This window comes from Coregonus lavaretus (assembly GCF_964263955.1).
Source record: "Coregonus lavaretus genome assembly, chromosome: 10".
In the NCBI taxonomy this organism is placed as follows: Eukaryota; Metazoa; Chordata; class Actinopteri; order Salmoniformes; family Salmonidae; genus Coregonus; species Coregonus lavaretus.
The window spans coordinates 53251261-53395439 of NC_139997.1; positions in this window are offsets into that span (position 1 = coordinate 53251261).

The following is a 144179-nucleotide window of genomic DNA, read 5'->3' on the forward strand; positions in this document are numbered from 1 at the left end:
AACTGACTAAGTATCCCCCGTTCCTTTACTTCCTAGGGATTTCCCCTGGAGCGGATTGTATGGAGTAAATCATTGGCTGTCACCATCCCTGGATGTATTGTGCTGGGGAGGGGAGGGGAGGGAGTCCCTGCGGATGACAGCAGGCAGCACGTTAGTGTTGTCCTTGGTCCCAGCGTGGCTCCACCGGCTGGCAGGCCACTGGTGGAGGTCATAAAGATCATCTGTCACTGTTTAAAACACAACCCCCCCCCCCCCAAATTATTTATGCCTAATAAAGGCACACAAATCACTGGTTTGCTTTAATCCTTGTTACCTGTAAATTATTGTGATCTAGTCTTTTTGTATTTTATAGTTATGACCCATTATTTGTGATGGAAGGGTGGTCAGTAAATCACTGCGTGGCCTTGTGGTATGTACAGTACATGGCGCTAGATAAACACTTGTTTCTTCCTAGCCTATAGAGAGGTGTGCTGTTAAATGAAGCTGTGGAACTGAGATGTAAAACATTTCCTGAGATTTGTCCTCAAATCATACTGTGCATAGTGTAAATCGAAAGACATATCTGTTGAGTCAGAGAGCACTTAACAGATGTTCTCCATCAAACTTCCCTACATGTCACACTCACACCTGCACCACTACAGTAGCTGTTTATGTAGCCTTTCCAATGGCGCTGGTAATTTGTCTGTATTTTCGGTTGTGGCGTCCAGGCACTTTAAACATGGTGAGAACTCTATCAGAGCATCACAGGGAAATGGTTTTGGGGAAACAGTTACAGAGAATGTCAAGTCAGAAACAAATTAGTTGGGCAGGTCAATGTTGCTGCTTTTTTGGGTTTGTTTGTTGTTGTTGATGGTGAGCTAAACTACCCCTGGAGAAAAGAGCAGACTTTCTCTTCAATAAGAGTATCTATAAGGTGCCAGAGCTTGGTCTCCTTGTTCATTTCAAATGCACTGTATCAATTGAAATGCAGGTGGATATGTAAAACAAATAAGTAATGACCACAATATCCCTGAAAAGGTTAACAAATTCAGCTCACAGTGCCAAGGTGGCTGGGTGATACACCGACTACGGACTTCCACCTCTTGATCTCTTAGGTTTCTATAAGCCTTCACATGTTCCTCTACTTCCAAAGCTGAGATGTCCTAGTGTTATCCTTCCCATAACATCCAGAGTCATCATGCACAGTGACACGCACAATGCATGGTGAGAAATATGTCAAACCCGTGGACCCCAGCAGTCCCTCACACAAATGGATCTATATGCTGTTTACATTACATGCGTCCCCGTGGGGGCCTGCTGTTTGTCCTTCCGTCCTGCTGATCCGCCCTGCTCAACTCAAACAATGGGCCATTTGTGTCAACGAGAATATGTCACACTCTCATGTGTTGTGAGGTCCCACCGGGGGTTCACCTACCCGCTATGATAATTAATAAGTCCCAAGTGTGAGGAGTGATTGGAAGCCAGAGGACTGCCTGCCACGCTACAACCATCATCACCATGCATGATTCACATGGAATGGAAACTGCATTCTCCTGAAAGCATGTGGCGTAAGAACTCTGATGCACCACCAGGTAGCCTTCAGGACCTAGGCACGCCACGGCAGCTGCGTGATTCTGCCCATGGGAGATTGTCTTTATTACTTCCCTACTGTATTTAATGCTGCCATTGCAGGTCACTGAATCGGCTCCTGCTGTTAATAACACTCTCCATCAACATCTCACTTCTTCATTTTCTCTTCACACCCAAAGCTAGGTCCGTATTTCAGGAACAGTCAGCTTTGATTGTCTCCTCAGAGCTGAAGTATTCAGGTATGACCTTTGGTTCAGACTTGGAGAGGCTACCATCGACCTTGCTACCAGACACCATTCATTTTCAATGAAAGGAGGAGACAAGGAAACACACGGCGACATGTTTGTTTGTACGTCTGTTTGCTTGGACAGATAATAACCTTGCTTCCCAGCCTATTTACCTTGCCTTTAAGATAGATCCCGGAGGGAAGTCCTATGTAAAGAACAACTAAGACTCCTTCAAGTACCACTGATAGCTTATGCCTGCCCATACCATAACCCCACCGCCACCATGGGGCACTCTGTTCACAACGTTGACATCATCAAACCGCTCGCCCACACGACACTATACAGAAGTTTACATAAAAAAAAAAAACTTGTTTTTCAACCACTCCACACATTTCTTGTTAACAAACTATAGTTTTGGCAAGTCGGTTAGGACATCTACTTTGTGCATGACACAAGTAATTTTTTCAACAATTGTTTACAGACAGATTATTTCACTTATAATTCACTGTATCACAATTCGAGTGGGTCAGAAGTTTACATACACTAAGTTGACTGTGCCTTTAAACAGCTTGGAAAATTCCAGAAAATGATGTCATGGCTTTAGAAACTTAATTTGAGTCAATTGGAGGTGTACCTGTGGATGTATTTCAAGGCCTACCTTCAAACTCAGTGCCTCTTTGCTTGACATCATGGGAAAATCAAAAGAAATCAGCCAAGACCTCCGCAGGTCTGGTTCATCCTTGGAAGCAATTTCTAAACGCCTGAAGGTACCACGTTCATCTGTACAAACAATAGTACGCAAGTATAAACACCATGAGACCACGCAGCCGTCATACCGCTCAGGAGGGAGACGCATTCTGTCTCCTAGAGATGAACACACTTTGGTGCAAAAAGTGCAAATCAATCCCAGAACAACAGCAAAGGACCTTGGGAAGATGCTGGAGGAAACAGGTACAAAAGTATCTATATCCACAGTAAACAAGTCCTATATCGACATAACCTGAAAGGCCGCTCAGCAAGGAAGAAGCCACTGCTCCAAAACCGCCATAAAGGAGCCAGACTACGGTTTGCAACTGCACATGGGGACAAAGATCGTACTTTTTGGAGAAATGTCCTCTGGTCTGTTGAAACAAAAATAGAACTGTTTGGCCATAATGACCATCGTTATGTTTGGAGGAAAAAGGGGGTTGTTGCAAGCCGAAGAACACCATCCAAAACGTGAAGCACAGGGGTGGAAGCATCATGCTTTGGGGGTGCTTTGCTGCAGGAGGGACTGGTGCACTTCATAAAATAGATGGCATCATGAGGAAGGAAGATTATGTGGATATATTGAAGCAACATCTCAAGACATCAGTCAGGAAGTTAAAGCTTGGTTGCAAATGGGTCTTCCAAATGGACAATGACCCCAAGCATACTTCCAAAGTTGTGCAACAAAGTCAAGGTATTGGAGTGGCCATCACGAAGCCCTGACCTCAATCCAATAGAAAATGTGTGGGCAGAACTGAAAAAGCGTGTTCGAGCAAGGAGGCCTACAAACATGACTCAGTTACACCAGCTCTGTCAGGAGGAATGGGCCAAAATTCACCCAACTTATTGTGGGAAGCTTGTGGAAGGCTACCCAAAACGTTTGACCCAAGTTAAACAATTTAAAGGCAATGCTACCAAATACTAATTGAGTGTATGTAAACTTATGACACACTGGGAATGTGATGAAAGAAATAAAAGCTGAAATAAATAATTCTCTACTATTATTCTGACATTTCACATTCTTAAAATAAAGTGGTGATCCTAACTGACCTAAGACAGGGAATTTTTACTAGGATTAAATGTCAGGAATTGTGAAAAACTGAGTTTAAATGTATTTGGCTAAGGTGTATGTAAACTTCCGACTTCAACCTGTAGATGTTGAGTGGCTTCACTGCAAGATTGTATGTTTTAATATTCAACAAAACAAAAAAAAGTACAACTTAAAAAAAACTCTTCTAAATCTAATTAAATCAAAGTTTATTGGTTGCTTTCACAGATTTGTTATCGGAGGGGCAGCAAAATTCTTGTCTTTCTAGCTCCAACAGTGCAGTAATAATACTTAACAATAGAAAACAATACGCACAAAAAGTAATTTTCTTTAATAACAATAAGAAATATCAGAATGAGCAAAGTCATAGTCCGGAATATAAATATATACAGTTCCTTCAGAAAGTATTCAGACCCCTTGACCTTTTCCACATTTTGTTGTCTTACAACCTGCATTTAAAATGAATAAAATGTAGATATTTTTTAACTTGTGTTTTTGGACATTTTTACTAATTCATTAAAAATGAAAAGCTGAAATGTCTTAAGTATTCAATCCCTTTGTTATGGCAAGCCTAAATACACTACATTATCAAAAGTATGTGGACACTTGCTCATCGAACATCTCATTCTAAAATCACGGGCATTAATATGGAGTTGGTGCCCCCTTCGCTGCTATAACATCCTCCACTCTTCTGGGAAGGCTTTCCACTAGATGTTGGAACATTGCTGCGGGGACTTGCTTCCATTCAGCGACAAGAGCATTAGTGAGGTTGGGCACTGATGATGGGCGATTAGGCCTGGCTCACAGTCAGAGTTCCAATTCATCCCAAAGGTGTTCGATGGGGTTGAGGTCAGGTCTCTGTGCAGGCCAGTCAAGTTCTTCCACACCGATCTCGACAAACCATTTCTGTATGGACCTCCAGCTATGCTAGGTTGGCGATACCAGCTAGTCTAGTTGTGGGAAGTAGAGGTAAATGCCACCTGTATAAATGCCACCTCGGCTCTGCCTCGTCCCGCTGTGTGATCCATTATTTCCAAGGTAATGTTCAGAACATCGGTGTTTATCGTATACAGTACAGTGCCTTAGGAAAGTATTCAGACCTCTTGACATTTTCCACATTTTGTTACATTACAGCCTTATTCTAAAATGGATTACAAAAAAACAATTCTCAACCATCTACACACAATACCGCATAATGACAAAGCGAAAATAGTTTTTTTTTAAATGTTTGCTAATTTATTACAAATACAAAACATATCTTATTTACATAAGTATTCAGACCCTTTGTTACGAGATTCAAAATTGAGCGCAGGTGCATCCTGTTTCCATTGATCATCCTTGAGATGTTTGTACATCAAGAAGACTCGATGCTGTAATCGCAGCCAAAGGTGCTACAAAAAAGTACTGAGTAAAGGGTCTGAATACTTATGTAAATGTGATATTTCTGTTTTTTATTTGTAATAAATTAGCAACAATTTATAAAAACCTGTTTTTGCTTTGTCATTATGGGGTATTGTGTGTAGATTGATGATGGAAAAATATAATTTAAGCAAATTTAGAACAAGGCTGTTAGGTAACAAAATGTGGAAAAAGTCAAGGGGTCTAAATACTTTCCGAAGGCACTGTATATATACTTTTTCCACATTTTGTTGTGTTACAAAGTGGGAATAAAATTGATTTAACTGCCATTTTTGTTGTCTACGATCGACACAAAATACTCTAATGTCAAAGTGGAAGAAATATTCTGTACAACATCTGTAAAACATTTATGAAAAATGGAAACATTAATATACTGTATCTTGATTAGATTAGTATTCAACCCCCTTAGTCAATAAATGTTAGAATCACCTTTGGCAGTGATTACAGCTGTGACTCTTTCTGGGTATGTAAGAGGTTTGCATAACTGGATTGTACAATATTTGCACATTATTATTAAAACAATTATTCAAGCAATTTGGTTGTTGAGCATGGCTAGACATCAATTTTCAAGTCTTGCCATAGATTTTCAAGCCGATCTAAGTCCAAATTGTAACTAGGCCACTCAGGAACATTCAATGTCATCTTGGAAAGCAACTCCACTGTATATTTGGTCTTGTGTTTTAGGTTATTGTCCTGCTGAAAAATGAATTAATCGCCCAGTGTCTTTTGGAAATCACACTGAACCAGGTTTTCCTCTAGGATTTTGCCTGTGCATAGCTCTATTCTGTTTCTATTTATGTGTTGTTTTTTTTACTCCCTAGTCCTTGCCGATAACAAGCATACCCATAACATGATGCAGCCACCACCATGCTTGAAAATATGAAGAGTGGTTGTGTTGGATTTGCCCCAAACATAACACTTTGTATTCAGGACATAAAGTTAATTTCTTTGCCACATTTTTTTCAGTTTTACTTTAGTGCCGCATTGTAAACAGGATGCATGTTTTGGAATATTTTGATTCTGTACATGCTTCCTTCTTTTCACTCTGTCAATCAGGTTAGTATCGTAGAGTAACTTCAATGTTCTTGATCCATCCTCAGTTTTCTCCAATCACAGCCATTAAACTCTGTAACTGTTTTAAAGTCACCATTGGCCTCATGATGAAATCCCTGAACGATTTCCTTCCTCTCCGGCAACTGAGTTAGGAAGGGCGCCTGTATCTTTGTAGTGACTGGGTGTATTGATACAACATCCAAAGTGTAATTAATAACTTCACCATGCTCAAAGGGATATTCAATGTCTGCTTTTTTTTCTTACCCATCTACCAATAGGTGCCCTTCTTTGAGAGACATTGGAAAACCTCCCTGGTCTTTGTGGTTGAATCTGTTTGAAATTCACTGCTTGACTGAGGGACCTTAAAGATAATTGTATGTATGGGGTACAGATATGAGGTAGTCGTTCAAAAATCATGTTAAACACCATGTAACTTATTATGTGACTTGTTAAGCAAATCTTTACTCCTGAATGCATTTAGGCTTGACACAACAAAGGGGTTGAATACTTATTGACTCAAGACAGTTCAGCTTTTTATTTCTTATTAATTCATTAAAAACTTGAAAAACATAATTCCAACTTTGGCATTATGTGGTATTGTGTGTAGGCCAGAGACAAACAATCTCAATTTAATACATTTTAAATTCAGGCTGTAACACAACAAAATGGGGAAAAGTAAAGGTGTGTGAGTACTTTCTGAAGGCACTGTATAAACACTGAGTGTACAAAATAATTAAGAACACCGTCCTAATATTGAGTTGCCCTCGTCCAAGACCGGAGTCTACGCACACCAGTGCACCATGGCCAATCATACCTACAGTAGGCCTTTATGTAAATAAGCCATCACCACACCAGCCTGCCATCATTCATTTTGACTGGACTGTGTGTTTACAGGCAGTAGCAACAGTGCGACTTTAGATCATTAGAACACATTCGCCAAAAGCCACAAAATACTTCTGAATGGATGTCTGCAAATATGTAAATACCACGGGGAGTCCTCTTACATTTGGGAATTGTACAGTCCTGTTGATCAAACAACCATGAAATGGTAGGCTCTCTCCCCCACAGTTATGCACATCAACAACAACAAGATCAATAACTAATGCTAGCCAGAACAAGATGAGCTCAAATCTAAGGAGGGAACATTAGATAAACCCTCTCAAACTTTTTCAGCTAGTTCGGCGTCAAAATTGCCCTGATAACCAATGGGGAATAGTAGCCTGCTCGTCCTTCTGCAGCTTGCCTGCCAATGCATGCCTGTCCCAACCCACGTTTTTACAACTGAATGGGAATTTGCCTACCGCCCATTTGATCAATGCCAAATACGTTTGATTGACAACTAAGAGTGTGTTTGTAAAATGCCTCCAGTGTGTCGCAGTGGGCTCTGGGTCGTTCGTAAAATTCAGAGAGTATCACACTGCACTGTTGACGCTGGACAATCTGGCAGATGAGTTATGGAAAGCCAAAAGGTTCAAATCGTCTTACCAGATACATGTGACAAACTTGTAATGATAATTTTTCAAATGCTTTTTTCACTTGTCCAGTGTGCGTTTACAGGTGATTTGAACGATTGTTATGGTCATATTTACACATATTCTTTACACCTGTCCAGTGTGCATTTACAGGTAATTACAATGATTGTTATGGTCATATTTACATGTGCAATATGGGGGAGTCCACCAATCTCTATTGTGCTCCACACTGCCCTTTCACACCTGGACAAAAGGAACACCTATGTGAGAATGCTATTCATTGACTACAGCTCAGCATTCAACCCCATAGTGCCCTCAAAGCTCATCACTAAGCTAAGGACCCTGGGACTAAATACCTAACTCTGCAACTGGATCCTGGACTTCCTGATGGGCCGCCCACAGGTGGTGAGGGTAGGTAACAACACCTCCGCCACGCTGATCCTCAACACGGGGGCCCCTCAGGGGTGTGTGCTCAGTCCCCTCCTGTACTCCCTGTTCACCCATGACTGCATGGCCATGCACGACTCCAACACCATCATTAAGTTTGCCAATGACACAACAGTGGTCGGCCTGATCACCGACAACGATGAGACAGCCTATAGGGAGGAGGTCAGAGACCTGGCCATGTGGTGCCAGGATAACAACCTCTCCCTCAACGTAATCAAGACAAAGGAGGTTATTGTGGACTACAGGTGAAAAAAAAGAGGACTGAGCACACCCCCATTCTCATCGACAGGGCTGTAGTGGAACAGGTTGAGAGCTTCATGTTCCTTGGTGTCCACATCACCAACAAACTATCATGGTCCAAACACACCAAGACAGTCGTGAAGAGGGCATGACAAAGCCTATTCCCCCTCAGGAGAATGAAAAGATTTGGCATGAGTCCTCAGATCCTCAAAATGTCTACAGCTGCAGTTTAACTCTACCCACATGTACATATTACCTCGACTAACCGGTGCCCCACACATTGACTCTGTACCGGTACCCCCTGTATATAGCCTCCCTACTGTTATTTTATTTTACTGCTGCTATTTAATTGTTTTCTTTTTTTATACTTATCTATTTTTTACTTAACTTTTTTTTTGTAACTGCATTGTTGGTTAAGGGCTTGTAAGTAAGCATTTCACTGTAAGGTCTGCAAATACAATTTGATTTGATTTGATTGGTGTGGGCCAGAGCGGGCTGAGGCTGACCCAGGGAGGGGTCCTACCCCTGCCCATGGCCACCAGGGGGCACCAATACATCCACCCAGCTCCCTTCCCCAGGGAGGTTGTGTGACCCACACCAGCGACCACCAGGGGGCGCCACTACATCCACCTAGCTCCCTGCACTAGGGAGATCGTGGGAGAAGGCCAGAGAGGGATGGGGCCGACACAGGGAGTGGGTCGGCCCCATCCCTCCACCATGGTTCGTTCAATAGCCTATGGGGATAATGAATGTCGTTTTTTTTTATTTATTTTTTACAATTGCCGAAAACAACTTATTTGGTAAATACAGGCTTAGGAAATGATATACGTTTTGTTCTATGAGATAATCTTCATCAGCTAAGCATTTATGTATTGAAAAAAAAGCACATAAAGGCTTCATAATTCATAAAGGTCATGTTAAATGACTGATATTATCTCATAGAAGAAAACGTAAAATATCTCCTAAACCCGTCTTAACCTCAGACCTTATTTTCGGCATTTTGTCATATGTCATATTTCTACCATTATTACATTTACATTTGAGTAATTTAGCAGACGCTCTGGTAATATTTAGCTAAATACATACAACTCAAATCTCTGGGCCATCTTTTAGCATTTTCCTCACAGTAACACACATTTTCAGCCTTTGTTGGTCTTATTACACCAATATCTATTCCTTTATGACATTGAAAAATCTATTAAATTCCTCCACATTGAAATGAATCATGGCCAACTTGACTGACTGATTTAACACTAAATCTATGATGACTCTATTCAACTTTTCCAATGGGTATCCTTGTTCTGTGGGAAATTCGGTGTAGTTATCATCTAGGGTACCATGTGATAATAAAGCACATCCCAATACTGCCCATTCTGTCTCAATACACCCCAAAATGCATACAGGTATGACCTTTGACCCCCCAATGTTATTAACATTCCAATTATTTCATACCTCAAGTTAATGACATATCAATTGCCTTATTTAGCAAAGATTGTTCCCTGATAATACAACATTACATTTCATATCCTCAATACTGTTGGCCCAAATAACCAATGCCAGTGATAAGGACATTTAGCTACCTCCTATAAGTGGTTATCATACCAAAATATTACATTTTTACATTTTACATTTTAGTCATTTAACAGACGGTCTTATCCAGAGCGACTTACAGTTAGTGAGTGCATACATTATTATTTTTTCATAACCCACAGACATGGACCTTAATGAAAATCGTCATTGGACTTTGCCACACCAAAGTGGGAAAATGTGTTTAAATTTGGCCCTCTGGTCCATGGACTAATTTGGGATGCATACTGTGTCTTCAATCGTTGTGTAATCCATATTTGGCTCTTAGTGTGTTTTTATATGCAATTTCTATTATGATAATTCAGAATGTATTTTGGGTTGCTCAACCAAATTCTGACTATGACCCATTCTGTATCTTACACACTGTCAAATGTAATGGAGTGTGTTAAATGGTTGTTGTTCTTACAAGGACATGTCTATAGCTAGACATGTCTGCCTCAATGACAGATAACCATTGAGGTGAGAAATGTAACCTCACCAACAGCAACCACACCTCCATAAACATTCTTGTGTAAGCGGAAGCTGGTTTGATGATGATGATTATGGTTTCCTCTGTACCAAATACAACAAATATTGTTATTGGGGGGAGTGGGCTGCTCGTTTCACTGTTAAATGGATCAAGCCTTTGCTGACAAGCATCTGAAATATGAGAAACTCTCATCACGCTCGGACAGCCTTGGATATACAGTGGGGAAAAAAGTATTTAGTCAGCCACCGATTGTGCAAGTTCTCCCACTTAAAAAGATGAGAGAGGCCTGTAATTTTCATCATAGGTACACGTCAACTATGACAGACAAATTCAGATTTTTTTTCCAGAAAATCACATTGTAGGATTTTTTATGAATTTATTTGCAAATTATGATGGAAAATAAGTATTTGGTCACCTACAAACAAGCAAGATTTCTGGCTCTCACAGACCTGTAACTTCTTCTTTAAGAGGCTCCTCTGTCCTCCACTCATTACCTGTATTAATGGCACCTGTTTGAACTTGTTATCAGTATAAAAGACACCTGTCCACAACCTCAAATAGTCACACTCCAAACTCCACTATGGCCAAGACCAAAGAGCTGTCAAAGGACACCAGAAACAAAATTGTAGACCTGCACCAGGCTGGGAAGACTGAATCTGCAATAGGTAAGCAGCTTGGTTTGAAGAAATCAACTGTGGGAGCAATTATTAGGAAATGGAAGACATACAAGACCACTGATAATCTCCCTCGATCTGGGGCTCCACGCAAGATCTCACCCCGTGGGGTCAAAATGATCACAAGAACGGTGAGCAAAAATCACAGAACCACACGGGGAGACCTAGTGAATGACCTGCAGAGAGCTGGGACCAAAGTAACAAAGCCTACCATCAGTAACACACTACGCCGCCAGGGACTCAAATCCTGCAGTGCCAGACGTGTCCCCCTGCTTAAGCCAGTACATGTCCAGGCCCGTCTGAAGTTTGCTAGAGTGCATTTGGATGATCCAGAAGAGGATTGGGAGAATGTCATATGGTCAGATGAAACCAAAATAGAACTTTTTGGTAAAAACTCAACTCGTCGTGTTTGGAGGACAAAGAATGCTGAGTTGCATCCAAAGAACACCATACCTACTGTGAAGCATTGGGGTGGAAACAACATGCTTTGGGGCTGTTTTTCTGCAAAGGGACCAGGACGACTGATCCGTGTAAAGGAAAGAATGAATGGAGCCATTTATCGTGAGATTTTGAGTGAAAACCTCCTTCCATCAGCAAGGGCATTGAAGATGAAACGTGGCTGGGTCTTTCAGCATGACTGATCCCAAACACACCGCCCGGGCAACGAAGGAGTGGCTTCGTAAGAAGCATTTCAAGGTCCTGGAGTGGCCTAGCCAGTCTCCAGATCTCAACCCCATCGAAAATCTTTGGAGGGAGTTGAAAGTCCGTGTTGCCCAGCGACAGCCCCAAAACATCACTGCTCTAGAGGAGATCTGCTTGGAGGAATGGGCCAAAATACCAGCAACAGTGTGTGAAAACCTTGTGAAGACTTACAGAAAACGTTTGACCTGTGTCATTGCCAACAAAGGGTATATAACAAAGTATTGAGAAACTTTTGTTATTGACCAAATACTTATTTTCCACCATAATTTGCAAATAAATTCATTAAAAATCCTATAATGTGATTTTCTGGATTTTTTTTCCTCATTTTGTCTGTCATAGTTGACGTGTACCTATGATGAAAATTACAGGCCTCTCTCGTGTTTTTAAGTGGGAGAACTTGAACAATTGGTGGCTGACTAAATACTTTTTTCCCCCACTGTAACTGCAAGTTGATGGCACTGATATTTTGTTGTCTCGGCCACGTACATAGGCTTACGGTATATGGCCTTCAGATTGCAGGCCTGTCTAAGAGTAGAGCAAAGCAACTGGTGAAGTACTGCTCTGTTTTAGCTGTTATGGGCAGCCTAGCTGTGTGGAGAAAGGTGATTTTTATATCCTTGTCCTTTCTTCTTTTTTATCCAAGACCTTTGAAATGTTTTAATCATTGTTAATGTAATATAATTTGTGGATTCAAATAAAGTACTGGTATGTAATGTAATCTTAAATGAAATGTTTGCATGCGTGTGTGGTTTAAGTGAGTGATCACCAGCGTGGCCACTTTTGTTGGGTTGTATTGCAGAAATCTCACAATGAAAGCAGTGTGTGTGTGTGTGTGTGTGTGTTCCATCCGATACAGTATGTCATGTTTTTGATTAACCGACCTGGAAGACCAGGTGTGTTGAATTAAGTCAATAACTGAACTGATCAATTGTTTATGCATATACATGAAAGGTTTGTTGTGGTATTCATACAATTACCTGATACTTGTCTGTCCACCAAGATCCCATACATGAAACTTCAGGTTCTTGTAAGTCACAGTCTCCACGTTGAAGCCGATTGCTGTACAACACAATGACAGAGATTAAACACCTTGAGCTATGAGCACACGTCAAAGAAAGGAATGCCCATTAACCACCCACTCTATTTATGACATGTGGAAAGACCATTTGTTATTGTGGAGCACACAACAATCAATTCTCCCTTTATGCACCTGGAACTAGGCAACATAATGTGCATGAACCACCTTTCCAAGTAGAAAGAAATGAAAAACAAAAGCATTGCGTACTGGGAATGGTGGTGGCCACCTATCCAACCTGCAGGTGGTACAGGAGGATTGTAGTTATACCAGCTCCAGAATACAGTGGCAGAAGTTCAAGTAATGCTACTGTAGTGATTGAGAGAGAGAAGTTGGACCAGGGCTGCTTACCCTGTAGGATAAGCACACTTGCCAATAGCTATATCGTCAGTATCTTTGTGTAGACCTATCCTGTTCTTTCTGTGCCATAAAGGTCCAGACCTCTTGGTAGATGTCAAGCAAGCATACAGGGATACTACACAGGGTTACTACTGTATGTGTCTCTGACATACATCCAGTGTTTCATTCCTGCCTTTGAACAATAAATAGCTAGCTGGGTTAGCACACTAATTAGCTAACATTGTAGCTGGCATGAAAAAGATAGCAAAGTGAGTTTCAGTAACGATGATGCCATGTTTTTCTATCATAAGTTGCAAATTACTTGTCAGAAAAGGGAGACATCTTTACTATGAAATGAGTAAACAAAGTAGGTACAACACCCTCTTCGCTAGAAAGACAGCTAACCAGCTAGCTAGCTAACATACAATAGAAAGGTATGGGAAGCTAGTTAGCACAACATGCTAGCGGATTTTCAGAAGAGAAATACACATTCATAAATGTGACTCGTTTCTGGAAACTAGGCGTATGTCGCAGGTCACTACTTCACAGGACAGCCATTTGAACGTAAACTTATTTTAAATCAAAATGCGTTTTTTGGCAGAAATGCCTTCTGGAATATGTGAAATTTCATGTGCCTTAATAACAAACTTGTATACCATCTGTAAATACGAATACAATTGTTAAATTACGAGCCTAGTTGGTTAAGGCACAGAAAAAGATAGCAACCTTCCCACTAGTCATGATTGGCTGAGATAATGAGTGGGCTGGACATGCCGAGAGAGGAGTTCGGATTGGTCTGCCATATAGCACGCTTCTGTCTATTTGAGCTGGTCAGTATGTGTAGGTAATCCTGTCTAATGCGGCTTTTAAAAATGTTTTATTGTGTAGTGGAGCTGCATAAGTGTTGCTCTCCACTTTCTGGAAGATCGAGTTTTGAAATCAGTGGAATTAGAGTATGATAGCTAAAGAGATGGAGAAAACACCTGTTTCCGGATTACATCTTCAAACTAAGGGCAACCATGGCATCTGTGACAGGGAGACGCGTCCATCATATATGATGTGTACGGGTAAGATAGTACAGCTAGCTACATTTTCATCTATTACACGTTTCTAATTTTGACAGAAAGTGGTTTCATTTCAAGTTAAAGTGTACTGTTAGCTAGCTAGCCAACGTTAGCTGGTTGGCTCACTAGCTAACGTTATGTGACGTGTATGATCTTATTATTTGTATCTCAGAGCCATTTGCTTGCTAACATTGAACCTGGTTGGTTAGCTTCCTGCAGATTCATGCAGGGTAGTAAAGTCATGAGTTGGGAATATGGTTCATTGTTTAACTAGCTAGCTAATGTTAGTTGGCTGGCTCGCTAGCTAACGTTACCTGATCTTATTATTCGTATCTCTGAGCCATTTGCTTGGCTAGTCAGAGCCTAAAGTTAGCTAGCTAACATTGAACCTGGGTGGGTAGCTACCTGCAGATTCATGCAGGGTAGTAACGTCATGAGTTGGGATTATGGTTCATTGTTTACCTAGCTACATGTCTTAACAAAAGACTCCACTATGCATGTAACCATTTCGGGTGCGTTCGTAAATTCAGTCTGAGTATGCCAGAGCGCAGAATAACTGATTAATTTACGAACGCACAACACCCGTTGAATATGGCCAGTGTCAGTAAACGTTGGCAAAAAAGCATAATTAAATTGTTGCCAGCAGTACAGTTACAGTCATCAACGCTCTGGATAACATGAAAACAGCCTAACCAGCTCTGCTAGGGTGAGTAAAATGCCCTAGCAGAGCTGGTTAGACTGTTTTCATGTTATCCAGAGGTAAACAATGAACCATAATCCCAATTTTATGTCTGGAAGTAGCTAGCAAGCTAGCCAATGTTAGCCAGTTAGCTTGGGTGCTTGACTGCCATTGTGAGGTCAGAACGCTCGGATCAACCCTACTCATCGGCCAGAGCGTCAAGTTTGCGCTCTGAATGCTGAAAGCTTAAGAGGGTGTGAACAATGCTGAATGGGTGTAGACAAAGAAGAGCTCTTCAGTATGTACCAAAACATACAAAGGCCTTTTTCTCAAAAGTGAGATTACAAGTTTATCAACTTTCAAAGCATAATTACTTTCTCATTGTTCCCTTAAACGCAGTGTATGATATACCATTTTGTAGCTCTGTGTCTCTGCTTTTATCCAATGTAAAAAAACACAATTTCAAATTTTGCTACATCAGACCGAATCAAGGCGGTCGGTCACAAATGTTATACTAGTTGTAAACCATGATGGAATGTATAAAATCATATCTAAAATCTGGAAATAAAATAGCACACTTACAGATAGATAACGTTAGCGAAGGAGCTCCTCTATCGATGTTTTTAGATCTTAAACTGTGGGCTTCTATATTTATATATATATATATACAGTGGGGAAAAAAGTATTTAGTCAACCACCAATTGTGCAAGTTCTCCCACTTAAAAAGATGAGAGAGGCCTGTAATTTTAATCACAGGTACTAGTCAACTATGACAGATAAATTGAGAAAAACAATTCCAGAAAATCACATTGTAGGATTTTTTATGAATTTATTTGCAAATTATGGTGGAAAATAAGCATTTGGTCAATAACAAAAGTTTCTCAATACTTTGTTATATACCCTTTGTTGGCAATGACACAGGTCAAACGTTTTCTGTAAGTCTTCACAAGGTTTTCACACACTGTTGCTGGTATTTTGGCCCATTCCTCCATGCAGATCTCCTCTAGAGCAGTGATGTTTTGGGGCTGTCGCTGGGCAACACGGACTTTCAACTCCCTAAAAGATTTTCTATGGGGTTGAGATCTGGAGACTGGCTAGGCCACTCCAGGACCTTGAAATGCTTCTTACGAAGCCACTCCTTCGTTGCCCGGGCGGTGTGTTTGGGATCATTGTCATGCTGAAAGACCCAGCCACGTTTCATCTTCAATGCCCTTGCTGATGGAAGGAGGTTTTCACTCAAAATCTCACGATACATGGCCCCATTCATTCTTTCCTTTACACGGATCAGTCGTCCTGGTCCCTTTACAGAAGAACAGCCCCAAAGCATGAGGTTTCCACCCCATGCTTCACAGTAGGTATGGTGTTCTTTGGATGCAACTCAGCATTCTTTGTCCTCCAAACACGACGAGTTGAGTTTTTACCAAAAAGTTATATTTTGGTTTCATCTGACCATATGACATTCTCCAAATCCTCTTCTGGATCATCCAAATGCACTCTAGCAAACTTCAGACGGGCCTGGACATGTACTGGCTTAAGCAGGGGGACACGTCTGGCACTGCAGGATTTGAGTCCCTGGCGGCGTAGTGTGTTACTGATGGTAGGCTTTGTTACTTTGGTCCCAGCTCTCTGCAGGTCATTCACTAGGTCCCCCCGTGTGGTTCTGGGATTTTTGCTCACCGTTCTTGTGATCATTTTGACCCCACGGGATGAGATCTTGCGTGGAGCCCCAGATCGAGGGAGATTATCAGTGGTCTTGTATGTCTTCCATTTCCTAATAATTGCTCCCACAGTTGATTTCTTCAAACCAGTCTGCTTACCTATTGCAGATTCAGTCTTCCCAGCCTGGTGCAGGTCTACAATTTAGTTTCTGGTGTCCTTTGACAGCTCTTTGGTCTTGGCCATAGTGGAGTTTGGAGTGTGACTGTTTGAGGTTGTGGACAGGTGTCTTTTAAACTGATAACAAGTTCAAACAGGTGCCATTAATACAGGTAACGAGTGGAGGACAGAGGAGCCTCTTAAAGAAGAAGTTACAGGTCTGTGAGAGCCAGAAATCTTGCTTGTTTGTAGGTGACCAACTACTTATTTTCCACCATAATTTGCAAATAAATTCATTAAAAATCCTACAATGTGATTTTCTGGATTTTTTTCCTCAATTTGTCTGTCATAGTTGACGTGTACCTATGATGAAAATTACAGGCCTCTCTCATCTTTTTAAGTGGGAGAACTTGCACAATTGGTGGCTGACTAAATACTTTTTTCCCCACTGTATACTGCATATATAAATAAAAAAAATCATTTGTTTTCTAAATATAAAGATTTCACGAAAAGCTTTATGGATATTTGAAAAGAGAAAATCAACCATATAATTCTATTTATATTTAAACAGGGAAATTCATACTTTGAAAAGCAACTTCACAGAAGACACGCGTTTTCTACACTTGTAAATGCAAACACAACAGGTGTAATGAACACGTGTACAAATTACCATAACAGGCATTCTAATTACCTGTAAATGCGCACTGGACAGGTGTAAAGAACACGTGTAAATTGACTTTTGACACTTGAAAAAAGCAAGTGGAAAATAATCATTACAAGCGTTCAAGTCACCTGTAAGCACACAATGGACAAGTGAAAAAAACATGTGTAAAGAAAATGACATTTGACACTTGAAAAAAGCATGTGAAAAATGATCATTACAAGTGTTAAGACGTATTCCGTGTAAGACGATTTTAACCTTTTGGCTTTCCATTAGGAGTAGGGTTGATTTGAGCCTTTCTCATAACAGCAGTCAAGTACCCAAGCTAACTGGCTAAAGTTGGCTAGCTTGCTTCCAGACACAAATGAGAGAACACCTCACTCTGACCATTTTCCTCGCCATAGAAGAGCTGGTTAGGCTGTTTACATGTTATCTGCAGCGTTAGTGACTAACTGTGCTGCTGACAACAATTGAATAACTTTTTTTGCTGATGTTTACTGACACCAATCATATTCAGCGGGTGTTGCGCATTCGTAAATTCATCAGTTATTCTGCGCTCTGGCACACTCAGACGAGTGCTCTGAAATCGTAGTAGATAGCCAGATTGAATTTATGAACGCAATAGATATGCTAACTGGATAACAGTCCTTCAAGTTCAGCATAGCTAGCTAGCAAAGTGATTCACATTTCTTGCTAGCTAACCAAATGAAACCTGCATCTCTAGCTGTAGCCACCGAAAAACGATATGAGGAAAATGTCGGTCACTCACCCACTTCTCCAATGAAATGTCATCCTCCCAGCAGCTAGTGTCGTAGTAAATATATTTGTTATAGTCAATATGGAATATGATATGTTGAGTAAAATGTTGTGCTAAGATCTATTTAGGTCAGGAGCTGGTTATAAGTTCTGTTCCTATCCAATAACAATGGACAAAAGGGTCCTATCTTGTCAGCCTTGTCAGCAGGTGGCCAAGGACAACACCCACGCCATAGGTCTCTCAGTTCTTCCAACTCACGAGTTCTTGCTCTGAGGACACACACACACACACACACACACACACACACACACACACATCATCACTGATAACACACACACACACACACACACACACACACACATCATCACTGATAACACACACACACACACACACACACACACACCATCACTGTTAAACACACACACACACACACACAAAATCCCCTCCTTTAGGCTGAACATTTGAAGACAGAGAACCCGACTCAGAGCCAATGCAACAGTGACACTAGCCTGGAGGGGACCTCGCCCAACTCATCAGGACCAATCAGAAGATCAGAACTACTAGATTCAACCTACTTCATTTATTGCATAAAATGTCTGCACACAATGTTTCGGGGCTCTCTTCAGATAGCTCCCTAAGAGTTTGACGAACGAGTCCGTGCACGCTATTCCAGATATCTTTACCTCTGAATAAACTGCCTTATATTATACCATTATCCACCCTGTCCAAAAGTCTCTACTTGGTCTCAGTTCTCCAGTAAACTTGTGATCATCAACACTAGCTAACTATCTAACGTTAGGCTCCGTGTTTTTATCTTGCAACATAAATATATATGTTATAAGCCATGTTATGACTGACTTGTGATCATAGCCCTAGCTAGTTTGATTGTATTGACATTCCCAGCATTAGTTACATTTGTCCGTTTTTGTCCAATATTTGGAGTCATTGAAACTGAAACAGTGCATCCCGAATAGGGTGGAGGGAGAAAACAATGTACCAGGCCAGCTGTGATTTACAACCAGATAGCAATATTTTTTGGACTGCCAGTATGGGTGAATTTTATGAATCATGCATTGAACTGCATTAATCTATTCTGCCAACACTGCCTTACTGTACGTCATGGAATTTTTTGTCAAATAAAACCTATTTCTAAAACCTATTATAAAGTTGGTTTTGTAGCATAAACTGGGAATTTGATATTTTTTACTGATATTATGATTGTCTGTTTCATATATGCAAGTAGTTAAAATGCTGCCAGTTCTACTTTGAACAAGTGACATCAATAAGGGATCATAACTTTCACCTGGTCAGTCTATGTCATTGGAAAGAGAAGGTGTTCATAATGTTTTGTACACTCAGTATAATGGTGTGTATAGACAGTACAGACAGTAAATAGAAAAGGTGTGTACAGCAGTAGTAATATAGGATGAGCCATGACTAGAATAAAGTATATAAAGTGGGTAAAACAGTGTGTAAACATTATTAAAGTGACCAGTGTTCATTGACTATGTACAAAGGGCAGCAGTCTCTAAGGTGCAAGGTAGAGTACCGGGTGGTAGCCGGCTATTAACAGTGACTAAGGTTCGAGGCAGGCTACTGGTCGGTGGCCAGCTAATGGTGACTGTTTAACAGTCTGATGGCCTGGAGATATAAGCTATTTATCAGTCTTGAGCACAGCTTTGATGCACCTGTACTGTCTCCTCCTTCTAGATGGTAGGGATGGGTGAACAGGCCGTGACTCGGGTGGCTGAGATCCTTGATTTCCGTGGCCTTCCTGTGACACCGGGTGCTGTAGATGTCCTGGAGGGCAGGCAGTGTGCCCCTGATGATGTGTTGGGCTGACCGCACCACCCTCTGGAGAGCCCTGCGGTCTTCGGGGCTGTAGCCAAATTTCTTCAGCCTCCTGAGGTTGAAGAGGCGCAATTGTGCCTTCTTCACCACACTGTCTGTATGAAGGGACCATTTCAGGTCTTGAAAGCTTTTGACCCTCTCCACTGCGGCCCCGTCGATGTGGATGGGGACAGGCTCTTTCTGCTGTCTCCTGTAGTCCACGATCAGCTCCTGAGTTTTGTTGACGTTGAGGGAGAGGTTATTTTCCTGGCACCTCTCCCGCCAGGGGTCTCACCACCTCCCTGTAGGCTGTCTCGTCGCTGTTGGTAATCAGGCATACCACTGTTGTGTCATCTGCAAACTAATATGGAGAGGCACAGCTGCTTGCCCCGACCACACTTACCCATTAGTGTATAAAACTCTAAAGCATCTCAATACTTCATCTCTTTATCTTTCTCAATGGCACTACTTATGAACACTTACACAATTATTTTTCCTGTTTGAAACGCTTGTTTGCCCACAATAGCACAAGCCGTACATTTCATAGCTTAGAATTTTCAATCATAATAGCAATTCAATATTCACCTAATTAACATATTGAGTATGATGAGCTCACTCGATGCAGACATTATAATTTAATATTCTCAGGATGTGTGACATTGTGTATAGTAATTCTGTCATTCAGGGTCATCTCTCCCTGCTGGGTGTCGTCAGGCTCCATCTCAACATTCTAGTTAAATGCATGACGCTTCAAACCTTATTAGGGCCCCATTACTTATTTAAACCTAACTTGTTTATGAGAGAGCAGAGGTATAAATTATCCAATATATTTGGCATCTTGGGATTTGGACAAATCTTTATTAAGTACAACTCGTTAGGACAATTTCACAGCAGGCCAATTATTTCCAGAATCACAACCAAGAACCATTTAGGAGAAAGAGAATCATAAGACTTAACGACACAGGTAAAAATACTCTCCTTGGACATTATTTTATGCAGGGAACAGTTCCACCATGAAGGGAAGTAATTGTACTAGGTGGCAGGTAGCCTATTGGTTAAGAGCATTGGGCCAGTAACCGAAAGGTCACTGGTTCAAATCCCTGAGCTGACTAGGGGAGCAATCTGTCTGTGCCCTTGAGCAAAGCACTTAATCCTCATTGCTCCTGTAAATCGCTCTGGATAAGAACATCTGCTAATCGTAAGTTACTTTTCAGTGTGTTCCCAAAAATCTGAACCCTGTAAACAAAATTACGTTTTTTACGGACGTTTAAGTTAATATGAAGTCAATACAGTATGTCGATGAAACTTCGCAAATCAACTTGATTGGAGGTACACAAAACACTCCCCGCCTCTCGTCATGAGCCGTCCGGCCATTACCGAGAACCACATACCGGATTTTTAACAGGGTCGTTAGCAATAGGAAAAATTAAATGTATTGCCCGACCTAGCTCATTATCTAGGCATCGGATAAGAACGAGACTAATGGATCCATAAAGTGACCTTTAGACTTGCCACCTTTTGAACTGAATACGTTTGTAAGGGCAACAGTTTTGATTACATTTATAATTTATCGCTCTCACGTGCCAATAGAGAACCAATGATGTGCAACCTTTTTGTAGCATTTCTGACAATGCTAATATATTTTAAGCCAAATCTCAGAGTTCTAAAACCGTGACCAGCAACTCAGTTGCTGTGCAACAACAACAGCTAACTAGTAGCAGGTTAGCAGCTGTAGCTAGCTAGCTAACACCAGTCGGGTGAGAAGCAAGCTCCAAGCATTGACAGCTAGCTAGGTATATTTTGCTATGGAAGGTTTTCATATGGCTGAAGTAATCTGTGTAAACTAAATCCGATCACAAACAAATAAGCTAGAATGTCCTTGGTTGCTGTTATAGCCAATTAGCTAGCCAACAAGCCAGTAGTTACAAGCCAACAATATAGCTGTATAGATCGTAGACACAACTCAATGTTGACAATATATCCTATCTAGCTATATTCTTCCATAAAGCATAGTTAGCTAAGTAAAGTTCAGAGTCAACACCAAACTTTGGGAACTTTGGGAAACTGGCACGCTACTAACTTATAATACATGCAATGAGCATTTCTCCTCTAGCTATTCCAACATAATACAGTCAAACTGGCTAGCTAGCTAGCTAGCTATGTGTGCAGCCAGATGTCAGTTTCAAATCAAATCAAATCAAATGTTATTTGCCACATGAGCCGAATACAACAGGTGTAGACATTACTGTGAAATGCTTACTTACAGCCCTTAACCAACAATGCATTTATTTTTTAATAAAAAGTAAAATAAAACAACAACAACAAAAAAGTGTTGAGAAAAAAAGAGCAGAGGTAAAATAAAATAACAGTAGGGAGGCGATATACCGGGGGGTACCGGTGCAGTCAATGTGCGGGGGAACCGGCTAGCTGAGGTAGTTAAGGTAATATGTACATGTGGGTAGAGTTAAAGTGACTATGCATAAATAATTAACAGAGTAGCAGCAGCGTAAGAAGATGGGGTGGGGGTTGAGGGGAAGTGCAAATAGTCCGGGTAGCCATGATTAGCTGTTCAGGAGTCTTATGGCTTGGGGGTAGAAGCTGTTGAGAAGCCTTTTGGACCTAGACTTGGCGCTCCGGTACCGCTTGCTGTGCGGTAGCAGAGAGAACAGTCTATGACTAGGGTGGCTGGAGTCTTTGACAATTTTGAGGGCCTTCCTCTGACACCGCCTGGTGTAGAGGTCCCGGATGGCAGGAAGCTTGGCCCCAGTGATGCACTGGGCCGTACGCACTACCCTCTGTAGTGCCTTGCGGTTGGAGGCCGAACAGTTACCATACCAGGCAGTGATGCAACCAGTCAGGATGCTCTCGATGGTGCAGCTGTAGAACTTTCTGAGGATCTGAGGACCCATGCCAAATCTTTTCAGTCTCTTGAGGGGGAATAGGCTTTGTCATGCCCTCTTCACGACTGTCTTGGTGTTTTTGGACCATGATAGTTTGTTGGTGATGTGGACACCAAGGAACTTGAAGCTCTCAACCTGTTCCACTACAGCCTCGTCGATGAGAATGGAGGCATGCTCAGTCCTCTTTTTTTCCTGTAGTCCACAATCATCTCCTTTGTCTTGGTCACATTGAGGGAGAGGTTGATATCCTGGCACCATACGGTCAGGTCTCTGACCTCCCTATAGGCTGTCTCATCGTTGTCTGTGATCAGGCCTACCGCTGTTGTGTCGTCGGAAAACTTAATGATGGTGTTGGAGTCGTGCCTGGCCATGCAGTCATGGGTGAACAGGGAGTACAGGAGGGGACTGAGCACGCACCCCTAAGGGGCCCCCGTGTTGAGGATCAGCGTGGCAGATGTGTTGTTACCTACCCTCACCACCTGGGAGCGGCCCGTCAGGAAGTCCAGGATCCAGTTGCAGAGGGAGGTGTTTAGTCCCAGGATCCTTAGCTTAGTGATGAGCTTTGAGGGCGCTATGGTGTTGAACGCTGAGCTGTAGTCAATGAATAGCATTCTCACGTAGGTGTTCCTCTTGTCCAGGTGGGAAAGGGCAGTGTGGAGTGCAATAGATATTGCATCATCTGTGGATCTGTTGGGGCGGTATGCAAATTGGAGTGGGTCTAGGGTTTCTGGGATAATGGTGTTGATGTGAGCCATGACCAGCCTTTCAAAGCAATTCATGGCTACAGACGTCAGTGCTATGGGTCGGTAGTCATTTAGGCATGTTATCTTAGTGTCCTTGGGCACGGGACTATGGTGGTCTGCTTGAAACATTACATTAAAATTTTACATTTTAGTCATTTAGCAGACGCTCTTATCCAGAGCGACTTACAGTTAGTGAATACATATTTTTTATTTTATTTTTTTTATACTGGGGGGGGCCCCCGTGGGAATCGAACCCACAACCCTGGCGTTGCAAACGCCATGCTCTATCAACTGAGCTACATCCCTGCCAGCCATTCCCTCCCCTACCCTGGGCCAATTGTGCGCCGCCCATGAGTCTCCCGGTCGCAGCCGGCTGCGACAGAGCCTGGAATCGAACCAGGATCTCTAGTGGCACAGTTAGCACTGCGATGCAGTGCCTTAGACCACTGCGCCACTCAGGAGTACAATGTTGGTATTACAGACTCAGTCAGGGACATGTTGAAAATGTTGGTGAAGACACTTGCCAGTTGGTCAACACATGCTCGGAGTACACGTCCTGGTAATCCGTCTGGCCCTGCAGCCTTGTGAATGTTGACCTGCTTAAAAGTATTACTCACATCGGCTACGGAGAGCATGATCACATAGTCATCCGGAACAGATGGTGCTCTCATGTTTGCTTCAGTGTTGCTTGCCTCGAAGCGAGCATAGAAGTGGTTTAGCTCGTCTGGTAGGCTTGTGTCACTGTGCTTCCCTTTGTAGTCTAATAGTTTTCAAGCCCTGCCACATCTGACGAGTGTCAGAGCTGGTGTAGTACAATTCAATCTTAGTCCTGTATTGACTTTTTGCCTGTTTGATGGTTCATCGGAGGGCATAGCGGGATTTCTTATAAGCGTCCAGGTTAGAGTCCCGCTCCTTGAAAGCGGCAGCTCTACCCTTTAGCTCAGTGTGGATGTTGCCTGTAATCCATAGCTTCTGGTTGGGGTATGTACGTACGGTCACTGTGGGGACGACATCATCGATGCACTTATTGATGAAGTCAGTGACTGATGTGGTGTACTCCTCAATGCTATCTGAAGAATCCCGGAACATGTTCCAGTCTGTGCTAGCAAAACAGTCCTGTAGCTTAGCATCTGCTTCATCTGACCACTTTTTTATTAACCGAGTCACTGGTGCTTCCTGCTTTAGTTTTTGCTTATAAGCAGGAATCAGGAGGATAGAGTTATGGTCAGATTTGCCAAATGGAGGCCGAGGGAGAGCTTTGTATGCGTCTCTGTGTGTGGAGTAAAGGTGGTCTAGTTTATTTTCCTCTGGTTGCACATTTAACATGCTGGTAGAAATTAGGTAGAACGGATTTAAGTTTCCCTGCATTAAAGTCCCCGGCCACTAGGAGCGCTGCCTCTGGATGAGTGTTTTCCTGTTTAGTTATGGCCTTATACAGCTCATTGAGTGCAATCTTAATGCCAGCATTGGTTTGTGGTGGTAAATAGACAGCTATGAAAAATATAGCTGAAAACTCTCTTGGTAAATAGTGTGGTCTACAGCTTATCATAAGATACTCTACCTCAGGCGAGCAAAACCTCGAGACTTCCTTAGTATTTGATTTTGTGCACCAGCTGTTGTTTACAAATATACACAGACCGCCACCCCTTGTCTTACCGGAGTCAGCCGTTCTATCCTGCCTATGTAGCGTATAGCCCGCTAGCTGTATGTTGTCCATGTCATCGTTCAGCCACGATTGGGTGAAACATAAGATATTACAATTTTTTATGTCCCATTGCTAGGATAACCGTAATCTTAGGTAATCTAATTTATTTTCAAATTATTGAAGATTGGCTAATAGGATTGATGGAAGAGGCAGTTTACTCGCTCGCCGTCGGATCGTTACAAGGCACCCCGACCTACGTCCACGATATCTCCGTCTCTTTCTCCTGCGAATGACGGGGATTTGGGCCTTGTCGGGTGTCTGTAGGATATCCTTTGTGTGCGACTCGTTGAAGAAAAAAATATTTGTCCAATACAAGGTGAGTAATCACTGTCCTGATATCCAGAAGCTCTTTTTGGTTATAAGAGACGATGGCAGAAACATTATGTACAGAATAAATTACAAATAATGCGAAAAAACACACATAATAGTACAATTGGTTAGAGGGCTGTAAAACGGCAGCCATCTTCTCCGGCGCAAACAACTGCTAGCTAGCCTATATTTCCTCAAACAAGCCTCTCACAACACAAACTGTAGCTGATAATTTTTTTGGCCTTCTAGCTATGTTGAATCAACACCCAGCCAATGCACATGCAAGTAGCGCATCGGCTGTGCATTGCAGTGAGTGTACACATGCTAGCTAATTAGCTAGATCAACACACGAGCATCCAGAACAAATTCCAGCCCTTGCCTTCAGCATTTACTAATTCAGTTCACTCCCTCCTCTGTCAATGCAATTTTCTAAATGCCATTTTAATGCACTGACTGATTTAATGCGCTGGTTGATCAACAGTGTCAGGTAGCCTAGCGGTTAAGAACGTTTGGTCAGTAACCAAAAGGTTGCTTTTTCGAATCCCCGAGCCGGCTAAATTAAAATTGTGTCAATGTGCCAGGTTAAGAACGTGTCAATGAGCAAGGCATTTAACCCTAATTGCTCAGGACAAGAGTGTCTGCTAAATGACTTAAATGTAAGTTACTTTTCAGTGTGTTCCCAAAATGATGTATTTTCCAGACGTTGAGGTTAGGTTCATTTTAGGTTCTGAATGAAAGATGAAAGGATGTATTTTCAGGATATTTTAAATATCTATTTTCCGGACTTTGAAAATACGTATATTTTCAGGGGTTCTGAATGAATGTTGAAAATACTTTCTCTACTTTTTTTGAAATACTGTACCGTAATGTACTGCACTCTGCTGTGCTCTACTGCAGTTGTTCTCAAACCTCTCCTCGGGGACCCCCAGATGTTTCACAATTTTGCTGTAGTTCTGAACTAGCTATATATTTTATTTATTTTTTATTTTTTATTTTTTTATTTAAGTCATTTAGCAGACACTCTTATCCAGAGCGACTTACATTTGGAATAGATCAATTACATGGAACGGGGACCAGACCAAATTTAAGCCAAACATAGATGTCTATGTTTGGGCCAAATCAAGGCCAATGTGGATCGGATCAAATCTGAACCAAACATAGACGTCTATGATAGGTTCAGATTTGGTCCGGACCAGATTCCATAACAACACACCACTTCGAAACAGCGATGACTTTTTCATAGCAAGTTAGGAGAACTTATGCAGCAGTTTAGGATAATTAAAGTGGCAGGTTAGGAGAATTAGGTTAAGGTTAGGAAAAGGGTTAGCAAAAATGCTATTTTAACCTGCTACGAAAAGTAACTTGTATCGAAGTGGTGTGTTTTTAGGGAGTCCTATCCGTGGACATTGAAATCAAAGCCGACAGGTCCAAATAAAGACGTCCAGACATTGGCATAGGTCCCCTTCTGATAACCAGGTGGCGAATCGCATCTCTGCATGTCTGGCAGACATATCAGTATGGATGACGGATCACCACCTCAAGCTGAACCTTGGCAAGACGGAGCTGCTCTTCCTCCCGGGGAAGGACTGCCCGTTCCATGATCTCGCCATCACGGTTGACAACTCCGTTGTGTCCTCCTCCCAGAGTGCGAAGAGCCTTGGCGTGACCCTGGACAACACCCTGTCGTTCTCCGCTAACATCAAGGCGGTGACCCGATCCTGCAGGTTCATGCTCTACAACATTCGGAGAGTACGACCCTGCCTTACACAGGAAGCGGCACAGGTCCTAATCCAGGCACTTGTCATCTCCCGTCTGGATTACTGCAACTCGCTGTTGGCTGGGCTCCCTGCCTGTGCCATTAAACCCCTACAACTCATCCAGAATGCCGCAGCCCGCCTGGTGTTCAACCTTCCCAAGTTCTCTCACGTCACCCCGCTCCTCCGCACACTCCACTGGCTTCCAGTTGAAGCTCGCATCTGTTACAAGACCATGGTGCTTGCCTATGGAGCTGTGAGGGGAACGGCACCTCTGTACCTTCAGGCTCTGATCAGTCCCTACACCCAAACGTGGGCATTGCGTTCATCCACCTCTGGCCTGCTGGCTCCCCTTCCTCTGCGGAAGCATAGTTCCCGCTCAGCCCAGTCAAAACTGTTCGCTGCTCTGGCACCCCAATGGTGGAACAAGCTCCCTCACGACGCCAGGACAGCGGAGTCACTCACCACCTTCCGGAGACATTTGAAACCCCACCTCTTTAAGGAATACCTGGGATAGGATAAAGTAATCCTTCTACCCCCCCGCCCGCCCCCCAAAAAAAATAAATATAAAAAATAAAAATAAATTGTAAAGTGGTTATCCCACTGGCTATAGGGTGAATGCACCAACTTGTAAGTCGCTCTGGATAAGAGCGTCTGCTAAATTACGTAAATGTAAATGTAAATGTGAAGTAGCCATCAGCAAGTAAAAAACTGGAGGGGGGTCTGGGGGAACTCATTCAGTACTTTGAGAGTCACTTACAGGAACTGGTATGTGCTTAATGGAAAGCGGCTGTCGATAAAGCAGCTGTTGGTATTCACCCCTCCCCTCTTTAAAGGGAGAATCTGTATGCTTTGTATAAATGCAAATTAGCCATTTCTATGAAGTAATACCCAGGTTTCCCGATAGCTATGGAACAGAAGCTTACGAGTGTTTTAATGATGCATCATTTCTAGAACTAGCATGCATTTCCCAAAACACCACGTAGGGAGAAATTTCAATAAGTGCGTCGTTAGAGCATGTGTCGATACTGATTGGATCGAAAAAAATTATCAGCTCTCGGATCAGCATCCTCCATTCAAATCTTACCTTAACATTAAATACTGATGACGGATCAGCTCCTAGAGACACATTATCACCTATGGTTGCAAATACTGAGGCGGCTTATTCTAATACTTAAGCTATGCACTAAATCAAATGTTTGGCACATCATTGTGTACATGTTGTTAGGCCTACACATCATGGAATGTAGGCAACAATTACAGACAGTAGCCTACAATTAGCAAAATAGAACTCAATTGATTGAACATGAAATGTATTTCAATATGATTTAAATATATAGGCCTATGTAGCCTACTGTATTTATCTATTAATGCAGTCATCTCTGTTTTCATTTTAAGCATATTTTTACCCTTTTCTTGTTTATAACAATAGTAAAGACATTGGCAAATTTGTGTTGTAGTCAGCTTCATTCTGAAGTTATCGTAGGTCATAGAGAGACAGATACACATCTGGATTCTATGTTTAGTGTAGATGTGACTGATGTGGAGTACACCACATCAGTCACTGGCTTCATCAGTAAATGCATCGATGACGTCGTCCCCACAGTGACCGTACGTACATACCCCAACCAGAAGCCATGGATTACAGGCCACATCCGCACTGAGCTAAAGGGTAGAGCTACTGCTTTTAAGGAGCGGGACTCTAACCCGGACCCTTATAAGAAATCCCGCTATGCCCTCCGACGAACCATCAAACAAGCAAAGCGTCAATACAGGACTAAGATTGAATTATATTACACCGGCTCCTACGCATGTCGGATGTGGGAGGGCTTGCAAACTATTACAGACCACAAAGGGAACCACAGCCGCGAGCTGCCAAGTGACACGAGCCTACCAGACTAGCTAAATCACTTCTATAACCACTTCGAGGCAAGCAACACTGAAGCATGCATGAGATCATCAGCTGTTCCGGACGACTGTGTGATCACGCTCTCCGTAGCCGATGTGAGTAAGACCTTTAAACAGGTCAACATTCACAAGGCCACAGGGCCAGACGGATTACCAGGACATGTACTCCGAGCAGGCGCTGACCAACTGGCAAGTGTCTACACTGACATTTTCAACCTGTCCCTGACTGAGTCTGTAATACCAACATGTTTCAAGCAGACCACCATAGTCCCTGTGCCCAAGAACACTAAGGTAACCTGCCTAAATGATTACAGACCCGTAGCACTCATGTCTGTAGCCATGAAGTGCTTTGAAAGGCTGGTCATGGCTCACATCAACACCATTATCCCAGAAAAACTAGACCCACTCCAATTTGCATACTGCCCCAACAGATCCACAGATGATGCAATTTCTATTGCACTCCACACTGCCCTTTCCCACCTGGACAAGAGGAACACCTACGTGAGAATGCTATTCATTGACTACAGCTCAGCGTTCAACACCATAGTGCCCTCACAGCTCATCAATAAGCTAAGGACCTGGGACTAAACACCTCCCTCTGCAACTGGATCCTGGACTTCCTGACGGGCTGCCCCCAGGTGGTAAGGGTAGGTAACAACACATCTGCCACGCTGATCCTCAACACGGGAGCCCCTCAGGGGTGCGTGCTCAGTCCCCTTCTGTACTCCCTGTTCACCCATGACTGCATGGCCAGGCATGACTCCAACACCATCATTAATTTTGCCGATGACACAACAGTGGTAGGCCTGATCACCGACAACGATGAGACAGCCTATAGGGAGGATGTCAGAGACCTGGCCGTGTTGTGCCAGGATAACAACCTCTCCCTCAACGTGACCAAGACAAAGGAGATGATTGTGAACTACAGGAAAAAAAAGAGGACTGAGCACACCCCCATTCTCATCGACGGGGCTGTAGTGGAACAGGTTGAGCTTCAAGTTCCTTGGTGTCCACATCACCAACGAACTATCATGGTGCAAACACACCAAGACAGTCGTGAAGAGGGCACGACAGAGCCTATTCGTTTACATTTAAGTCATTTAGCAGACGCTCTTATCCAGATCGACTTACAAATTATACACAAAACAAACAAAAGCAAAAACAGATTGCATTTTTTTCAACGAATAAAAAACAGACAGGTATGTATGTATGGCCCTGAGCTTCACTGTTAGTTAACTAGTCAGCTACTTTGAATAACTGAGGAAGCCTACTCAACGAAGTAATGTTAGCTACCTAGTTACCTATGCAGCTAACATTAGATGGCTGTCTATACTGGTAACGTTAGGTTAAACAAAAGCAAAGCAATATTATAAGGCATAGCCACTTACATTACTATTCCCCCTCAGGAGACTGAAAAGATTTGGCATGGGTCCTCAGATCCTCAAAAAGTTCTACAGCTGCATCATCGAGAGCATCCTGACTGGTTGCATCACCGCCTGGTATGGCAACTGCTCGGCCTCCGACCGCAAGGAACTACAGAGGGTAGTTCGTACGGCCCAGTACATCACTGGGGCCAAGCTTCCTGCCATCCAGGACCTCTATACCAGGCGGTGTCAGAGGAAGGCCCTCAAAATTGTCAAAGACTCCAGCCACCCTAGTCATAGACTGTTCCCTCTGCTACCGCACGGCTTAGCGGTACTGGAGCGCCAAGTCTAGGTCCAAAAGGCTTCTCAACAGCTTCTACCCCCAAGCCGTAAGACTCCTGAACAGCTAATCATGGTTACCCGGACTACTTGCACTGCCCCCCCACCCCCACCCCATCTTTTTACACTGCTGCTACTCTGTCAATTTATTTATGCATAGTCACTTTAACTCTGCCCACATGTACATATTACCTCAAATACCTCAACTAGCCGGTGCCCCCGCACATTGACTCTGCACCGGTACCCCCCTGTATATAGCCTCCCTACTGTTATTTTATTTTACTTCTGCTCTTTTTTTCTCAATACTTTTTTGTTGTTGTTTTATTTAACTTTTTATTAAAAAATAAATGCATTGTTGGTTAAGGGCTGTAAGTAAGCATTTCACAGTAATGTCTACACCTGTTGTATTCGGTTCATGTGGCAAATAACATTTGATTTGATTTGACAGGTTTAAATCCTAAGCAATCTGCATACACATTGTTTGAAGTACAATAGACCAACATAGATAGGTCAAAGCTGTGTGCTGAAAAACCTTGGTAGAGCATGGGTGTAGTAGGCATTGTGGTGGTCATGTGAATGTCCTTTCTTTTTCGTTTTCAGACCAATCCCTAATTCCCACTTAAAATGTAGTGTTTTAAAGATAAAGATCTTAGCGATTGCAACATTATGCACATCTCTTTGAAGATGACATACCGATGAAAAATGAAAAATGCATACCGATGGGCCCTTGGATTTATTTTCTCTCTCCCACCTCCTCTCTCTTTCTGGGATAATGGTCTTGATGTGAGCCATGACCAGCCTTTCAAAGCACTTCATGGCTACAGACGTCAGTGCTACGGGTCGGTAGTCATTTAGGCAGGTTATCTTAATGTCCTTGGGCACGGGGACTATGGTGGTCTGCTTGAAACATGTCGGTATTACAGACTCAGTCAGGGACATGTTGAAAATGTTGGTGAAGACACTTGCCAGTTGGTCAGCACATGCTCGGAGTACACGTCCTGGTAATCCTCTCTCCATTGTGGGAGAGAGCATCGATAATGAATTCTACAAAGGTAGAATTTAAGTTACTGTATTTATGGTAATGGTAACACATTAACTACAGTGACAGGCCTAACACAGGGGAGAGATAAATCAAGCTGTGTCATTGCCAAGGTGGCAACATCCCAAGGCTGAGTAAAGGCTGAGTATGGCACATAGACCATTACCCCAAAACCCAAATCCATCATAGAACAAAACAGGTGGCTTCCCCAGAAAGCCTGTAGACAAATAGGGACGCTGCTTTAATTGGTTTTTCAACAGATTGAGTTTAGACCACAGCTGTGCTTAGTACACATGCCAAGCAGAGAGAGAACATGAAAAATCGATAAAAACAACTGGAAGAAACCAGGAAACTAGGATGGGTAGTTATGCCAGTACACTTTGCCTGCACCATGATATTCTTTCCTGTTTCTTTAAATAGTTTGTGCCAACTTCTCCAAGTGGATGAGTGTCTTTGAACATGTTTAATGTGGTCAAAGTAGTAAACAAGCAAAAACATTTTTGCTGGGTGGTGGCCGGAAGTGAACTTTAATTTCAAACGGTTGACTCAGCCTTTTGGCACCAATACTGTAGGCCTACTTGGTGTATTGACAAGCAGATATTTGCCTTCATTGGCAGCTCTCCTTCACAGTGTCTCCTTCCTAAAATGCATCTAAAATGAAAGCTCCCACAGAAAATGACTCAGACTCTCTACATCCCATCACTATTGATGACCTGGCCTTTCATACTTGGCTCCCAGGCAACAAATTAGCAGCAATTCCGGAATACTTCAGAAAGCAAACCTTGTTGTTGTCGGGTGTAGACAATTGGTGGTGGAAGGGGTCATCTTTTGAGAAACCACTTCTGAGGTGTTGCTCTCTCCCATCGCAGTGGGTTGCCATGCAAATGTTGCCTTCCCTGTGAGAGACTAGTATAGCAGAGATGGAGCAGCTATTTGTCTCCTGACTCTGAGATAAAATGCGGACATTACACTCTCCCTACTCTTGTGTAAACTACGCTTAATCACAGTTAGGCATTCCGACTAGCACTGAAAAGTTTTAATCCAGGAGCGAAACCTAATTCTTCTCTACTCCCTAAAAAGTAATTACAGTTTAGGAACGTTAAATAGACTGTTTACTCAATATGCAGTATCAGTTCATCTTGTCTGTAGAGTACTTGTGGAATAGGTAATTGCCAGTAAGTTTATCCTTCGCTTTCAATGTCAGGGAATTGTAATCATGCAGTATTTACAGGATGATAGAGTGTAGCTTCTACATAGTCTTCAAGTTCCTGTTTTAATACATCATTCTGCTGAGCCTATCAATGTTACACTCAGAATTACGACTAAGACGACGTACACTGAGTGTACAAAACATTAAGAACACCTGCTCTTCCCATGACATAGACTGAGCAGGTGAAAGCTATGATCCCTTATTGATGTCACTTGTTAAATCCACTTCAATCAGTGTAAATGAAAGGGATGAGACAGGTTAAAGAATACTTCTAAGCCTTGAGACAATTGAGACATGGATTGTGTATGTGTGCCATTCAGAGGGTGAATGGGCAAGACAAAAGGTTTAAGAGCCTTTGAACAGTTTATGGTAGTAGGTGCCAGGCGCACCGGTTTGTGCAAAGAACTGCAACTCTGCTGGATTTTTTTCATGCTCAACTGTTTCCTGTGTGTATCAATAATGGTGCACCACCCAAAGGACATCCAGCCAACTTGACACAACTGTGGGAAGCATTGGAGTGAAAATGGGCCAGCATCCCTGTGGAACGCTTTTGACACCTTGTAGAGTCCATGTCCCGACGTATTGAGGCTGTTCAGAGGGAAGGTGTCCCTAATGTTTTGTGTACTCAGTGTGTATATATACTGAACAAAAATATAAACGCAACAACTCAATATATATGTTTTGTACACTCAGTGTGTATCAAGTACCATTTTGAGCTCATTAGCAATTATGCAAGCTAATTTTGCTGTAAATAAAAAATGACTTGACCACCGGAAACCACAACTCAGTCAAGAGTGTGTAAAGTCTGGCTGAGATTTTCTTCTTTGTCAGCTCCTTTACGGAGTGACCAAACACGACATTGAGGTGTAGTTACTGATGCAAGGGTGGTGTCAGAGCCTGTTTCCTCACAGACTGCAGGGAGAGGAGAGGATGGAGCCGTGTGATTGAGCCGTTCTGACACCCCCAAGGTCATTTTCTATTATATCCTTCCATCCCAGCATTCTCAGCAGCACCTGTTAGGGGAAATCCTTCTAAATGAAGCCTGAGATTGGCCGGCTATGCTGGCAGCAGCCCTCTCAGTTGCCTCAGCAAAGCATTTAATCGCTGTCGATATGCAAAGGCTTGGCTGAGGGGGTGGAGACTGGGTTTCCACCGTGGTTCTGGATGTACAGTACCGTGGGTTTCACAACTTGGGAATTGGGGAATTGGCTACTTTACACAGTAGGGTTTGGCTGCCTCCTGATTAGCACCCTATGCATGGCTGCACACACACACACACACACACACACACACAACTTAGATTCCCACAAATCTGCCACACTAAAAACTAAAATGGAGGTAATTGTTCCTGTACCTTAGCTACCTCTCAATAGCATTTCAATAAAGCATTTTTACAGAGAACAGTAAAACATGCCTTCATGATTATTTTCCTGAATGGACTGAATATGTTGATCATTTTTATGTACAGTGGGGAAAAAAGTATTTAGTCAGCCACCAATTGTGCAAGTTCTCCCACTTAAAAAGATAAGACAGGCCTGTAATTTTCATCATATGTACACGTCAACTATGACAGACAAAATGAGATTTTTTTCCTCCAGAAAATCACATTGTAGGATTTTTAATGAATTTATTTGCAAATTATGGTGGAAAATAAGTATTTGGTCAATAACAAAAGTTTCTCAATACTTTGTTATATACCCTTTGTTGGCAATGACACAGGTCAAACGTTTTCTGTAAGTCTTCACAATGTTTTCACACACTGTTGCTGGTATTTGGCCCATTCCTCCATGCAGATCTCCTCTAGAGCAGTGATGTTTTGGGGCTGTCACTGGGCAACACAGACTTTCAACTCCCTCCAAAGATTTTCTATGGGGTTGAGATCTGGAGACTGGCTAGGCCACTCCAGGACCTTGAAATGCTTCTTATGAAGCCACTCCTTCGTTGCCCGGGCGGTGTGTTTGGGATCATTGTCATGCTGAAAGACCCAGCCACGTTTCATCTTCAATGCCCTTGCTGATGGAAGGAGGTTTTCACTCAAAATCTCACGATACATGGCCCCATTCATTCTTTCCTTTACACGGATCAGTCGTCCTGGTCCCTTTGCAGAAAAACAGCCCCAAAGCATGATCTTTTCACGCCCATGCTTCACAGTAGGTATGGTGTTCTTTGGATGCAACTCAGCATTCTTTGTCCTCCAAACACGACGAGTTGAGTTTTTACCAAAAAGTTCTATTTTGGTTTCATCTGACCATATGACATTCTCCCAATCCTCTTCTGGATCATCCAAATGCACTCTAGCAAACTTCAGACGGGCCTGGACATGTACTGGCTTAAGCAGGGGGACACGTCTGGCACTGCAGGATTTGAGTCCCTGGCGGCGTAGTGTGTTACTGATGGTAGGCTTTGTTACTTTGGTCCCAGCTCTCTGCAGGTCATTCACTAGGTCCCCCCGTGTGGTTCTGGGATTTTTGCTCACCGTTCTTGTGATCATTTTGACCCCACGGGGTGAGATCTTGCGTGGAGCCCCAGATCGAGGGAGATTATCAGTGGTCTTGTATGTCTTCCATTTCCTAATAATTGCTCCCACAGTTGATTTCTTCAAACCAAGCTGCTTACCTATTGCAGATTCAGTCTTCCCAGCCTGGTGCAGGTCTACAATTTTGTTTCTGGTGTCCTTTGACAGCTCTTTGGTCTTGGCCATAGTGGAGTTTGGAGTGTGACTGTTTGAGGTTGTGGACAGGTGTCTTTTATACTTATAACAGGTTCAAACAGGTGCCATTAATACAGGTAACGAGTGGAGGACAGAGGAGCCTCTTAAAGAAGAAGTTACAGGTCTGTGAGAGCCAGAAATCTTGCTTGTTTGTAGGTGACCAAATACTTATTTTCCACCATAATTAGCAAATAAATTCATTAAAAATCCTACAATGTGATTTTCTGGAAAAAAAATCGTAGTTGACGTGTACCTATGATGAAAATTACAGGCCTCTCTCATCTTTTTAAGTGGGAGAACTTGCACAATTGGTGGCTGACTAAATACTTTTTTTCCCCACTGTATCATGCCCAGACGCAGACCCTTCAGCCTTCAGCCCTAGTCCAAGAAACATCCATAATCTCACACCAACCTACTGACAAAACACACAATAAGGAAATTGGATTATTTATACAAAACCAAGCCAATTATGTTGGCGGGTGAATGAAATTAACATACTATATGTCTAGTTCATGTCTTTAAAATGACCTCATAGTGAAAAGGCATGGTGGGGAAGGAATTATCTGATCAACCAGATGGCCAGGAGAAGCAGGAATCTGCCATCAAGCTGAGAAGGCCCCCGGTCACATCCTTATGGAAGAACAGAAATGAAATACAGACTCCTGGCACTAATAAAATTAATATGTGGGTGATAAATCATGATCCCATAATCAGGTTTTGTCATAGAATAATAATGTGTCCATATTCACAACAAAATGTGAAGGCAATTCATCTTTGTTAGCAATTACCTTCACTTTTTCAACATTTTTGTTGTGTTTGATAATGGGAGGCTGCAATGTAGCCACCATGTGTGTCTTCTGCTTATGTCTCTTCTCTGTGCTTATGTGCACTTTGTCCCCAAATTAATTTACTCATTAATAACCCACGTTAGCAAGCAGTTCCCCCACTCATGGCCCAACCCGCTTCCCTCAGCTTTAATGGCAGGCCAATTATGAATGGTAGATGGGTACTTAATATGAGAAACTCCTTCTAATCAGATTCCTGGAAAGCTCACACATCTTCTGTCTGTTTTATGCTGATCCCAGACGAGTAGGAGATAGAATCAAGAAATGGCTTCACCGCCACCACTATAGTGGCTGCGATTATTTTGAAAATCTAATGGAAATTCTCCTCCCTGCCTTCTTGCAGAAGCCTCACACTTCTTCAAGAGGCTCTGATATTAAGGAGAAAATATGAGTCTGACATTGTGTTACTATTTTCCCTTTTTATTTAGCAAAAATGTGTCTTACTTTTTAACTCTGCAGTGTTGGGAATGGGCTTGTAAGTAAGCATTTCACTGTAAAGTGAAAGAGCATGTGACCAATAAAATGTGTTTTCATTTGGTATTAAGGAGAAAATATTACATTTACATTTTACATTTTAGTCATTTAGCAGACGCTCTTATCCAGAGCGACTTACAGTTAGTGAATAAATTTTTTTTTTATACTGGCCCCCCATGGGAATCGAACCCACAACCCTGGCATTGCAAATGCCATGCTCTATCAACTGAGCTACATCCCTGCCGGCCATTCCCTCCCCTACCCTGGACCAATTGTGCGCCGCCCTTGAGTCTCCCGGTCACGGCCGGCTGCAACAGAGCCTGGATTCGAACCAGGATCTCTAGTGTCACAGTTAGCACTGCGATGCAGTGCCTTAGACCACTGCGCCACATGAGTCTGCAGCCATAGACGAAGGTCTATCGATTGTTCCAGGCCAGACTTTTCTGATCTTTCACTAAATAAACACATTATCAAACAAATAGCCAAAATGGAGAGTGACTGTGCATTAGACTGACAGATTAATCACTGTTGAAAAGGAAGGCAAATGGCCAAACATTTTCTCCCCAGTCCGATCAGACTTTTTTCATATTTCTTTTTTTCAAACAATACAAACACACCCAAACATAAACGAAAATCACCCTGCCCAGGCACACCTGCTCACACCCCCATCTCTAGCGCCCGCATCACTCTCTGCCACATGGCCTCAAACTGCACCATTTTGTTTCTCTCCGTCGCCCAAACACTTTCAACATTTAGATAATTTGACCTTTCCATTGTGTTAACAATGGAGAATTGGTTGATTTCCAGTTTTTAAATATATGTTTTTTTCAAGATGATTGAGAGGAAAGTATAGACCAACCCATCAGTTATCCCACTGCATCCTCATATGCCATGTCTTGAAATATGCAGACAGATGGATTAAAAGTAAATCTACATTGTAATGCTTCTGACAGCCAAATTTCTAACTCCGCCCATAACTTTTGGACTTTATAGCATTCCCAGAAGGCATCGATTACATTTAACATTTTAGTCATTTAGCAGACGCTCTTATCCAGAGCGACTCAGTTAGTGAGTGCATACATGACTCTGCTGTTGTGCTGTAGAACTTGTGTAATACATTCTATACATTAGTTTATACTGGATTAAGCGTACATTTTCGTGAACTGTAATTTCATTAGTTATGTCCCAAGGAAGGATACATGTAAGTTATGAGCGTACATACCATTGTCTGTAATCAGATCTCTGCACTGCATGCTAATACATCACGATTAGCCCACTCTGGATGTTGCCATTGGAAATACATTGGCTTCATTACCACTGAAAGTGTGTTTATGTGTGATGAGGAGCTCTCAACCTCTCAGCAAGTGGCATTTCATATTTAATTAGATTGACCCTACATCATTGGGTTGCTGTAAGCTAAGTCAATAATCCGCCAGATCGCTTGTGTGGAGCGCAGTTGGGCTTTGGCAACATTTTGGCTGTTAGAACCTTCATTAAAGACGTCATGGTCACAGCATCTGGGAAGATGACAAGCAGTAGACAGACGGAAAATGGATGCTGATATTATTTGTCTACTAAGTCTTATTGCATGTGTAAGGCGAAGGACGGTACATTCGCAAATTGATGTAATTTGCCTTTTTTAGCCAACTAAGCATGTGCCATATCTGTTAACATATTTCATATGTTGTTTTCAATTTTCTTCCTACCCACTGGATTGCAGTCATAAAGTATTTATTTCTATGTGTCAAAGTTAAAACAAACTCATTAGCTCATAGAAATGCTGATGATTACTGGCCCAATATGAATTACAAGTGACTATTTAGACTTACATGTTATTTAGAACTCTACAAGAATACTTAGTGGACCAGGGGAGTTCTGAGTCAGAGTGGCTATGGGGCATCGGCAAAACAACATATGGTAACACTTTATTTGGATAGTCCCAAGTAGATGGTTTGTAGATGGTTTAATGATAAAGTTTGAGTTGATTATTTCTTGCTCACAGATAAACTGAAGAAATGCAGAATGTACATCATAACAAAATGGCTAAACACTCATTTAAAATACGTAATAAATGGCATAAATAGAATACAGAACACTTAAAACAGAGGAAATGTTTTCATCATGGAAACTGAAATATTAAAATGTAATTGTTAAAAAGATACTTTTAGGGAAAACATTTAAGAGCTAGAGTTGTTGTAAAGTCTGACAGAAGCGGATAGAGTGGCATTTCTGAGGCGGTTCGTACAGGCAGTTATACAGGACAGTTGGTGGCTGTTTGTCAGGAGACTGGTGGTGCAGTCACTTCTTTTTGGAGGGAGCAAGTTATGCAGTAGGTGTTCAAGGTTGTGCATGTTATTCACCAGGTCCACTGCAGCCTGGTCTCACCTGCTCTGCAGTGACGGGAGCTGTGATTGGACTGCTGCACCTCTGGAGAGTTGGGCCTGCTGCTTTTTGTTGCATCCAACTATACATTGAGGGAAAAAAAGTATTTGATCCCCTGCTGATTTTGTATGTTTGCCCACTGACAAAGAAATCATCAGTCTATAATTGTAATGGTAGGTTTATTTGACAGTGAGAGACAGAATAACAACCAAAAAATCCAGAAAAACGCATGTCAAAAATGTTATGAATTGATTTGCATTTTAATGAGGGAAATAAGTATTTGACCACCTCTCAATCAGAAAATGTCTGGCTCCCAGGTGTCTTTTATACAGGTAAAGAGCTGAGATTAGGAGCACACTCTTAAAGGGAGTGCTCCTAATCTCAGTTTGTTACCTGTATAAAAGACACCTGTCCACAGAAGCAATCAATCAATCAGATTCCAAACTCTCCACCATGGCCAAGACCAAAGAGCTCTCCAAGGATGTCAGAGACAAGATTGTAGACCTACACGAAGCTGGAATGAGCTACAAGACCATCGCCAAGCAGCTTGGTGAGAAGGTGACAACAGTTGGTGCGATTATTCGCAAATGGAAGAAACACAAAATAACTGTCAATCTCCCTCGGCCTGGGGCTCCATGCAAGATCTCACCTCGTGGAGTTGCAATGATCATGAGAACGGTGAGGAATCAGCCCAGAACTACACGGGAGGATCTTGTCAATGATCTCAAGGCAGCTGGGACCATAGTCACCAAGAAAACAATTGGTAACACACTACGCCGTGAAGGACTGAAATCCTGCAGCGCCCGCAAGGTCCCCCTGCTCAAGAAAGCACATATACATGCCTGTCTGAAGTTTACCAATGAACATCTGAATGATTCAGAGGAGAACTGGGTGAAAGTGTTGTGGTCAGATGAGACCAAAATTGAGCTCTTTGGCATCAACTCAACTCGCCGTGTTTGGAGGAGGAGGAATGCTGCCTATGACCCCAAGAACACCATCCCCACCGTCAAACATGGAGGTGGAAACATTATGCTTTGGGGGTGTTTTTCTGCTAAGGGGACAGGACAACTTCACCGCATCAAAGGGATGATGGACGGGGCCATGAACCTTCAAATCTTGGGTGAGAACCTCCTTCCCTCAGCCAGGGCATTGAAAATGGGTCGTGGATGGGTATTCCAGCATGACAATGACCCAAAACACACGGCCAAGGCAACAAAGGAGTGGCTCAAGAAGAAGCACATTAAGGTCCTGGAGTGGCCTAGCCAGTCTCCAGACCTTAATCCCATAGAAAATATGTGGAGGGAGCTGAAGGTTTGAGTTGCCAAACGTCAGCCTCGAAACCTTAATGACTTGGAGAAGATCTGCAAAGAGGAGTGGGACAAAATCCCTCCTGAGATGTGTGCAAACCTGGTGGCTAAATACAAGAAACGTCTGACCTCTGATTGCCAACAAGGGTTTTGCCACCAAGTACTAAGTCATGTTTTGCAGAGGGGTCAAATACTTATTTCCCTCATTAAAATGCATATCAATTTATAACATTTGTGACATGCGTTTTTCTGGATTCTTTTGTTGTTATTCTGTCTCTCACTGTTCAAATAAACCTACCATTAAAATTATAGACTGATCATTTCTTTATCAGTGGGCAAATGTACAAAATCAGCAGGGGATCAAATACTTTTTTCCCTCACTGTATATATACACATTACCAGTCAAAAGTTTTGACACACCTACTCATTCAAGGGTTTTCTTTATTTTTACTTTTTTTACATTGTACAATAATAGTGAAGACATCAGAACAATGAAATAACACATGGAATCATGTAGTAAACCAAATAGTATTAAACAAATCAAAATATATTTGATATTTGAGAGTCTTCAAATAGCCACCCGTTGCCTTGATGACAGCTTTGCATACTCTTGCCATTATCTCAACCAGCTTCACGAGGTAGTCACCTGGAATGCATTTCAATTAACAGGTGTGGCTTCTTAAAAGTTAATTTGTGGAATTTCTTTCCTTCTTAATGCGTTTGAGCCAATCAGTTGTGTTGTGACATGGTAGTGGGGTATACAGAAGATAGCCCTATTTGGTAAAAGACCAAGTCCATATTATGGCAAGAACAGCTCAAATAAGCAAAGAGAAATGACAGTCTGTCATTACTTTAAGACATGAAGGTCAGTCAATATGGACAATTTCAAGAACTTTGAAAGTTTCTTCAAGTGCAGTCGCAAAAACCATCTAGCGCCATGATGAAACTGGCTCTCATGAGGACCGCCACAGGAATGGAAGACCCAGTTACCTCTGCTGCAGAGGATAAGTTCATTAGAGTTACCAGCCTCAGAAATTGCAGCCCAAATAAATGCTTAACCGAGTTCAAGTCACAGACACATCTAAACATCAACTGTTCATAGGGCACTGTGTGAATCAGGCCTTCATGGTCAAATTGCTGCAAAGAAACTACTAAAGGACACCAAAAAGAAGAATAGATCTGCTTGGGCCAAGAAACATGAGCAATGGACATTAGACCGGTGGAAATGTGTCCTTTGGTCTGGAGTCCAAAATTGAGATTTGTGAGATGCTGTGTGGGTGAACGGATGATCTCCGCATGTGTAGTTCCCACCGTGAAGCATGGAGGAGGAGGTGTTATGGTGTGGGGGTTCTTTGCTGGTGACACTGTCTGTGATATATTTAGAATTCAAGGCACACTTAACCAGCATTGCTACTACAGCATTCTGCAGCGATACGCCATCCCATCTGGTTTGGGCTTAGTGGGACTATCATTTGTTTTTCAACAGGACAATGACCAAACACACCTCTAGGCTGTGTAATGGCTATTTTATCAAGAAGGAGAGTGATGGAGTGCTGCATCAGATGACCTGTCCTCCACAATCCCCCGACCTCAACACAATGGTTTGGGATGAGTTGGACTGCAGAGTTAAGGAAAAGCCGCCAACAAGTGCTCAGCATATGTAGGAACTCCTTTAAGACTGTTGGAAAAGCATTCCAGGTGAAGCTGGTTGAGAGAATGCTAAGAGTTTGTAAAGCTGTCATCAAGGCAAAGGGTGGCTACATTGAAGAATCTCAAATATATTTTGATTTGTTTAACACTTGTTTGGTTACTACATGATTCCATATGTGTTATTTCATAGTTGTGATTTCTTCACTATTATTCTACAATGTTGAACATAGTAAAAATAAAGAAAAACCCTGTAATGAGCAGGTGTTTCTATATATACTGTGACCAGATCTTCAGTGTTTAGGCCATTTCTGGCAAGAATAGTCAGGCGTTTTGAGGCCTTCCTCACTGACTGATCCACATGTCAACACTGAGGTTAGAGTTTAGATGAAAACCAAGATACTTGGTCGTTGTTACCACTGGTAGGATGAGTGATGCAGGTTGTGGAGGGTCTCTTAAAAAACATATCTGGATTTCCAGACTTTTTCCCATTCAGGAGCACGTTGTTGGATGTGGCCCACTCTTCCATCTGCTTTGCCTCCAAGCCCATGGAAGTGTCCTCCTGGATGCTGGTTAGTAGTATGGCTCAGGACAGCCCCACATCATCTGCATACCCACTGTCCATAGTGTCACTGAAGACATCTTTTCAGGTGGACATGTGAAGGAGAAACATATATGGCGAGACCACGCCCCCTTGTGGCACACCAGAGGTCACCCTCTGACCAAGGGCTGAATGTACCATTCACCACCACCCTCTACCTTCTTCCGGTGGTGTAGCTTTGGAGCCAGGCTAGTAACCTTGGACACAGTTCAATGTCAGATACTGTAGATGTTGCAGGATCTGTTGCGTGATCTACTCGATCAAAGGCTTTGGACATGTCAGCAAGTAACACCCTCACCATTGTTGGTTTTCTGGAGTCTGTAGCTGTCAGCCAGGAGTGTGTGGCTTTCACAAGGGCGGTAGTAGTGCTGGACTTTGGGAGGCATACTGGTTAGTGCACTCCAAGAGGACTGTTGGCATGAGTTCTTTCATGATGAAGCGCTCCTGGATTTTTCCAAGGTATGAAGTAAGAGAGATCGGCATCCAGTCACTCGTTGTACATGGGCTTGACACTTTAGGTATGGGACACACATTGGCAGTTTTCCAGGCAGCAGGAACAGTCCCCTGCCAGTAGGAGGTGTTAACAATGTGTGTGATGACAGGGGCTAGAACTTCTGCATGCTCTTTTTAGCTCATCTGGTAGGCTTGTGTCACTGGGCAGCTCGTGGCTGTGCTTCCCTTTGTAGTCTGTAATAGTTTGCAAGCCCTGCCACATCCGACGAGCGTCGGAGCCGGTGTAGTACGATTCGATCTTAGTCCTGTATTGACGCTTTGCCTGTTTGATGGTTCGTCGGAGGGCATAGCGGGATTACTTATCAGCTTCCGGGTTAGAGTCCCGCTCCTTGAAAGCGGCAGCTCTACCCTTTAGCTCAATGCGGATGTTGCCTGTAATCCATGGCTTCTGGTTGGGGTATGTACGTACAGTCACTTTGTGGACGACGTCATCAATGCACTTATTGATGAAGCCAGTGACTGATGTGGTGTACTCCTCAATGTCATCGGAAGAATCCCAGAACATGTTCCAGTCTGTGCAAGCAAAACAGTCCTGTAGCTTAGCATCTGCTTCATCTCACCACTTTTTTATTGACCGAGTCACTGGTGCTTCCTGCTTTAGTTTTTGCTTGTAAGCAGGAATCAGGAGGATAGAATTATGGTCAGATTTGCCAAATGGAGGGCGAGGGAGAGTTTTGTACGTGTCTCTGTGTGTGGAGTAAAGGTGGTTTGAAGTTTTTTTTCCCTCTGGTTGCACATTTAACATGCTGGTAGAAATGAGGTAAAACTGATTTAAGTTTCCCTGAATTAATATCCCCGGCCACTAGGAGCGTCGCCTCTGAATGAGCGTTTTCCTGTTTGCTTATGGCCGTATACAGTTCATTGAGTGCGGTCTTAGTGCCAGCATTGGTTTGTGGTGGTAAATAGACAGCTATGAAGAATATAGATGAAAACTCTCTTGGTAAATAGTGTGGTCTACAGCTTATCATGAGATACTCTACCTCAGGCAAGCAAACCTCGAGACTTCCTTAGATATTGGGCACCAGCTGTTGTTTACAAATATACATAGACCGCCACCCCTTGTCTTACCAGAGGCTGCTGTTCTATCCTGCCAATACAGTGTATAACCCGCCAGCTGTATGTTATTCATGTCTTCGTTCAGCCATGACTCGGTGAAACATAATATATTACAGTTTTTAATGTCCTGTTGGTAGGATATACGTGCTTGTAGTTCGTCCACTTTATTATCAAGCGATTGTACGTTGGCCAATAGTATCGATGGCAAAGGCAGATTAGCCACTCGTCGCCGGCTCCTTCCCAGGCACCCCGATCTCCTTCCGTGATATCTCCTTTTCTTTCTTTTGCGAATGACAGGGATGAGGGCCCTGTCGGGTGTCTGGAGCGAATCCCTCTCGTCCGACTCAATAAATAAAAAATATTTGTCCAGTTTAAGGTGAGTAATCAGGCAAAGTGGGGACACCATTATGCAATACTAAATTGACCCAGCAAGGCCATGGGTCTCTTAGATCTCTGTTGGTTTCTGCTATGTTGGCAATATAAGATTGCACCATGTGGTGCCACTGCGAAGACACCCACTGTCATGACTCTCATGTGATGGTCCCACGTGAGAAACCCAAGATCAGAATAGAGAAGCAACAGTCTACAGATCTCTCTCTCTCCCGCAAAATAAATGAGGGATTGATAGGGGGGGTGGTGGTGGTGTTATGATAGCTTGCGCCAAATGGTTTGCAGCAAATGACTACTTGTTGTTCCATAGTAGTGGCGATCTGATTGTCTCTGTGTATCCAAGTGTTCTCTCTCTCTCTCTCTCTCTCTTTAACTCGCCATCTTTTGTAACAAGTGTCATATTGTGTTAGTCCGCTAGGGACCCGTTTCCATTGTATTAAGTTTCTAATCCCTACCTATACAGTGGCTTGTGAAATCATTCACCCCCCTTGGCATTTTCCCTATTTTGTTGCCTTACAACCTGGAATTAAAATTGATTTTCTGGGGGTTTGTATAATTTGATTTACACAACATGCCTACCACTTTGAAGATGCAATATATTTTTTATTATGAAACAAACAAGAAAACATGAAAATTCAGCGTGCATAACTATTCACCCCCCCAAAGCCAATACTTTGTAGAGCCACCTTTTGCAGCAATTACAGCTGCAAGTCTCTTGAGGTATGTCTCTATAAGCTTGGCACACCTAGCCACTGGGATTTTTGCCCATTCTTCAAGCCAAAACTGCTCCAGCTCCTTCAAGTTGGATGGGTTCCACTGGTGTACAGCAATCTTTAAGTCATACCACAGATTCTCAATTTGATTGAGGTCTGGGCTTTGACTAGGCCATTCCAAGACATTGAAATGTTTCCCCTTAAACCACTCAGATGTTGCTTTAGCAGTATGCTTAGGGTCATTGTCCTGCTGGAAGGTGAACCTCCGTCCCAGTCTCAAATCTCTGGAAGACTGAAACAGGTTTCCCTCATGAATTTCCCTGTATTTAGTGCCATCCATCATTCCTTAAATTCTGACCAGTTTCCCAGTCCCTGCCGATGAAAAACATCCCCACAACATGATGCTGCCACCACCATGCTTCACTGTGGGGATGGTGTTCTCGGGGTGATGAGAGGTGTTGGGTTTGCGCCAGACATAGCGTTTTCCTTGATGGCCAAAAAGCTCAATTTTAGTCTCATCTGACCAGATTACCTTCTTCCAAATGTTTGGGGAGTCTCCCACATGCCTTTTGGTGAACACCAAACGTGTTTGCTTATTTTTTCTTTAAGCAATGGCTTTTTTCTGGCCACTCTTCCGTAAATCCCAGCTCTGTGGAGTGTACGGCTTAAAGTGGTCCTATGGACAGATACTCCAATCTCTGCTATGGAGCTTTGCAGCTCCTTCAGGGTTATCTTTGGTCTCTTTGTTGCCTCTCTGATTAATGCCCTCCTTGCCTGGTCCATGAGCTTTGGTGGGCAGCCCTCTCTTGGCAGGTTTGTTGTGGTGCCATATACTTTCCATTTTTGGATAATGGATTTAACGGTGCTCCGTGGGATGTTCAAAGTTTCTGATATTCTTTTATAACCCAACCCTGATCTGTACTTCTCCACAACTTTGTCCCTGACCTGTTTGGAGAGCTCCTTGGTCTTCATGGTGCCGCTTGCTTGGTGGTGCCCCTTGCTTAGTGGTGTTGCAGACACTAGGGCCTTTCAGAACAGGTGTATATATACACTGAGATCATGTGACAGATCATGTGACACTTAGATTGCACACAGGTGGACTTTATTTAACTAATTATGTGACTTCGGAAGGTCATTGGTTGCACCATATCTTATTTAGGGGCTTCATAGCAAAGTGGGTGAATACATATGCACGCACCACTTTTTCGTTATTAATTTTTTAGAGTTTTTTGAAACAAGTCATTTTTCATTTCACTTCATCAATTTGGACTATTTTGTGTATTTCCATTACATGAAAACCAAATAAAAATCCATTTAAATTACAGGTTGTAATGCAACAAAATAGGAAAAACGCCAAGGGGGATGAATACTTTTGCAAGGCACTGTACCGTGTAAGTGTTTGTATCTTGTATTATCCATACACATCTTGTGTTACCCATACACAAAAATGTATGCACGCATGACTGTAAGTCGCTTTGGATAAAAGCGTCTGCTAAATGGCATATTATATTATTATTATATTATTATTATTATTATATGATATTATATTATTATATTATATTATTATATATATTATATTATTATCATTTTAATTATTTAGTAAATAAATAATTAAATCAATTTGTGTGGTACGGAATGATCAGTAAGTCCGGGTTTGTGCAGATTTAAAGAGTCTACGACTTTCAGAATGAGTCTGATATGAGGTAAATGATTAATAAGTGACTGTTAAATGACAAGAGATATCTAGATATCTTTAGAGTTAATTTGGGAAACGGTAACTCGTTAAACAACTTTTCCCGGGGTGCCCCAAATTCCTAATGAGTTAATTGTTACATGACTCATTTAATCTAGTAACAATTAAACATAGTAGGTAATTATTCGACAAATAACAGTCATCAGATCAATTAAAGTCACGTCACGACATACTGGAGCCCCCGTGCGAGGAATCTAAGATAAAACTAGGCCTTACTGTTGAATTCAGTCTATAGGAATTGTGTAGCAAGATACGTTATACATCATTAGCTCTGTAGGCAGGATTATTGTTGAGAGTGGCGTGTGTGTGGTCCGTTTTTCATCCAGATACTAGTAGGGAGAGATTGACTCCGGTGTTGTATATTTAACGAAAAGTCAGTGATTAGGGGATTTACTGAATTCTACGAGCTAGGACATATGGGCCAGCCAATGTAGGTATCAAGAGAAATAGACTAGTTGGGCCAAACATAGTACTATTTCTGTCTCTCACATTTCAGGTGCGAGTAGACTCCGTCAGTATTACTTTCTTGAGCTAGGACATATGAGCCGGCCAATTAAATACATTTGAGAAGATATAGTTGTTGGCCGAAGCAAAGTATTATCTCTCTGTCTATCGCGCTTCAGTAGCGTGAGTAAGACCACAGCAATATTTATTTATGTTTCTACGTGTTCCGGTAAAACATTGCTAGCAAAGAATCACTGAAAGGGTTAATGTGAGACGTAATTAATAAACCCCTTCCCTTGTTAAAGGGGACCCTGTAGAAGTAGGGTAGCATTGCACTAGATGCTAAGCTAACGAAGGGAGAGCAGCCATTTTTATTTTTCGCTTTGTTCCAATGGAAGTTCTGCCCCTCGGGACTCCCGTTTGATTTCAGCTTTCTGTGATCAGCGACCTCTGGTGGTGAAGAATCGCCAGTAATTGTTTTTGAAACAATACATGTGAGGGCACACTCTTAACCCACTGTTACATCGGGTTACACTGTATGATATCCATCCAATCTCAACTGATTGGATATCATTGTCTCATTCGATTTAACCGGGAAGGTGAATCGCCAAACAAACCTTTTTCAGTGTTGGTCATTTGGATAAGGTCCAAATGTATTTGTTCAAACCAATGAGACATTTGAAACTTTCTCCACATTAACCTAGATACAGTGGGGAAAAAAAGTATTTAGTCAGCCACCAATTGTGCAAGTTCTCCCACTTAAAAAGATGAGAGAGGCCTGTAATTTTCATCATAGGTACACGTCAACTATGACAGACAAATTGAGGAAAAAAGATCCAGAAAATCACATTGTAGGATTTTTAATGAATTTATTTGCAAATTATGGTGGAAAATAAGTATTTGGTCACCTACAAACAAGCAAGATTTCTGGCTCTCACAGACCTGTAACTTATTCTTTAAGAGGCTCCTCTGTCCTCCACTCGTTACCTGTATTAATGGCACCTGTTTGAACTTGTTATCAGTATAAAAGACACCTGTCCACAACCTCAAACAGTCACACTCCAAACTCCACTATGGCCAAGACCAAAGAGCTGTCAAAGGACACCAGAAACAAAATTGTAGACCTGCACCAGGCTGGGAAGACTGAATCTGCAATAGGTAAGCAGCTTGGTTTGAAGAAATCAACTGTGGGAGCAATTATTAGGAAATGGAAGACATACAAGACCACTGATAATCTCCCTCGATCTGGGGCTCCACGCAAGATTTCACCCCGTGGGGTCAAAATGATCACAAGAACGGTGAGCAAAAATCCCGAACCACACAGGGGGACCTAGTGAATGACCTGCATAGAGCTGGGACCAAAGTAACAAAGCCTACCATCAGTAACACACTACGCCGCCAGGGACTAAAATCCTGCAATGCCAGACGTGTCCCCCTGCTTAAGCCAGTACATGTCCAGGCCCGTCTGAAGTTTGCTAGAGTGCATTTGGATGATCCAGAAGAAGATTGGGAGAATGTCATATGAAACCAAAATATAACTTTTTGGTAAAAACTCAACTCGTCGTGTTTGGAGGACAAAGAATGCTGAGTTGCATCCAAAGAACACCATACCTACTGTGAAGCATGGGGGTGGAAACATCATGCTTTGGGGCTGTTTTTCTGCAAATGGACCAGGACGACTGATCCGTGTAAAAGAAAGAATGAATGGGGCCATGTATCGTGAGATTTTGAGTGAAAAACTCCTTCCATCAGCAAGGGCATTGAAGATGAAACGTGTCTGGGTCTTTCAGCATGACAATGATCCCAAACACACTGCCCGGGCAACGAAGGAGTGGCTTCGTAAGAAGCATTTCAAGGTCCTGGAGTGGCCTAGCCAGTCTCCAGATCTCAACCCCATAGAAAATCTTTGGAGGGAGTTGAAAGTCCGTGTTGCCCAGCGACAGCCGCAAAACATCACTGCTCTAGAGGAGATCTGCATGGAGGAATGGGCCAAAATACCAGCAACAGTGTGTGAAAACCTTGTGAAGACTTACAGAAAACGTTTGACCTGTGTCATTGCCAACAAAGGGTATATAACAAAGTATTGAGAAACTTTTGTTATTGACCAAATACTTATTTTCCACCATAATTTGCAAATAAATTCATAACAAATCCTACAATGTGATTTTCTGGAATTTTTTTTCTCATTTTGTCTGTCATAGTTGACGTGTACCTATGATGAAAATTACAGGCCTCTCTCATCTTTTTAAGTGGGAGAACTTGCACAATTGGTGGCTGACTAAATACTTTTTTCCCCCACTGTAGATAGCATGTACAAGGTATGATTAATCATTGCCATTGATTAATTTATCCAATTTGCTTTTGCAAGCTAATTGGAGCCATCTCCCACAGTACTGGTCTAGTATTGATGGAAGTCCCGCCTTCACTGGAATCCCATGTGGTTCCAGCCCTTAGGGATAAGTGACGCTGGTGGTGAATGTATACTCACATTTGAACTACTGGTTACACTTAGGATATCCAGCAAATCTCAAATGATTGGATATCATTGTCTCATTCAATTTAATAAGTTAAATTGCCGAACATACCTTTTCAGGTTGATCATTTTGATAAGATCCAGATTGATTTGGTTCAACAAAGGAGACAATTTAAACTTTTCCATATTAACCTAGATACAACAATGCTTTTCAGGTTAATTAAAGTTTAATTCCCAGATAGAAACAATTCATGTGAGGGCACACTCTTAACCCACTGTTACAACGGGTTACACTGTATGATATCCATCCAATCTCAACTGATTGGATATCTGTCACGATCGTCGTAAGAACCGGACCAAGGCGCAGCGTGATATGCGTACATCTTTTAATGAGTACTTTACACAACTAACAAAACAACAAAACGATACGTGAAGTCTACAGGTTCACCAACACAAACCTATACAGAACAAGATCCCACAATTAACTGTGCCAAACAGGCTGCCTAAGTATGGTTCCCAATCAGAGACAACGAGAATCAGCTGCCTCTGATTGGGAACCACCCTGGCCAACATAGATCCACACGATCTAGAACATAAACCTAGAAAACTAAACATAGAAACTAACACCCTGGCTCAACATTAAAGAGTCCCCAGAGCCAGGGCGTGACAGTACCCCCCCCCCCCCAAAGGCGCGGACTGCGACCGCGCCAACCAAACACCACAGGGGAGGGGCCGGGTGGGCATTCCGCCTCGGAGGCGGATCCGGCTCCGGGCGTGACCACCACTCTCTCGCTACCCCCCCCGTAGCGCCCCTGGTCTGGTCTGGCCCCGCTGGCCGGAGCTGGACTGGACACCGGTGGAGCGGATTGCTCAGATTGGTGGAACAGGCACGTGCTGTGCCGGACTGACGACGCGCACCACTGGCTTGGTGCGGGGAGCAGGAACGGGCCGGACCGGGCTGACGACGCGCACCACTGGCTTGGTGCGGGGAGCAGGAACGGGCCGGACCTTACTGGGAACACACACCACTGTCCTTGTGCGGGGATCAGGAACGGCCGGACCGGACTGGTAACACACCCCAGTACCTCTCGCCGTGCCTCTACACTCTCCTTCCCCCTCATGACCAATGGCCCCCGTAACCTGGTGGCCTCCTCTCCGAGTCCACAAACTCACCCTGTAGCTGCCTCCAGCAGCCCCGTCGTCCATGCCATGTGCCCCCCCAAAATTTTTTATTGGGGTTGCCTCTCGCCTGTCCGACAACGGCACGGTTGGCGCCGTACCTCCTCTCTCGCCAGGGCTTTCACTTTTGCCCATGGCCCTTTGCCCGCGAACATGTCCTCCCAAGACCACCATTCGCCCACCTGGGACATCGCCAACTTCTCCAGTTCCTTTCCCGGTGTCTGCTCCTGAACACGCTGCTTGGTCCTTCTTTGGTGGGATCTTCTGTCACGATCGTCGTAAGAACCGGACCAAGATGCATCGTGATATGCGTACATCTTTTAATGAGTACTTTACACAACTAACAAAACGATACGTGAAGTCTACAGGTTCACCAACACAAACCTATACAGAACAAGATCCCACAATTAACTGTGCCAAACAGGCTGCCTAAGTATGGTTCCCAATCAGAGACAACGAGAATCAGCTGCCTCTGATTGGGAACCACCCTGGCCAACATAGATCCACACGATCTAGAACATAAACCTAGAAAACTAAACATAGAAACTAACACCCTGAATCAACATTAAAGAGTCCCCAGAGCCAGGGCGTGACAATATCATTGTCTCATTCGATTTAACCGGGAAGGTGAATCGCCAAACAAACCTTTTTCAGGGTTGGTCATTTGGATAAGGTCCAAATGTATTTGTTCAAACCAATGAGACATTTGAAACTTTCTCCACATTAACCTAGATACAGCAACGCTTTTCAGGTTAATTAAAGTTTAATTCCCAGATAGCCTATACAGGTATGATTAATCATTAACATTGATTAATCAATAAAATGTGCTTTTGCAAATTTATTAAAAGCACACTCCCACATTACTGATCCAGTATTGATGATTCATTGACTTCTGTAAACCGAATAAAATAGTTTTTTCCGCTTCCAACGACTCAAAACCCAAAATTGTACATACATTTTAAACAACTAATAATCATCAAAATGCGCAAGCTATCAGAAGGGGTGCCATCCATTCCCCCGCTAATACGTGAATCCTCATCCACAGAAAGATTAATCGCTGACCTCAGCAGCGATGCAAATCCAAACTATGCCGAAGGGTTGAGAATGTTAGATCACAATGCCATAAGCGAAAAAACTGCAGAAATTGCGACCGACGCCCTCCAAAATAGGCCAGCAGGCACAGGCCTTGTAAAGGTTCTCTCCAGTTTAGCTTTGAACTATGCCCACCAGCAGAGATGGATATTGGTCCAATACCGCTATGCTCAGCAGAAGCACGAGCAAGAAACTGTTGAGATGAAGGGACAGGTGGAGAGAACCAGGAAGCTAATGACAAAAGCCGACAAAAACAAGATACTGCTAGCCGAGGAGCTGCATTTGAGAATGGATCAATTAAAAGATCTGGCAAAAACTTATGACGACGAATGAGAATAAACTCTTGAACAAAAACGCAAAACTAGATCATTTTGACAACCTACTTAAAACCAGGGACAAGCAACTTGATACCATGCAAGCAGGGTTGAATGACACCACTCAAAGCAATACGGTTCTAGTCCAAAAGCTGCAAACTACAGATGATCAGTTAAAGAACTGTCAGGGGTGCTGAAGGTGGGTGTGGTGCAGGAATCAAGCGCAGGACGCAGAAGCTAAGTCCAAAAGACTTTAGTGAATTATTCACGTAGTAAGCGAGCACAATAAGCCCGGAGGCGAAATAAAGGCGCACACAGGAGCCAAACAAAAGGCGCACAAACATGTGCGAAAACCTCTCCAAACAACGGAGGGAAGTACGTAGCTCAGAACACCAAAACAGAAGAGCAATCACACACAACACCATACACACACAACGAGAACTAAATAGGACACTAATGAGGACTAACTAGACACAGGTGTACAACATCAAGACAAAACCAAACGAACATGAAACATAGATCGGTGGCAGCTAGTACTCCGAGGACGACGACCGCCGAAACCTGCCCGAACAAGGAGGAGGAGCAGCCTCGGCCGAAACCGTGACAAGAACACAATGTCCATGTTGGATGAAAAAACAGCGGATCTCATTGAAGTCACTGATCAAATGAATGATGAGAAATCCCAGGTGAGGAAGGTGGAAAAATTGAACTCTAACCAAGCAGAGGAAATCTCATCACTGAATCTCTCGTTACAGACTCAAAACCTCTCCCTGCAAACCATGACAGATAAGTATGAGGCCGAACGGAGCAAGTGCGTCACTCATGTGTCTGAAATAAATACTCTAGGCACCCAAGTGGACTCGGCGATGCAGCAGATTTCCACCCTTAGGTACCGTCTAGAGGAACTCCGAACCAGTCACGCGCTGCAGCGTGACTACCCAGCCAAACAACCAAGCTCGCAACCGGAGTTTGGTACACAAAGGAGTGAAGACGACAGAAGGTTTCAGCCTTTACCTATCTCAGGTGTCCCTCAGTCTTTTCCTCTTGGCCATTTGGCACAGAGTAATATGGCGCCTCCTCGCCAACCAGATCATGGCTTGGTTGCTCCTCTTGGCCTTTTGGCCAATTCTTACCCACAGGATGATGCAAAACCTCCCCACGCACAAGCATTGAACGCCTTGATAAGATCATCAAGACGTTCCGCACCTTTGACCCCGCCCCAGGGAAGCCAAATGACACTGAGACGTTCCTAGCAGACCTAGAGGATGCGTTGGATGGCTACCCGAACGCTACGGATACTGACCGGCTTTAGCTGTTGAAGCGAACATCGAATAGACATGTGACTAGGTTAATCCGCCTACAACAACATTCCGTGCAAAACAACCACACAAAACTTGCCACAGCTTTAACAATAGAAATCAGTGGTTCTGTGACTCGCAAACACGACTTCAAGCTGGCTAACACTGTCAAACAAGCGCGAAGCGAACAACCACTAGCATACTATCACAGGCTCCGTTCAGCTTACTTTGGCCTACTCACTGAAATAGGAATGGAAGAGCTACTACCATTCAAACAAATGTTTCTGTCAAACATGTATCCACCTTCATTAACTACTTGGGCCCTAGAGCCGACGTAAGTTTGCCAATCTCAGAACTTAAAGAGCTTGCAAGTAAAGCTTTTGAGGCATCAAAAGTGAGCCACTCTAAGAGCCCTGACGTCTCGGTTTTCAATATTGAGCAGGAACACTCACTCCAGTTAGAGAGTGCGGAATCAAGGATAAGAGCGGTGAGTGATGACACACTAAAACGGTACCTACCACGAAACAACCAAACCAATAACCTAAGTGGTAAAACTAACTATACCGAATGTTCCCAACCAAACTGGTACTGTAACGATCAACATGGCCACCACATTCCTGCACCCAACCCACAAAAAGGGTCATGGTACAAGAGTAACAAGGTTGACAAAGGGTTCAATGAACACCGAAGCATACACCAATACTCTTGATAAGCTCTGCTAAGAGAACTACAGGAGCGAGACACATTTGACAAACAGGACAAAGATAAGTCACCCTGACTAGGCGTGGACTCGCTGAACAACAGGTCCGCAGAAATTAACACCATTTGCGAGGACGTGAACGATCAAATTACCCCAGCCCTCACTCCAAACCCTATCCAGGGCCCGCTCGATCAAGAAACAAGCCCACCGGTTTTGTTTACAGACTCGGATACAGATGTGGAGACGCACAATGTAGGCAGCGTTGCAACGGTTGATTCCTCTCCCATTCCGATAGAGGACCCACTGGATCACAAAAGTCCAACCCACCCCACTTTGTTGGGGATATGACCAGAAAAACCAACTCGAACAGGCCATACCTCAAAGCAGTCTTAGAGGACTGTTTATCATGTGATGCACTGATAGATTCAGGTTAGACTAAAATTTTTATGAATGAACTCAAAAGGGCAGTGGACCCAGCAAAACATTGGTTAAAAATGGAACGTTGCGACACTACACTTCGAGGTTTCACTCAGGCTACCTCACCTTTAACCAAGCACCTCCTACTAAAACTGACCTTCAAAAGCGTGTCACTTATCCACCCTGTGTACGTGAATAGCATTGACACCTAACAGATGCTGATTGGGATAGATTTAATTGACCATTTGGTACCACTGATGATTGGAAAACCAACCAAGTCTGGTCACAAATAACTATGCCATCTCTGTTGACCCCATCGCCTTCGTCGAAGAACACATGCAATACATTATGCAACGACGAGAGTTTGGCATCATCAACTGACGTACCCCCATTTGTGGCAAATGATAGGGTGACAAGTTCAACTCGGAAATTAACCGATCATGGGGTTTTCCTGTGTGGCTTGGGTGAATCACCAGCCGACACATACCGCCCTCCACTGATAAGTGGCATGTGCCTAAACGGCACAATGATTGAGGATGCCATACTGGCAACCTGGTCTGAAAAATCTACAATCAGTTTGGAAATGTTCAATGACATTTCGAAAGCAGCCCACTGCCACCCCCTTGTTCCGAAAACATTCAGATTCCCACCGGGAACAACTCCCCAGACGACACTCGCCGCTTTAGGAGTATGTGCGCTATCACTCCTCATCGGAACCAAGGAAGTATCTCACTACCTACTGGTAGTCGCGAACCTCCCACATACAGTCTATGTGGGAGCAGACATTTTGATAAGATTGGGTGTTAAACTCGATACCATACACCAAGTTCTTTGGTCTTTGGCACAGCCAACCCAACATGCCTTTTCTTTCGACCCTGTGCAGATGGCATCCGGGCAGGCTATTCCTGAAGCTTGCAAAGTGATAACTGCGTCCTCCATGGTGATACCGGCAAGAACCACAGAGGTTTCTGTAAGACTGAACCTGGCGCCTGGCTACCGGATGGAAGGCACCACTGCGCTCTTCCAACCCTCTCAGCAACTATTCGACTTGGGGCTAACTATCAATGGTAACCCGCTGTTGGAGCTATAAGCTAGATCCACTTACCTCTTGGTGCAGAATCTGACTCAAGCGGAAATTTCTGTTCCTCGGCACATTCAGCTGGGAACATTGATTGATGACTCCTTCCATGATTTTGAACTTGCTGTTCCTGTCATTGGGTCTATTCCGTCCTACCAAGACCTATGTGGTGAGGGAGGGATGCTTTTTACTTGTCAGTCAAAGGCAATCGCAATAACTCCCGTATTGCCACTTGACGACACATCGACGTTCAGAATATATGTCGATTCGGACAACGAGCTGTTGATATACTCCATCATCACGGAGGATGATACCGCATCTCCTTCTGCATGTGACATACACACTAATGAGGTAACAGCCGATGATTCCCCCACCATTGACATGCCGTCATCCCCTGAGGAAGACCTGTACAATGCCGCCGAACCATATCCTGGTTTCCATGCACAGGTACTACAGCTACTGTTGGAGGCAGACGCACTTGTCAATGACACTGAATGATATCAGTTGCGGGAATTGTTTAACAAACACAGAGATCTGGTCGACAGAATCGCTGGATTGCAGTGTTACAGATATTAATGTGGTGCGTATTCCTACGCCACCCAGAGCAGCTCCTACGTTTGTGAGACAATACAAAATTCTGCTTGCAGCATACTTGGCGGTACAGGAGATTATAGACTCCCTACTAGCTAAACAGATAATCAGGGAATGTAACAGTACGTACAGCGCTCCCGTGTGGCCTGTTTTGAAACCAACGGGTAAATGGCGTCTTACCATTGACTATAGACAACTCAACAAGCTGGTTCCGTTGTCTCGTTGGCCTATGACACAGCTCGACCAAGAGTTGCCAAAGGTGGCAAACGCCAAATACTTCTCCGCTGTCGACGTCACGACCCTTGTGACCAAAACAAGTTGGCTTTCTCTTTCTCGAGCAAGCTCTTCACGTTCAATCGTTGCCTGTTTGGGTATTCGAACTCCCCTGCAGAGTTCAACATCTTCCTGCACAAGGCAATGCCAGATGCAGCCACCAGGGGAACGATAGTCTATGTGGACAATGTTCATGAGGAGCGAATCTTGGTCACATCACCTCAATGAGATGGACCACGTTCTTACCCAACTATGAATGGCTGGAGCTAAACTGGCTATCATGAAAGGACAATGGTGCAGGACCAAAGTCAACTACGTTGGACTTCTGATGGGTGCTGAGGGCATCCTGCCACAATCTAGCAGAATCTAAGCAGTCCGCAACATCAAAACGCTTGCAAACCTTCATGAGGTACGCAGCTTCTTGGGAGTATGTAATTACTCTCGTCAGTTCTTCGAAAATTATGCTGACTTGTCAAAACCTTTGACCCGTCTTCTTCAGAAAGACACCCTGTTCATTTGGGATGCCACTCACGACGAAGCTGTGACTTCCTTGAAAGACCTGCTTTGTGCGACACCCTGCCTGGTCTACCCCAACAAAGACAATATATTATTTTTGGAAGTAGGTTTCTCAGAGCACTGCCTTAGTGCTGGGTTGTACCAAAAATACGACCAAGACAGACTTGTGGTTGCTTACATGAGCAAAACACTCAACCCTGCTGAACACAAGAAAAATAGTTGCTGTCGACAGTCTGGGCAGTCAAGCACTTCACCTGTTATGTTGGCAGACAAAAGCTGATCATAGAAACATGTCACCAGCCGGTTACTTTTCTGAAAAGCCAAAGAATCAGTGAGGGTGCTGTACACAACAGCAGGATAGCGGCTTGGCTCATGACGCTGCAGAGCTATGATTTGGTTGTCAACTACGCAAAAGCAAAAAACCTGCCTTTGGGTGGGTCTTTGGCGGTGTGTCAACGCTGCGGTGACAATGAAACCGACTTCGCACCACCCAAGTTTGACGTAGCTCCGCCGTTGCCGTCGAACCATCACTACTTCGAAGAGAATGTGTGTCTTGCAATGGCACAACAACATTTCGTGCAAACCGCTTCAATTTCAGCTAGGCAACAAGACCAGCCAGTTTGCAGAAGTAGCTGGCGTACTTCTCACACATCAAACTGCGGTAAAACGCGACTTGTCAGAACTGGCAATCTGCACCTACTCAAACTATGCCAGACTCACCTTCTTATGCCACTTGCCATTTTGGAAACAAAAGCACATGACTACTTCAAGTGGCAAAGAATTGAAAAACAAAGAGCTCATTCTAGCCTACGATGACCTCATAACCAAACACGACATAAAGGTGTATTGGAAGAAAGTCAACACTCCATGCTGACAGCATGGAGAAATCTGGTGCAATTCACGGCACCCTTTGGGTGTTCGATGCTCGGGACACTATGATCACCGAGGCGCCCATTGTGTCTGCGGTAACGCGTAGCCATGTTGCACCACGGGAATCATCTTCGCACGAACATAATGTGTTACTAACTCATTCATTCTTGAATGGTGACCTGGTAGCAATGCAACACCAAGATGAATCACTCGCCACTTTGATGGCTTTCTTGTCTGATCCTGTCAATCACCCTGTGTCCAAGCTGGCTTTGAAAGGCTCACATGACTTTCGTTCGCTGTACGCAACTAAACAGCACCTCACACTTGTAGATGACCTACTGGTTTATGTTTCAGAAACCGACCCCACACAAAGGTGGGTGGTTCCTAAAACACAGAGGGGGATAATGATAGCTCATGCCCACGACGAGCCATGTGGGGGCCATAGGGGGGGTCAAGGCTACATCTGAAACATTGCGACAGGTGGCCCACTGGCCTCACATGGAACAAGACATGGCACAATACGTGAGGGGGTGTCTAGTTTGCTGCCAATTTCAACTCTCCAAGCCACTTCAAAGAGCACCCTTGGAGCTCGATCCAGATCGACTGGGTCGGCCCAGTTGCCAGGTCGGCAAGAGGCAACAAGTATCTCCTCACAGTGACTTGTGCATTCACAAAGTGGGTGGAATGCCTGCCCGCACCCAATGACACAGCGGAAACCACGGCCATTCTTTTGCTCAACCACGTTTTCAGTCGTTTCGGCCTGCCAGGAAAAACTGTGGACAGCGACAGAGGAACCCATTTTTCGGCTGCTGTAATGACCGAACTGTGTCGGGTCCTGGGAATCAAAGCTAAACTCCACATTGCGTACCACCCTAGGAGCTCCGGCAGGGTAGAAAGGAGCAACCAGACAATCGTCAGAATCCTGAGGAAATATGTGGCAGCCAACCACAAAGATTGGGACCTCAAACTCCCACTGGTACTGATGGTGATCAGAGCCACACGGAACAGGTCTACAGGAAGAACACCATTCGAGATGATGACGGGCCGGCAAATGACGCTTCCACTGCATCTCCTGTACCAACCGGAAGATGTCGCCGCAGCCACCGCCTACACAGCTCATCAATACGTGACGGACTTGCGAGCCCACCTCCAGACTACTTTTTGTACGCTCAAGGAAAGTTAGAAAGAAGTGCAGAAGGTGACAAGACGCACTACCACAAAAAGGCCTCACATAAGGTGTTCGAGGTCGGGGATAAGATGTGGTACTACATATATGCCAAACCCGTGGGCATCGCAACAAAGTTCCTGCCCCACTAGACGTGGCCACACGAGATTGTGGTAAAATTGTCAACTGTGGCTTATCAAATCAGAATCAGCAAAGGTCGACAAAACACCACGTTCAAGTGGGTCCACAGGAACCAAATCAAGTTGTACACTCCCCCCATGGGAATAGAAGGGGTGCAAGCCAGCAATGACTAGATTGAAACCTAGCAACACATTCCACATGCGGCATATTTGAGTTGGGCCCAGGTGAAAAAAACGATTTGTCGGGGCTCTACTCTCGATAGGTGCAGCCGTAGGGTCACTATTTGCTCTAGGCACCACTGCTGTCAACGCAGTCAGTCTAGCCACAGTCAAAATAAATGTTAGGGAGATTACTGAAGAGATGCCACTTATGCAGCAACAGATTAAATCACAGGCACTCAGGTTGCAACATGTGGGACAGTCTCTCCAGGACACTATTCTGGTGGTAAACACACACACTACTCTCCTGAACAAAACCCTCCTGTCGGTAGGAAAGCTAGTAGAGGTCAATTGGTTTGATTATTGTTGGAGAATTTTCTCTGTGAAGTTACCTCTTCTATGGACCACTTGGCCATGAATAGAATCCCCTCATATCTAGTGCCCCTCTCAATGGTGCACAACATATTGACCACAACCACGATAAAGCCATTACAGTCACATTTGGCCTATAGTCTGGGGTTGGCAATTCCAATACATGTTGATGTTAGTTGTAATGAAGTGGGATTTTGACTGAAAACAGTTCTAAACGTAGGGTTTTGGCGCGACAGCACCCATGTGAAAATCGCCACATCCCCAAACGTAGCTTATCAGGAACACAATCCAGATGTATATCTTACCCCTAACCTGTTAATGTGTACTCTAACCAAAGACGTCCACTACCTTTGTCCTAGCAAACCATTCGTCAGGGATAACACGGAGCGCCTTTGTGGACTTAAGCCTATCGCCAGCGAATAATGCTGTAGAGCCAAACTAACAGCAAGGGATGGAGTCACCACCACACAGGTGGAAGTGGTAGGGAATCGATGGCTGGTTAACACCCCGTTCACGCCCACCACTATGACTTACGAACGCCATGACTCAACCACCCAACTGAACCTCCCCAACCAGACTGTTTTTGTTAAGGTACCAGAGGGAGTGATTATCCACATAGACGACCGAGCCCTATACAAACTTCCCGACGACAGGATAGACACAGATATTGAAATGCCTGACGCTTTTGCTAAACTTTCCTTTGAGTTACCTCAGACCATTCAAAACCAAATCCAGTATGAGGGATCAATGACTGTTGATCTTTGTCACACCCTGACTTATGGGACTCTTATATGTTGAGTCAGGGTGTGGAGATCTATGTTGTATATTCTATGTTTAGTTCTAGTTGTTCTACTTCTATGTTTGGCCGGGTGTGATTCCCAATCAGAGGCAGCTGTCGCTCGTTGTCTCTGATTGGGGATCATACTTAAGTAGCCTGTTTGTTATCATTAGTTGTGGGATCTTGTTCCATGTATAGGCTTGTATGGTGTTTAGCCTGAGGACTTCACGTTACGTTGTTTTGTTGTTTTTGTTCGTGTGTTTATTTTATAAAATAAACATGTATGCATTTCAAGCTGCGCCTTGGTCTGACCCGTCCTTCAACGTCCGTGACAGAAGATCCCACCAAACACGGACCAAGCTGCGTGCCCAGGAGCAAACACCCTGGACACAGGTGGGGAAGATTTGGTCTTGGGAGGAGATATTTGCGGGGAAAGGACCCTGGGCGAAGGTGGAAGCCCAGGCAGGAGAGGAGCAACGGCAACACAGAAGGCGCCAGCCGAGGAGGAAGCCCGAGAGGCAGCCCAAATAACATTTTTTGAGGGGGCTAAAGGGGTGGTCGGGGAGTGAGAGAGAAGAGCTCCGACCACTGTACCCGGTGGGTTTCCAGGTTGAGGCCCTACGACCATGGGAACAAGAGTGGGAACAGTTTTATACTGATGAGTCGGAGGATGACGACGACGATGAGTTTCTGTTCCCTAACTCGTGGGGGCTCCCGGAGGAGTCCTCACTGGAGGAGGATTGCCGAGAGAGAAGGATCGGATCTGCAGGGTAAGAGAGGAGGCCACCACATTACGGGGGCTGATAGCGAGAATAGAGCGGGGGAGAGCTCCATTCAAGAGGAGGCACTGCAGGAGGCTCGTAGGGAGAAGGAGGAAGTAAATGCACGGAGAGAGGAGCTGGTCAGGCAACATAAGGAGCGTGGGTTAATTGAGGAACCCATGTATGCGCAGATACGCACTGTATCGCCAGTGCGCATGCACAGCCCAGTGCGTTCTGTGCCAGCGCCCCGCACGTGTCGTGCAAAAGTGGGCATCCAGCCAGGACGGGTTGTGCCGGCTCAATGCTCCTGGTCTCCAGTGCGCCTCCACAGTCCAGTATATCCTGCGCCAGTCCTACGCACTGTGTCGCCAGTGCGCGTTCCGAATGTTGGGAATGATGAGAGAGGGAATATGGAAAATGTATATTTTGTGATGTCATTAAAACTTTTATAAAAACTTTAACTAAAATATTGTAACTTGAAGAGCTTTCATACTGTGCATTTCAAGTTTGCATCCGTTACAATGTGTAGGAAATATCCAGGAGGAAGATAATATTTTTATAAAGATAGGAAGATGATTTTGGTTCTTTAATGAAATCGTAGTGTTCAGAATACTTTGCCCCAGTAACTAAACACGCCCACTGGAGCTCAGAAAGCGTGTCGGCATGACGTAAACGCCCTCTTTACCAGAATGTATTAAATATTGAGTTAAGAATAAACAAAGGAGACTAGACGGACCTGAAGCTGCAGCTAGGTCTATATTTGTCCCGACCCTGAAAACCAACACGCAGTTGAAGAAGACGAAGGAGCCTCTAAAAGTCAATTCTACAGTTGAGAAAATGTTCTAAGTACTGTATCTAAGAAAGTAAATTTAAGTAGGACCATCCGGATACTCTCTTCAAACTGTTCTCATCACCCCGTCGACACGGATCATCGACACGGCTGATTAACCATCCTCAGAAGATCACTCTTCCAGAACCGGCAGAGTGAACATCACCCTGTTCGTTCACAGACTACAGAACCAGACAACTATCATCCAGAACACGAGGAGAAGACCCCATCGAGCCCTGTCCACGGAGGCCTGGGTCCAACAGAGATACACGACCTCCAACACATAAATACATACATACATGCATTACTTCTTCTACCAAACGGGCGGCAGTTCGGGGCAAGGTATTAGGATTACTGTGAGCGTAGTTCCATGTGTATCCAAGTGTTCTCTCGCTCTTAACTCGCTATCTTTTGTAACAAGTGTCATATTGTGTTAGTCCGCTAGGGACCCGTTTTCATTGTATTAAGTTTCTAATCCCTACCTATACCATGTACATGTTTGTATCTTGTGTTATCATTTTAATTAGTTAGTAAATAAATAATTAAATCAATTTGTGTGGTACGGAATGATCAGTAAGACCCGGGTTTGTGCAGATTTAAAGAGTCTATGACTTTCAGAATGAGACTGATATGAGGTAAATGATTAATAAGTGACTTTTAAATGATAAGAGATATCTAGAGATCTTTAGAGTTAATTCAGGAAACGGTAACTCGTAAAACAACTTTTCCCATGGTGCCCCAAATTCCTAATGAGTTAATTGTTACATGATTCATTTAATCTATTAACAATTAAACATAGTCGGTAATTATTAGACAAATAATAATCATAACAATGAAAGTCACATCACGACACCACTGATCAAAATATTGAGGTAAATATTATCTGTGCCCATTAAAATATGTTTTAAAAAGGCAGTTGTGCTTTTGGGAGCCTAAGGCAATTTGTATTACTATTTACTGAAAAGGATTACTTAATTTCTACTTTCAACCATACACTTTCACTATTGTCTATCCACTATGTCTGTAAAGTTGTTGTTGTTGTTATGTCATTACAGTTTTTCTGAATTGCTAAAACACTAAACCCCATTCTCTGAACCAAATGCTCAGTGGCCTAAACCCATTTGTCGAATCAATCACTCTTTTTGCAAAACTCTAAACACATTCTCACTCACTAAAACACATTTCGCACTGTGATGCACTTGTGTTACAAAATGGTAAGCACAGGCGGCAAAAGTTAAACACAACTACAACACAGTTGTCATCGTTTACACACAACGACTCCAAATTGTGCACACTTGTTTCTAATGATGTGATCAAACCAATTGTACAGAATATAAGCCAGTTCAGAGTGCACAGGTGTGTTGAATGTTGATACCAACAATGGATGGAAACAATCTGAGAGGCAGAGGAGGAAGAGTACGAGGAAGAGCAAGAAGAATTTCAGAAGAAATTCGAGCAACTGTGATAGACCATGTTGTTCATGGAATGACAATGAGGAAAGCAGGACAAAGAGTACAACCCAATTTGAGCAGATTCTCTGTGGCCACCATAATCAGGACATTCAGAGAAGAGAACAGGTAATTGTTTATTTTTATTTTGGTCATTGAAAGTTTACTGTATACATTTGATTCAGTACATCAATGTCAATTTTGTCAATAGAAAGGGGACTGTCATTGTCAATAGAAAGGGGACTGGGGAAAAAAAAGATTACTTTTCTTACCATACAATATTTTACGTATAGAAGTAATGTCCATTACTATTTTTACTGTATGTATTTGTTTGTAAGTGCATTTTCCCTTTTTGTAGATTTGCAAGACTACCACATGAGGGTGGAAGGCCTGCTATGTTCTCCCAACAGCAAGAGGCTCCCATCCAACTGCGTGAAATAGAGCAAAGAGTTGTTGAACACAATGTAAACTTTGAAGGAATCAACAGTGTCAGCCTTTCTACCATTGACCTTGACCTCCAGCGCAACAGTGTACGCATTCAGCAAGTGTACAGAGTACCCTTTGAGCGCAACTCAGAAAGGGTCAAAGATCTACGATTTCAGTATATGCAAGTAAGTGTACACTCAGACACTTTCAGCGCTGATGCTTACAGTACAATGCTATGCTACTAAGCGACTGTTACTGTAAACTGCACTATATTGTAGCAGGGGCGGTGTGTTCATTAGGGCGATATGGGCGACGCACTGCCAAACGGGAAAAGGAAGGGATTTTTTTTCTAATCAATTATATCACGGCAACAGTAGTTATCAGTGTTCTAATCTAGACGTCTGATCTGCCACTAAATGTCCAATCAGGCTAAAGTCGTGCTTCAAATGGCCCCGCCCCTTTTGGGGCGATTTCAGTCAGGTTGAAAATCGCCCAGGGGTCTCTCATAGCCTGTCATGTAAAATCTTTTTTTTTCAAATATCAGAGCTTTCAATACAATCTCTATGGGTTTCTGAGGGCTTGCACTTACGCGCTTTCGTCATACGTAACATAACCATGAACGTAACTAAGAAAAGAGCGGGTAGCAGCGTCAATCAATTCACGTACTACTATCAACATGGCTAGCGTTCAGTGCAACTCGATTGTCTCTTTGAAAGAAGTTCACATCAAAGACCATTCAAAACGAGCTTCTGGAGTGTATGCTAGCGGTCATGAGGGAACATATTGTGGAGGAGGTGAAGTCGGCGAACTTCGTAGCTATCCAAGCTGACGAGACCACGGACGTTTCTACACAGACACAGCTGGTGCTTGTGCTGAGGTACATAGATAGCAACCACATAGTGCAGGAGCGCTTTTTTGAGTTCCTTCCCATCTCGGAATCAACCTCAGTCTCAATCGCCAGTGTGCTTTTGGAGAGACTGAACGGTCTTTTTGCCGACGACGTGAAAGTCAAACTGTGGTGCACTGGCACCGTACCAGGTTCTCATGAGCTACAACCTCCAGGAGACGTTCTCTGAGACTGTGACTCTGTTGAACATCCTCATAACTACTCCCATGACAACAGCTGAAGCTGAGAGATGTTTCTCAACTTTGACACGAGTTAAGACATTCCTGCGAAATTCAATGGGCCAGGAACGTCTGAATGCACTGGCCATGCTTTCCATGGAGAGGGAACTAGTCCTCAGCATGCCTGATTTCAATGAGAAAGTCATTGACCGCTTTGCTGCATTGAAAGAGAGAAGAGAACAGTTTCAGTACAAGTAATGTAGCCTCTCTCTCTCTTTGTCCCTCCCTGTCTGTCTCTTTAACACACACACGCCCAAATCAGTTCACAGTTGATGTTGTTTAAAATAGTTATTTTTCATTTTAAAAAAAGTAACAAAATAAAAATAATCTGTTCATGTTCATTTTTATAAATCTATACAATTGGCCAGAATATGGTTGTTCATATTTACAAATCTATACAATTGGCCAGAATATGGTTGTTCATTTTTACAAAGCCATACAGATAGCTGTGTTTACCTTTTCTATAAATTATTTTCAAATTCTGTTTTCAGGCAAAATGTCTATCACTGTTCATTTTCACAAATCTATACAAGAAGGCAGAATATGGAAGTCTATAAAAATTTCTTATTACCAATAACTTGCATCAATGTTTTCAGTAGCCTCTATCAAAAGCTCCTGCTTGCTTGTTGTGAATTATGCTCAGGTGCACATATTTCCAATTCAACCATGAGGCAAAAAATGTGGTAAAAGCTCTTGTTGATCCTGCAATCTGAACAAATACCAAGATGCTGTATTTTCAGCTGATATTTCATTTGTTTATGGAAATGCATATTGTTTATGCAGTGTTGAGGAATGTGAAAGAACACCCTTGATTATTTTTACTGTGATAACTTATTTTGCTTTTGTAAGCCAACACTTTTGAGATCAGTCAATAAATGCTTCTGGCATTGACTTATATGCTGCCCCTGTCTTCATGTTGTTGCTGGACATATCTTTTTTAAAATGTGTGTAGGTCACCTAAATCATCAGAAAAATTGCCCCCCCTGAGAATTTTTTCAGGAGCCGCCACTGTATTGTAGTGTATGTAAATCAGGAGTGCATACAAATGCACTATTGCAGAAGTCTGTCTTTCTGTATCACTTACTAAACTACTTATTTATCTATTTTTATATATAGAGAGTGTTTGAATTGGATTCCATGGAAAGGCCCCATGAATACATTTGTGTAGATGAAGCAGGGTTCAATCTGGCGAAGAGGAGAAGGAGTGGCAGGAACATAATTGGCCAACGTGCCATTGTGGAAGTCCCTGGCCAGCGTGGTGGCAATATCACCCTTTAAGTAGCCATAAGTAATCGTGGGGTTCTCCACCATCATGCAACCCAGGGGCCATATAACACTGAACATCTTCTTACATTTCTGGGTGGTCTTCGGGATGTTTTGTTTGAGCGTGAGCAGCAGGACCATCAGCAGGCAGTGCATTCTGTCTATGTCGTGGTTTGGGACAATGTCAGCTTTCACCGTGGTGTCCGGATACGCAAGTGGTTCAACATCAACCAGCGATTCATAAATGTTTGCCTTCCACCATACAGCCCTTTCCTCAACCCAATATAATCATTTTTCTCTGCGTGGCGGTGGAAGGTCTATGACTGAAACCCATATACCAGGGAAAATATCTTACAGGCAATGGAATTGGCCTGTGGTGACATAGGTGTGGAGTGTTGTCAAGGCTGGATCCGGCACACCAGAGGGTTTTCCCCCCGTTGCCTGGCAAGGGACAACATTGCCTGTGATGTGGACGAAGTCCTCTGGCCAGAACCATCACAAAGACGTGATGCTGAGGCAGAATGAATCTCTCATTGACTTTGATTTCGCAGTTGCACAACATTTTTGAGTGTACTGTAATGTGCTTTTCATTTAGAGTTTTCTTTGTTCTTTGGGCTTTTGCAGTTGGACTACTGTATTTTTATGCAAGTGCTGAATATACAGACATTCAATACTGTATTACTTGCAGTACTTACTGTATACAACATATTCACTGTACTAAGTTGTGATTACTATACTTGTTGTTTTAATTGCAAAATGCGTTTACTATATACAAGAAATAAAAAAATCTAACTACATACCCTGGACGCTGTGTTCTCCATTTTTTTAATGTAGTGCCTAATGAACGCTCTGTAGTGTTTATATATTGACTGGCTGTGTGTATGATCTGAAAGCATTGTTTGATTTTGAGCACAGATTAAATGGTTTTGAGGCGATTGTTTGATCAGAGAAGAGTCAGGGGTTTTGTGAATGTAGTTTGAAGATTTGGTTTTGTGTTTAAAGTTTTGAGAAAATGGGTGAAGGTTTCAAGAATTGTGTCTTAGCAATCGAGAAACTGTAATCAACAATTTCTTATACCGCTTACCATTTCTCATACCAATCAAACACAATAACAAATGTTGATGTTCCTGACTTCTCCACCCTAACCCTGCATTATTATACAGCACAGAGTGTGCTTGCAAAGTTTTGTACACTTTTTGTGCCCAAGAAGTGTGCTAATATGGCTGGGTCTAGGTCCTATTAAAATGACTGTGTCTAATCCAGTATACAGTGGTTGCTCTCTATTAGGCTGGTGTGAATGGCAGGCGGCTAAGACCCTGGCTCTCTTCTAAAGTCTCTGAGGGAATACAATAGGCAGGAGCAGACATTTCACAACTCTACCCGCCTCAAAAACTGATACCCTCTTTGAACAGCCCCAGTCCACATCACAAGAAGGGGATTTCATGCTTTTAAAATCAAGTTGCTTTTTACCCAGACTCCATCCCCCCCATCTTTGAGAGGGGTTTTTGTGTTGAAAATGGTGTTGAAAGCTGAGCCACTGAAAGGATGTCCCTCTGCTAAATTGTCTGTGAAGGACAGCAGAGAGAGAGAGAGAGAGAGAGAGAGAGCGAACGAACGAACGAGAGAAATTAAACATCACTGGCAGGTGCTGTGTTAACGCTGTCGGCTGGAAGGGCCAGCAGACTTTGAACTGACTGGATCAGGAGAGTTAGGGAATCAAGGAGAGGCCCCAGGGAGATGAGAGAAAAGTTTCACCTACTGCTACTGTCAGACTTTGAGAAAGCGTTGTACACAACATTAGAGTTAGGACACATGGAGAGACGACATGAATACCAGAAGAGAGAAAGTTCATTCAAATGAACCAACTTCCAAAGCTTCTAACAAAATTGTTTGTCTCACTGTCAGGAATATGTGAGTTTGGAGTGAGAAACTGGAAAGCACTCTGTGATAACTGCTGATGTAAAAATAACTTTTATTTGATTGATTAAGAAGCTTCAACTATGCCCAAGATCATAAAGTCCATGTACTAAACATGATGCCCTCTATATTATGTCCTCTTATTACAGGAAAACAGATTTGCAGGGACAGTATGTACAGTATTTCTGTACCTCACTATTAAATGAATGAGGGTCAAGGGCAACAGCCCAGGGACATTATTATTACAATCCAACCATGACCTAATAGGAGCCAATGAGATAAAGAGTATGTCCATTTGGGCCATATTCCCTCTGAAATCTTTTTTCCATAAACATCATGTTTATAATTCTCCCTGGCTGTAATTCCTCTTTTAGGGTTATTGTCACGAATTCAGCCGAGGCTGCACCTCCTCCTTGCTCGGGCAGGCTTCGGCGTTTGTCGTCACCGGAGTACTAGCTGCCACCGATCGATGTTTTCTGTGTTACACTTGTCTTGTCTGTATTGATCACACCTGTTACCCATTATGTTAATTTGTTTCCCTATTTTACCCTATGGTTCCCACATGGTGTTGTGCGTGATTGTTCGTTGTTTTGCTGTCTTTTGGTGAGCCGGTATCTGCTCTTCCCTGCGTGGAGGATTTGCTCTGCTAATTTTGTTCCAGTAAAGAACTTTGTTTATACAGTTCTGTGTCCTGCGCCTGATTCCATCCTACCGCTACACCCAGATGCATGACAGTTATCTAAGAAACCTGTGCATGCCTGTTCCTTTAGAGTTGAACTGCATAGGACATACAGTTAAATGCTACCTGTGTTAGTGTTATCTTAATGAGTATCACTGAGATTAGGGTGAAGCTTACATGTATGAAATAGCTTTGAGTCATGGAGTAAGAGCTGGATGAAAGAAAGAAACAGAGATTTTACATAGAATGCGTTTTTTCATATGGATCTTTGAGAAACACTTTTACTTGACAATGGAAATGAAATGTCTCAATGCAATGGAGAGTTGAATGGAAAATGCTGCTACATGTTTAACTTGGTATGGGTGCAATGCAATGAATGAACAACTTCATGTGAAAAGGATAAGAAAAGCTTATGAGCAGCTTATGAGCAGGTTTCTGTGCAGGACCCGGGAGCGTCCCCTACCCTTTTCTGGTCTCAACTCATAAATCGGCAGGTCTGAACCCATTTGTCTCACTACTGTGTGAATTTGATCTTCCCAATAGTTACGGAGTTTGCCTGGTCCTCCTCTTGGTGTCAGGTTTTTAATCAGAACTCGCTCGCCAGGCTGTAGCACTGAACTCCTAACTTTAGTGTCATAGTATTTCTTACTTCTTTCAGCAGCTTTCTGAGCATTTTCATTTGCAATGGCGTATGCTTCTTCCATCCCTCGTTTCCAGTTCTCCACGTAGTGTCGCTGGTTACTGGAACCTGCCTCTGTGCACAATCCAAAGAGCATATCAACTGGAAGCCTGGGTGATCTTCCAAACAGAAGATAAAATGGTGAATAGCCAGTCACTTCGCAACGGGTGCAGTTATAGGCATAAACCAGTTTGTTCAGAGACTCCTTCCAATTTGACTTTTTTGTCTCAGTTAGCGTCTTTAGCATTTGCAACAATGTTCTGTTCATTCGTTCCACTTGACCGTTCCCCATCGGGTGGTAGGGTGTTGTGCTGGACCACGCCATGCCACTGAGTCTCTTTAACTGATGGAACAACTGATTTTCGAATTCTCCCCCTTGGTCATGGTGGATGCGGGAGGGGAACCCAAACTTCAGGTCAAAGTCATTGAAGATGAGATTGCAGCAGTTTTTCCTGACTTTGATGTGGTGGCGTAGGCTTGAGTGAAACGTGTAAAATGATCAACAATCACGAGGATGTACTCATATCCCCCTTTGCATCTGTCGAGATGGAGGAAATCTATACATACCAGTTCAAATGGCTGTGTTGTCACAATGTTTGTCAGAGGAGCTCTTGTTTCATGGCCTGGCTTTTTCTGCTTGACACAGCTACAAGTTTTAGTCACATAGTGCTCGATGTCAGATTGCATATATGGCCAGAAGAAGCGGTCATGTACTAGTGATACCGTGCGGTCAGTACCTTGGTGTCCCATGTTATTGTGCAACTCTTCCATCACTTTACCTTTGTACTGCTCTGGTAGAACTAACTGCTTGCGGGCTGTAGTGATTATGTACAGATTGACATCACTGTCGATTGTCAATTTGTCCCATTCTCTGAATAGGCATTTTGTCTTTGGACTGAATTCCTTTTGCTCTTTAACTGGCGGTTTGGAACCAGACAGTTTGAAATCGAGCACAGGACGGATGACCGGATCAGATTCTTGTGCTTCTCTTATCCCCTCCTTTGGGATCGAGCTGATTGTTGCAGTGGTTGTCTCACCTTCAGCTGATACTGACATAGATGCAGCTGAAAGTGACCAAGGCACAACAGACTCTTTCTGTACCTCAACTGCTTGTATCGTGGCGGCAATGGTGTCTGGTGGAAGCTCCTCAGAACATTCTCCCATCAGTGACTCTACATCCAGTGGCATCCTCGACAAAGCATCTGCATCACTGTTCTCTCTGCCTGGCCTGTACTTTATTGTAAAGTGGAAATCAGCCAATTCTGCAACCCACCTGGAAGTGGTTGCGTTCAGTTTTGCAGTAGACAGAATGTAGCTGAGCGGGTTGTTATCACTGTATACAGTGAAGGTCGGAGCATAGTACAAATAATCGTGGAACTTATCAGTGATTGCCCATTTTAGAGCTAGAAATTCTAGCTTGCCAGAGTGGTAGTGATAGTTCTTCTCAGCTGCTGTTAAGGTTAGAGAACCATAAGCAATGACCCTAAGCTTCCCATCTTGCTCTTGATAAAGAACTGCTCCCAAGCCTTGGTGTGATGCATCAGTGTGTACAACAAATGGCTGAGTGAAATCAGAGAAACCTAAGACTGGTGGGTGAAGCAAACACTCAATCAGCTGTTCAAGTGCCTGTTGATGCTGATCAGTCCACAGGATTGGCTTGTTTGAGGGCACCACATGACTTACTTTCTTTGTTTTTGTTTTCCGTGGGTGGTCAGGTAATTTCTCTGAATCTGCTTTCAGGAGGTCATACAGACAGCTGGCCCTCCTAGAAAAGTCTTTGATGTACTGTCTGTAGTAAGTGAGTAAACCAAGCATTTTTCTGAGCTGGCCCACAGTCTCTGGTCTGATTTCTTTCAATGCTCTTACTGCTTCAAAATCGTCTGGGTCAACTCTGCTGCCCTCTGCAGACATTATTCTGCCCAAATAATGGACCTGGGGTTTAAAGAGATCACACTTACTTGGCTTGAGTTTAATGCCATACTCTCTGAGACGCTGCAAAACTTTTCGCACATCATACACATGGCTGTCAAAAGTTTTACTGAAAACTAGCGTGTCGTCCAGATAAGGAATGCAGATGTTATCCCGGAGCCCTTCCAAACATTCCTGCATACAACGCTGAAAAGCTGCAGGAGCGTTCATGAGGCCGAATGGCATACGTATCCACTCATAGAGTCCCCATGGGGTCACAAATGCTGTCAGTTATCTGCTTTCTTCAGAGATGAACCCCTGATGATACACTTTTCCCTGATCTAAGAGGGAGAACCAGGAATTACCACCTAAACTGTCCATCATGTCCTGGACCCGAGGGATGGGCAGGTGGTCGGGATGTGTCTTTCTGTTCAGGTCTCTGTAATCTATACACAACCGGAGGGTCCCGTCCTTCTTTCTAACGCACACGATAGGTGAAGAATATGAAGAGTTTGACATCCTAACCCAGCCCTGGGCTATGAGGTCATGAAGGTAACCCTTCATCTCCTGATACAGTGGCCTGGGCGCTGACATGTATGTGCACTTGACTGGTTTAAAGTCCTTTAGAGAAATAGTCATTTTCAATTGTTCAATGCAGCCAATGTCATTGTCTGATCTGGAGAAGGAGTGACACTCTTCTCTAAGCATTTGCCTAACAACCTCTCTCTGCACTTCGGTTAGGTGACTTAAACCTAATGGTGGACCCCACTGTTCAGTAGCAGTACATGGGGTTCGAACGCTGGTTTGATTCACTGTGGCTGGGGTGACAGCTTTTTCAAAGACTTGGGCAGGTAACACAGTCATAATGGTTTGTACTGTACTGATTATTGTGCGTCCAAGCAGGGCAATGTCGTGGTCAGTGGGGTTAGAGACATCAAGCATGATAACTGGAAAAACACCTTTCCTGACTCTGACTAGTGTGTCAAAGAACTCAAGTTCATCTGGCCACTGCGGGTTCAGGTCTGGCTGGAAAAGCATTGTAATGTCCTCTTTGAAAGGCTGGGAAGCTACACGGCACTCAATCTGAATGCTACTGTGTTTTGGTACAGCAACTTTCTCTTTCTTGGTTTTCACTGCGTATTCATATGTCTGTTCTGCGCTAACAGCCTGTATTAAAGCTCTCACCTTGTTTCTTTTGAGGCTTGGGAAAGCTTTTTTCACTGTACTGTACCGTTTAGTCTTTTCGGTCATTGTCAGGATGTGCTGGATAACATTGAAACCTATGATGGGATGAGATAGGTGACAGCCTTTCATTACCAGCACTGGGATGATCAGTTCCTTTGTTTGGTCAGTTTCAGAGGCTAGCCGAAAAGTTGTTTCAATCCATCCCAGGTACGGACGGCATTTCAGTCCCATTTGCTGCCTTCAATCTTAGATCATCAGGTGAGTCCAGAATTTCTGAAACATCCCTCAGCCTTGCGTTTGGGAGAGATTCCTCATTCCATCGTTCATCAATGACCGATACCTGAGAGCCTGTGTCCCATAGGGCTTGGAGGTGGTGGCGATTCAGGTGACACTCAACAAGGCACTGTCTGCCGACTAGCGAGGTGACCTTATGGGGATGGCAAACTTGAGCTAGGGATGGTAAAGAGTGGGCATTTTCCTCTGTACAGGAAAGCTTTTCACTGGTACAGTCAATTTTCAGGTGAGTGCATTTCTCCTTATGTTTAGTCCAATGTTGGTTTTGACATCCTTTGGAACAGTACAGTGTCTCTTTACATAATGAACATTGTTTCAGGTTCTCAAATGAATCTTCTCTGGCACAATTTGCACATTTCTGGGACTTTTTGGTAGCTACGGTAAACACTCGTCCCTCAGCGGTAACCCTTCCCCGTTTAAAAGGGGCCTCTTTTGATGGTCTGACTCCCCGGATTTTACATCCAGCTTGAAAATGTTCTCCACTCCCACATCGGAAGCAGTGTGTGCAGCGTGCATCTGTTCTGGCCTGCTGGCAGACAAAACACCTCCTTGGAGCTTGAGCAGAGCGGTTGGTATACAGGTTAGGTGCATATTGATGCTGCGCAGGGTCAGGTGCTTGGGGCTGACTGTAGTTGCTGTAATACTGCTGCTGGGAAACAGGTGGCTGGGGGTCCCTATCTGGCCTCCTAACTGGAGGTGGGGCATAGGCATAACGCGGTGACTGAAGCATAGGCTGCTGTAATGTCTCCTTAATCTGAGCAATCTCTGCACTGAGAACTTTTAGGGAAGCTACACCTGTCTTAAGTTCAGCTAACTCTGTTAACAGTTCTGCAGGTATCTTAGCTTTGGCTTCCTTCACAGGACACTTTGCAGATGGTGTATCTTCTAACTGGACTACACTTACAGTTGTAGCAGGCTGTGGGGCATTTAACCGCTTTTTGTTTCATCTTTCTATCTCATTAGCACAAGCAATGTTAAGCTTCTCTAGCAAAACCTCATCTGATGTTTCGCTATCTAGCAGGAGAGGCTACATGTCTATCCTGACACTGTCACTCTGGAGACCTGTAAGGACTGTGTGTAAACACATGCGCTGGACTAGAGCAGGGTCATACTTAAGCCCTGATTCTGACTCCTGGGACGCAAATAGTACTTTCTGCCTCAAATCTAAGACGCGCATCAGGAAGCTTTGAGGGGTCTCCTTGCTATGCTGTGCTTCTGAAGCTAGCTGTTTGTAAAGCTCTGTTGCACTCTTCTCTTGGAAGTGGGAACGCAGGATGCATCTAAGTGTGGGAAGAGTTAGCTGGGGTTTACCTTCCAAGTAGCTGTGAGCCTGGAGAAATAGCCCTGATCACTGTGTCTACTATTTCTACCTCAGGATAGCCTCTGTTAAGTCCATTCTCAATCTGATGGGCAAGGCTGGAAAAAATCAGTTTATCTTTCTGGCCCGGTTCACCTATCTGACCAGAAATGTTAAACTCTTTGCGCCAGTATGAGCCGGGCTGTGCACTGGGTGAGAGCTGCATGCTCCCCTGAAGATGGGCAGGGGGTTGGGGCTGGCGCAGATAATCAAGGGCTTTGGCTGCATTACTCTGCTCAGTTCCCACCCCTTTTTGTGGGGTTACAGTTCTCAGTTCCTATATTCTGTGATGTGTTTCGGCTGTTTCAATATCATGGTCAGTTTGCCCTGTTTTGATATCTATGCCACTGATCATCTCTGTCATTTTGTCTTTAAGTAGCAACAATTCCGACATGCCGCCATCTTCTAACTCTGCAACTTCCTCTCTTTCAAGGAACATCATAATGTGAGTCATCAATGATATGCGGGATTTGTCTTGAACATCTCTTCTCTGTTCGCCTGATATGTCAAGGAAATCACATACAGTGGGGAAAAAAAGTATTTAGTCAGCCACCAATTGTGCAAGTTCTCCCACTTAAAAAGATGAGAGGCCTGTAATTTTTATCATAGGTACACGTCAACTATGACAGACAAAATGACAAAAAAAATCCTGAAAATCACATTGTAGGATTTTTAAGGAATTTATTTGCAAATTATGTTGGAAAATAAGTATTTGGTCAATAACAAAAGTTTCTCAATACTTTGTTATATACCCTTTGTTGGCAATGACACAGGTCAAAAGTTTTCTGTAAGTCTTCACACGGTTTTCACACACTGTTGCTGGTATTTTGGCCCATTCCTCCATGCAGATCTCCTCTAGAGCAGTGATGTTTTGGGGCTGTCGCTGGGCAACACAGACTTTCAACTCCCTCCAAATATGTTCTATGGGGTTGAGATCTGGAGACTGGCTAGGCCACTCCAGGACCTTGAAATGCTTCTTACGAAGCCACTCCTTCGTTGCCCGGGCGGTGTGTTTGGGATCATTGTCATGCTGAAAGACCCAGCCACGTTTCATCTTCAATGCCCTTGCTGATGGAAGGAGGTTTTCACTCAAAATCTCACGATACATGGCCCCATTCATTCTTTCATTTACACGGATCAGTCGTCCTGGTCCCTTTGCAGAAAAACAGCCCCAAAACATGATGTTTCCACCCCCATGCTTCACAGTAGGTATGGTGTTCTTTGGATGCAACTCAGCATTCTTTGTCCTCCAAACACGACGAGTTGAGTTTTTACCAAAAAGTTATATTTTGGTTTCATCTGACCATATGACATTCTCCCAATCCTCTTCTGGATCATCCAAATGCACTCTAGCAAACTTCAGACGGGCCTGGACATGTACTGGCTTAAGCAGGGGGACACGTCTGGCACTGCAGGATTTGAGTCCCTGGCGGCGTAGTGTGTTACTGATGGTAGGCTTTGTTACTTTGGTCCCAGCTCTCTGCAGGTCATCCACTAAGTCCCCCCGTGTGGTTCTGGGATTTTTGCTCACCGTTCTTGTGATCATTTTGACCCCACGGGGTGAGATCTTGCGTGGAGCCCCAGATCGAGGGAGATTATCAGTGGTCTTGTATGTCTTCCATTTCCTAATAATTGCTCCCACAGTTGATTTCTTCAAACCAAGCTGCTTACCTATTGCAGATTCAGTCTTCCCAGCCTGGTGCAGGTCTACAATCTTGTTTCTGGTGTCCTTTGACAGCTCTTTGGTCTTGGCCATAGTGGAGTTTGGAGTATGACTGTTTGAGGTTTGTAGGTGACCAAATACTTATTTTCCACCATAATTTGCAAATAAATTCATGAAAAATCCTACAATGTGGTTTTCTGGATTTTTTTTCTCAATTTGTCTGTCATAGTTGACGTGTACCTATGATGAAAATTACAGGCCTCTCTCATCTTTTTAAGTGGGAGAACTTGCACAATTGGTGGCTGACTAAATACTTTTTTTCCCCACTGTATGTCTAGTAACTTGTCTTTAGTCAGGGTGTGCAATTCTCCTACTACCGCTTCCTGTAGTTCTTCCAAGGCGGTTGTCATGTTGACAGGAGGAACTTTTACTGTGCAGGAGTTGACTCTGAATTAGATGGTCCTTACTGTCTCTGATGGTCTCTCAATGGCCTCAGTTGACAGGTACTTAACCACCAACTTCCAGCTCCCCTCGAACAGCAACACTTTCCTCACTGCAGCCTGCCTGGGTTGTTATGTGGGGATTTAGCTGGCTCGGAATTCAGCGACCAGGATGTGGAAACCGGACATCTGAGCAGCAATCTCAGCGGAGCCTCCAAAATGTTACGCCCCTGAAAAAGGGGAGAAATAATCACGCAATTTCCCCGGGAACTTGGGTGGAGACCAGAGCAATCGATCTCAGGCTCATAGATTAAGAGCATTTAGTAGATCACAGATTAACACTTTTACCCTTAAATTAGGCACCACAAAATAAAGTAGTCAATATAACGTGTACACATTCCTTTTACCATTTTTACCCTTTGTACGCTTGACGGATTTTAACCTTTTAACACAATTATATGAATTTTATCAATCTCTATGAACTAGTACTGGATGCATGATCTTTTTAACCTTAGATATTTTAAGATCCTCACATACCATGAACTTACTAATACCTTTTAGTGTATAACAGGCTATGAATATTTCCTTCAACCTGTCACACATACTCACCAGACATGTCACCCATTGAGCATGTTTGGGATGCTCTGGATCGACGTGTACGACAGCGTGTTCCAGTTCGCGCCAATATCCAGCAACTTCGCACAGCCATTGAAAAGGAATGGTACAACATTCCACAGGCCACAATCAACAGCCTAATCGACTCTATGCTAGGCGATGTGTCGCTCTGCATGAGGCAAATGGTGGTTACACCAGATACTGACTAGTTTTCTGATCCACGCCTCTAGCTTTTTTTTAAGGTATCTGTGACCAACAGATGCATATCTGTATTCCCAGTCATGTGAAATCCACAGATTAGGGCCTAATGAATTTATTTCAATTGACTGATTTCCTTATATGAACTGTAACGCAGTAAAATATATTTGTTCAGTGTCTATGTATGCAACGCTCCCTCCTCAGACAGAGTGCACATTTCCTCTCACACCCCTAAAGCCGGGCGTACACTACACAATTTTGGCCCCGATTTAGCTATCCCAGGTTTTTGAGATTGAAGACAAAATCCCCATGTCATTGCCTACGCTCGGCGTGCGGCCGTCACCGACGCTCATTTGATGTGAGCGGGTCAGTGACACAATCTGAGGGCTACCGATCCTGTCTTTGAGCCATCCCAGACATCCCGATATCTTCAAACATGTTTGATTTTATCGGCACAAAATGTGCAATACTGTTGTAGTGTGAGATGTGTAACAACAACTTTTGAGAACGGTGATCAGCAAAAGCCAACGAGAACTTGCCAGAGAAGAAGCCAGTGAGATGGGGACATTGTATCGCATCACCCAGAATTTGTAGACTGTCGAGCAGGAGCGTTGATTACTAGCTAGTATGCGTTTGTACTTGTCTTAAAAGCTGAAGTGTCAAATCGTTACAGCTCTGAAGTTCACAAGCAGTGTTATTTAATTCCAAATGCATTGGCTAGATGTTTCAACTCTGTATGGCAAGCGTGAATGTCTGACTGAGGCTGCTTTGAGTCACAGCTACGTTAACAATCTAATGACATAATTGTTTTCGCGAGACAGCGTGGTATCGAGAATGCTCACGACCAAGTGAAGAATCTTGCAGTGTGTCACCCCCCTGTCTGTGCCACATCGTTTGTGTGCACCACTACGTTGGCAAGACAAATAACTACAGGAAAGACAGTCGTTTAATGTGAGAGGCTCAGCGATGTTAGGATTTTGAAAGTCATGTGTTGTATGGGGAACTGCAATGAGTCAATATGACAGACATATCCAGTGAGGTACGTTTAGGTACAGTGCCCATAGAAATATTGATTTTTTTGCAACTGTGTACAAAATGTAGGTGTGAAACACTATTGAAATCAAAAACGGGTAGACTATGAGCCTGTTTGGCATGGAACTGAACAAAGACTTATAGTATAGAGTTTGGACTTTATCCAGCTATAATGTTCAATTAACTTAATTTAAAACAAATGTATTCTGAACTTAACAGAAACACAAGCTGTTATAATGTATAGCGTATAGACCACAGACCAAAGTGCACAGAGCTCCATTATCTGATATGGCCATCACCACCACCCTATCACATCATCATCCTGGTAGGGAAACTTTCCAAAGGCCTTTACATCCTATGATTTATCTGAATGCAAAATTGTGATTGCTTTGTTCTGACATAGTTGCTAGGTAATCTTGGCTCTAGGCACTCATCTCTCTCTCTCATACATAGCAGCTACATAGATGTTGAGTTTGTCTACTTGTCCTTAAAGATATATGCATAAGCATACAGAAACACATACAGTATATGGCTAATTAGTTTTTATACACAATTCATATTAAATGTAATCAATACTTCATTCTTATTTGTATCTTTTTTATTTTTTATTGGGGGTGTGGGGGATAGATCAGCTTTAATACTGCAGATAGCTTGTGGCTTCTATCAATGTAATTGTCTGCATCATTTCCAAACACCCATATATGTATTTTTTGTAAATATATATATTATTTTATATGCAGTATATATATTTTTTCGATATATTTTCCTGCTTTATTATTTTCCTCTAAACCTACCATCCCTTCCCTAATTGGAGTAAACTAATGTCGTGATGTTTCATAAAGTTCTGAAGCTTTCTATTCTCATAGTTTCTACAGATTTTAAATTAAAGATAAACATTTTTGCTAAGACTTTTATTATATTATTGATCGATTGACTATGACTTTTCAAATCACCCAGCAGTGCTATTTGCAGAGTTAGCTCTAAGTAAATGTTGCAATTGTTCAGCCATTCCCGAACCTGCAACCAAAAACAAGCTACAAAACAAGTGATCTAATGATTGTCTCTTCGCAGCAAGAGTTTTCTTTCCTTCTGAAGCCTCAGTGCTATGAATTACTTTCCTCTAAATCCATTTCCCTCTGAGCATTCTTTTGGATGTTCTCCATCTCGGAGGGAGCTATTTGGGCCCTGCAGCGGTGAGCAGGGACATTGTTTCTTCCTGTGATCTGTCTAAGCCTCCCTCCCAGCCCTGAGGATTTATCAGCAGTTTCTCCCTGGTCACTGCATATCCCTCAGTCCACCCCTCCCCCTCCCCTCTGCTCTGCTCTCTCTGGCACTGCACCCATGCCTTAGCAGAGCAGAGTTTTGTTCAGATGTCAAAGTACTTCCATAAAAAAGTTTGTTGACCAGGCCCTGCTTCCTTCCAGCTATGTTATCAGGAGTGTGAGGGTTTTGGTTTAAAGGGCCGCAGCACACAGCAGTGACTAACTGAACTTTTCCCTTGGACGATTCAAAGGGGGGAGAGGGCTTAAGGAGAGACTTGGCAGCCACTGAATCATTGTCTTTGTCCTGGGTCTCTCACCCTGGCTCCGGATGGTGCAAAATTCCCTTTTTCAGAACATTGTGGCCGTGCCTCTCCGAGGGCTTTACAGATGATTTCGTCTGACTCGCACAGACTAACAAGGGTCTAAGAGCAAGATAAACTAAGACTAACTAAGACCAAGAGAAAACTATCAAGCAGCTAAATGTTGTGTGTGTCTGGTGTGGCCAGGCCTTGCACTCTCTCACCAGACAGGTATGGTGGTCTCATTTAAAATCACAGAGAGAGGATAGAGAGGTGCAAAGGGTCTTAAAATATGTCTCTGCCTTATGGTATAATTGTACCTGCATGGCTCTGTGCTGTATGTAATGTGTGGTGTGTAAGTCTCATACAGTAGGAGCTGTGAAACGTCCGCAGAGGGACATATGTTGAATGGATTATCAAAGTGAAGCATTAGAAAAGAGCTGCGATTAAATCTGAGAGAGGAGCTGAACCTTACAAGGCATTCAAAATAATGTATTTTACAGATATACTCTCAAAACAGGCTTTTAATTTGCACCGTGGGTAAATCTGCAAGTTAATTTAATGTTTCATGCTGCGGAGAAACGCGTTTTTATATTTAAATATGTTTCTAGGTTACTAGGAAGGGGATGGAAGGAGGGTGTCGTGGGGGTTTGAAATTCAAGGGTGCCGTAGTCATGGATACAAAGTTGTTGGAATATGGGTCTGGTTCTCTGTTTTCCCTCCCAGCAGGCCGTGCAGTGGTATGAGGTTGCAGAATCACAGCTCACCTATTGCTTATTCATATGCCTTCTTTTTTTATTAATATTCATCTGGGTGTCTTGCCCTGAAAGTAACTGCCCTAATTGGAGCCTGCTTTCTATGCATGTTCCATGCCTAGCATTGACATTCTGGGCTCTGTTTTCAGCTGTCATTAAGACGGCGCAAGTGTCCAATGCAAAAAAAGTTACCAGACATTTCCTTTTTTCTGTATATTCTGTTATTTTCGTCCAGCTTCTGTGAAAAGGTTGGACTCATAATGAGCAATGCCCATTGAATGAAAGGTGTCAGTGACTGCGGGAAACAGGAAGCCTGTTTAGTTATGAAAGTTCTAAAAAAGGACTGCTGCTTTTTGTTTTCCGTTTAGCACTTCCACTTTCCGATCACTGTCCGTGGTGCTGAATCCGCTTATAGGCTATTTGCCCTTTTGTTTGTTTACCATTCACATGGCAAAGTCTTATCAACGGCGAAGGTAGGCTAATCTTATTGTAACTTTTGGTAGGCAATGTCCATGGCTCGAACGTGCAATGCATTTTCTAAACAAATGCAATGTGTAGACAAATATTTCCATGTTTAAGCCAATTCCTTATTTAATGTAAAAAATAAAGTAGATAGGCTACATTTTGGTTATAACTAGCCCTATTGTAGGGGTACTGTATACTATTTAATAAACAATATTCAATGGATAGGACAAACATCCATGCCTCCTGCTGAAGAGCCCTTAGGCCTAGAGTGCCTTCAGAAAGAATTCAGACCAATTGACTTTTTAAAAATTGTCAAGGGTTCTGATGCGAATGTGGTGTGGAATCAAGTGCAGGACACAGGAGCTCAGTCAAACCTGACTTTACTGAAATGAAACAAATACAAACGGATCCAACTAACCCGGAGGCGAACAATACGCAACAGTGCGTAAAATACCAAAACCGACTACGCACGAAAACAAAAGTGCGACGGTACACTCTGGCGTCTGTCCAAACAAAAATGAAGAGCACCAACAGACAGGTGAAAACAATTACACACAACACATGACAGAAACAACGAGAACTTATAGGACACATAATCAACACTAAACATGAACAGGTGTACCAAACAGACCTAACCAAACAAACATCGAAAACAAAGAACGGTGGCAGCTAGTACTCCGGAGACGACGACCGCCGAAGCCTGCCCAAACAAGGAGGAGGAGCAGTCTCGGCCGAAACCGTGACAGTACCCCCCCCCCTTGACGCGCGGCTCCAGCCGTGCGCCGACCCCGGCCTCGAGGATGACCAAGAGGACGCGGAGCAGGGCGCGTGGGATGACCACGATGGAACTCAGTCAGAAGAGACGGGTCTAAGATGTCCCTCCTCGGCACCCAGCACCGCTCCTCCGGGCCGTACCCCTCCCACTCCACGAGATATTGGAGACCCCCCATCCGACGTCTCGAATCCAAGATGGACCGCACGGTGTACGCCGGTGCCCCCTCGATGTCCAATGGGGGCGGAGGAGTCTCTCTGATCTCATCTTCCTGGAGTGGACCAGCTACCACCGGCCTGAGAAGAGGGGTTAATACGATAGTCACTAGGCAGTTGTAATCTGTAACACACCTCGTTCAATCTTCTCAGGACTTTAAACGGCCCCACAAATCGCCGACCCAGTTTCCGGCAGGGCAGGCGGAGGGGCAGGTTTCTGGTAGAGAGCCAGACTCGATCACCAGGTGCGTACACCGGCCCATCACTGCGGTGGAGATCGGCGCTCGCCTTTTGACGACGGATGGCCCGCTGCAGATGGACATGTGCAGCGTTCCACGTCTCCTCTGAGCGCCTCACCCACTCATCCACCGCAGGAGCCTCGATCTGGCTCTGCTGCCATGGTGCCAGAACCGGCTGGTAACCTAACACACATTGGAAAGGGGTTAGGTTAGTTGAGGAGTGGCGTAGGGAATTCTGGGCCATTTCTGCCCAAGGAACATACCGTGCCCACTCCTCCGGCCGGCCCTGGCAATATGATCTAAGAAACCTACCCACATCCTGGTTCACGCGTTCCACCTGCCCATTACTCTCAGGATGGTAACCCAAGGTAAGGCTCACCGAGACCCCCAAACGCTCCATAAATGCTCTCCAGACTCTGGAGGTGAACTGGGGACCTCAATCAGACACAATATCCTCGGGTACCCCTAGTGCCGGAAAACGTGGGTGAATAGAGCTTCGGCGGTCTGTAGGGCAGTAGGAAGGCCCGGCATAGGGAGCAAACGACAGGCCTTAGAGAACCGGTCCACAACGACCAGTATAGTGGTATTTCCCTGCGAGGGGGGAAGGTCAGTGATGAAGTCCACCGAGAGGTGAGACCATGGTCATTGTGGAACGGGCAGGGGTTGTAACTTACCCCTAGGCAGATGTCTAGGCGCCTTACACTGGGCGCACACCGAGCAGGAGGAGACATAAACCCTCACATCCCTGGCTAACGTGGGCCACCAGTACTTAGCACCAAGACAGTGCACTGTCCGGCCAATACCAGGATGTCCAGAGGAGGGTGACGTGTGAGCCCAATAAATGAGTCGATCCCGAACCTCGAGCGGAACGTACGTCCGACCCACAGGACACTGTGGAGGGCTAGGGTCAGTACGCAACGCCCGCTCGATTTCAGCATCGACCTCCCACACAACCGGTGCCACTAGACAAGACTCCGGTAGTATGGAAGTGGGCTCAACGGACCTCTCCTCTGTGTCATACCTCCAGGACAGGGCGTCTGCCTTACCATTCTGGGACCCAGGGATGTACATGATTTTAAATACGAACCTGGCTAGAAACATGTTCCACCGAGCCTGGCGAGGGTTCAGTCTCCTAGCCGCCCGGATGTACTCCAGGTTCCGATGGTCAGTCAAAATGAGGAAAGGGTGTTGAGCCCCCTCAAGCCAATGCCTCCACACCTTTAGGGCCTGTACCACGGCTAACAGCTCCCTGTCCCCTACGTCATAATTTCGCTCCGCCGGGCTGAGCTTTTTAGAGTAAAAAGCACAGGGGCGGAGTTTAGGTGGCGTGCCGGACCGTTGAGATAGAACGGCCCCTATACCGGCCTCAGACGCGTCCACCTCTACCTGAAATGGTATGGCGGGATCCGGATGCGCCAGCACCGGAGCTGAAGTAAACAGGCCCTTCAGTTTCCCAAAAGCCCTGTCCGCCTCTGCTGACCACTGCAAGCGCACCGGACCCCCCTTCAGAAGAGACGTGATGGGAGCTGCCACCTGTCCAAAACCCCGGATAAACCTCCGGTAGTAATTCGCAAAGCCCAAGAACTGCTGCATCTCTTTAACAGTGGTTGGGGTTTGCCAATTAGGCACGGCTGACACATGGTCCACCTCCATCTTCACCCCTGACGCGGACAACCGATAACCCAAAAAGGAGACCGACTCCTGGAAAAACAGACATTTCTCTGCCTTGACATACAGGTCGTGCTCCAACAGCCTCCTCAACACTCGACGCACCAGGGCCACATGCTCGGCTCGGGTAGAAGAGTACACCAGAATGTCATCAATGTACACGACCACACCTTGCCCCTGCATGTCCCGGAAGATCTCATCCACGAAGGATTGGAAGACTGAAGGAGCATTCATCAACCCGTATGGCATGACGAGATACTCGTAATGACCCGAGGTGGTACTAAATGCTGTCTTCCATTCATCGCCCTCCCTAATGCGCACCAAGTTATATGCGCTCCTGAGATCCAGTTTTGTGAAGAAACGCGCTCCGTGCAATGACTCCGTCATAGTCGCAATCAGAGGGAGTGGATAACTGTATTTCACAGTAATCTGATTGAGACCACGGTAATCAATGCACGGGCGCAACCCTCCATCCTTTTTCTTCACAAAAAAGAAGCTTGAGGACGCAGGGGAAGTGGAGGGCCGTATGTATCCCTGTCTCAAAGATTTGGCTATGTAAGTCTCCATAGCCCTTTTCTCCTCTTGAGACGAAGGATACACGTGGCTCCGCGGGAGCGCTGCTCCTGCCTGGAGGTCTATCGCACAATCCCCCTGTCTGTGAGGAGGCAACTGCGTCGCCCTCGCCTTACTGAACACAAGTGCCAAATCCTCATATTCAGGGGGAATGTGCATTGCGGGCACTTGGTTTGGACTTTCCACCGAGGTCGCCCCCACGGAAACACCCAGACATCGCCCCTCACACTGAGCAGACCACTCCCTGAGAGCCCTCTCTTGCTACGAAATAGAAGGGTTATGGGTACTTAACCAGGGAATTCCCAGCACCACCGGGTACGCAGGGGAGTCGATCAGATATAGCTGAATAGACTCCTCATGACCCCCCTGCGTACACATCCTAAGTGGTGCTGTGACCTCCCTAATCAACCCCGAACCCAACGGGCGACTATCTAAAGTATGAACGGGAAATGGAACGTCCACAGGAAGGAGGGGAATCCCTAAATCTAAACAAAATTTCCGATCCACAAAATTCCCAGCTGCGCCTGAATCTACTAGCGCCTTATGCTGGGAATGAGGTGCAACCAGTGGAAAACTTACAGGTATACAGAAGTGCACAACAGAGAGCTCTGGGTAAGTGGGGCGTCTACTCACCTGGGAAAGCTCCCCAGTGCGTGGCCTGTCGTCCCCTCCTCCTGGAGACCCTCCCCAGCACCTGGCCGCAGTGTGCCCTCCACGGCCACAAGTGGTGCAGGGAACAGGCCCCCTCGGGCTCCTTCTCCTCCTCTCTCTAGCGCCAGCACCCCCGAGCTCCATAGGGCTCGGCTCGGAGGTGCTGGAGGATGGAATGGACGGACCCCACTCGGGACGTCCACAGGTGGCCAGCAGGGTGTCAAGACGGATGGACATGTCGACCAACTGGTCGAACGTGAGGTTGGTGTCCCTGCAAGCCAACTCACGTTGGATGTCCTCCCGTAGACTACATCGAAAGTGATCGATGAGGGCCCGTTCATTCCACCCTGCATCTGCCGCTAGAGTCCGGAACTCCAGTGCGAACTCCTGGGCGCTCCTCCTCCCCTGTCGGAGGTAGAATAGACGCTCCCCCGCCGCTTTCCCCTCAGGTGGATGGTCGAACACGGCCCTGAAGCGACGGGAGAACTCCGCATAGGAGATGGTGGTGGCGTCTATCCTCCTCCATTCGGCGTTGGCCCATTCCAACGCCTTGCCGGTGAGACAGGAGATGAGGGCGGAAACGCTCTCGTGTCCCGAGGGCACCGGGTGTACAGTGGCCAGGTAGAGCTCCACCTGCAGGAGGAACCCCTGACACCCGGCAGCTGTGCCGTCATACGCCCTCGGGAGCGAGAGCCGAATCCCACTGGGTTCCGGAACTTGGACGGGTGGACTGACCGATGGTGGTGGTGAGGTAGATGGAGGTGTGGGTAACCCTCTGGACTCCCATCGGTGCAAGGTGTTGATGACGTCCTGCAGAGCGGTCCCAAGTCGATGGATCTGATCATCCTGGCTGCGGACGCGCTCCTCCAACGACTCAGGCGCTGCTGTCGCTCCTGCTGATTCCATAGATGGTGTGTAATTCTGTCAAGGGTTCTGATGCGAATGTGGTGTGGAATCAAGTGCAGGACACAGGAGCTCAGTCAAACCTGACTTTACTGAAATGAAACAAATACAAACGGGTCCAACTAACCCGGAGGCGAACAATACGCAACAGTGCGTAAAATACCAAAACCGACTACGCACGAAAACAAAAGTGCGACGGTACACTCTGGCGTCTGTCCAAACAAAAATGAAGAGCACCAACAGACAGGTGAAAACAATTACACACAACACATGACAGAAACAACGAGAACTTATAGGACACATAATCAACACTAAACATGAACAGGTGTTCCAAACAGACCTAACCAAACAAACATCGAAAACAAAGAACGGTGGCAGCTAGTACTCCGGAGACGACGACCGCCGAAGCCTTCCCGAACAAGGAGGAGGAGCAGCCTCGGCCGAAACCGTGACAAAAATGTTGTTACGTTACAGCCTTCTTCTAAAATGGATTAAATAAATAAATCTTAGCAATACCCCATAATGACAAAGTGAAAACAGGTTTTAGAAATGTTTGCAAATGTTTGCAAATGTATTAAAAATAAAAAACAGAAACCTTATTTACATAAGTATTCAGACCCTATGCTATGAGACTCGAAATTGAGCTCCGGTGCATCCTGTTTCCATTGACCATCCTTGAGATGTTTCTACAACTTGATTGGAGTCCACCTGTGGTAAATTCAATGGATTGGACATGATTTGGAAAGGCACACACACCTGTCTCTATATAAAGGTCCCACAGTTGACAGTGCATGTCAGAACAAAAACCAAGCCATGAGGTCGAAGGAATTGTCCATAGAGCTCCGAGACAGGATTGTGTCGAGGCACAGATCTGGGAAAGCACCAAAACATTTCTGCAGCATTGAAGGTACCCAAGAACAAAGTGCTAAACTAAGCAATTGGTGGACAAGGGTCTTGGTCAGGGAGGTGACCAAGAAACCGATGGTCACTCTGACAGAGCTCTAGAGTTCCACTGTGGAGATGGAAGAACCTTCCAGAAGGACAACCATCTCTACAGCACTCCACCAATCAGGCCTTTATGGTAGAGTGGCCAGACGGAAGCCTTTCCTCAGTAAAAGGCACATGACAGCCCACTTGGAATTTGCCAAAAGTCACCTAAAGACTCTCAGACCATGAGAAACAAGAATTTCTGGTCTGATGAATGCCAAGCGTCATATCTGGAGGAAACCTGGCACCATCCCTACAGTGAATCATGTTGGTGGCAGCATCAGGCTGTTGGGATGTTTTTCAGCGGCAGGGACTGGGAGACTAGTCAGGATCGAGACAAAGATGAATGGAGCAAAGTACAGAGAGATCCTTGATGAAAACCTTCTCCAGAGCGCTCAGGACCTCAGACTGGGGCGAAGTTTCACCTTCCAACAGGACAACGACCCTAAGCACTCAGCCAAGACAACGCAGGAGTGGCTTCGGGACAAGTCTCTGAATGTCATTAAGTGGCCCAGCCAGAGCCCGGACTTGAACCCTATCGAACAACTTTGGAGAGACCTGAAAATAGTTGTGCAGCAACGCTCCCCATCCAACCTGACAGAGCTTGATAGGATCTGCAGAGAAGAATGGGAGAAACTCCCCAAATACAGAGGTGCCAAGCTTGTAGCGTCTTACCCAAGAAGACTTGAGGCTGTCGCTGCCAAAAGTGCTTCAACAAAGCACTGAGTAAAGGGTCTGAATACTTATGTAAATGTGATGTTTCCTGGGTTTTTTGCATACATTTATAAAAACCTGTTTTTGCTTTATCCTTATGGGGTATCATGTGTGGATTGATGAGGGGGAAAAAAAACAATTTGATCAATTTTAGAATAAGGCTGTAACGTAACAAAATGTGGAAAAAGTCAAGGGGTCTGAATACTTTCGGAAGGCACTGTATATATGCTACGTGTGCACACACTGCCTTATGCTCATGAAATTAGATATATGATTTATGGTATTATTCTTCTGAACCCATCCTATTTAGATTATTTTTACAAACAGATTGCTTTTTTATCGTTAAATTTGATTAAAACCTAAATTTATTAGAATGATTCACTGTCCAATGCATTACAGTGAGTAGTCCATGGCTTGCATGCAATGCAATTTAGGATCTCTATGCTCTTTCTGGAGAAGTGCAAATATCTGTAAGATGGTTCTATGATGTACTGTACATAAAACGTTACATTTGGGAGTTGTATAACGGTGAGTGGACATTCTCCCTTTCTCTTCATATTGGATATTCTTCCAGCTTCTGTGAAAACTGTGGATGTGCATAAAAACTCTCCAGTCTAAGTTGCCTTAATATTGTATGCCAAAGTGGAGCAATTATGGTGCCTGTCACTGCATTGAGACATAGCCTATTTAAAACATGTTGTTTAGTTTTTATTGGAATTTGATCAGAATTATTCACAATCTTTTTAGGCCTTATCAATAGTAAATGTAATCTTGCCTATTGACAACATTTAGCATGTCCATGGCTAAGACAATATATTACAAATATATTTCCACATTGAAACTATACAATTACTTAGAACAATATGGACTGCAAACATTTTCAACATAGGCTATTTAGAGAATATGGGATAAGCCTACATTTAGTTATTTTATTTCTGTAGGCTATTTAACAAACCAGGCTATAATGGACTAACATTCTAATTGGAATTGATAACAACGCAATACATAAAATACCATAAATACAAAACTTGAAGCAACCACATTTTTAGCCATGGAGAATTTTCTGATCGGTCAGTGAGGGGTTAAGCCTCAACACACCTACATCTTATTTATTCATCAAAACCCTTTTGTGCCACCACCAGCTACTGCGCCCCATGATTCCCACTTTGAAAATAGCAAAAACATTTCTGACAACCCCAGACCAATAGTGTTACTGCCAGTGCTAAGATTTACCATTGTGTTAGGTTTGTTAAAATAGAGCCCTCTGCGTGTTACAATGGCTTGCGAAAGTATTCACCCCCTTTGGCATTTTTCCTATTTTGTTGCCTTACAACCTGGAATTAAAATGGATTTTGGGGGGGTTTGTATCATTTGATTTACACAACATGCCTACCACTTTGTAGATGCAAAATATTTTTTGGGGTGAAAAAAACAAGAAATAAGACAAAAAGAATGAATCTCTGGAAGACTGAAACAGGTTTCCCTCAATAACTTTTCTATATTAAGCGCCATCCATCATTCCTTCAATTCTGACCAGATGGAGGCAGTAGGGGCGGGGCACGCGTAGACAAGATGGCGTATTGAATAGAAAGCGGTACAAAACACCTCAAGAAAAAAACATAATCAATAAGTTAGACTAAATATTAGCATTTAATATATTTGCAGTTAATATAATTCAATCTGGATAATAACACAAAGCAGATCATAAGGCTAGAGAAATATATCGACAAATATTACAACAACACGCAACACCCAAACATGACTGAAGACAAGCGTGGAGATCCGATCCCCAAAAGGAAACGCGACTCATCGACTGATACAGATTATATATGCTTTTCACCACTAGGTATGGTAAGTGTGGAAAGCGACCTGTTGAAGTCGATAAATGACAAATTGGGCATACTAGAATTGGTCAGTAAAGACGTAAAAGAGTTGAAAGTGAGTCTTCAAATGAGTGACGAAAAAGCTTTGGTAATGGAGAAAGAAACCAAAAAATTTTAAGTGACAGTCTCTAAAATGGAAACGGACGTTAGGGAACTAAAAAAGGAGAACAACCTTCTGAGAGAAGCCTTACTAGACATCCAAACTAGATCGATGAGGGAAAATCTAGTACTTACGGGTATTCAGGAAAAGGAGGGAGAAGTAACAGAGAATATTATGAAGGACTTCCTGCATACAGCGCTACAATTCCCACTCGAGGCTGTCGATAAAATCCAACTCTAACGTGTACACCGTTTCGGAAAAAGAGGACAGAAATATGAGCGCCCAATCGTTGCCAAATTTGCTTTTTTTTAAAGATAAAGCTATGGTGAAAAGCCTAGGAAAAAGACTTGCTGGCACGAAAATAGGCATGAATGATCAGTTCCTGAGGGAGATTGTAGAAAGGCGCAAAGTTCTGTATCCAATCTTCAAGGAAAACTGATTAAAAGGGAATGCACTCGTTGTGGATAAACTATATATTGACAACCAAATGTTCAGAGACACAAAGACTACTCCATGGCTATTCTAAAAGTTGTAATAGAGGAGTCGAATATTGGAGCACCTGATACTAGCAATGATAGGGATTGTAATATTAAATAACATTTATAGTAAGTATAGTATTTTATAAAAGGATAAAACGACATAACAAGCAGAATAATACATCTTTAAATACAAATAATTAGAACATGGCTTTTTTGGCGGGAGGTTGTTGTTTTGGCAGATGGTTGTTGTGGTTGGTCCTGTGTTCTCTCTGGCGTCCTTTCCCCCTTGCGGCAGATGTGGATGCGGGTGCGTTTGCACGCTCGGCCCATTTCTTCCGCAGTCAACCATGTGGTGTGCATTTTTGTGTTTGAAAAGGTGCAGCGTTAAGTGAGTGAGAGGGGAAATGGTTGCATATCCCAGACCGGGTGGGTCTATGAGCAGGGGTAGTGAGAGAGAGCTTTCAATTTTGTGTAGATGAGGGATATACATTTTTAAATATAGTATACATCTAATCTAATTTTTCATTGTCCTATCATGATGGAAAGATCCCTAACCCTATAACCTGGACACTCACCTGAGCGACCCATACACCAAAGAGAAGTTCCCATCTCTTTTATGGACCTGCTGTGAGTATGCAGCCTAAACAGATAAATAAATGCGGTCAGAGACCCCTCAAGATTCTGAGCCTGCCTGGCAGGGTTGGTCCTACAAAGCCAGAGCCCCCTGATGGGAGAGCATAATATACAAGGAAATTCTCAAAGCTGCTAATGAGAACCTTGACGACCTTTTACCTAGCCGGTGGGGATTCCAGTGGGGTACGCCCACCCAGGTAGTGGCAGTGCTGGCAACACTGGCTGCAGTAACCCATGGGGAGGGGGTCACACTCGGACAATCAGAGAGGGGGTTTATCATTGTGGCCCAGGTGGCACAAAATAATCAAAGGTCTGACCGCACGGAGATGCTTGGGAAAATGGTTACAACAGGGGATCAGAGTGTTTGTGTCTCAGGTGAAGAGGGTGGATCTGATCTCCATCACCTAGGACTTGACATAGATTAAGTAGATTAATCAAATCTCACATTGTTATCAATTTCTGCTCAATCTGCATGCTTTCTCAATCAGCTTTAACTGTATGTGCACTCGTAAATCAAGTTATTTCTCGAGTTGGGCTCTGGGATATAACAGCCGTTGAGTATCTGATTTTATGGTGGATTGTGGAGGAGGGGGGTTGAGTGTGTTGGAGTATGTGAGTATGTGCGTGTGTGCTTGTCTGGCATCTGTTGTGGGGGGGGTGGGGATGTTGGGGGGGAGGGGGGGGTATGGGATGGACCACAGGAATTATTTGCTAGGATAATAATTGCTTGTCAATGAATTAAATGTAATACAATGGCAATCCGGGTTATATGTTAGAATCCTACGTGTGAACTGCCGACATTATTACGCATATTAATTGATAATGATGGAAAATAGGATATGCATAATTTTTTTAAAAGAATTATATAGATATATATAGAGAGGTGAAAGCATTGGAAATGCTTTTAGCGGTTAATCTGCTTCTGTTTTGTGGGTGGCACTGTGTGCTATTTTCGATGGATGGGTCCTGGCCTCTCGGGGCCTTAGGGATCCGGAGGGACGTGGGTGGGATGCTGATCACTGGGATGACGGCTCAACTTGGGATGGGGAGGGGCTTTAGCGGGGTAATTAGTGGAGAACAATTGAAGGGTTACTCCGTAGCAATGCAAATATCACGGTACAGCTATATGGACACTCAATCATTACGGTATTTGTTATTGGTAAATTTACAAACATATATAATGATAAATAGACTTGAAACTTGTATCTCATTATGGTGTATGGTGAAATAAGCATAGCCAGTTATAATTGTAATGGCTTAGCTGATAATAACAAAAGAAGAACAATATTTACATGGCTCAAAGAGAAGGAATATAATATCTATTGTACACAGGAAACTCATTCAACAATTCGAGATGAAGTAGCGTGGAAAAAAGAATGGGGGGGGTATACTTCTCCCATGGGCAAAGAAATTCAAAAGGGGTGATGATATTAATTTATAGTAATTTCGATCCGAATGTGCAAATTGTCAAAATAGATACGCAAGGTAGATGGATTATTTTAAATATGTTATTGGACCATAAACAGATATGGCTCATTAACCTTTACGGACCAAATAATGATGATCCACAATTCTTTGACAATATATATAATAAATTATCAAGCCTGCAAGCAATTCAAGACAATATTATTATGGTGGGGGATTATAATACTGTTTTAAATAGCTCAATGGACCGTAAAGGAAATCACACCACAAACAATCACCCACATGCTCTTAATGAAATTGTGAATGTCATGGATACATTAGAACTAGTAGATATATGGAGGCTTAAATATACTGATCTAGTGAGATATACATGGCGGAGACTGAATCAAGCTAGTCGTCTTGACTTCTTTCTTATCTCATTCTCGTTGGCACCAAAAGTAAAAAAAAGTGTTGATAGGGGACAGAATGCGGTCGGATCATCATATAATAGGCATATACATTACTGTTACTGAATTTCCACGTGGGCGAGGATATTGGAAATTTAATCAAAGCCTATTGGATGATAATTTATTTATAATTAGAACAAAGGAATTTATAACTGACTTTTTCCAACATAACATAGGTACAGCGAATCCCCTTATTGTATGGGACACCTTTAAATGTGCCTTTAGAGGCCATGCAATTCAGTACTCATCTCGAAAACAAAAGCAATTTAGGTCAAAAGAGTTTATACTAAGAAAGGAAATAGAAAGTCTTAACAGAACAGATAGATGGCAATAAAAACTGTAACAGAGGCTCAGAATAAATTAGAGGAAAAACAAAAATAAATGGAGAAACTTATTCAAGAAAGATCAAGTGTAATATATTATAAAAATAAAGCAAACTGGATGGAATATGGGGAAAAATGCACAAAAATCTTTTTTAATCTTCAACATAGGAATGCTACCAAAAAGAACTTAATGAAACTGGTTACAATTGACGGAGTCACCCATAATTCACCAAATGATATTTTGAAGGAAGAAACAAAGTACTTTAAGCATACGTTTTCTTTTCAGTCGCCTCCATCTCCTCTAACTGAAGCTAATTGTAGAGATTTTTTTCTATTGATAATGTCAAATTAACAGCCACACAGAAAGACTCATGTGAAGGTGAAATTATAGAGGAGGAACTTCTGGATTCAGTTAAAGACTTTAAGTCTGGGAAAACTCCAGGGTTGGATGGCATACCAGTCGAGGAATACCAAACCTTTTTTGATATACTAAGAGGACCGTTATCAGCATGTTTTAACCACTCCTATGTAAATGGTAGATTATCTGATACTCAAGAAGAAGATCTCATTATTACTGAAACAGGATACAAGTGGAAAATATAAAGATCCAGTCCATTTACAAAATTGGAGGCCCCTTACACTTCAGTGTTGTGATGCAAAAATCCTAGCAAAATGTATAGCGCATAGAATTAAAAAAGGTATTGTCGGGTATTATTCATTCTAATTAGACAGGTTTTTTACATGGAAGATACATTGGAGATAATATAAGGCAAGTATTGGAAACAATAGAACACTATGGAAAATATGGGAAACCAGGCCTGCTATTCATAGCAGACTTCGAAAAGGCATTTTGATAAAGTTCGACTGGGGTTTATATATAAATGCCTGGAGCATTTCAATTTTGGAGAATCTCTTATAAAATGGGTCAAAATCATGTATAGTAACCCTTGGTGTAAAATAGTAAATAATGGCTATTTCTCAGAAAGTTTTAAACTGTCAAGAGGAGTGAAACAAGGTTGCCCACTATCGGCATATCTATTTATTGTGGCCATTGAGATGTTAGCTATTAAAATCAGATCCAATAATAATATCAGAGGATTAGAAATACAGGGCTTAAAATCAAAGGTGTCATTGTACGCTGATGATTCATGTTTTCTTTTAAATCCACAACTAGAATCCCTCCACAGCCTCATAGAGGATCTAGATACATTTTCTAACCTCTCTGGATTACAACCAAATTATGACAAATGTACTATATTACGTATTGGATCACTAAAAAATAAAAATTTTACATTACCATGTAGTTTACCAATAAAATGGTCTGATGGTGATGTGGATGTACTCAGAATACATATCCCAAAGGAAATAAATGATCTCACTTCAATAAATTTTAATAGAAAGTTAGCAAAAATAGATAAGATCTTACTACAATGGAAAGGAAAATACCTGTCAATTTGTGGAAAAATCACCCTGATTAACTCTTTAGTATTATCCCAGTTTACCTATTTGCTTATGGTCTTGCCTACGCCTAGCGAACAGTTTTTTAAATTATATGAGAAAAAAATATTCAATTTTATTTGGAACGGCAAGCCAGACAAAATTAAAAGGGCATATTTATATAATGAATATGAATTCGGAGGACAGAAATTATTAAATATTAAAGCATTAGACCTACCACTAAAAGCTTCAGTCATACAAAAGTTATACTTAAATCCGAACTGGTTCTCAAGCAAATTAGTAAGATTGTCTCACCAAATGTTCAAGGCCTTTTTCCCTTTATTCAGATTACAACAACTCATTTGCAGTTATTTGAAAAGGAAATCATCTCCCAAATATCACTATTTCTAAAACAAGCCATAGAAAGTTGGTTGCAATTTCAATTTAATCCTCCAGAAACGACAGAACAAATAATGCAACAAATATTGTGGTTAAATTCAAATATACTAATTGACAAAAAACCTTTATTTTTTGACAGAATGTTTAAAAAAGGTATAATCTTCGTAAATGATATCATCGGTAGGACTGGTGGAGTTATGTCGCACATGCAGCTAACAAAAACATATGGAAATGTCTGCTCTACCCAAAATTACAACCAAATAATTGCAGCCTTACCGCAAAAGTGGAAGAGGAAAGTGGAAGGGGGAGAAAGTAAGGAACTTGTCTGTCGGCCTTGCATTAAAGAACATAATTGGTTAAGGAAAACTGTGATGAATAAAAAAGTATATCAGTTTCATTTAAGGACCAAAGGATTGACAGCCGTCCCATATAGATTGCAAAATAGTTGGGAAGAGATCTTTGACGTACCGATCCCATGGCATAGTGTTTATGAACTGACACGCAAAACGACACCGGATTCAAAAAATAGAATCTTTCAATTTAAATTATTTTATAAAATTCTTGCTACCAATAGAATGTTATTTATATGGGGGATACAATCTTCCCAGCTCTGCAGATTTTGCTGTGAAGAGACAGAATCATTAGATCATTTGTTTTGGTTCTGTCCATTTGTAGCTTGTTTTTGGACACAGGTCCAGGAATGGCGAAAGGATTGCAATATTTACCTGGAGCTAACCTTGCAGATAGCATTACTGGGTGATCTGAAAAGTCATAGTCAATCAATCAATAATATAATAATACTTTTAGCAAAAATGTTTATTTTTAATTCACAATCTGTAGAAGCAATGAGAATAGAAAGGTTCAGAACTTTTGTAAAACATCACAGTACGGTTGTAATATATATGGCAAATAGAAATCCTATATGGATGGTGTTAAGAGATAGATGGGAGGTATTGAATATAGTTGAAGGATGGGACTAATAACAAATAACAACAAATAATAACAAAGATAGCTAATAATGTAAGCATACTGTGTCCATAATAAGTATATAGGCTGTATGTTGGGAGCTTATGGGAAAGTGCACAGTTAGAAAGATATGGCATATAGAAGCAAACCGGATGGACATCATGAAAATGATCAGAGAGGTTGAGTGTAGAAGAAGTTCAGGAGCAAATATATATATATATATATATATATATATATCATAGAATTATTGTCAAATTAACTCTGTCCATAAGGTGTAGATAGTAAGTATAGACCGGATGTAGAGGCCTGGGCATTGTTGTTCACTAATTTACTCCAAGTAGGGAAAGGATGGCGGGGTTGAAAAGTAATAAAGGGGAGTATATATATAAAAAACATGGGGGATTGGAAGTGATGCAGACAATTACATTGATAGAAGATACAATCTATCTGCAATATTAAGCTGATCCATCCCCCCCCCAAAAAAAAATAAATAAAAAAGATTAAATAAAAAAAAAAAAAAAATATATATATATATATATATATATATATATATATATATATATATATATATATATATATATATATATATATATATATATATATATATATATATATATATATATTCTGACCAGTTTCCCAGTCCCTGCCAATGAAAAACATCCCCACCACCATGCTTCACTGTGGGGATGGTGTTCTCGGGGTGATGAGAGGTGTTGGGTTTGCACCAGACATAGCGTTTTCCTTGATGGCCAAAAAGCTCAATTTTTGTCTCATCTGACCAGACTACCTTCTTCCATATGTTTGGGGAATCTCCCACATGCCTTTTGGCGAGCACCAAACGTGTTTGCTTATTCGTTTCTTTAAGCAATGGCTTTTTTCTGGCCACTCTTCCGTAAAGCCCAGCTCTGTGGAGTGTACGGCTTAAAGTGGTCCTATGGACAGATACTTCAATCTCTGCTGTGGAGCATTGCAGCTCCTTTAGGGTTATCTTTGGTCTCTTTCTTGCCTCTCTGATTAATGCACTCCTTGCCTGGTCCGTGAGTTTTGGTGGGTAGCCCTCTCTTGGCAGGATTGTTGTGGTGCCATATTCTTTCCGTGGGATGTTCAACGTTTCGGATATTTTTTTATAACCCAACCCTGATCTGTACTTCTCCACAACTTTGTCCCTAACCTGTTTGGGGAGCTCCTTGGTCTTCATGGTGCAGCTTGCTTGGTGGTGCCCCTTGCTTAGTGGTGTTGAAGACTCTGGGGCCTTTCAGAACAGGTGTATATATACTGAGATCATGTGACAGATCATGTGACACTTAGATTGCACACAGGTGGACTTTATTTAACTAATTATGTGACTTCTGAAGGTAATTGGTTGCACCAGATCTTATTTAGGGGCTTCATAGCAAAGGGGGTGAATACATATGCACACACCACTTTTCTGTTATTTATTTTTTAGAATTTTTTGAAACAAGTTATTTTTTTAATTTCACTTCACCAATTTGGACTATTTTGTGTATGTCCATTACATGAAATTCAAATAAAAATCCATTCAAATTACAAGTTGTAATGCAACAAAATAGGAAAAACGCCAAGGGGGATGAATACTTTTTCAAGGCACTGTACCAAAGAGGGGGACGGGTGGATGTTGGGTGGGTTACAGCAGGCGCCTTTTAGGTTTTAGATCTCTATGATTCTGTTAACTTGATATAATCCGGCTGGGATTAGATTTTTTTTTAGGAGGGCTCTGTACGGTACACAGCAGAAGATACATTTTTTTTTCATTGTATCCAGGACTAGGGCTGTACTCAACACTCTGTTGTCCCTCTAATCACTCTGACATCAATGCAAATGTATTCTAAAATCTATTCAAACACTTCATGAGAGCCCATGAGCTCATGTTGCGCAACATTTCAATAGGCTATGCAATTGCGCTAGAAAACAGAGTGATGGTCTCTACTAAAAATAGGAAGATCAGCTTTCTATAGGCTAGGTCTACTCTATTTATTTCTCAACTTTCCTAATATTACACATTGCTTATATGTAAAACAGGAGTATAGCCTACCTGGCTGGCATGAAAATAAACCACGGGGAAAGCGTCCTCCATTGGCTATTTAAGTGTATAGATGTCACGGTTTCTGCCGAGGCTGCTCCTTCTCCTTGTTCGGGCAGGCTTCGGCGGTCGTCGTCCCCGGAGTACTAGCTGCCACCGTTCGTTGTTTCTGTGTTCGTTTGGTTTGGTCTGTTTTGGTACACCTGTTTCTCATTTTGTCTTGATTATGTGTCCTTTAAGTTCTCATTGTTTCTGTCTTGTGGTTGTGTGTAGTTGTTCCATGTCAGCAGGTGTTGCCAGTCAGTTTGTGCTCTATTTTTATAGAGAGTCCGCACTGTTGTGCGTTTGTTGTATTTTTTACGCTGAGTGCGTTATTTTCCTTGTGCCTCCGGCTCTGTTTGTAGCCGTTCATTCTGTGGACTTTATTAAAGTATTTTGGACTTGCATCTGCATCCTGCATTTGATTCCACACCACACCTACGCCCATCTCTGACAATAGATGACGTGTTTTTTCCACTGACCCTGTTTCGATACAGGTGCATGATAATGGTCCACTCTATATCAAAACAAATTTCACACATATATTATTTAGTATATGTAAAGACAAGATTACATCAAGAATAGTCTGATGGGTGACAATATTAGCCTATCACTTGTCAATTCTATATTATCACTTGTGAATGATGCCCAGCATAAGAAACAAAGCCTTTTTTTTGCGACTTTTTCTAATCATAGTCGCACACCTCATGTAGCCTAGCCCATTAGCCTATATGTTTTCATAAGGTTTGTATCACAACTAAAGTGGCCAAATAATTTCTTTAAGTTAAGCACATTCATCCGCTTTACAAGGGGTGTAGAGCCTAACTGGCATTCATAAGCAGCGCGTGAGTGTCAAGTTTGGGGAAGAACATTTTCACCATAAAAATGCACCTTTATAATAAAAGCATTACATGTATAATTGCATTTGCGGTCACTTTTGATAATGGTGTTTTCCGCTAATGGAACATTTGCGTGTAATTAATACTCAGGGAGAAAAAGGTGTAGATTCACGCGCAGAGCGCGGCAGGTGTTTATTTCGCCTTCGCAAAAGGCAGGAATCGTGGTCACAGGCAAGCAATGGTCATGCACAGGTAGACAAACAGGCAGGTGAATCAAAACTAGGACTGAAGGCTATACAGTTGAAGTCAGAAGTTTACATACACCTTAGCCAAATACATTTAAACTCAGTTTTTCACAATTCCTGACATTTAATCCTAGTAAAAATTCCCTGTCTTAGGTCAGTTAGGATCACCACTTTATTTTAAGATTGTGAAATGTCAGAATAATAGTAGAGAGAATAATTAATTTCAGCTTTTATTGCTTTCATCACATTCCCAGTGGGTCAGAAGTGTACATACACTCAATTAGTATGTTGTAGCATTGCCTTTAAATTGTTTAACTTGGGTCAAATGTTTTGGGTATCCTTCCACAAGCTTCCCACAATAAGTTGGGTGCATTTTGGCCCATTCCTCCTGACAGAGCTGGTGTAACTGAGTCAGGTTTGTAGGCCTCCTTGCTCGCACACGCTTTTTCAGTTCTGCCCACACATTTTCTATAGGATCGAGGTCAGGGCTTTGTGATGGCCACTCCAATACCTTGACTTTGTTGTCCTTAAGCCATTTTGCCACAATTTTGGAAGTATGCTTGGGGTCATTGTCCATTTGGAAGACCCATTTGCAACCAAGCTTTAACGTCCTGACTGATGTCTTGAGATGTTGCTTCAATATATCCACATAATTTTCCTTCCTCATGATGCCATCTATTTTGTGAAGTGCACCAGTCGCTCCTGCAGCAAAGCATCACCACAGCATGATGTTGCCACCCCGTGCTTCACGGATGGGATGGTGTTCTTTGTCTTGCAAGCCCCACCTTTTTCCTCCAAACATAACGATGGTCATTATGGCCAAACAGTTAAATTTTGGTTTCATCAGACCAGAGGACATTTCTCCAAAAAGTACGATCTTTGTCCCCATGTGCAGTTGCAAACTGTAGTCTAGCTTTTGTATGGCCGTTTTGGAGCAGTGGCTTCTGTTTATGTCGATATAAGACACATTTTACTGTGGATATAGATACTTTTGTACCTGTTTCCTCCAGCATCTTCACAAGGTCCTTTGCTGTTGTTCTGGGATTGATTTGCACTTTTCGCACCAAAGTACGTTCATCTCTAGGAGACAGAACGCGTCTCCTTCCTGAGCGGTATGACGGCTGCGTGGTCCCATGGTGTTTATACTTGCGTACTATTGTTTGTACAGATGAACGTGGTACCTTCAGGCATTTGGAAATTGCTCCCAAGGATGAACCAAACTTGTGGATGTCTACAATTATTTTTCTGAGGTCTTGGCTGATTTCTTTTGATTTTCCCATAATGTCAAGTAAAGAGGCACTGATTTTGAAGGTAGGCCTTGAAATACATCCACAGGTACACCTCAAATTGACTCAAATTATGTCAATTAGCCTATCAGAAGCTTCTAAAGCCATGACATAATTTTCTGGAATTTTCCAAGCTGTTTAAAGACACCGTCAACTTAGTGTATGTAAACTTCTGACGCACTGGAATTGTGATACAGTGAATTATAAGTGAAATAATCTGTCTGTAAACAATTGTTGGAAAAGTTACTTGTGTCATGCACAGAGTAGATGTCCTAACCGACTTGCCAAAACTATAGTTTGTTAACAAGAAATTTGTGGAGTGGTTGAAAAACAAGTTTTAATGACTCCAACCAAAGTGTATGTAAATTCACGACTTCAACTGTAACTGGTTCTCACAAACGAGCTAGGAAAAGGCTTAGTAGAGTCAAAACGAACAATACCTCACAAGGCACAAACAAAATTAACTGAACTAAATAAGGAGCTGATGAGACCAGGTGAGTAACTAAAACAGGTGAAATCAATGAACAAAAATTAAAGACAGGGCTACGTTCAAGAACACAAGGTGAACTAAGAAAAGAAATACAGAACCTCACATCGCGCTAATAGCCTACTACCATGTGTGCATTGCTGCGCTTATGTGAAGAAATAGCCTAACAGTTTATCAACATTTTAAGCAAAACGTTCGGATCTGCGTAAAAACTGTTTTTTTATGCTAGTGGTTGTATTAAGTTGGGATCTATCGCATCCCACAACTGTCCCAGACTTTTTTTCTCTCACATAATAGAAATCAACCTTTGTACCATGGGGGATAGTAGATTGACATAGGCTAGATCTTTTGCTGTTCATTAGGCCTACTCATATTGTTGGCTGATGAAAAGTAAATGTGGACAGTTCTTCCAATATCTCCAATATGCACCTTGGAAATGGATAAGGATGTGCGCAGTTGTGTCCCCGATGTGTCTGTCTTCACTTGTAGCCTGTGAGAAAGACCCGATCACGTGATGGAGCGAGCAGCACTAAGGGAGAAGCCACAGAGGCCTCAAAAGGCCTGGATATTTTTCAGGCGCATTACGGCCACACAAAGGGGATGCTGCTGTGAAATTCTAGGCATTATCAAGTGCTTGTCAAATTGTGAATGAGTGACTGATGTAGTATGTACAGCCTGCGCAAAAAACAAAGCAGAAATCATGCCTTTCAAGCAACCTTTTTCAAATAATCATTAGAGTCGCATCATGCAGCCTTACAATGTATAAAAAATCTAAACATATAGTCCAATGTTTGTAGAACAACTAAAGTTACATTAATAACTCTAAATTAAGCATATAGGAATACCTATTTCTTTGTTAACCACTCAACACAGAATAGCCGCATGTGCGCACTCCCTCAAATCGTTTGGAGAAAATATCCTTTCTATTTTACTCAGCTTTGTTCAATTGTATTCTCCATACTATAAAATAATGCCACGGAATTCTAAGCCACTCTTGTCTGCTAAATGAACTAGTGTAGCCCACAGCTATTTGGCATAGCCAGATCAGGACCTAACATAAGGACAACTCAGAGCATGCTATTCTGTTCTTCTGAAATATACTACATTTTCTTCACATCATTCTTCTTTAGACCTGTCTAAAATAAATAATGGATTTATTATGACGGTGTAGGCTATATTATATGGATTTATTAAACTTTTTCAAATGTAGATGTTCCAAAGGTCTGCATCAGTGGCTTGTATGCTATGTGTGGAAGCCAGGAGATGCTCAATTTGTTTATGTTAATTAACGGTCAATTACTGTGAGACGGACAGTTATTTGCTTGACAATCACCGGCTGATGAAATTTCATGACCACCACAGCCCTATCCAGGACACATATTTTAATTTTATATTCAAGGGCAAATGCATTCAGTTAAAATCACTGTGACACATTCAAGATGCCTTCAGTTCCTCCTCAGTTGGTGGGTGACATTGTGCAGTTCTTTCCAGGTTCTTTCTTCACCTATTTTCTCAGACGTGGCTGAGAGATTGCTTTAAGCTGTCACCATGATGTATGTGTGAATGGGACTGCTCTCCATGGTCCAGGCAAGGTAATGCATTGGTCTCTGATGCTCAGAGTCTGCAGGTGCAATGTCAGATATTGGAGGAGATTTTAATTCGGTTGGCATGCATGAGTCCATCCACACCTGCAGAAGCTAGAAAGAGAAAGAGGGGGAGGAAGGTTGAAATGAAGCACAATGACTTTAAGACATTTATCAGAGGCATGAAGAGTCCAGCCAGAACATTTCCGATTTCTCTCCCTTTTTTCACATCATCAAAAAAGTAAAGCCTGCCAATGCAGTCTCTCTCCAAGACCCCTAAAGTCACTTAGATCTTATGAGGTGAGCTCACGCTTCATCCTCCTCAAGGCAGAGTTCGTCTGACGCAGGCAATATTCCCCCTCTGAAGATGTTGTGAAATTGCACTGATCTGTGGGGAAGATTAATGCCCTTATCTCTTTAACTAACCACAGCCTTGAGGGGTGCATATTATTAGCTTTTAGAGCAGACGAAAGACCCTGCAATATATCCTGGCTTTCCTGCCTGACATTTAGCCTCCACCTCTTTTCAAAATACATCAATCAAAAATGAACTGTTAGGTCAGGTAGATACAGGTAGACCATGTATGAGATGATATGTCAATTGTCTGAGAGTTATTTTTGATGAGCAGTCCATGGCGCAGTCCCTTCTCTGTCTCTGTCTCAATTGAAATCCCTTTGTATTGGGTTAGCTCTGATTTCACTCTGCCATGTTCTTCACAGGATAGTCACTTCCCTTATGGAAAAACCGCATACATTTCACATGATAACATGCAAAGTTAATGTTATTAACGTGACAACATGTAAAAGCAATGTGATAACATGAAACACGTAAAATAAAGGTGACACGGTGATGCAGAATTTCAACGTGATAGCATGAAACTACACCTGTGACAACATTTGGATGTTTCTCACATGTAAAACTGTTAATAAAATGTTCACGTGAATGTTTCTTACATGTGGAACTGGAAATTTGATTTTCACATGTGAACTTGCAATTCTACGTGTGAATGTAACATTTTCACATGAAAGTTTCTTACATGTAAAAGTGCAAATTCGATTTTCACGTGAAAATGCTATTCCACTTGTGAGAGTTAGATTTTCACATGTGAAAATACAATTCCACACGTGAGAGTTTCAAGTTTATTGTCACGTGCACAAGTACAGTGAAATGCCTTTCTTGCAAGCTCTTTCCCAACAATGCAGTAATCAATATCAGTAGTACTATAAAAAAGTCAAGTAGAACAAAAACACACAAGAAAAATAATTGAGAAGAACACGAGAAAGTATTCACACCCCTTGACTTTTTCCACAGCCTGAATTTAATATAGATTAAATTGAGATTTGTGGTCTCTGGCCTACACACAATACCCCATAATGTCAAAGTTGAATTATGTTTTTCAAAATGTTTACATATTAACCCCCTAGAGTCGATTGACGCATCGGTGTGTCAATCTAAGTAACTTAATAAAAAAATCCCCATCAAAATCTGTCAGTTTAAGCTAGAGATGTATTTTGCATTGTATGCGTTTCAATCCAACGCATCCGCCGATGTCGCACTTCCGCATCTGCAGTGAAAGGTGGCAGAGCTATGCGATGTTTGTCAGACCATGAGACATCCCAAAAATTGGTCTTCTTACAAAAACGTCTGTAGCGTCCGAACAGTTTAACCCACAAAACTATTATGACCCCACTGTAGAAAGGGTCAGTTTTGCTCTATGACCCTTACAAGTGTCACTGGACTTGTCTGAAGGTAACCGGTACCGGTTTTAAAAAAACGTGTAAAAGAATATACATATTTCTTGAGCTTTCTTATATCTCCTAGATATACAGTGGGGGAAAAAAGTATTTAGTCAGCCACCAATTGTGCAAGTTCTCCCACTAAAAAGATGAGAGAGGCCTGTAATTTTCATCATAGGTACACGTCAACTATGACAGACAAATTGAGATTTTTTTTTCCAGAAAATCACATTGTAGGATTTTTTATGAATTTATTTGCAAATTATGGTGGAAAATAAGTATTTGGTCACCTACAAACAAGCAAGATTTCTGGCTCTCACAGACCTGTAACTTCTTCTTTAAGAGGCTCCTCTGTCCTCCACTCGTTACCTGTATTAATGGCACCTGTTTGAACTTGTTATCAGTATAAAAGACACCTGTCCACAACCTCAAACAGTCACACTCCAAACTCCACTATGGCCAAGACCAAAGAGCTGTCAAAGGACACCAGAAACAAAAGTGTAGACCTGCACCAGGCTGGGAAGACTGAATCTGCAATAGGTAAGCAGCTTGGTTTGAAGAAATCAACTGTGGGAGCAATTATTAGGAAATGGAAGACATACAAGACCACTGATAATCTCCCTCGATCTGGGGCTCCACGCAAGTTCTCACCCCGTGGGGTCAAAATGATCACAAGAACGGTGAGCAAAAATCCCAGAACCACACGGGGGGACCTAGTGAATGACCTGCAGAGAGCTGGGACCAAAGTAACAAAGCCTACCATCAGTAACACACTACGCCGCCAGGGACTCAAATCCTGCAGTGCCAGACGTGTCCCCCTGCTTAAGCCAGTACATGTCCAGGCCCGTCTGAAGTTTGCTAGAGTGCATGATCCAGAAGAGGATTGAGAGAATGTCATATGGTCAGATGAAACCAAAATATTACTTTTTGGTAAAAACTCAACTAGCCAGTCTCCAGATCGCAATCCCATAGAACATCTTTGGAGGGAGTTGAAAGTCTGTGTTGCCCAGCGACAGCCCCAAAACATCACTGCTCTAGAGGAGATCTGCATGGAGGAATGGGCCAAAATACCAGCAACAGTGTGCGAAATCCTTGTGAAGACTTACAGAAAACGTTTGACCTGTGTCATTGCCAACAAAGGGTATATAACAAAGTATTGAGAAACTTTTGTTATTGACCAAATACTTATTTTCCACCATAATTTGCAAATAAATTCATAAAAAATCCTACAATGTGATTTTCTGGATATTTTTTTCTCATTTTGTCTGTCATAGTTGACGTGTACCTATGATGAAAATTACAGGCCTCTCATCTTTTTAAGTGAGAGAACTTGCACAATTGGTGGCTGACTAAATACTTTTTTTCCCCACTGTAGGACAAACACTTCAAAACCTTGTTTCTTATGATACTTTTTTTGACTGTCTTTTTTGCTATTTATAAATGTGTTATTCAATGCGTTTCTCTGGGCTATAGTAGTAAAGGCAAAAAACATGTTATATATATTATTTGATACCTAAAATCTAATAGCTAAATTATCCATAGTATGACCCACTTAACCTTTTCAGGCACAAGTTCCAAATATCTAAAACGTCGTCCCAGCATGAGTTTTTTTATGTTTTTATGTCAGAATGCACTCGCAGTTCCAAAATAAGAATTGTTACGCAACAGGACAGTTAACCCGCGCTGCCCTCAAACCAAGACACGCTGCCTGCTAATTATCTATAGGCTATGTTTAAACTTGTATTATTCTCTAACAAGTTTGATTTTCTAACAACAGTTTGAATTGAGGTGTGTTTTCCCCCTGGCACATTTTCTGTCTGGTGCTCGCATTGCCTTCATTGTTATTTTCCTTACAAATAATAACTTTGGACATGTGTGCATTTGTCACATTGTACAGTGAGGGAAAAAAGTATTTGATCCCCTGCTGATTTTGTACGTTTGCCCACTGACAAAGACATGATCAGTCTATAATTTTAATGGTAGGTTTATTTGAACAGTGAGAGACAGAATAACAGCAAAAAAATGTTTATGAATTGATTTGCATTTTAATGAGGGAAATAAGTATTTGACCCCTCTGCAAAACATGACTTAGTACTTGGTGGCAAAACCCTTGTTGGCAATTACAGAGGTCAGATGCTTCTTGTAGTTGGCCACCAGGTTTGCACACATCTCAGGAGGGATTTTGTTCCACTCCTCTTTGCAGATCTTCTCCAAGTCATTAAGGTTTTGAGGCTGAAGCTTGGCAACTCGAACCTTCAACTCCCTCCACAGATTTTCTATGGGATTAAGGTCTGGAGACTGGCTAGGCCACTCCAGGACCTTAAATGTGCTTCTTCTTGAGCCACTCCTTTGTTGCCTTGGCCGTGTGTTCTGGGTCATTGTCATGCTGGAATACCCATCCACGACCCATTTTCAATGTCCTGGCTGAGGGAAGGAGGTTCTCACCCAATATCTGACGGTACATGGCCCCGTCCATCGTCCCTTTGATGCGGTGAATTTGTCCTGTCCCCTTAGCAGAGAAACACCCCAAAGCATAATGTTTTCACAACCATGTTTGACGGTGGGGATGGTGTTCTTGGGGTCATAGGCAGCATTCCTCCTCCTCCAAACACGGCGAGTTGAGTTGATACCAAAGAGCTCGATTTTGGTCTCATCTGACCACAATACTTTCACCCAGTTCTCCTCTGAATCATTCAGATGTTCATTGGCAAACTTCAGATGGCCCTGTATATGTGTTTTCTTGAGCAGGGGGACCTTGCGGGCGATGCAGGATTTCAGTCCTTCACGGCGTAGTGTGTTACCAATTGTTTTCTTGGTGACTATGGTCCCAGCTGCCTTGAGATCATTGACAAGATCCTCCCGTGTAGTTCTGGGCTGATTCCTCACCGTTCTCATGATCATTGCAACTCCATGAGGTGAGATCTTGCATGGAGCCCCAGGCTGAGGGAGATTGACCGTTCTTTTGTGTTTCTTCCATTTGCGAATAATCGCACCAACTGTTGTCACCTTCTGACCAAGCTGCTTGGCGATGGTCTTGTTGCCCATTCCAGCCTTGTGTAGGTCTACAATCTTGTCCCTGACATCCTTGGAGAGCTCTTTGGTCTAGGCCATGGTGGAGAGTTTGGGATCTGATTGATTGATTGCTTCTGTGGACAGGTGTCTTTTATACAGGTAACAAACTGAGATTAGGAGCACTCCCTGTAAGAGTGTGTTCCTAATCTCAGCTCGTTACCTGTATAAAAGACACCTGGGAGCCATAAATCTTTCTGATTGAGAGGGGGTCAAATACTTATTTCCCTCATTAAAATGTAAATCTATTTACAACATTTTTGACATTTCTGGATTTTTTTGTTGTTATTCTGTCTCTCACTGTTCAAATAAACATACATCAAAATTATAGACTGATCATTTCTTTGTCAGTGGGCAAATGTACAAAATCAGCAGGGGATCAAATACTTTTTTCCCTCACTGTATAATGATAGAAGACAGGCAAAACAAACATTTTTCCCAGAACTCCAACAGTCTTCCCAGAACAGACCTGACTAATGAGACATTCTGGGCTTGGTCAGCAGAATAGACCAAAATGTTGTCTATATAAACCACTACACCCCATCCTAGCATGTCCCGAAACACATCGTTAATAAAGGCCTGGAAGACTGAAGGAGCATTAGACAGGCCAAAGGGCATTACGAGATACTTGTAATGCCCCATGGTCGTGGAAAAGACCGTTTTCCATTTGTCGCCTGAACGAATACGCACCAGTTTGTAGGCGCTCCTCAAGTCCAGTTTCGTGAAGTACTGCGCACCGTGCATTTGTTCGATGATTGTTGGGATGAGGGGTAAAGGATAGCTGAACTTAACGGTGGCTTTATTCAGTGTTCGATAATCAATGCAGGGGCGCAGTCCCCTATTTTTCTTCTTAACAAAAAAGAAGCTTGAGGAGGCTGGTGACGTAGAGGGGTGGATAAAAACCCTGCTGGAGACTCTCCTGTACGTAGGTCTACTTGGCCTTGGTCTCCGCGTAGGAGAGGGGATAGATGTGATGAGGAGGCAGGCGTGTAGCCTGGGTCTTAGAGAAAACCCGGTGCAGACACCACGAGACACCTCCCCTGACACTCCTGTGACCAACCCAGCAGTCTCCTCTCGGACCAGGAAATAACAGGGTTATGCCAACTCAACCAGAGGAGACCTAAAACAATGGGGTGCGTGGGGGTGTCTATGATCAAAAAGATGATCTGTTCAAAATTAGTGTCATGGGTCAGCAGAGAAACAGGAACAGTGATGTGAAGTACGAGCCATGTCCCTATTGGATGATTATCCAAGGCTCGAACCGGAATGGGTGACTGTAGGGGAACCAAAGGAATGCGTAATGCAGTGGCCAGTGCGCTATCTAAAAGATTCCTGGCAGCTCCGGAATCAATCAGAGCTAACGGGAGTGAGGGGCTAGGGTATTCAGGGATTTTAATGGAAAAACACACTGGTTGAGTTGACAGAAAGGTCGAGGAGATCTTGCATCCTACCTGGGTTGGACCAGGGGAATTCCCTGGCTTGTCACCTCCTCGCCTATTAGTGGATAGAGGGCAGGTTGGGGAGAAATGACCCCTTTCTCCACAATAGGAGCCCAGATTCCTCCTTCTCCTACACTCTGCCTCAAGTAAACGTGCAGAGCCCACCTCCATCGGCTCTGGCCACGGAGCAAGTGCAGCCATGGGCTCCGGATTCCGCGCAGGTCTTCGTCGGGACCGCAGGAGGTTGTCCAACCGGATCGCCATGCTGATGAGCTGGTCGAGTGACAGGTTGTCATCACGGCAGGCAAACTACATCTGTACCTATTCCTGCAGTCAGCTGCGGAAAACGGTGACCAGAGCCGACTCGTTCCATCCGGTGGAGGCCGCGATGGTCCGGAACTCCAGGGCGAACTTCGAGGCAGTCCTAGATCCCTGGCGTAGTCGGAGTAGACACTCACACCCCTCTCGGCCCTCCACAGGATGATCAAACACCGAACGGAAGAGGAGGGTGAAGCGCTCGTAGGACTTGACCTCGGGTCTGCCTGTTTCCTAGACCGCGGCACCCCAGTCCAGGGCCCGTCCGGTCAGTGCCGAGATGACTGTGGCAACCCTGTCTCTCCCGGAGACAGCCTCGGTGTAGCGAGCGAGGTACAGGTCACATTGCAGAAGGAATCCCTTGCATCTCGCTGGCGCGCAGTCAAAGCGCTCCGAGAGGGACAGGGGTATTTCACGGACCGGCTCAGATGGGACAGAGGCAGGTAGTGGTGGTGTGTGGGCTGGTGCCGGAACTGGTGCTGGAGACTGGAGGGACTGCACATTCCCCTCCAAAATGCAGGATGGTTGCCAGCACGCTGTCCATGGCGCAGCCGAGTCTGGAGAGACAGTCCTTGTGATGCTGGACTGCTTCTACGATGGTCGCCAGCTCGGCCTTTCCCGCTGTCTCCATTTAGGTGGGTCGATTATTCTATCACGTTGTATAATGATAGAAGACAGGCGCAGGAATACGTAATAGTTTTTTTTATTTCTCTACCCAACATAAGGTAAGTCATGAAAAACGACGGGGACGAAGCCCAAAACAAACATGTATAGATATAACACAGGGATGTAGCCCAAACAAAAGAGCGAGGTGTAAACCTCTAAATAATACACGGGACGAAACCCGTAATAACAAGTGCACAATTAAACGGTATGTAAACCGTAATACAATGTATAGTAACACGTAGCACGAAAGCCGATACAACAGAGCACAGGTACTCAAGAAACCAACGGACATGGGACAATAATCGACAAGGACAATGGGGAACAGAGGGCACATACAGTGGGGGAAAAAAAGTATTTAGTCAGCCACCAATTGTGCAAGTTCTCCCACTTAAAAAGATGAGAGAGGCCTGTAATTTTCATCATAGGTACACGGACCGGCTATGACAGACAAAATGAGGAAAAAAATCCAGAAAATCACATTGTAGGATTTTTTATGAATTTATTTGCAAATTATGGTGGAAAATAAGTATTTGGCCAATACTTTGTTATATACCCTTTGTTGGCAATGAAACAGGTCAAACGTTTTCTGTAAGTCTTCACAAGGTTTTCACACACTGTTGCTGGTATTTTGGCCCATTCCTCCATGCAGATCTCTTCTAGAGCAGTGATGGGGCTGTCACTGGGAAACACGGACTTTCAACTCCCTCCAAAGATTTTCTATGGGGTTGAGATCTGGAGACTGGCTAGGCCACTCCAGGACCTTGAAATGCTTCTTACGAAGCCACTCCTTCGTTGCCCGGGCGGTGTGTTTGGGATCATTGTCATGCTGAAAGACCCAGCCACGTTCATCTTCAATGCCCTTGCTGATGGAAGGAGGTTTTCACTCAAAATCTCACGATACATGGCCCCATTCATTCTTTCCTTTACACGGATCAGTCGTCCTGGTCCCTTTGCAGAAAAACAGCCCCAAAGCATGTTGTTTCCACCCCCATGCTTCACAGTAGGTATGGTGTTCTTTGGATGCAACTCAGCATTCTTTGTCCTCCAAACACGACGAGTTGAGTTTTTACCAAAAAGTTATATTTTGGTTTCATCTGACCATATGACATTCTCCCAATCCTCTTCTGGATCATCCAAATGCACTCTAGCAAACTTCAGACGGGCCTGGACATGTACTGGCTTAAGCAGGGGGACACGTCTGGCACTGCAGGATTTGAGTCCCTGGCGGCGTAGTGTGTTACTGATGGTAGGCTTTGTTACTTTGGTCCCAGCTCTCTGCAGGTCATTCACTAGGTCCCCCCGTGTGGTTCTGGGATTTTTGCTCACCGTTCTTGTGATCATTTTGACCCCACGGGGTGAGATCTTGCGTGGAGCCCCAGATCGAGGGAGATTATCAGTGGTCTTGTATGTCTTCCATTTCCTAATAATTGCTCCCACAGTTGATTTCTTCAAACCAAGCTGCTTACCTATTGCAGATTCAGTCTTCCCAGCCTGGTGCAGGTCTACAATTTTGTTTCTGGTGTCCTTTGACAGCTCTTTGGTCTTGGCCATAGTGGAGTTTGGAGTGTGACTGTTTGAGGTTGTGGACAGGTGTCTTTTATACTGATAACAAGTTCAAACAGGTGCCTTTAATACAGGTAACGAGTGGAGGACAGAGGAGCCTCTTAAAGAAGAAGTTACAGGTCTGTGAGAGCCAGAAATCTTGCTTGTTTGTAGGTGACCAAATACTTATTTTCCACTATCATTTGCAAATAAATTCATTAAAAATCCTACAATGTGATTTTCTGGAAAAAAATTTCTCAATTTGTCTGTCATAGTTGACGTGTACCTATGATGAAAATTACAGGCCTCTCTCATCTTTTTAAGTGGGAGAACTTGCACAATTGGTGGCTGACTAAATACTTTTTCCCCCACTGTATATACAGTGGGGCAAAAAAGTATTTAGTCAGCCACCAATTGTGCAAGTTCTCCCACTTAAAAAGATGAGAGAGGCCTGTAATTTTCATCATAGGTACACGTCAACTATGACAGACAAAATGAGAAAAACATTTCCAGAAAATCACATTGTAGGATTTTTTATGAATTTATTTGCAAATTATGGTGGAAAATAAGTATTTGGTCAATAACAAAAGTTTCTCAATACTTTGTTATATACCCTTTGTTGGCAATGACACAGGTCAAATGTTTTCTGTAAGTCTTCACAAGGTTTTCACACACTGTTGCTGGTATTTTAGCCCATTCCTCCATGCAGATCTCCTCTAGAGCAGTGATGTTTTGGGGCTGTCGCTGGGCAACACGGACTTTCAACTCCCTCCAAAGATTTTCTATGGGGTTGAGATCTGGAGACTGGCTAGGCCACTCCAGGACCTTGAAATGCTTCTTACGAAGCCACTCCTTCGTTGCCCGGGCGGTGTGTTTGGGATCATTGTCATGCTGAAAGACCCAGCCACGTTTCATCTTCAATGCCCTTGCTGATGGAAGGAGGTTTTCACTCAAAATCTCACGATACATGGCCCCATTCATTCTTTCCTTTACACGGATCAGTCGTCCTGGTCCCTTTGCAGAAAAACAGCCCCAAAGCATGATGTTTCCACCCCCATGCTTCACAGTAGGTATGGTGTTCTTTGGATGCAACTCAGCATTCTTTGTCCTCCAAACACAACGAGTTGAGTTTTTACCAAAAAGTTATATTTTGGTTTCATCTGACCATATGACATTCTCCCAGTCCTCTTCTGGATCATCCAAATGCACTCTAGCAAACTTCAGACGGGCCTGGACATGTACTGGCTTAAGCAGGGGGACACGTCTGGCACTGCAGGATTTGAGTCCCTGGCGGCGTAGTGTGTTACTGATGGTAGGCTTTGTTACTTTGGTCCCAGCTCTCTGCAGGTCATTCACTAGGTCCCCCCGTGTGGTTCACCGTTCTTGTGATCATTTTGACCCCACGGGGTGAGATCTTGCGTGGAGCCCCAGATCGAGGGAGATTATCAGTGGTCTTGTATGTCTTCCATTTCCTAATATTTGCTCCCACAGTTGCTTTCTTCAAACCAAGCTGCTTACCTATTGCAGATTCAGTCTTCCCAGCCTGGTGCAGGTCTACAATTTTGTTTCTGGTGTCCTTTGACAGCTCTTTGGTCTTGGCCATAGTGGAGTTTGGAGTGTGACTGTTTGAGGTTGTGGACAGGTGTCTTTTATACTGATAACAAGTTCAAACAGGTGCCATTAATACAGGTAACGAGTGGAGGACAGAGGAGCCTTTTAAAGGAGAAGTTACAGGTCTGTGAGAGCCAGAAATCTTGCTTGTTTGTAGGTGACCAAATACTTATTTTCCACCATAATTTGGAAATAAATTCATTTAAAATCCTACAATGTGATTTTCTGGATTTTTTTCCCTCAATTTGTCTGTCATAGTTGACGTGTACCTATGATGAAAATTACAGGCCTCTCTCATCTTTTTAAGTGGGAGAACTTGCACAATTGGTGGCTGACTAAATACTTGTTTTCCCCACTGTACACATACTAATCAGGGGGAATGGGAACCAGGTGTGCGTAATGAGACAAGACATTCCGGGGTTGGTGGTAATGATCCAGGTCAGTGACACCTAGAAGGCCGGTGACGTAGATCTCCGGAGCTGGTGAACGGAATGAGCAGCAGTACCAGGGGAATTGTCGGATTACTTTTGATTTTTAGGAGTGTTTTATTCAATTATTTTCATCAATGGTGAGCTCACGGCTTAGACTTTTATGAATTAATTAAAAATGAAAAGCTAAAATTTCTTGAGTCAATAAGTATTCAACCCCTTTATTATGGCAAGCCTAAATATGTTCAGGAGTAAAAATGTGCTTAAAAAGTCACATAATAAGTTGCATGGACTCATCACTGTGTGCAATAATAGTGTTTAACATGATTTTTGAATAACTACCTCACACATACAATTATCTGTAAGGTCCCTCAGTTGAGCAGTGAATTTCAAATTTAAGTTAAACCACAAAGACCAGGGATGTTTTACAATGCTTCGCAAAGAAGGGAACCTATAGATGGGTAAAAAAAATAAAACATAGACATTGAATGTCCCTGTGAGCATGTTGAAGTTATTCATTACACTTTGGATGCTCTATCAATACACCCAGTCACTATAAAGATACAGGCGTCCTTCCTAAATCAGTTGCTGGAGAGGAAGGAAACTGCTCAGGGATTTCACAATGAGGCCAATGGCGACTCTAAAAAGTTGACTTGTAAATAACAATTAGGGTTGCAAAATTCCATGAACTTTCAATAAATTCCCTGGTGTTCGAGAAATCCAGGCTTCCGGATTTCCTGCTTATTCCGTCCTGATTCCGGGAATCCTCCAACTGGGATTCAGGAAAAACAGGGAATTTAATGAAAGTTCCCGGAATCATCATAATGCTTGAGTTACAATCACAACTGAGAAACGGGGCCCTGGCCACTTTAATAGTTCTTAGTTTGCCAATGTCTGTTCTAGACACTTTTGGAAATCCTAAAAATGCCTCTGCTCAACTGCGCAAATGTGATTATACAGTGCATTCGGAAAGTATTCAGACCCCTTCACTTTTTCCACATCTTGTTACGTTACAACCTTATTCTAAAATTGATTAAATAAAACATTTTCCTTATCTATCTACACACAATATCCCATAATGATGAAGCGAAAACAGGTTTTTAGAAATGTTTGCAAATGTATTCAAAATTAAAAACAGAAAAACCTTATTTACATAAGTATTCAGATCCTTTGCTATGAGACTCAAAATTGAGCTCAGGTGCATCCTGTTTCCATTGATCATCCTTGAGATGTTTCTACAACTTGATTGGATTCCACCTGTGGAAAATTCAATTGATTGGACATGATTTGGAAAGGCACACACCTGTCTATAAAAGGTCCCACAGTTGACAGTGCATGTCAGAGCAAACACCAAGCCATGAAGTCGAAGGAAATGTCCGTAGAGCTCCGAGACAGGATTGTGTCGAGGCACAGATCTGGGGAAGGGTTCCAAAAAATGACTGCAGCATTGAAGGTCCCCAAGAACACAGTGGCCTCTATCATTCTTAAATGGAAGAAGTTTGGAACCACCAAGACTCTTCCTAGAGCTGGCCAAACTGACCAATCGGGGGAGAAGGGCCTTGGTCAGGAAGGTGACCAAGAACCCGATGGTCACTGACAAAGCTCCAGAGTTCCTCTGTGGAGATGGGAGAACCTTCCAGAAGGACAACCATCTCTGCAGCACTCCACCAATCAGGCCTTTATGGAAGAGTGGCCAGACGGAAACCACTCCTCAGTAAAAGGCACATGACAGCCCGCTTGGAGTTTGCTAAAAGCCACCTAAAGGACTCTCAGACCATAAGAAACAAGATTCTCTGGTCTGACGAAACCAAGATTGAACTCTTTAGCTTGAATGCCAAGCGTCACATCTGGAGGAAACCAGGCACCGCTCATCACCTGGCCAATACCGTCCCTACGGTGAAGCATGGTGGTGGCAGGATCATGCTGTGGGGATGTTTTTCAGCGGCAAGGTCTGGGAGACTAGTCAGGATTGAGGGAAAGATGAACGGAGCAAAGTACAGAGAGAACATTGATTAAAACCTGCTCCAGAGCGCTCAGGACCTCAGACTAGGGCGAAGGTTCACCTTCCAACAGGACAACGACCCTAAGTACACAGCCAAGACAGCGCAAGAGTGACTTCGGGACAAGTCTCTGAATGTCCTTGAGTGGCCCAGCCAGAGCCCGGACTTGAACCCGATCGAACATCTCTGGAGAGACCTGAAAATAGCTGTGCAGCGAAGCTCCCCATCCAACCTGACAGAGCTTGATAGGATCTGCAGAGATCCCCAAATACAGATGTGCCAAGCTTGTAATGTCATACCCAAGAAGACTTGAGGCTGTAATCACTGCCAAAGGTGCTTCAACAAAGTACTGAGTAAAGTGTCTGAATACTTATGTAAATGTGATATTTCAGTTTTTTATTTTTAATACATTTGCAAAAATTTATACAAACCTGTTTTTGCTTTGTCATTATGGGGCATTGTGTGTAGATTGATATATACATTTTTTAAATCAATTTCATAATAAGGCTGTAACGTCACAAAATGTGGAAAAAGTAAAGGGGTCTGAATATTTTCTGAATGCACTGTAGATGCATGCAATGCTTTCTTATTAGATGCATGCAATGATTTAAAAATATTTTTTTTGCAAATCCAATCAGTTTTCCACGTTGATTCAACGTCATCACATAATTTTGTTGCTGTTGAAATGACATGAAAACAAAGTTGATTCAGCCTGTTTTTACCCAGTGGGACATGTTATCTTCGGAACACAGTACTTAACAAGATGGGTACATCAGTGGATGGGATTCTGAGACTCAGCATGGATTTGGAGCTTTAGATTGAGATCTAAGAAATCGCTGTCCTTGATCTCAATTACTGATCTCAGTTTTCCTTTTCTGGGTTTCCTTCTAAACAGAGGAAACAAAATGAATCAACATTCTACAAAACATTCAGTTTTGCAGACACTGTCTTAAATGCGCTAGTTATAGTGGATTATGGAAATGTTTTGGCCCATATCTGCTTGTTCATGGAAGATACGTTGCCCTCTCTGTCCTTACCCTATCTGGAAGTATTGCAGGCCTCCAGCGCTCTGGTCAACTGTGTTTAGTCCCCTCTGCGGTTCACTGCCATGGTCAAACATACACAAATGTGTTCACAGTGGCAAACAGACACAAAGTAATTGACTTGTCATTCAGAGTGAGGCATGGAAATTAAGCCAACATCACTTCCGAATGAGATATTTCAGCAAAGCAAAGTCATGGGTTTGGCCTTAAGAGTTACAGCACTGCAACACTTGCGGCAATCTGTGTTTGTGTTTGTGTGTGGTGGGGGAGGCGGGGGAGTCCAAGGTGAAACGAGGCCACATTTCCAGTTGTTGTTTGAATATTATTACTTTTCACAGATGAGTCAGTGCTATAATTTTTTGTGCTACAAATACATCAGCAATTCGGTTGGAAATGATTTTCCGGTTGGTTCTATGCGATTACTGATATAATAAATAATAAAATAATAAATACGAATATATTTTCTATTAATTTTTAATTGAGTTCAGTGTTCATGTTGAGTGTGAGATAACAATGTGCTCAGTCCCTATCCAGTGGAGTCAGCAGAGCAGAGGCTGGTGAGGATGTGTTCTTTGTCCTCTCATTCACCAAGACGAATCATTGGCCTCAAAGTAAAAGAGAGAGAGTGCAAGATAATTTGCATATACTGGCATACAACTGCAAACACACACACTGTTCTCTCTGAGCATTCTCTCTGAGCATTGAAATTGAACTTGATTTGTGAATTTACATTTCTCTTTCATACGTTTGCCTCGTCGCATTAACAATAATGGGCAAAATAAATTGACATTAATCCTAATTGCTTTCTCATAGAGCGCTGTGGTTAACATCTGCAGGGAACAGTCAAATCTCCCATCAAATAAGCAGCAGCTCAAAGACCAGATCAAAACCCATGCCTAACTCAAACGATGAAGATTAGAGTGAAACACAAAGAACACCTCAGTCATGTCACAGAGAACAGGGAGCAGAGTTTGGTGGGAACAGCATGAGAAGGTTAGATATTTTACTGTCACCTATCTACTAAAATGACTTTTCGGCTTGCATCTATTTATTGAGAAATGCAATGCAATAATTTCTACTCGGATAGTACAGTAGTAAATTAGCACCCAGTGTGTGCATGGCAATTTGTATTTAATACAACCATTAGACACGAAGCTTATGGTTAATATTCCAATACTGTATATTGATAAATGACTGTACAGCCTGGTTGGTGAACAAAATCTTCCAAGAGTAAATCATTGCTAGACATGAAGAAATAAGACTGTGAGGGTTAGTATAGTTTGACATAGTTTGGGGAAGTATGAATTTAAGAATGGGAATCATGGAAATAGAGCACAAAGAACATATCGACCGCTTCATCAAATCAAATCAAATCGAATTTTATTTGCCACATGCGCCGAATACAACAGGTGTAGACATTACAGTGAAATACTTACTTACAAGCCCTTAACCAACAATGCAGTTTAAGAAAAAAAATAAAAAACAGGAAATAATTAAAGAGCAGCAGTAAAATACAATAACAATAGGGAGGTTATATACAGGGGGTACCGGTACAGAGTCAATGTGCGGGGGCACCGGTTAGTCGAGGTAATTGAGGTAATATGTACATGTGGGTAGAGTTAAAGTGACTATGCATAAATATTAAACAGAGTAGCAGCAGCGTAAAAGAGGGGGTGGGGGTGGGGTGGGGTTGCAATGCAAAGAGTCCGGGTAGCCATGATTAGCTGTTCAGGAGTCTTATGGCTTGGGGGTAGAAGCTGTTAAGAAGCCTTTTGGACCTAGACTTTGCGCTCCGGTACCGCTTGCCGTGCAGTAGCAGAGAGAACAGTCTATGACTAGGGTGGCTGTAGTCTTTGATAATGTTTAGGGCCTTCCTCTGACACCGCCTTGTATAGAGGTCCTGGATGGCAGGAAGCTTGGCCCCAGTGATGTACTGGGCCGTACGCACTACCCTCTGTAGTGCCTTGCGGTCGGAGGCCAAGCAGTTGCCATACCAGGCGGTGATGCAACCAGTCAGGATGCTCTCGATGGTGCAGCTGTAGAACCTTTTGAGGATCTCAGGACCCCATGCCAAATCTTTTCAGTCTCCTGAGGGGGAATAGGCTTTGTAGTGCCCTCTTCACAACTGTCTTGATGTGTTTGGACCATGATAGTTTGTTTGTGATGTGGACACCAAGGAACTTGAAGCCCTCAACCTGTTCCACTACAGCCCCGTCGATGAGAATGGGGGCGTGCTCAGTCCTCTTTTTTTCCCTGTAGTCCACAATCATCTCCTTTGTCTTGATCACGTTGAGGGAGAGGTTGTTATCCTGGCACCACACGGCCAGGTCTCTGACACGGCTGTCTCATCATTGTCCGTGATCAGGCCTACCACTGTTGTGTCGTCTGCAAACTTAATGATGGTGTTGGAGTCGTGCCTGGCCATGCAGTCATGGGTGAACAGGGAGTACAGGAGGGGACTGAGCACGCACCCCTGAGGGGCCTCCGTGTTGAGGATCAGCGTGGCAGATGTGTTGTTACCTACCCTTACCACCTGGAGGTGGCCTGTCAGGAAGTCCAGGATCCAGTTGCAGAGGGAGGTGTTTAGTCCCAGGGTCCTTATCTTAGTGATGAGCTTTGAGGGCACAATGGTGTTGAACGCTGAGCTGTAGTCAATGAATAGCATTCTCACGTAGGTGTTCCTCTTGTCCAGGTGGGAAAGGGCAGTGTGGAGTGCAATAGAGATTTCATAATCTGTGGATCTGTTGGGGCGGTATGCAATTTGGAGTGGGTTTAGGGTTTCTGGGATAACGGTGTTGATGTGAGCCATGAACAGCCTTTCAAAGCGCTTCATGGTTACAGACGTGAGTGCTACGGGTCGGTAGTCATTTAGGCAGGTTATCTTAGTGTTCTTTCAATGAGAATGACAGATCTATAACCCACATTTCTATGTGAATTTACCTCGACTAACCGGTACCCCCGCACATTGACTCTGTACCGGTACCCCCTGTATTTAGCCTCCCTTATGTTATTTTATTTTACTGCTGCTCTTTAATTATTTGCTATTTTGTATTTTTTACTTATCTATTTTTTACTTAACACTTTTTTTTATTTTCTTAAAAACTGCATTGTTGGTTAAGGGCTTGTAAGTAAGCATTCCACTGTAAGGTCTACACCTGTTGTATTCGGCGCATGTGGCAAATACATTTTGATTTTATTTTATTTGAATTTGGTCGTGTCCCCCAAAAAGTTACATATTGCAGCTTTAAACTTCAAATATAATAATAATAATAATAATAATAGTAATAATAATATACTACTAATTTGCATTTCCTGCTGTGCATGAAAATTTTATGCAACAAAAGAGTGATCAAATTATGATCTTACATCTGCATAGCTACGGATTCAGCGATGCGGTTAGCTTTTACTGCTGGGACCGCTTGTTTGTGTCCCAGGATACAGCTAAATAGTTTAATAGTTAGCTTCTAGCCGTCAAGCAAACAGAGCAGGCTAATAGTGCTAGCCGGCCGGTGCTTTTATCCATGGCTGGGCACAAATGTGATAGGTGCGAGATGACTTTCACGCAAGAGGAGGGAGAAAAGGTGGAACTGATCAATGGTCAGGGGTTGGTCTGCCATAACTGCATCACCATCAAGCAGCTTTGGGAAGAGATTATCCGATTGCTAGCTCAGCTGCAGCAAAAGCAGGACCTGGTGGCAACCCAGGCAAATCGCATCTCAGTCTTGAGTGACTCCTATAGCCAAGGTGCCGATGAGTCAGGCAGCGTCAATCTGTTCCAATCCACCAGACAGATGTTAAGCTCAACTCCGCTGTCCATAGGAGACTGGACACATGCCAGGCGTAGGAGGCAGGGAGGGAGGCAGTCTGGCCGGCCTCCATCTATCCTGGAAGATCCAATCCAGCTATCTAACAGCTTTGCCCCGCTGGAGGCGGACCTACTGGCCCCGGGAGTCAGCTCTAAGCCGGCAGCCGACCAGTGGCACCCTCCCCCATGGTTACCACTGTTCAGCAGGTCACTGACTCAAGCCCTCCTCCACCTTCCCCGGGCTTCCGACGCCATCCACTGCTGCTGGTGCGGAGAGTCAGGCTAGCCTGTCTCGAAGCCCCCATTCCGCTCCCCCTCTTCCTTCCCCATCGGCTAGATGGTGAGAGATTTTGGCATGCCTACGATCTGTGGATCGACTAATGTCCACTCTCACCCGAGAGCCCGTGTCCGAAACATCAACTCCCTCCTACCCAAGTCGTCACTCAAGATGGTTTTAACAACCTTCGCTTTAGGCGATCTGAGGAATTGAGGGAGGACTACAGAATTATGTTAAACATCCTCGTTAGCACAGGGAAGAGAATAATTATCTCTGGCCCCCTCCCGTGATATCGAAGAGGTTCGTAACTTTTCTGCCGACTTGTTACCCTAAATGAGTACCTAAAGGAAGTTCGCAACAACAAGAATGTCTCCTTTTGTGACAATTTTGACTTGCTGTGGGAGAAACCAGCACTCTTTAAAAGAGACAGGATTCACCCTAACCACAGGGGTCCAAGTATTATCTCCAGCAACATTGCGAACTGTTTCAGAGACTGACGGCCTGGGTCTTTTAGTGCCCCAGTCCACCCCAGTTCATAATCCACAACAGAGCACATGGAAAGCATATCAACTCCCGTGCAAATGGTACTGCGGTCAATGTAAGTATCCTAATTTATGTTCCTCTAACTCCCCTATTGTCAGCAGTAATCCTGTGCCTATGGACCTGAATTGCACTGTTAGCACTGAGACTGTTTTGCCTTAGTAGGAACCGCACTGTGGGCAGATCACCCTGTACTATTAGCGCAAATGTAAAGATCACTGTCATGTCTACCTCTGATAAGCTTCCCAACACAGCACCAAAAACAAACAAGCAACCCAGAAAAAGGCTAACAATAGCCCACATTAACATACACTGAAGTACACCTTCCTAATATTGAGTTGCACCGCTCCCTTTTGCAGCCTCAATTTGTCAGGGACTCTACAAGGTGTTGAAAGCACTCCACAGGGATGCTGGTCCATGTTGACTCCAATGCTTCCCACAGTTCTGTCAAGTTGGCTGGATGTCCTTTGGGTGGTGGACCATTCTTGACACACATGGATATCCCGTTCAAAGGCACTTATATTTTTTGTCTTGCCCATTCACCCTCTGAATGGCACACATACACAATCCATGTCTCAAATGTCTCAAGGCTTAAAAATCCTTCTTTAACCAGTCTCCTCCCATTCATCTACACTGATTGAAGTGGATTTAACAAGTTACATCAATAAGGGATCATAGATTTCACCTGGATTCACCTGGTCAGTTTATGTCATGAAAAGAGCAGGTGGTCTTAATGTTTTGTATACACGGTGTATGTAGCCTGAGAAACAAGTTTCTGGAAATCTATAACTTGCTAACATCAGATAACATTCATATACAGGACCAGTAAAATGTTTGGACACACCTACTCATTCAAGGGTTTTCTTTGTTTTCACTATTTTCTAAATAACACATATGGAAACATGTGTTAAACAAATCAAAATATATTTTATCTTTCAGATTCTTCAAAGTAGCCACCCTTTGCCTTGATGACAGCTTTGCACACTCTTGGCATTCTCTCAACCAGCTTCATGAGGTAGTCACCTGGAATGCATTTCAAATAACAGGTGTGCCTTGTTAAAAGTTAATTTGTGGAATTTATTTCCTTCTTAATGCGTTTGAGCCAATCAGTTGTGTTGTGACAAGGTAAGGGTGGTATACAGAAGATAGCCCTATTATGGCAAGAACAGCTCAGATAAGCAAAGAGAAATGACAGTCCATCATTACTTTAAGACATGAAGGTCAGTCAATACGGAAAATGTCAAGAACTTTGAAAATTTCTTCAAGTGAAGTCGCAAAAACCATCAAGCGCTATGATGAAACTGGCTCTCATGAGGACCGCCACAGGAAAGGAAGACCCAGAGATACTTCTGCTGCAGAGGATAAATTCATTTCAGTTAACTGCACATCAGATAGCATCACAAATAAATGCTTCACAGAGTTCAAGTAACAGACACATCTCAACATCAACTGTTCAGAGGAGACTGCGTGAATCAGGCCTTCATGGTCGAATTGCTGCAAAGAAACCACTACTAAAGGACATCAATAAGAAGAAGAGACTTGCTTGGGCCAAGAAACACGATCAATGGACATTAGACCGGTGGAAATCTGTCCTTTCGTCTGATGAGTCCAAATTTCAGATTTTTGGTTCCAACCGCCGTGTCTTTGTGAGACACAGAGTAGATGAATGGATGATCTCTGCATGTGTATTTCCCACCATGAAGCATGGAGGAGGAGGTGTGATGGTGTGGGGGTGCTTTGCTGGTGACACTGTCAGTGATTTATTTTGAATTCAAGTCACACTTAACCAGCATGTCTACCACAGCATTCTGCAGCAATACGCCATCCCATCTGGTTTGCGCTTAGTGGAACTATCATTTGTTTTTCAACAGGACAATGACCCAAAACCCACCTCCAGGCTGTGTAAGGGCTATTTGACCAATAAGTAGAGTGATTGAGTGCTGCATCAGATGACCTGGCCTCCACAATCACCCAACCTCAACCCAATTGAGATGGTTTGGGATGAGTTGGACCACAGAGTGAAGGAAAAGCAGCAAACAAGTGCTCAGCCTATGTGGGAACTCCTTCAAGACTGTTGGAAAACAATTCCTCATTAAGCTGGTTGAGAGAATGCTAAGAGTGTGCTACCTTGAAGAATCTAAAATCTAAAATATATTTTGATTTGTTTTACACTTTTTTGGTTACTGCATCATTCCATATGGGTTATTTCATCATGTTGATGTCTTCACTATTATTCTACAATGTAGAAAATAGTAAAAATAAAGAAAAACCCTTGAATGAGTAGGTGTTTCCCAACTTCTGACTGGTACTGTATATACTGGCTATCTCTGAAACTCACTTAGATAATTCCTTTGATTGTACAGCGGTAGCAATACACTGTTATAACATATATAGAAGAGAAAGGAATGCCAATGGAGGAGGTGTTGCTGTAGAGATCTCATGTCAAATGCTGTTGAAGTAATATGTGACCCGTTTCAAGAAGCTAGGCATATGTCGCACGTCACTACTTCACAAGGGAGGCATTTGAACGTTTGTCTTTTAATCAAAATGTTTATTTGTGCAGAAATGCCTTCTGGAACATATTAACTTTTATCTGCCTTAATAACAAACGTAAATGCCATCTGTAAATACGAATACAATTGTTAAATTACGAGCCTAGTTGGTTTAGCCACGGAAAAATACAGGAACCTTCCCGCTAGCCATGACTGGCTGAGATAATGGATGGGCAGGACATTCTGAGAGATGAGTTCGGATTGGTCTGCCATGTAGCATGCTTCTGACTTTAACATGAGCTGCTCAGTATGTGTGGATAATACTTTCTACCACTGCTTTTTTTGAAAGATATCAAGAAGAACTTAAGTGTTGCTAATGCTCTCAACATTGCTGCCCTGAAGTTAATAGCGGTATCGACAAAGATCAGTGGGAAAAAGTTGTGATGGACTACTTTCTGGAGGACAATCGTGCCATGCTGACTCTGAAAATGGATCAAATCAAATCACTCTGTCACACCCGGGCTCTGGGACTCTATATGTTGAGCCAGGGTGTGGTCATTCTATGTGTCGTATTTCTATGTCGGGAGTTCTAGTTGTGCTGTTTCTATGTTGGCCAGAGTGACTCCCAATCAGAGGCAACGAGTGTCAGCTGTGGCTGGTTGTCTCTGATTGGGAGCCATATTTAAACTGTCTGTTTGCCCTTTGTGTTTTGTGGGATCTTGTTCGAGTTGGTTTGTGTTTGACCGTTGACTGTCACGTTATTGTTTTCTTGTTTTGTTCGTGCTTTCACTTAATAAAGAAGTATGTTCGCAACTAACGCTGCGCATTGGTCTACTCCATACGACGATCGTGACAGAAGATCCCACCAAGACTGGACCAAGCAGCGTGTCCAGGAGCCATCGCCGAGGGAGTCTCTAGTGGATCGCCTTTGCTACCTCGACTGGGCCAAGCCTAGTGAAGAGCAGAGAGGTTGGACTTTGGAGCAATGGGGTGAGAGTCTGGCGAAAAGTATGGAGACCTGGTCCATGGGTAGGAGGCAACCCCAAAAAATTTTTGGGGGGGGGCACACGGCATGGGCGACTGGGCAGCAGGAGGCTGCCACAGGGCGATTTGGGAGGTTAGCAGAGGAGGCCGCCAGGTTACGGGGGCCACTGGTCAAAGAAGGGAAGGAAGGTGTAGAGGCACGGCGAGAAGTACTGGGGTGTGTTACCAGTCCGGTCTGGCCCGTTCCAGATCCCGGTGTAGGGCCAGTGGTGTGTGTCCCCAGTACGGTCCGGTCTGTTCCTGCTCCCCTCACCAAGCCTACGGTGCGCGTTGCCAGCCCAGCCCGGCCTGTTCCTGCCACTCGCACCACGCCTACGGTGCGCGTCGCCAGCCCGGCCCGGCCTGTTCCTGCTACTCGCACCAAGCCTACGGTGTGCGTCGCCAGCCCGGCCCGGCCTGTTCCTGCCACTCGCACCAAGTGTACGGTGCGCGTCGCCAGCCCGGCCCGGCCTGTTCCTGCTACTCGCACCAAGCCTACGGTGCGCGTCGCCAGCCCGGCCCGGCCTGTTCCTGCCACTCGCACCAAGCCAGGGGTGCGAGTACTCAGCCCGGTAAGGCCCGTTCCAGCTCCACGCACCAGGCCAGGGGTGCGCATCGTCAGCCCGGTCCGGCCCATTGCTGCTCCACGCACCAAGCCAGGGGTGCGAGTCGTCAGTCCGGTGAGGCCCGTTCCGGCTCCACGCACCAAGCCAGGGGTGCGCATCGTCAGCCCGGTCCGGCCCGTTGCTGCTCCACGCACCAAGCCAGGGGTGCAAATCGTCAGCCTGGTAAGGCCCGTTCCTGCTCTACGCACCAAGCCAGGGGTGCGTATCGTCAGCCCGGTCCGGTCCGTTCCTGCTCCACGCACCAAGCCAGGGGTGCGTATCGTCAGCCCGGTCCGGCCCGTTGCTGCTCCACGCACCAAGCCAGGGGTGCGCATCGTCAGCCCGGTCCGGTCCGTTCCTGCCTCACGCACCAAGCCAGGGGTGCGCGTCGTCAGTCCGGCACAACCCGTGCCTGGGTCACCGGTGCCTAATCAGGTACCGGTCAGCTGCTCCACAACGGAGCTGAAGCTATCCGCTCCTACTATGTCCAGTTCAGCTCCAGCCAGCGGGGCCAGATCGGACCAGGGGCGCTATGGGGGGATTATTGGAGGGTGGTGGGCAAGCCCGGAGCCAGAGCCGCCGCCGAGGAGGAATGCCCACCCAGCCCTCCCCTGGTTGGTTCTAGTTGAGGCGCGGTCGCAGTCCGCGACTTTAGGGGGGGTACTGTCACACCCGGGCTCTGGGACTCTATATGTTGAGCCAGGGTGTGGTCATTCTATGTGTCGTATTTCTATGTCGGGAGTTCTAGTTGTGCTGTTTCTATGTTGGCCAGAGTGACTCCCAATCAGAAGCAACGAGTGTCAGCTGTGGCTGGTTGTCTCTGATTGGGAGCCATATTTAAACTGTCTGTTTGCCCTTTGTGTTTTGTGGGATCTTGTTCGAGTTGGTTTGTGTTTGACCGTTGACTGTCACGTTATTGTTTTCTTGTTTTGTTCGTGCTTTCATTTAATAAAGAAGTATGTTCGCAACTAACGCTGCGCATTGGTCTACTCCATACGACGATCGTGACACACTCTGTGATGTGTGATTTGAAGGAGTCAGGCGCAGGAGGGTAAATCACAGAATACAGAGTTTATTCTGTAATATAGCGTTACGCAGAATAGCGTCAACCAGTCCAGTGCGCAAAACAGGTGCACTGGAACAAAACAGGCACACGGGGAAAATACAATGCTCAAAAAAATTAAGGGAACACTTAAACAACACAATGTAATTCCAAGTCAATCACACTTTTGTGAAATCAAACTGTCCACTTAGGAAGCAACACTGATTGACAATACATTTCACATGCTGTTGTGCAAATGGAATAGGAAATTATAGGCAAGTAGCAAGACACCCCCCAATAAAGGACTGGTTTTGCAGGTGGTGACCACAGACCACTTCTCAGTTCCTATGCTTTCTGGCTGATGTTTTGGTCACTTTTGAATGCTGGCGGTGCATTCACTCTAGTGGTAGCATGAGACTTAGTCTACAACCCACACAAGTGGCTCAGGTAGTGCAGCTCATCCAGGATGGCACATCAATGCGAGCTGTGGCAAGAAGGTTTGCTGTGTCTGTCAGCGTAGTGTCCAGAGCATGGAGGCGCTACCAGGAGAAAGGCCAGTACATCAGGAGATGTGGAGGAGGCCGTAGGAAGGCAACAACCCAGCAGCAGGACTGCTACCTCCGCCTTTGTGCAAGTAGGAGCAGGAGGAGCACTGCCAGAGCCCTGCAAAATGAACTCCAGCAGGCCACAAATGTGCAGGTGTCTGCTCAAACTGTCAGAAACAGACTCCATGAGGGTGGTGTGAGGGCCCGACGTCCACAGGTGGGGTTTGTGCTTACAGCCCAACACCGTGCAGGACGTTTGGCATTTGCCAGAGAACACCAAGATTGGCAAATTCGCCACTGGCGCCCTGTGCTCTTCACAGATGAAAGCAGGTTCACACTGAGCACATGTGACAGACGTGACAGAGTCTGGTGACGCCGTGGAGAACGTTCTGCTGCCTGCAACATCCTCCAGCATGACCGGTTTGGCGGTGGGTCAGTCATGGTGTGGGGTGGCATTTATTTGGGGGGCCGCACAGCCCTCCATGTGCTCGCCAGAGGTAGCCTGGCTGCCATTAGGTAACGAGATGAGATCCTCAGACCCCTTGTGAGACCATATGCTGGTGCGGTTGGCCCTGGGTTCCTCCTAGACAAGACAATGCTAGACCTCATGTGGCTGGAGTGTGTCAGCAGTTCCTGCAAGAGCAAGGCATTGATGCTATGGACTGGCCCGCCCGTTCCCCAGACCTGAATCCAATTGAGCACATCTGGGACATCATGTCTCGCTCCATCCACCAACGCCACGTTGCACCACAGACTGTCCAGGAGTTGGCGGATGCTTTAGTCCAGGTCTGGGAGGAGATCCCTCAGGAGACCATCCGCCACCTCATCAGGAGCATGCCCAGGCGTTGTAGGGAGGTCATACAGGCACGTGGAGGCCACACACACTACTGAGCCTCATTTTGACTTGTTTTAAGGACATTACATCAAAGTTGGATCAGCCTGTAGTGTGGTTTTCCACTTTAATTTTGAGGGTGACTCCAAATCCAGACCTCCATGGGTAGATAAATTTGATTTCCATTGATAATTTGTGTGTGATTTTGTAGTCAGCACATTCAACTATGTAAATAAAAAAGTATTTAATAAGATTATTTCATTTATTCAGATCTAGGATGTGTTATTTTAGTGTTCCCTTTATTTTTTTGAGCAGTGTATACCCCAGCAATACAAAATACACTGAGCTCAACCGAGCTACTACTCCTCAAAATAAACAATCACCCACAAGGACAAGGGGGCAGAGGGAACACTTATACACCTACTAATGAGGGGATATGAACCATGTGTGTGTAATAGACAAGACAAAACAAATGGAATTATGAGATATGGAGCGGCAGTGGCTAGAAGGCCAGTGACGATGAATGCCGAAGCCTGCCCGAACAAGGAGAGAAGGCAGCTTCGGAGGAAGTCGTGACACACTCTTTATTTATACAGCACATTTATTTATATAGCACACTTCAGACATGGAATGCACCGCAATGTGCTTTCCAAAAATACAAACAAAAAAACAACTATGAAAATAAAAGCTGAAATATTTACTACACAACAACCACATGATAAAAAACTAAAGAATGACAAAAACTGAACAACTAAAAAGCACCCTAAGGAAAAACAAAGCTAAAAAGATTTGTTTTAAGATCTCTTTTAAATATGTCCACAGTTTTGCCCCCCTCAGGTTCTCTGGCAGGCTATTCCAGGTGCAGGGGGCATAATAACTAAAGGTTGCCTCTCCATGCCTCTTGGCCTTTGGCTTTGGGATAGTTAAAAGGACAGTGCCTTGGGACCTGAGGGACCTACTGGGTAGTTGATCTGTTTCACCTGTCTTTGTGCTTGTCTCCACCCCCCACCAGGTATCTCCCATCTTCCACCATTATCCCTTGTGTATTTATATCCGCGTTTTCTGTTAGTCTGTTACCAGTTCATCTCGTCTCGTCAAGCCTACCAGCGTGTTTTTCCGTATGCCTGTTTTCTCTAGTACCTGTTTTCTAGTCCTCCAGTTTCCGACCATTTCTGCCTGCTCTGACCCTGAGCCCGCCTGCCATACCATTCTGCCTGCCCTGACCCCGAGCCTGGCTGCCGTCCTGTATCTATCTGACTCTGACCTGGTTTACAAACTTCTGCCTGCCCTGACCCTGAGCCTGCCTGCCGCCCTGTACCTGTCGGACTCTAACCTGGTTACGAACCTCTGCCTGTCCTCGACCTGCCCTTTGCCTGCCTCCATTTATTAAACTACCCTGTATTAAACCTTCCGTCTCCTGTGTCAGCATCTGGTTCATATCCTGAGTCGTATTAGTATGAACTGGCCATGACTGACCCAGCAGACTCGAACCAGCTCCACAACGCTGTCTCCTCCCAAGGAGCCACCATTGGAAGACACAAGGAATTACTTCAAAACCTTATGGAAGGATTCCAGAACTTGGCAGAACGCCACGACTACGCTTTCCATGCATTGCTGGAGCAATTCCGATGATATTCTACAAGGCAGCAAGCCTCTACGGTAACCCCCCAGACTCTCAGTAACCCTGCTACCTGCGGCACTTCTCCCCAGCCTATCCCAGCTTCCCAAAATCCCTGCTTACCACCTCTGGAGCTCTACGCTGGAGATCCAGGAACCTGCAGAGCGTTTCTCTCCCAGTGCTCCCTCATCTTCGAGCTAGAGCTCTCTTCGTTTCCCTCAGATCGCTCGAAAATATCGTATCTTATAACGCTGATGTCCGGGAGGGCTCTCGCCTGGGCGACAGCGGTGTGGGAGCAACAATCCATTGTTTGCCTCAGTCTGGAGGAGTTCGTGGCAGAAGTTAGGAAGGTGTTCAATTCTCTGTTGTCCGAGAGAGAGGCTGCTCGGAAAATACTCCAACTGCGTCAAAACTCCCCTAGTGTGGCAGACCACGCGGTAGATTTTTACACGTTGGCAGCTGAGAGTGCCTGGAACCCGGAATCTCTTTTCAACACGTTCCTTCATGGATTATCAGAGGAGGTTAAAGATGAGCTCGCAGCCCGGGAGCTTCCCATTGACCTCAACTCCCTCATCGCCTTGAACTTACGGATCGATGGGCGGCTACGGGAACGTAGGAGGGAGAGGAGGACTGTTCCCAGTCACACTCGCTCGTCCACTGCTCCCACCTCGCCTCTGAGGAATCCCGGAAGTTCCCGACGTCCACCTTACAGAGGGAATCCGATGTCACCCGAGTGTCCTCGGGAATCACCAAGGGCGGTCGACTCGCCTCCTCCAGAGCCCAAGCTACTGGGAAGTGCTAGATTGTCTCTGGCTGAACGTTTACGCAGATTGAGCACCAGGAGCTGTATGTATTTCGGGACTACAGGACATTATATTTCCACCTGTCCATTAAAAAGACCAGGCTTATCAGTAGGTACAAGTACTCTGGTGAGCCGTACTGGGATTTTCCAATCTCCCATTACTCTGACCCCTCTCCATGCCACCTTGTTGTGGGGTGACCATGCCAAATCTCTCCAGGTGCTCATTGACTCTGGGGCCGACGAGAGCTTTATCTGAGCTTTTGGTGTCGGAGCTGGGAATCTCCACTCAACCCCTCTACATTCCCATGGATGTCTGAGCGCTGGATGGGTGCTCTATTGGCAGAGTCACCCACAATACGGTCCCTATCAACCTACGAGTATCAGGACATCACAATGAGTGTATGCAGTTCCTGTTCATAGAATCTCCCCATGTACCCGTTGTTTTGGGGTATTCATGGATCCAGAAGCACAATCCCCTGATTGACTGGGCTACTGGTTCTATCATGGGTTGGATCCCATGCTGCCATGCACATTGTCTTAACCTCTTAATGATCTGACCCTTTTTTTCAATTCTCGCCTGAAATGACATACCCAAATCTAACTGCCTGTAGCTCAGGACCTGAAGCAAGGATATGCATAATCTTGATACCATTTGAAAGGAAACACTTTGAAGTTTGTGGAAATGTGAAATTAATGTAGGAGAATATAACACATTAGATCTGGTAAAAGATAATACAAACAAAAAAACATGTGTTTTCTATATTATTATTTTTGTTCCATCTTTGAAATGCAAGAGAAAGGCCATAATATAATATTGCAGTTTAGGCACAATTTAGATTTTGGCCACTAGATGGCAGAAGTGTGTGTGCAAAGTTTCAGATTGATCCAGTGAAGCATTGCAATACTGGACTATTTTGTATCAAGTCTGCCCAAATGTGCCGAATTGGTCAATTGATATATTTTCAAGTACATAACTATAGAGAACATAAAAATGATATGGTAATACAAAATGTAAGTTTACAGACTCCCAGCAATGTCATACATGATGGATCATTAGCTTATACACTAACTTTCACACATCTAGATAGCCGGGCGGGGTGGGTGTGGAGCCAGAGACTGCAGGGGTTCAAACTGTAGAACCCAGTTCCTACATTTGAATATAAAAATGGATTTTATCAAACAAAACTATGCTACATTTTATCTCTGGGACCCTTAGGATGACAAATCAGAGCAAGATTACTGAATGTAAGTACATTATTTACTTTCAGAGGTGAATGTATCAAACCAGTTGCCGTGATAATTTTTTGTTTGTTTAGCACTCTCCTCAAACAATAGCATGTTATTTTTTTCACTGTAGCTGCTGTAAATTGGACAGTGCAGTTAGATTAACAATAATTTAAGCTTTCTGCCCATGTAAGACATGTCTATGTCCTGGAAAGTTTGCTGTTACTTACAACAGTCATGCTAATCACATTAGCGCATGGTAGCTCAACCATCCCGTATATGGGACACTAATCCCGTAGAGGTTAAGTCTGCACAGCCTGCCCCGGGATGTCTTTCTGCAGGCTTTGGAGAAGCAACGGATCTCTCCGCCATTCCCGTGGAGTACCTGGACCTCCGGGAGGTCTTCAACAAGGCTCGCGCTACGTCTCTTCCTCCGCAACGACCCTACGGTTGCGCTATTGACCTTCTCCCGGGCACTACACCACCTCGGGGGTGGCTTTACTCCCTGTCGGGTCCGGAGATCAAGGCTATGGAGGAGTACATTGAGGACTCTCTCGCTGTAGGGAGTATTCATCCATCTGCCTCTCCCGCCGGCGTAGGGTTTTGTCCTTCTTCTCCACAAAGAAGAACCCTGCGCCGGCGGGGCCTTAATGACATCACGGTTAAAAAGCGTTACCCTCTACCACTCATCTCCTCGGCTTTCAAACCTCTTCAGGGAGCAACCATTTTCTCAAAGTTGGACCTTCGGAACGCCTTCCATTGTTCCAGATGTCTCCGCATTCGTTGTCACCTGCACTGTGTGTGCACAAAATAAGACTCCGCGGCAAGCTCTGGCTGGCCTTCTTCAACCACTCCCTGTTCCTCACCGCCCCTGGTCCCATATATCCCTGGACTTTGTTACTGGTCTTCCTCCGTCAGATGGCAACACCACTATCCTGGAGATGGTGGATAGGTTTTCTAAAGCAGACCATTTTATTCCCCTTCCCAAGTTACCCTCAGCCAAGGAGGGTAACATGGACTTCCGGTCGACATGGTCTCCGATCATGGTCCTCAGTTCTCGTCCCTGTTCAGAAAGGCGTTCTGCACCCTCATTGGGTCGTCGGCCAGCCTGTCCTCTGGTTTTCACCCCCAATCTAACGGCCAGTCGGAGCGAGCCAATCAGAACCTGGAGACGGCTCTTTGTTGCCTCGTCTCTGCCAACCCCACCACCTGGAGCTTGCAACTCGTGTGGGTGGAATATGCCTGTAACAGCCTTCCCTGCTCGGCCACTGGTCTCTCGCCCTTCGAGTGTTCCTTGGGATATCAGCCCCCACTCTTCCCTGAGCAAGAGGAAGAAGTCAGCATACACTCTGCCCAGATGTTCGTCCGCCGCTCTCGCCATACCTGAAAGAGAGCCACTCTTCTGAAGACCACATCCAGTTATCGGCGACAGGTGAATCGCCACCGGACCCCTACTCCCCGCTATCGGCTCGGGCAAAGGGTATGGCTTTCCAATCGGGACATGCCCCTCCAGGTGGAGTCCCGTAAACTTTCCCCCCATTTCATCGGCCCTTTCCCTATCTCTAAAATCCTTAGCCCCTCTGCTGTTCGTCTTCTGTTGCCCCTCTGCTGTTTGTCTTCTGTACTTGTCTCTACTTCCCACCAGGTGTCTCCCATCCTCCCCCATTATCCCCTGTGTATTTATACTGTACCTGCGTTTTCTGTTTGTCTGTTGCCAGTTCGTCTTGTCTCGTCAAGCCTACCAGCGTGTTTTTCCGTACTTCTGTTTTCTCTAGCCCCTGTTTTCTAGTGCTCCCGGTTCTGACCATTTCTGCCTGCCCTGACCACGAGCCTGCCTGCCGTCCTGTACCTATCTGACTCTGACCTGGTTTACGAACTTCTCCCTGCCCTGACCCTGAGCCTGCCTGCCCTGTACCTGTCGGACTTGGACCTGGTGACGAACTTCTGCCTGTCCTCGACCTGCCCTTTGCCTGCCTCCTGTGGTTTAATAAACTACTCTGTATTGAACCTTCCGTTTCCTGTGTCTGCATCTGGCTCAAACCAGACTGGAATAATACATGTAAAAAATACAGTTGGCACTTAAAAAAATAATTTAGCTGTTTGAACACCAATTTCTCCAGAATTTTAATTAAGAGTAGAAGGTTGGAGATTGGCCGACAATTGCTAAGAGCTGAAGAATCTATACTGTACAAAAATATAAACGCAACATGTAAAGTGTTGGTCCCATGTTCCATGAGCTGAAATAAAAGATCCCTGATATTTTCCACATGCACAAAAAGCGTATTTCTCTCAAAGTTTGTGCACAAATTTGTTTACATCCCTGTTAGTGAGCAATTCTCCTTTGTCAAGATAACCCATCCACCTGACAGGTGTGGCATATCAAGAAGCTGATTAAAAAGCATGAACATTACACGGGTGCACCTTGTGTTGGGGACAATAAAACGGCAGTCTAAAATGTGCAGTTTTGTCAAAACACAATGCCACAGATGTCTCAAGTTTTGAGGGAGTGTGCAAATGGCATGCGGACTGCAGGAATGTCCACCAGAGCTGTTGCCAGAGAATATAATTTTAGTTTCTCTACCATAAGCTGCCTCCAATGTCGTTTTAGAGAATTTGGCAGTACGTCCAACCGGCCTCAACTGCAGACCACGTGTAACCACACCAGCTCAGGACCTCCACATCTGGCTTTTCACCTGCGGGATCGTCTGAAACCAGCCACCTGGACAACTGATGAAACTGAAGTATTTCTGTCTATAATAAAACCCTTTTGTGGGGAAAAACTAATTCTGATTGACTGGGCCTGGTTCCACAGTGGGTGGGCCTGGCTCTGAAGTGGGTGGTCTATGCCCTCCCAGGCCCACCCATGGCTGCACCCATGCCCAGTCGGGAAATCCATAGATTAGGGACTAATTAATTTATTTCAATTGACTGATTTCCTTATATGAACTGTAACTCAGTAAAATCGTTGAAATTGTTGCATGTTGCGTTCATATTTATGTTCAGTATAGATTACTTTTCTTCAGAAGGGGTTTCACCATAGCAGTTTTTATTGCAGTGGGGAAAGTGCCTGTGAGCAGGGAGTGATTAACAATAACTTGCACTTCCCAGAATTACAACCAAATAATTGCAGTCTTAACGCAAAAATGGAAGAGGAAAGTGGAAGGGGGAGAAAGTAAGGAACTTGTCTGTCGGCCTTGCATTAAAGAACATAATTGGTTAAGGAAAACTGTGATAAATAAAAAGGTATATCAGTTTCATTTAAGGACCAAAGGATTGACAGCCGTCCCATATAGATTGCAAAATAGTTGGGAAGAGATTTTTGACGTACCGATCCCATGGCATAGTGTTTATGAACTGATACGCAAAACAACACCGGATTCAAAACTTTGAATCTTTCAATTAAAATTATTATATAATATTCTTGCTACCAATAGAATGTTATTTATATGGGGGATACAATCTTCCCAGCTCTGCAGATTTTGCTGCGAAGAGACAGAATCATTAGATCATTTGTTTTGGTACTGTCCATTTGTAGCTTGTTTTTGGACACAGGTCCAGGAATGGCTAAAGGATTGCGATATTTACCTGGAGCTAACCCTGCAGATAGCACTACTGGGTGATCTGAAAAGTCATAGTCAATCGATCAATAACATAATAATACTATTAGCAAAAATGTTTATTTTTAATTCACAATCTGTAGAAACAATGAAAATAGAAAGGTTCAGAACTTTTGTAAGACATCACAGTACAGATGAAAAATATATGGCAAATAGAAATCCTATATGGATGGTGTTAAAAGATAGATGGGAGGTGTTGAATGGAATTGAAGGATGGGACTAATAACAACTAACAACAAACAATAACAAGATAACTAATAATGTAGGCACGCTGTGTCCATAATAAGTGTATGGGTTGGGAGCTTTTGTGAAGGAGCACAGTTAGAAATATATGGTATATAGAAGAAACCGGATGGACATCATGAAAATGATCGGAGAGGTTGAGAGTAGAAGAAGTTCAGGAGAAAAAACGAACAAAATATAATTACTGTAAAATTGACTGTGTCCATAAAATGTAGATAGTGGGTATGGGCTGGAAGTAGAGGCCTAGGCGTTGTTGTTCACTAGTTTACTCCAAGTGGGGAAAGGGTGGCGGGGTTGAAAGTAATAAAAGGTAATATATATATATTTTTAAAGGACATGTATGTGTATGTATGTATGTATGTATGTACGTGTGTGTGTATGTGTGTATATGTATGTGTATGTGTATGTGTATATATATATATATATATATATATATATATATATGTACAGTATGTATGTGTGTATATATATGTATATATATATATATATATAACATGGGGGATTGGAAGTGATGCAGACAATTACATTGATGAAAGTTACAATCTATCTGCAATATTAAGCTGATCTGCCCCCCCAAAAAATACAAAAATATTTTAAAAAAGAAGAGCTCTCCAGTAGGTGTGCAAAAACATTCACGGGCCATTTTCTCAAAAGCAGAATTACTTTCCCATTGTTCCTCAACTACAGTGTATGATATACCATTTTCTAGCTCTGAGTCTCTACGTTTATCCAATATAAAAAAACACAATTTCAAATTTTGCTACATACGACCGAATCCAGGTGGTGGGTCACGTATGACTACAGGTTCACCTGCCTCACGTAAAGCCTATTCCAGTGGGAAGATGCTATAGACCACTGAGTGCTTACATTCAGTATCTGGATTATATGTGTGAAATGCTTGATAGTGTATGTGATATCAACAGAGAGGTATATTTTCTGGGTGACCTAACAATTGACTGGTTTTCATCAATCTGTCCACAAACTGTAACCAGTGCCTGCAATCTTGTTCAGGTTATCAGTCAACCTACCAGGGAATTTACAAACATCACAGGAACTAAATCCTCCACGTGTATTGATCACATCTTTACTAATGCTGCAGAAATATGCTCTAAAGCCACCCCTATCCAGTGCTCCTCTGTGGGGCCTGGAGGTCCTTTCCTAACACATCCCTCACCGCTATCAGCTGCAGGTCCGATTGACACGGAGAAATCCAATCAATCATCCCACCTGCACAATGGAAGATATGGGGCTGCCTTAAAGAGATATTCAGCTACGGACAGAGTAGAAGAGGGGGAAAAGGGGTGAATTGATTTCTGGGGCCAAAGTGAAATAAGACCTTGACGAGTGTAATCTCCACAAGTGGTGGTTGGGGTTGGAGCGCCGGCACTGAGGAGAGTCACTGACACCCAGAACGGGCTGACCCATTTTTTCCTGATTGTGCTGTTGGCAGCTCTTTGAAAAAAAAAAATCTCAAAAAACTATCTGGAAACTGCTGGCTTGCCTTTCGAATTACTTATCATGGCCAACAATTCTTGCTTACAAAGGGCTTATACTGTAGCCCCCCCACCAGTTTGTGTTCATCTTTTTAGCAGTCCTCCAGGTTTCCAAAGTTCACAAATCAGCACTTTACCTCATTTTTAAAACAGTCCTGGGACTCTTTGCTCTCCTTCACGTCATTTAGCAGACACTCTTATCCAGAGCGACTTACTGGAGCAATTAGGTGTAAGTGCCTTGCTCAAGGGCACATCAACAGACTTTTCACCTAGTCGGTTAGGGAATTCGAGCCAGTGATCTTTCGGTTACTGGCCCAACGCTCTAAACTGCTAGGCTACCTGCCACTCGCCCATAATTTTCTCTCAATAAATTATAGATATGACACCAGGAGGGATGTTCCTTCACATCAAATCAGTTGAGCTGCTTTAGTGAGCCAAAAGCCCAAATTTAACCAGACACTGTGTAATATATTCCTCCAAGCTACCTTGTGTCCATCACTTCAATTGTTTCCTTAAGTCCAGAGATAGATAAGGCCGTAATAGCTCTATCTATAGAGTGGATTTCCAAGCCAACCATTGACTTTGTGAGAGGTCTAAATCGCTAAATCAATGCAGCATGGGGTTATGGCAGTGCCTGAATGCAATTCTCCTCTTTTAATATATTTTAGTTGTTTGCTAATTATCAGGAGAATAGCAGTGCTTTATGCTGTACAAGCCAACCCCTTCATTTGGGTTAGGGCTAATTTTAGGCACAAACACAATATTAATCAGTGTCGTCCTTAACTACCTGCAACAACATCAAAAAGCTCTGGGTATTGAAAACAAATACAATGTTGATTCCAGTTCCTTTTGAGGACTATTCAAAACACAGTTGATAGTTACTTTTTATGGTCTTGAAAGCTCCATCTCTTAACATCAGGTAAATGTCTTCTTGAAAAAGTAATCTCATACAGTGAGGGGAAAAAATATTTGATCCCCTGCTGATTTTGTACGTTTGCCCACTGACAAAGAAATGATCAGTCTATAATTTTAATGGTACGTTTATTTGAACAGTGAGAGACAGAATAACAACAAAAAAATCCAGAAAAACGCATTTCAAAAACATTATAAATTGATTTGCATTTGAATGAGGGAAATAAGTATTTGACCCCCTCTCAATCAGAAAGATTTCTGGCTCCCAGGTGTCTTATATACAGGTAACGAGCTGAGATTAGGAGCACACTCTTAAAGGGAGTGCTCCTAATATCAGCTTGTTACCTGTATAAAAGACACCTGTCCACAGAAGCAATCAATCAATCAGATTCCAAACTCTCCACCATGGCCAAGACCAAAGAGCTCTCCAAGGATGTCAGGGACAAGATTGTAGACCTACACAAGGCTGGAATGGGCTACAAGACCATCGCCAAGCAGCTTGGTGAGAAGGTGACAACAGTTGGTGCGATTATTCGCAAATGGAAGAAACACAAAATAACTGTCAATCTCCCTTGGCCTGGGGCTCCATGCAAGATCTCACCTCGTGGAGTTGCAATGATCATGAGAACGGTGAGGAATCAGCCCAGAACTACACGGGAGGATCTTGTCAATGATCTCAAGGCAGCTGGGACCATAGTCACCAAGAAAACAATTGGTAACACACTACGCCGTGAAGGACTGAAATCCTGCAGCGCCCGCAAGGTCCCCCTGCTCAAGAAAGCACATATAATGCCCTGGCTGTGTGTTTTTTCCATCTTCAATGCTCTTACTGAGGGAAGGAGGTTGTTGGCCAAGCTCTCGTGATACATGGCCCCATCCATCCTCCCCATCAATACGGTGCAGTCGTCCTGTCCCCTTTGCAGAAAAGCATCCCCAAAGAATGATGTTTCCACCTCCATGCTTCACGGTTAGGATGGTGTTCTTGGGGTTGTACTCGTCCTTGCATTGGTTTAGACCAAAAAGCTCTATTTTTGTCTCATCAGACCACATGACCTTCTCCCATTCCTCCTCTGGATCATCCAGATGGTCATTGGCAAACTTCAGACGGGCCTGGACATGCGCTGGATTGAGCAGGGGGACCTTGCATGCGCTGCAGGATTTTAATCCATGTAGTAGTGTGTTACTAATGGTTTTCTTTGTTTGTTTGTTTTTTGTCTATTTTGTATATATTTCTCAATTTTTACTTTTCATTCTTTAACTAAATATACTTTCCTGCAACCCGCCTCACCCAACGTGGAAAGGATTCTATTATTTCTTTATAACTTTTATCAAGAACCTTAAGCTGAAACTAGTCTAGCTGTAACCGAATGGCTACTTGCTATTAGCCACTGTTAGCGTCTTCACCATTGTCCATTGCCTGCACTACCCACCAGCCAGCTGTAGCTCTAGCCTGGACAATTTTTCGGCCAGTCTGCACAGCGTGCTATCGACCCAGAGCATATCGGATTTTCTGCCGGAATCACTGGACCCTAGCGCCGGATCATCGCAACCAGCTAGCTGCAACCAAATGGCTGTTGTTGTTGGCTAATTACCATTGCCCCTTAGCAAGCACCAGTTAGCCTTGAGCTAGCCTCGAGCCAGGCCCATCTCCTGGCTATCTACCTCTTTGTCAACCGGACGGGACCTCCTAGTGTTGACACGGAGCCCCGCTGATCCAACACGACTGGTTTGCCGACGAAATCGTCTGATGTGGTTTCAACAGGCTTCCCGTTACGACATCGACCATGAAGATCCATCTGCTAGCCCTGGCCTACTAGCACACGCAAGCCGGGGCTCTTGCTCGCCAGTGCTGTAGCAGCCCCCGAACTACCTCCGAACTCTCCTATTGCAGTTCACCGGACCTTATGATAACTCAGCTATACAGCTGAAGCCTGCTGGACTGTTCCTTTATACGTTACCGCATCCTGTTTATGTTTAGCCTCAGCCCAAACTTTGTCGCCATTACCAGCTGTTGTCTTAGCTCTCTCGAATAACACCTGTGATTGGCTTATGCCTTTCTCCCATGTCAATATGCCTTGCTTATTGCTGTATCGGTTATTTCTTATTGTACTATTTCACTGTAGATCCCCCAGCCCAACTCAACCTGCCTTAGATAGCTCTTTTGTCCCACCCCCCATACACGCGGAGACCGACTCAATCGGTGCCTCCAGTGATGCTATCTCTTTCATCGTTACCCAACGCTTAGGTTTACCTCCACTGTCATCATATCCTTCCATATCCTTGTCTGTACATAATGCCCTGAATCTATTCTACAACGCCCGGAAATCTGCCCCTTTTTTTCTCTGTACCCAACACACTAGAAGACCAGTTCTTAAAGCCTTTAGCCGTATCCTTATTCTACTCCTCCTCTGTTCCTCTGGTGATGTAGAGGTTAACCCAGGCCCTGTAGCCCCCAGTATCACTCCTACTCCCCAGCAGTGGCGGCTCCTGAAAAAATTCTCAGGAGGGGCAATTTTTCTGATGATTTAGGTGACCTACACACATTTAAAAAAAAGATATGTCCAGCAACAACATGAAGACAGGGGCAGCATATAAGTCAATACCAGAAGCATTTATTGACTGATCTCAAAAGTGTTGGCTTACCAGGGTTGGTGGAGCCCTCAGTTTCATCTTTGCCTCGCAAAGCTAACTCAAACACTCCGCAAAACTTCACACACTGGATTAGCCGGCTGAGGATGTGGCGGTTCTTGCTAATGTCGTAGTAAATATATTTGTTATAGTGAATATGGAATATGATATGTTGAGTAAAATGTTGTGCTAAGATCTATTTAGGTCAGGAGCTGGTTATAAGTTCTGTTCCTATCCAATAACAATGGACAAAAGGGTCCTATCTTGTCAGCCTTGTCAGCAGGTGGCCAAGGACAACACCCACGCCATAGGCCTCTCAGTTCTTCCAACTCACGAGTTCTTGCTCTGAGGACACACACACACACAAACACACACACACACACATCATCACTGTTAAACACACACACACACACACACATCATCACTGTTAAACACACACACACACACACACAAAAATCCCCTCTCTTAGGCTGAACATTTGAAGACAGAGAACCCGACTCAGAGCCAATGCAACAGTGACAGTAGCCTGGAGGTGACCTCGCCCAACTCATCAGGACCAATCAGAAGATCAGAACTACTAGATTGAACCTACTTCATTTATTGCATAAAATGTCTGCACACAATGTTTCGGGGCTCTCTTCAGATAATAATAATAATAATAATAATATGCCATTTAGCAGACGCTTTTATCCAAAGCGACTTACAGTCATGCGTGCATACATTTTTGTGTATGGGTGGTCCCGGGGATCGAACCCACTACCTTGGCGTTACAAGCACCATGCTCTACCAGCTGAGCTACAGAAAGTGGATACTCATGGATGCGCATTGCAATTGTAAAATGTCAACACAATTGGAGACACCACGTCATTTTTGGAGACATGTTATTGACAGTAAACTATTGTAGATGCGACTGCTAACTAAATAAAACATTTTAGCTGGCTAGCTAATCATCTTAGCTAAATGTGGGGCAAACAATTCAGTTATTTACCGTTAATTTGAGGGATTGGGGTGAAAGAAATCGAGTTACATAGTGATACTTTACGATATACTGTATTGATAATATCGCAATATTTTAGCGCTAGTTGGCTGTACCTGCACCAAAACACCATTATTGTTCCTTCATAGCTTGTTCTCAATCTTTTCACATTGGGAGCCAATTAGTTTTCAGCACTTTTATTTCCATGACTGATCAAAACTCGTTCTCATGGCTTTCTGATCCCTCTGCAACAGACATATGGTGCGCAATAAAATCACAGTATCGAATCGCAATACGTATAGAATCATGAGACTCGCAATGCTGATGCATATATCTTATCGTGAGGTTCCTGGCAATTCCCAGCCCAAGTTCATTTGCCACAACAAATCTCTTCGCTAGCAAACGCGATGTCTTCTCCAAAACGACAATGTGTCTCCAGCAATGTTTACTTTTTTGACGTTCTATGGCATCTCCACTTTCCAAGCATATATGACCACATGTAATATTTTGGTAAGTGATGCAAATAGTGAACTATGTAGGGCCAGGATGTAAAATATATGTAGCTGCAGCAATTTCTCTTATCTGATATGGTAAGTAATGGGGCTTAATTTATAGCTCCCTAAGAGTTTGACGAACGGGTCCGTGAACGCGATTCCAGATATATTTACCTCTGAATAAACTGCCTTTATTACACCATATCCACATCCAGTAAACTTGTGATTATCAACACTAACCTCATCGTTGTGGCGGCGGACAGCTAGCCTGTATCCCTCGTCATCCAGTTGAGTGAGTGGCAATGTCTTTTTTCGTTCGTACCAATTTTTGGAAAATCCTCGGGTGTAGGACTTTCCGCCTTTAGTAGAAACCTGTTGAATTATTAAATTTGGTCTGGGAGGTCCTAATTGTTTCGTTGCCAATTTATCTTAATTTGTTCGCCGACAAAAAGGAACTTCTTTCAAAGACACAATCGAGTTGGACTGAAGCCTAGCCATTTTGATAGTAGTAGTGAATTGATTGAGGCTGCTACCTGGTGTTTTCTTAGCTACGTTCATTCGTGGTTACGTTATGTATGACGAAAGCGCGTAAGTGCAAGCCCACAGACACCCATAGAGAATGTATTGAAAGCTTTGAAACGTGAAAAAAATGGATTTTACATGACAGGCTATGAGAGACTTCTGGGCGATTTTCAACCTGACTGAAATCGCCCAAAAAACGGGCGGGGCCATTTGAAGCACGACTTTAGCCTGATTTGACATTTAGTGGCTGTCAGATCAGACGTGAACACTGATAACTGCTGTTGCCGTGATATAATTTTTTATAAATTTATAAAAAAAATATATATATATATTTTTATTTTTATTTTTTATAATTGATTAGAAAAAAAATCCCTTCCTTTTCCCGTTTGGCAGTGCGTCGCCCATATCGCCCTATTGAACAAGCCGTCCCTGCTCCCCAGGCGTTATCATTTGTTGACTTCTGTAACCGTAAAAGCCTTGGTTTCTTGCACGTTAACATCCGAAGCCTCCTCCCTAAGTTTGAGTTATTCACTGCGTTAGCACACTCCGCCAACCCTGGTCAATGTAAATAGTCCGGGTGGCCATTTGATTAATTGTTCAGCAGTTTTATGGCTTGGGGGTAGAAGCTGTTAAGGAGCCTTTTGGTCCTAGACTTGGTGCTCCGGTACCGCTTGCCGTGCGGTAGCAGAGAGAACAGTCTATGACTAGGGTGGCTGGAGTCTTTGACAATTGTTTGGGCTTTCCTCTGACACCGCCTAGTTTATAGGTACTGGATGGCAGGAAGCTTGGCCCTTGTGATGTACTGGGCCGTACGCACTATCCTCTGTAGCACCTTACGGTCAGATGCCGTGCAGTTGCCATACCAGGTGGTGATGCAACAAGTCAGGATCCTCTCGATTGTGCAGCTGTAGAACTTTTAGAGGATCTGGGGACCAATGCCAAATCTTTTCAGTCTCCTGAGGGGGAAAAGGTGTTGTCATGCCCACTTCACGACTGTCTTGGTGTGTTTGGACCGCCTTATTATGCTAACCCAAGGAAAACATGACCAATTTCCATATGGAGAATAGGAGGTTGAGGAGGACACATAATAGACAAAGGACACTGAGTTAACTGGAGGATACGAGTCATACTCTGCTATGTGGATCCAGTGAACCATTCAGAAATGCACAGTCCACTCCTTTGTCATCAGTGTGAACATCCACCATACCAAGGTGCAGGTTCAGAGTAACGTTAATATGATTTACATAAACAGCATAAAATGAGCTATGTCCTGTTCATAGACTGTATTTATTATGCACTTGTTATGAATGCA